Source organism: Pyrus communis, chromosome 2 (assembly GCF_041283825.1).
Source record: "Pyrus communis isolate YQ-2024b chromosome 2, ASM4128382v1, whole genome shotgun sequence".
Classification (NCBI taxonomy): Eukaryota; Viridiplantae; Streptophyta; class Magnoliopsida; order Rosales; family Rosaceae; genus Pyrus; species Pyrus communis.
Genome location: NC_142566.1, coordinates 29,239,715 through 29,377,896, shown reverse-complemented (window position 1 = coordinate 29,377,896; position 138,182 = coordinate 29,239,715). Strand labels below are relative to the sequence as shown.

General features: G+C 38.2%; 15 protein-coding genes, 1 long non-coding RNA gene and 3 pseudogenes across 31 annotated transcripts; 9 read left to right on the top strand and 10 right to left on the bottom strand.

The window, feature by feature from the left end:
* Positions 1-3,289: 3,289 nt before the first annotated feature.
* On the bottom strand, positions 3,290-9,057 carry LOC137747625 (E3 ubiquitin ligase BIG BROTHER-related). The gene is made up of 7 exons (XM_068487766.2): positions 8,592-9,057; positions 4,738-5,077; positions 4,589-4,629; positions 4,428-4,469; positions 4,223-4,344; positions 4,028-4,136; positions 3,290-3,630 (listed from the first exon to the last, which is right to left on the bottom strand). The coding sequence occupies exons 1-7, from the start codon at positions 8,850-8,852 to the stop codon at positions 3,583-3,585; spliced, it is 963 nt and encodes a 320-aa protein (XP_068343867.2). The 5' UTR covers positions 8,853-9,057; the 3' UTR covers positions 3,290-3,582.
* A 26,309-nt stretch (positions 9,058-35,366) lies between these two features.
* On the top strand, positions 35,367-39,348 carry LOC137747255 (MLO-like protein 1). Its single transcript, XM_068487328.2, has 14 exons — positions 35,367-35,769; positions 35,877-35,934; positions 36,025-36,254; positions 36,392-36,508; positions 36,638-36,698; positions 36,825-36,919; positions 37,137-37,211; positions 37,334-37,422; positions 37,656-37,705; positions 37,825-37,865; positions 38,020-38,229; positions 38,329-38,396; positions 38,514-38,574; positions 38,690-39,348. Exons 1-14 carry the CDS (start codon positions 35,653-35,655, stop codon positions 39,050-39,052), a joined length of 1,635 nt encoding a protein of 544 aa, XP_068343429.2. The 5' UTR covers positions 35,367-35,652; the 3' UTR covers positions 39,053-39,348.
* A 9,762-nt stretch (positions 39,349-49,110) lies between these two features.
* On the bottom strand, positions 49,111-53,715 carry LOC137748370 (guanosine nucleotide diphosphate dissociation inhibitor 2). Of its 2 annotated transcripts, none has more exons than XM_068488517.2 (13): positions 53,321-53,715; positions 52,600-52,662; positions 52,340-52,423; positions 52,113-52,220; positions 51,819-51,991; positions 51,492-51,603; positions 51,301-51,381; positions 51,151-51,213; positions 50,950-51,051; positions 50,614-50,738; positions 49,864-50,074; positions 49,702-49,776; positions 49,111-49,518 (listed from the first exon to the last, which is right to left on the bottom strand). In XM_068488517.2, exons 1-13 carry the CDS (start codon positions 53,405-53,407, stop codon positions 49,468-49,470), a joined length of 1,335 nt encoding a protein of 444 aa, XP_068344618.2. In that variant the 5' UTR covers positions 53,408-53,715; the 3' UTR covers positions 49,111-49,467. The 2 variants fall into 2 exon arrangements, with proteins under 2 accessions (XP_068344618.2, XP_088546295.1); XM_088690169.1 differs by having other exon boundaries at positions 52,563-52,662; positions 53,321-53,631.
* A 1,396-nt stretch (positions 53,716-55,111) lies between these two features.
* Positions 55,112-60,012, top strand: LOC137748259 (ankyrin repeat protein SKIP35). Of its 4 annotated transcripts, XR_015960240.1 has the most exons (6): positions 55,183-55,324; positions 55,515-55,668; positions 55,934-56,764; positions 57,388-57,820; positions 58,418-59,341; positions 59,634-60,012. XR_015960240.1 is itself a non-coding variant. In XM_068488385.2 (5 exons), exons 3-5 carry the CDS (start codon positions 56,127-56,129, stop codon positions 59,204-59,206), a joined length of 1,860 nt encoding a protein of 619 aa, XP_068344486.2. In that variant the 5' UTR covers positions 55,112-55,324; positions 55,515-55,668; positions 55,934-56,126; the 3' UTR covers positions 59,207-59,525. The 4 variants fall into 4 exon arrangements, 2 of the variants coding, with proteins under 2 accessions (XP_068344486.2, XP_088546294.1); XM_068488385.2 differs by lacking the exon at positions 59,634-60,012 and having other exon boundaries at positions 55,112-55,324; positions 58,418-59,525; XM_088690168.1 differs by lacking the exon at positions 59,634-60,012 and having other exon boundaries at positions 55,264-55,346; positions 58,418-59,525.
* Positions 60,013-60,865: 853 nt separating this feature from the next.
* On the bottom strand, positions 60,866-62,558 carry LOC137746833 (protein AUXIN-REGULATED GENE INVOLVED IN ORGAN SIZE pseudogene; annotated as a pseudogene). 2 transcript variants are annotated; one of them, XR_015960238.1, is made up of 2 exons: positions 62,216-62,558; positions 60,866-61,708 (listed from the first exon to the last, which is right to left on the bottom strand). The product of XR_015960238.1 is annotated as a protein AUXIN-REGULATED GENE INVOLVED IN ORGAN SIZE pseudogene, transcript variant X2 (transcript). The 2 variants fall into 2 exon arrangements; XR_015960237.1 differs by having other exon boundaries at positions 62,220-62,558.
* Positions 62,559-70,400: 7,842 nt separating this feature from the next.
* LOC148698902 (uncharacterized) lies at positions 70,401-80,108 on the bottom strand (annotated as a pseudogene). Its single transcript, XR_015960234.1, has 4 exons — positions 79,728-80,108; position 78,658; positions 76,986-77,563; positions 70,401-71,064 (listed from the first exon to the last, which is right to left on the bottom strand). The product of XR_015960234.1 is annotated as an uncharacterized LOC148698902 (transcript).
* LOC148698903 (uncharacterized) lies at positions 77,464-79,755 on the top strand. 2 transcript variants are annotated; one of them, XR_015960236.1, is made up of 5 exons: positions 77,464-77,994; positions 78,096-78,165; positions 78,673-78,735; positions 79,418-79,487; positions 79,631-79,755. It is a non-coding gene; the product is annotated as an uncharacterized LOC148698903 (long non-coding RNA). The 2 variants fall into 2 exon arrangements; XR_015960235.1 differs by lacking the exon at positions 79,631-79,755 and having other exon boundaries at positions 79,418-79,616.
* A 776-nt stretch (positions 80,109-80,884) lies between the features above and the next one.
* Positions 80,885-82,997, bottom strand: LOC148698901 (inactive glucose-1-phosphate adenylyltransferase small subunit 2, chloroplastic-like). The gene is made up of 8 exons (XM_088679365.1): positions 82,902-82,997; positions 82,489-82,758; positions 82,213-82,380; positions 82,001-82,104; positions 81,732-81,843; positions 81,497-81,595; positions 81,275-81,397; positions 80,885-81,143 (listed from the first exon to the last, which is right to left on the bottom strand). Exons 1-8 carry the CDS (start codon positions 82,995-82,997, stop codon positions 81,027-81,029), a joined length of 1,089 nt encoding a protein of 362 aa, XP_088535491.1. The 3' UTR covers positions 80,885-81,026.
* Positions 82,998-84,386: 1,389 nt separating this feature from the next.
* On the bottom strand, positions 84,387-85,958 carry LOC137748750 (uncharacterized). Its single transcript, XM_068488931.2, has 2 exons — positions 85,239-85,958; positions 84,387-84,971 (listed from the first exon to the last, which is right to left on the bottom strand). Exons 1-2 carry the CDS (start codon positions 85,580-85,582, stop codon positions 84,635-84,637), a joined length of 681 nt encoding a protein of 226 aa, XP_068345032.2. The 5' UTR covers positions 85,583-85,958; the 3' UTR covers positions 84,387-84,634.
* Positions 85,959-86,106: 148 nt separating this feature from the next.
* On the bottom strand, positions 86,107-87,937 carry LOC137746839 (uncharacterized). Its single transcript, XM_068486850.2, has one exon. It carries the CDS (start codon positions 87,935-87,937, stop codon positions 87,467-87,469), a length of 471 nt encoding a protein of 156 aa, XP_068342951.2. The 3' UTR covers positions 86,107-87,466.
* Positions 87,938-90,040: 2,103 nt separating this feature from the next.
* LOC137746840 (uncharacterized) lies at positions 90,041-92,244 on the bottom strand. Its single transcript, XM_068486851.2, has one exon. The coding sequence runs from the start codon at positions 92,242-92,244 to the stop codon at positions 90,286-90,288; it is 1,959 nt and encodes a 652-aa protein (XP_068342952.2). The 3' UTR covers positions 90,041-90,285.
* A 365-nt stretch (positions 92,245-92,609) lies between these two features.
* Positions 92,610-96,321, top strand: LOC148698900 (putative uridine nucleosidase 2; annotated as a pseudogene). The gene is made up of 9 exons (XR_015960233.1): positions 92,610-92,751; positions 93,103-93,198; positions 93,293-93,352; positions 93,931-94,116; positions 94,198-94,302; positions 94,379-94,475; positions 94,914-95,021; positions 95,111-95,246; positions 95,971-96,321. The product of XR_015960233.1 is annotated as a putative uridine nucleosidase 2 (transcript).
* A 441-nt stretch (positions 96,322-96,762) lies between these two features.
* Positions 96,763-100,690, top strand: LOC137746841 (inositol 1,3,4-trisphosphate 5/6-kinase 4-like). 2 transcript variants are annotated; one of them, XM_088690167.1, is made up of 9 exons: positions 96,763-97,037; positions 97,597-97,632; positions 97,768-97,971; positions 98,066-98,780; positions 99,031-99,136; positions 99,410-99,506; positions 99,672-99,817; positions 99,921-100,077; positions 100,166-100,690. In XM_088690167.1, the coding sequence occupies exons 6-9, from the start codon at positions 99,498-99,500 to the stop codon at positions 100,301-100,303; spliced, it is 450 nt and encodes a 149-aa protein (XP_088546293.1). In that variant the 5' UTR covers positions 96,763-97,037; positions 97,597-97,632; positions 97,768-97,971; positions 98,066-98,780; positions 99,031-99,136; positions 99,410-99,497; the 3' UTR covers positions 100,304-100,690. The 2 variants fall into 2 exon arrangements, with proteins under 2 accessions (XP_088546293.1, XP_088546292.1); XM_088690166.1 differs by having other exon boundaries at positions 96,763-97,289.
* An 857-nt stretch (positions 100,691-101,547) lies between these two features.
* LOC137748305 (la-related protein 6B) lies at positions 101,548-105,869 on the top strand. Its single transcript, XM_068488441.2, has 10 exons — positions 101,548-102,452; positions 102,813-102,894; positions 103,022-103,116; positions 103,255-103,326; positions 103,549-103,628; positions 103,755-103,854; positions 104,023-104,070; positions 104,185-104,253; positions 104,679-104,852; positions 105,252-105,869. Exons 1-10 carry the CDS (start codon positions 101,955-101,957, stop codon positions 105,504-105,506), a joined length of 1,473 nt encoding a protein of 490 aa, XP_068344542.2. The 5' UTR covers positions 101,548-101,954; the 3' UTR covers positions 105,507-105,869.
* A 10-nt stretch (positions 105,870-105,879) lies between these two features.
* On the top strand, positions 105,880-110,524 carry LOC137748306 (outer envelope pore protein 37, chloroplastic). Of its 2 annotated transcripts, none has more exons than XM_068488442.2 (6): positions 105,880-106,856; positions 107,085-107,174; positions 107,726-107,899; positions 108,748-108,842; positions 109,375-109,495; positions 109,870-110,524. In XM_068488442.2, the coding sequence occupies exons 1-6, from the start codon at positions 106,416-106,418 to the stop codon at positions 109,999-110,001; spliced, it is 1,053 nt and encodes a 350-aa protein (XP_068344543.2). In that variant the 5' UTR covers positions 105,880-106,415; the 3' UTR covers positions 110,002-110,524. The 2 variants fall into 2 exon arrangements, with proteins under 2 accessions (XP_068344543.2, XP_088546290.1); XM_088690164.1 differs by having other exon boundaries at positions 106,293-106,856; positions 107,729-107,899.
* Positions 110,525-111,006: 482 nt separating this feature from the next.
* Positions 111,007-114,034, top strand: LOC137748307 (uncharacterized). Its single transcript, XM_068488443.2, has 6 exons — positions 111,007-111,346; positions 111,777-111,971; positions 112,217-112,333; positions 112,488-112,637; positions 113,504-113,562; positions 113,678-114,034. Exons 1-6 carry the CDS (start codon positions 111,155-111,157, stop codon positions 113,811-113,813), a joined length of 849 nt encoding a protein of 282 aa, XP_068344544.2. The 5' UTR covers positions 111,007-111,154; the 3' UTR covers positions 113,814-114,034.
* Positions 114,035-118,567: 4,533 nt separating this feature from the next.
* On the top strand, positions 118,568-123,746 carry LOC137746862 (type I inositol polyphosphate 5-phosphatase 12). 2 transcript variants are annotated; one of them, XM_088690162.1, is made up of 11 exons: positions 118,568-119,581; positions 119,694-119,946; positions 120,157-120,967; positions 121,082-121,206; positions 121,387-121,471; positions 121,663-121,825; positions 121,928-121,968; positions 122,062-122,329; positions 122,483-122,606; positions 122,683-123,043; positions 123,168-123,746. In XM_088690162.1, the coding sequence occupies exons 1-11, from the start codon at positions 118,711-118,713 to the stop codon at positions 123,501-123,503; spliced, it is 3,438 nt and encodes a 1,145-aa protein (XP_088546288.1). In that variant the 5' UTR covers positions 118,568-118,710; the 3' UTR covers positions 123,504-123,746. The 2 variants fall into 2 exon arrangements, with proteins under 2 accessions (XP_088546288.1, XP_068342984.2); XM_068486883.2 differs by having other exon boundaries at positions 121,663-121,968.
* A 281-nt stretch (positions 123,747-124,027) lies between these two features.
* LOC137746861 (ankyrin repeat-containing protein At5g02620) lies at positions 124,028-128,318 on the bottom strand. 4 transcript variants are annotated; one of them, XM_068486878.2, is made up of 5 exons: positions 127,704-128,318; positions 127,464-127,541; positions 126,600-127,350; positions 125,845-126,254; positions 124,028-125,438 (listed from the first exon to the last, which is right to left on the bottom strand). In XM_068486878.2, exons 3-5 carry the CDS (start codon positions 127,081-127,083, stop codon positions 124,572-124,574), a joined length of 1,761 nt encoding a protein of 586 aa, XP_068342979.2. In that variant the 5' UTR covers positions 127,084-127,350; positions 127,464-127,541; positions 127,704-128,318; the 3' UTR covers positions 124,028-124,571. The 4 variants fall into 4 exon arrangements, with proteins under 4 accessions (XP_068342979.2, XP_068342983.2, XP_068342977.2 ...); XM_068486882.2 differs by having other exon boundaries at positions 126,600-127,339; positions 127,704-128,061; XM_068486876.2 differs by having other exon boundaries at positions 127,464-127,963.
* A 2,204-nt stretch (positions 128,319-130,522) lies between these two features.
* LOC137746576 (polygalacturonase-like) lies at positions 130,523-132,475 on the bottom strand. The gene is made up of 4 exons (XM_068486593.2): positions 131,996-132,475; positions 131,613-131,902; positions 130,829-131,057; positions 130,523-130,741 (listed from the first exon to the last, which is right to left on the bottom strand). The coding sequence occupies exons 1-4, from the start codon at positions 132,473-132,475 to the stop codon at positions 130,523-130,525; spliced, it is 1,218 nt and encodes a 405-aa protein (XP_068342694.2).
* Positions 132,476-138,182: the final 5,707 nt, after the last annotated feature.

Sequence of the window (138,182 nt, the reverse complement as noted above, 5' to 3'; positions counted from 1 at the left end):
CATCCCTACCACCAATGAAGGACGCAAACCTCTCCATGTCTCATCCCGCTCATCACTCATCATCCTCCTCCATCTCCTCGGACTACACCGACCCTTATTGGAGCCAATAGAAACCCCACCTCGGAATCCGGATCGTAGCAGATTACCCCAAAGATCAATCTCCGCAACCAAGCCACGGTACACCAGATTGTCGTCTAAGTTCCCAGCAACCATACTATCTGCCCTTTTCGCGTCCAAAAATTCCTTACAAACTCGAGTTGCATGCCCTATAACCCCACATATTAGACAATATTTCAGCAGAGCCTCATACTTGAAATCCACCCAAATCTTCCCATCATCTGGGAAGTTCACAAATGTCCCACGCATTAATGGCTCACAAACATTGAAGCAGATTTTTACCCGTAAGAACCTACCAATGTAGTCCCTACTCACCGAAGTATCCACCTTCTGCATGCAACCCATACGCCCTCCAATGGATTCTGCAACCGCTGCAATCATACTTAGTGGCGGAACATTATGAATCTGCACCCAAAAAATACCAATGGAAAATGGCGCCCATCTATTGAAACCCGTCCCCATACGATCAGCCACCAATACAAGATCACTCTTAAAGGTCCAAGGCTGATCCGCCTCCATCACCTTTTGCAAATCGCCATGTCCAACAAACCTTGCTAGGAACCTACGATTCCCAAGGTCACGAATGGATACACCCTCTCGTCCCCGCCAAAACGACGTAAAACAATCAATGAAGGCTTTGCCATGCATGTCTTTAGAAGTAAACACTTCCGCAACCAAAGTATATTGAAACCCTAGCAAAACCCCTTCCACAACCTTCCTATCAATTGTAATCCCCTCCTTCTCCTTTTCAGTCAACCGCAATTTCAAGTCAAACTTAGACCCTAATTCCTCCAAGTCCTTCCGCACACGGTCCGCCGCCATCCCAGCAGATAAAAACCCCAGCGCACTCGCACCACACTCACAGCAGCCCTTGATTTGCACTACCATACTCACACCAAATCCAAACCCTCTCACTCGGTGTAGCACAGCCTAAAAATATTGCAGAAACCACACACCGCCGAAAAAATTTACAAAAACCCTAACCCTAAGTCGCACCAAAAACCTTCATTTCGAGGAACGTGTATCGATGACACATCCATACATATGTATTTCATTATAGGGTTAATCTTAGTTGACTATCCTGAAGTTATTTAGTTTTCAACATTTGGTACATAAAGTTTTTTTATCCCAATATAATACCCGAAGTCATAATTTTAAAAAACTTTCATACATCATTACCTCTGGTTCCTTCCCTATGTCCTGCATCCCGACACCTTACATTCCACAATTTATTTGCTTTCTCCTCTATCCCCGAAAGTCTTCTCTCTCCGTTTCCGAATATTCCCGTTCAAGTAGAACCTCAAGCTTCTTTTTCACAACCTCTGCACTTCCTCATCAGCTTCATAACGGCATCGTTATCATCTCCTCCAACTCCCCACTTCATCTCTTGCAACAACTTTTCGTATCTCTAGTTTGCAACATTTCGCTCATTCGCAACTTTGAGCATTTCCAACTGATCAAACTGGTGTTGTTCTTCCAACTTTGCATTCTTGTTCTTCAGCTCTTTAATCTCCCTTTATAGCTTAACCTCACGAGCTACTAAATTCTCTTCAGCTCGGTCAAAATCCCTAGACAAAAAGGTCGCCCGCAGGTTAGGTTTCTATTCACACATGGGTCAATCGGTTTCTGTTCTCACATGGATGAAATTTGAACCAAAATGAGTAAAAGTGTCAACGTCTTTTAACAAAAGATAGGATATCATCAAAGTGCCGCCTGAGTTGCATTCCTTGATGTATAAGAGCACTTCCAATGTGGAAAGGCCCCCATGGCAATTAGCAATTGAATCCCCTTCACTTAATAGTAACTGTCTTTAATGAATAGTAATTGTTTTTTGCATCTCCACCCCTAAACTGAATAGCCATGGCAATAGGCAATAAAATATTAATATTTTTTATTTTATAAAATAATAAAAAATTATTTTATTTGTAATTTCGGATAGGATTTTTAACCGGTCTCGTTACGCCACATGTCATTATCCGAAAGTACAATTTTTTGGTGATAGTTTTCGATAAGATTTTTATCAAATTCCGTCGCGGCACGTGTCATTACCTTTGTAGAATCGTTGAGGAAAATATGAAAGTGTGGTGTAAGGTGGAAGATAATAATAAGGTATTTATAAAAAAATAAAATAAATTTTTTTTTATATATAAAATTCGGATTTTATATTAATTTTAACATTTTTTAAATTTTTTATTAACTTAATTAATTTCTACCGTTGGATTACAAAAAATTTGAAATCCAACCCTCTGGATTGTAACACGTGGCATAATGGTAACATATCAGAATTTTTTTCTTTTTTTCTTTTTTTATTTTTTATTTTTAAAGTCGAAAAACATGGACCGTTGATCTGGAATCGAACGACTCAAATTGTGCCACATCATCTAGTAGTTGGGGGATTTTTTATTTTTTTTTTACCATTGGAAATCGAATAGTCCAGAAAAAAAAAGAGCCTTTGAAATCCAACGGCCAAGAGGGTGCCACGTTGCACCCAGTAACGGCTAATACACAATGTGAACTGTGGCCCCACAACCTGAAATCTTGTCGGTAACGCGCCCCCACGCGCACGTGTTATGCACATGCCTAACACAATTTTTTAATGTGACTGACATCAACCTTACATCAATCCCCCTCAGGCGCACAGGCCTTGGACTCCCACCTGCCCTCTCCCACGAGCTCCTCTTTAGCCCATTTGCCCACATGAACTGAAGCTAGTTTGGGAAGAGATTGGGTTGCAAATGTTTCCTGTCCACCGGACTAAAGAGCACGCTGGAAGTGCTCTAAAAGCAGACACTCAAACTCAAAATAGTAGGATAATGCTTGTTCAACAAAATCAGCAAAATAATGAAAACACGAGATGAGTTTGAACAAAGAAAAAGTAGGAAATCCAAAAGACTTTGTGTAAAAATATGTAGGACGACATCCTGCTTCATAACATGACAGACTGAGAGGCAGATATTGACACTTTATTTTCTAAAGGGTAAATTTAGTAATAAGCTAATTCAATTACATAGCTCATTTGATATAGTATCCACTATCCAATGTGGCACATTCAATTCAATTTCATTTTATTTGGATTCATAATGATGAACTCAACTCGCAACTACTATCAATGCATACATACAAACAAATAGACAAGCATGGCCGTAAAAAAAGGGTGGGGAATCCAGAAAACTTACAGGCTTACAAATTTCAATATCAAATAGAAGAGTACTGGGGGAATTAATTGACCATCATCTTGTATCATAAGGGTAATCCAGAAAACTAACAAGTAACCAAAACCTGACCACAATGTTTCTCATATAATACAAGCATTGTAATCTAATCTAAATGGTTGGATAGAATATTTTCGTAAGTGAAGGAGACCGCAATATGAATAACAATACAAGGGCTCTACTCTAACCGTTGTGCACCGACTTGTACAAATGGTCGTTTAGATTTGCAAGTAAAGATGGTCCACAAATTCTGCTAGCTGTTTCCAGATGTGGAAACTTCAGCGCTGCAAACAGGGCAGACCTGCAGTAACATAGCAAGTGAATGTCCCTTTTGTTTTTTGTCTCTATCCACAAGCACACATGCAAACACAATTTCAACATGGCTACTCTAATAAGAAATCACCAATGCCTCAACTAAAAGCAAAAAAATTACGGAAAATTTCAATGTACAACCAAAAACCGCGAATACAACATCATACAAATTTTGACCATAGCCACAACTACTGCCATATGCATATTAATATCACAATATTTTAACTGGTTTAAGTTTTGATGTCAGAGCATGTGAAAAAAGAACATGATAAATAATAATTTATTTTGGAAAGAATGAAGAAATTATAAACTACATGAACAGATTATAACAGAGTAAGCAACATTGAATTGCCAGTGAAAAGAAACATGAAATTTCAAAATCGTACCTTGTTTATTGTCAACCAATTATTTATGCACTCAGAATGATAGGAATGTTTGCAGGATAGTATTGTCAAATTCTCACCATCCTCGAAGTCCAACCGACAAATGACACACCTGAAACAGAAGTAAAACTTTAAAATAAACCTCACACACAACACTCAATAAAGTACATAAAACTAAGGAATTTGTTATGTGCTTACGACTCATTGCTCCCATTCTGACTGCTTCCTGTCTTGTAGCTTACTGAAGGCAATGAGGCGATAGTATCAGCTGAGAGCCCTCTGCTCTCAGTTCCAACAACTTCGCCCAATGCAAGTAACTCCTGATATAGTTATATAAAAGTCATGGAAACAAGCCCAAAGGTAAATGCACTACTGGAAGCATTAGAATTTAGAGCCACGTTACCTCATATGAAAGTTCATCTGGGTCAATCTCCTCCCATGTATCCTACAAACCAAAACTAGATGAGAAAAAAAGGTTGACGCAGAGGACAGCAAGCTGCTACTGCCTTCTAGAAGAGTCTCAGTCATCATACTAATCTCAGCATACAAGCAACAAATTGTTACCTGAGAGTTACCACCATGTTCCTCTGTGTCCTCTACTTCACCTGAAACGAAAATAAGATACCAGAAACATTAAATATTGCATAATTTCAAGGACTTCAAAATGAGATGATATAAAAATACGACAACTCTAAACAGTCACAAGCACTCACGGTCATTGATCCCAGAAAGTGCCATCAGTCTAGCTGCCATCTCTCTGTCTTCAGCATCCTGCAGGGCTCTTGCATAGGCCTCATCACTTGAAAAAACAGCCGGACCATATTCGACAATGGGGTTATCATCCTCTCCAGCATCATCATGAGCATGCAAATTAAATGCATCTTCATCATTGTCAACCTCAGTTCCATCATATTGCTCCTCATCATCATTATCATCAGCATCGTCATCAAATTCATTGAAATCATCATCATCCTCATGCACATAACTTCCAGCTTCCCAACTTCCATAATCACTACCTTCATTGTTCATTCGTAGCATCATGTATGCCCTTTCCTACTCAATAGACAAACAACGGCAATAAGATTACATGAACAACCAGATCAAACAAAACCTCTCCAAAAACAACCACGACCACTTATAGTTATAGATAAGATTGATAATGAACAGCATTCACATTAAGATCGAATGATGCAATACCTATAGCTTGATAGAAAATATCCTTCTTTGAAAATACAAGACTAAAATCCCACTGGGCCAAAAATCTAATGATAAGTTCTTTCTGGTCTAAAATGAAATGTCAATAATTGTCTAAGAGTCGGTCAATACGAAATAGACAAATAAACAAATAAGTCAAGCACACAATCTAAGAGTTGATAACCTTTGCCACACCCAAAAAAAGACAGGAAAAAAAAAATCAAAGAGTTGATAATAAGCTGCTTCTCTTTTTGAGCAAGTATGAAGCTTTATTGCGAGTATGTATTTGGCTCCTAGCAAAATTACAATATTTTACTATTTAATGTCTTTTGTATATGATGAGTCTTTTTATATTTGTGTAATATCTAATGAAGTATTTTTGCGGTTTTAAGGGCCTTTTTGCTATGTTTAGAAGTTATTAAAAGTCCTATTTGAAGCCTATAAACAAGGCTATTTGTAAGCCAAAAGGAGATTTGAAATCACAATGAAGGATTTGTTGAAGGCTTGGGGAAACTGTTTTTGCCCTCTTTCTCCTCTACATTCTTCTCCACCTATCTACTTGCTCTATCTTACAACAACCCTAGATCGTTTCCTTCTCTATACCTCTCTTGATTAACAAAATTTCTGCCGTCTAAAACCCACCATGTCCCAAAGCAACATTCACCTTGTATGTCCTGCATCAATTTGGTACCTGAACAACATAACCTCCTTTTCCTTCCAAATTCTTTTTGTTTAATCAATTATAATGGTTATAAATGCAGAACATTCAAGGAGAGTTGAAGCTTTGAGTCAAGATTACAAAAGCAATAAGGAAGGCAATTGATGAGTATTTAGCAAAGGTCAAATCCTCGGAAATCAACATTCAAATCTTTGTTTGTGATTAGGAAAAACATAATAGAAGGGAAATTGTAAACATGGATTTTTCATCCTCAACCCCTAGGCAAGAACCTGAAAGGAATACAAAGCGGAAGAATTGCAGAGGACCATCATTTTCAAAGATGTGGTTCGATGTAATGATCAAGGGAACAATTTTCGTACTCCCTTTTTGTACTTCTGCCCTCCCTAAGTTCAGGCTAGCTTGTTCAAAAGGTTCCACCACCACCATAGCTCACCACCTTATCCATCCATAGACACAACCTCCTAAACCCAACGACGGGCCTGTTTGAGATTGCTTCTGGAATGTGCTTCCTACATAAGAAGTCCCAAGCGAACCCTACTATTACAACCCCAGAAAATCAGGGTCTTCAAAATGCAGTGTCATGCACACAAGAATTTGGGCACTAGTCTGCAAGGGAGTTTAAAGCTAATGAGAGAACCACTCAGCAATCAAGTTTTGCTAAATGTTGAACCCTTTGATTCTTCAAAAGGAAGTGAGTGTGTACTTTGATGAGATCGGATAGAGAGGAAAGGGCATATATAATCATCGTCAGATATGTAATGCTAAACAATTGAAGTCTATATATATATAAGATCGGATAGAGAGGAAAGGGCATCTATAATCATCGTCAGATATGTAATGCTAAACAATTGAAGTCTATATATATATATATATATATATATATATGTTAAAAGTGGAAAGAAGTAGAAACAACAGAAAGTGTGGTCAAGCAAACCACCCCAAACAGAAATAGGAAAAGAAAAAGACAACTCCAGTGCGCTGAAGAACACCCTAACACAAACTAAAAGGAAGCGGCCTTGCAAAATGATTTGGGTAGATCTAAACAATTGAACTCCCACAGAAAAAATATTAAAAACTTTTCAATGAAAAAGAAAAGCAAACCACCAGAAGGCTTTCACAAAGAACCAAATGATTCCCTGCAAACCAAATTCAATCCCAATTTCCTTGACCAATTGTCTCCTTTAATCTTTGGAACATACTCTAAGAAAAGACTTAGACCTGGTTTGGTACTGAGGTGATTTTGAAAAAAGCTGAGAGCTGTTTTTGTGTTTGGTAAACATTCAGCTTCAACTTTTTTTCACAGTTTTGGGTGAAAAAAAACCAAAAACAAGAAGCTGCAAAACCCAACTTAGAAAAACCGGCTTTTTTTTCACATATATTTTACATAAAAGTTTACCAAACACTATAATACTGCTTTTTTTTTGGTTTTTTTTCCAAAAACTCTTTTACGAAAAAGTTTACCAAACACTCCGCTGCTTTATTTCACAGCTACTTATTCTCACAGCACAGCAAAAACAGTTTTTTTTCAAAGCACAGCAATGCCAAATCAGCCCCTAGAGTACTTGGATCTAATGAAAGACGTGACACAAAACTGAGCGCAATGGCGTTCTAGGATTCATATAGCCGACCCCACTTAGTGGGAAAGGGCTTTGTTGTTGTTGTTGTTGTTGTCGTCTCCTTTAACCCCAACTAAGGGCTAGTTTGGTATTGTTGTGCTTTGAAAAAAAGTTGCTTCTGCTATGCTGTAAGAATAAGTAGTTGTGAAATAAAGCAGCAGACTGTTTGGTAAATTTTTTTGTAAAAGTGCTTTTGAAAAAAAAAACAGTATTATAGTGTTTGGTAAACTTTTATGTAAAACAGATATGAAAAAAAATCGGTTTTTCAAAGCTGGGTTTTGCAGCTTCTTGTTTTTGGCTTTTTTCACCCAAAACTGTGAAAAAAAACTGAAGCTAAATGTTTACCGAACGCAAAAACAACACCTAGCTTTTTTTTATACCACTTTTTTTTAGAATCAGTACCAAACCAGGCCTAACTCTTCATCAACCCACTCATTATCTCACTACCCCAGATGATGCTATCAACATCAAAGCCTCTAAGTTGCCGATTGCAAGGCACATTAGGACGATGCCTTGTGTGCTTTTCAAGCCTGGACCTCACTCTTTTAGTAGAAAGAAATTCATAAGTGACACTTGGGTTAATGATGATGTCGGTGGAGGTGCCAGTGGAGATTTAGGTGAGCGGACCTGAAGTGAGTGGTCTGAAATTCGGAAAAAAAATGGTTTCTTCGAACAAAAATTGAGATAACAAAAATGGTACGAAAACTATAAATTATGTCTTAGGTTGTATTTTACCTTCTAAATATCACATAACAATCTTAAAATTTATAATGGAAACCGAAACACAAGTTGTTCATTTAATGGAGATTGATGATCGGAATCAATCCGCAATGGAATTTCCGTTGGTCACTGAGTGAACGAAAGAGGAAACAAAATCGGAGGGGGTATCAAACAAGTACCGATTTAACATTCTAAGGCCAAGTTCGGTTGCTAAGGAAGAAAAAATGAGTGGAACATGAATCCTTTGTTTGCAACCATAACATAACAAATGAAAAAACCAGTAAGAAATCATGTTTGAACTTTCAGACTTCGTCAAATAATAAGCAAGCAAAGCAATATGCAACGAGAAATTGAATACCTGTTCTTGGAGGGTTCGAGCAAGGGCTAGGTCGGCATCGACCTGACTGAGATTACTGAAGGGAGTTCTTGAAGGCAGCGGAACAGGAGGTGAGGAGGAGGAGGGATCCACCTCCTGTTCCTGCGAAGGCTCACTATTTACTTCTTCTCCTCGTTCTTCGCATTCATTCAAACAGGGGTTTTGTTCTTTTTCGCTGACGTTGTTATTGTTGTTGGATTTGAGTCCGCCGGCAGACCCCAATTTGACGTCATAATTCTCCATGGATTATGGACTGTGGAGAGAGAACCCAAATAAACTGGGATTAATTGGACAGAGATCGAAATTGATTAAGAGTGGGAAAGAGAGGAGAGGGAGATCGATCACAGAATATTTCAAGAATGTCAAATAGCCGGATAATCGAGGTCAATGGGTCGTGGATGTTGAAGGGTATAAAAAAGTCCCAACAAAAGTTTAAATAAAAAACTATAGGAAAATGACTTTATTATTGTGAAATAAATAGTGGTTTGGTTATGTCATATTTAAAATATGAATGTGATTGTGTAAATTTTAATGTATTTAGAGATATATTGAAATATTCATTTTAGTATGTATTATCATATTAGAGTTGTAATCCTATTAGTGTAAAGATTTAACCTATCCTACTAGGATAAATAAAGGCACAATGGGATGAAATAACACACACCTCACAATTAAATCTCTTTCCTCTCTCTTATTGCCACGGCCTCCCCCTCTCTATTTCCTTAGAATAGTTTAGTCAATTAGACCTACAACACGTTATCAGCACGCTCTTGCCAAAAGCTAAGAAATTGAAGGATTGTAAGAGGATGCTTTCTTCTACAAAATTCAAAGGTTTTTATTTGTTTTCTGCCAATCAAGTACGCTTAAAATAAAGTAAAATATTTGAAACGTCTATGAAGCATGAAAACATTCATGCATGAACCCCCTATATTTATATTTTCCTTCTGATATATATATAAATATATTGTATATAATTCATATATTTGTCAATATATATATATATATAAATATATATATGTATATATATATATTGTATATGATTCATATATTTGTCAATATATATATATATATATATATATTGTATATGATTCATATATTTGTCAATATATACATGTTTCATGCATTAGGCAATTATTATTTTGTTACGTGGAATTTGTGAGTCAAAGCATATAAATAAATTGGAATCAATTTGGGTTTTTCACAAATGCTAGAAAGTCAGAAAAAAAAAATTTGGGAATTATGCGGCATAGATGCGGCTCGCCGCCATGCCAGCGATGGCACCATCGCCGACCACCACAGTTGGCTTACAGCCCAACCAGATGGAGCACACCACCAAGACAATGTTATCTTAACGCCTAGACCATGGCAGCAGCTCTTTGGGCTTTATTGCGCCTACATGGACACGCCAGGCCTTCGGCCTGGTAGGGTTACACAGGCCTACAGCCCAACCCAACTCCTAAGAAGGTCTGCAGCTCTTCTTGGACCCATCTGCGTGTCCCCGGCCCAACCTGTCAGTAGCCTTATGCTGCTGAGCTTTGTCCCGTGCCACATGCCTACCTGCAACAAGCGCATGTCGCTTGATGGGCTTCGCCTCCGTTCGACCCAATTCGTCAGCAGCCTTTGCGCTGCTGGGCTTGACCTGCCTGACCTAAAAACCCAGGAGCCAGCCTCAGCTGGGCCACCCTGCACTAACCTGCAAGCTAATCTTGGGCTGGGCTTGCCCCGTGCCTTTTTTTTGGCCCAAACCAGCAGCTTTTACTGTTAGGCTCACTCATACCACACGGCCCAGAGGCCTGCAGCTGTGCTGCAGGGCCTGTCCCCACATCGCAGCCAACCCACTTTTGGCTGGGCCTAGTTATTTTTTCGACCCAATGCCAATTTTTGGCACCTCCACGTTCTAAATCATGCACATGGGGACTTTGATTTACGCTAATTAATTCTAATTTAATTATCACTTAATTTATCGCCAACCGAAGCTAATATGATTCATCTGTGATTATTTTGCTTCCACGATTGACCCCGTTTGGTCTCGATCTATTGAATTAATTAAAAGTGACTAGCAGTCCATTAATCTGATAATTAATCTAAAATGATTGACCTGAAGATCACTTTTGGACATTAACGATTTAATAATTTATTTTTATACTTTGAACCGTTGACATCCTTTCGTTGTCCCGAAACTCTCACACTTGAGTTCCCGAATCAACTCAAATCCACTACACTTCAATCAATATATTGCATTCTGTGTTCTTACAGGAACTTCTCTTTTATGAACTAATCGTTCATAAAACTAAATTGAACCTATAGTTTCATGTTTAGTGCATTTGAAGCCCAAAGTTTTCATTCAAAACTTACCACATGAAACCTGTAGCTTTCATGCTTAAATTAAACTTATACATGTCTATAAAACCCGAATGCTCTACGATGTATGCTTATGGCTTTCCATATGACTAACCACATTTTTGAACCCTCTGTTTTAGGGACATGTCGAACTTGAACAAGCTCGATTTCACCGCTCTGGAAGTATCTGGAAGAAACTACCTAAAGTGGGTTCAAGATGTAAAGCTTCATCTAACCGTAAAAGGTATTAGAGCCATCATTGAGGAACCTATCAACGATGAACTCATCGACGAAGCTGAGAAAACTAGTGTTATGATCTTCATTCGAAGACACATCCATGATGCATTACAGACCAAGTACCTCTGACACGCCCCGATCTCATTGTCTAGGGGACATCGGGATGGCCACATGTTGGCCGACACCCGAGGGTGACGTAAGCCATTTAATGAATGCATATGCTGAGAACATGTAAAACATGCATATAAATTTCATTCAAACTATATAAAATAATATACTAATATTCAACACATATCGTTGAAAAAAAAACTACTAGGGTATGATGTAATGTTTATGAATTGTAGCAAAATAATAAGAAGTGACTATTCATTTATGCGTGAAGATAGTGATAGTGCATGACATGTTTAGAGCATACATCTAATTCAGAATACAATGGAAGATGTTATTACAATGATGTCAAAGCAGAGATGATGGCACAATATCATTGGTAGGGGAAAGCCTTGTAGCGCAGGTCATAAGCCTTGTTCCTATGTCCTGAAGGGGCGCAAAACAAACATGAGTGGACCAAGTTGATATATATATATATATATATATATATATATATATATAAATAATATTGAAACAGTTATCAACATACTAACCCCCAAAGTTTTATGAAAACTCAATAGCATAATATGTAATAGGTTTTCCGAAAACCCTAGCATGCCATAAAACCTTTCATGAAACATATCTTGTATGTAATGTGCTAACTGGTGGTATCAGTATCAGTATCAGTATTTCTCGGTCCAAAGCCATCTACATATATTTCCCTCAGCCTGAAGCCATATATCTCCCTCACCCATAGGCAGAACAGTGACCACTAGATACGCACAAAATCATTTAACATAGTATTTCCAAACATAGGTACATATATCTCAAAACATCTTCATAGCATATAGTCATCCATCATATACGCTATAAAGAAGTGTAAAAACATGTTCATAAATAGTATATAGTCATCCATCATATATACTACAAAGAACATAATTTCGATAAAGTATGGTATTCCAAAGTATTCTCAGTAAGCATGATAATCATATAATGTAAATCTAATTTACTCATAAAACGTTTCATAAATGTAACCATTAAATCATGCTTTTCATGTATGTATTTCTATTATTAAAACATGCATTTAGATGGGGTTCATTCACTGATACTCCATTGTCGAAGAGCCGTACGAAATAGGAAGAACGGAAACGCAGCTAATAATTGCACCTAAGCACATAAATGATCCAATTAATAAAACTATACTTAAATGATTGAATTTCAAAAAAGGAACGTCATAAATTGATTCAGGACATCGGAAAACATAGAGGGAGACCTCGGGTACCCCCACGCACCCTCACGAGCTGCCGTAAGGTGGGGGCTCCAGCGGGCACGTGCAGCTGTGGGTCGTCAAAAAATTCGTAGGCACCGCAGTGGATGGTGGTGCGTGTGCTCCACGCACCGGCCACACGTAAGTTCACGCGGGCTGGGCTGTTGGGTTGGATCGGATTTGGGCCTGGGTTTTTGGGCTTGGGTCCAATAGGTTTGGGCTTAGGCTTTGGGTTAATGGGCTGGTAACCCGACCCAAGGGAAAAGGGTTTGGGTTCAATGGGCCAAGGGCCCTGGTTGCATATAAAGGGCTTGGGCTTGAAAGCCCGACCCAAGTGCCTTTAGGTTTTTTAAAAAGAAAATAAATAAAAACTAAATGGGTTTGGATTTACGGTTAATGGGCCTAAGGCCTGAGTCCTATATGACCTAAAGACCTAAACTAACAAGGGTTTTGGTTTTGGGATTTCAAAGGTTTTAGGCTCCATGGGTTAGGTCTAGTCAGCCTGTTTCTTGGTAGGGAAGAAAGTCGGAGCCTCCCGAGCTCCGGTCGCTGTTGTTTGACCACTAAACCCTACGATCTAACTACAAAAAAGAAAGTATGGACAAGGGGAAGGGATTTCGTACCTTGATAACGTCGAATGGTGGCCGGATCTTTGCTCGAGACTCGTGGGCTCGCCGGACCTAGGTTGGGTTTTCTTTGGGTGGTTGGGTGTCGCAGGGAAAATGAGAGAGAGAAAGTACGAGAAAGTGTAAGTGTGTGAGAGAGATAGAGAGTTGAGCTGAGAGAGAAATAGAGATGAGTTAGTGGGCTACCACTTGGTAAGCAGAAAGGGGGGAGAAATCTGAAAAGGGATCCAAATAGGGTAAGATTATGGGGGTAAAATTGTCATTTCATCAATATTTGGTATAAAATTACAAAGAATTTGGGGAGGGGTTTTACAACCTTGCTGATAAGGATCCACGCACCCTCTAGCTTACTCTGTCTGACCCTTTCAATCACCAGAAAGACATTTACTTGCCTAAAACAAGACAATTGGCAGCATTTATGCTTCCAAGACTTTAAGTCTGTGAATGAATACAACTCTAAAGGTTGCAGAATCTGATCACTGCTTAAGTTCTGTAAAGTTGACTTAAGAGATGAGGATCTCCTGGAGAAGACCTATTCGACCTTCAATGCCACCAATATTATCCTGCAGCACCAATACAGAGCACATAGGTTCACCAAATTTTTGGATTTAATCTCAGTAGAACCAGTTTGGAACACTCCGCCTGAAGCGCATACGACTAATTCTTAGTAGCCATAAATGACAAAAGAATCATCGTGGCCATGGTAATGGGGGGCAAGCCCACCCACTGGTCTAAGGTTCACAGAGCCAAGGCCCACCTAAGGGAGGAAATTTGACCCCAAATCGTCAAATCATTGTCCATAAGGCCCCAAACTTCAAGAACAAGGGAAAAGCTACTGTTCAATTGACTTCCCCTGAACTGGACATATGTTACCGTTGTGGATCAAAGGATCATTAGTCACGGGTATGCCGAGCTACCCCAAGGCCATTGCCAAGTATCATTCCTGTCGTGAGTCTAACTTTGCCCATGTGGAACATCCCAAAGATGCTACTTCATCCATATAGATATCAAATTTTCAGGAGACATCTGTTCCTATGGAAGAATAAAGTTTTATTTTTCTGGACATGTTTTTGTTTGTTTTTACACTTAGTGGCCGAAATTATTTTATGGATATTATTTCTCGATTGATTAATTGAATGAATAGAATTATATTTATGTATGTGACCAATTCAATTAATTTATTCCTATGTATGACTAGTGGGGAAGTTAATTGTCTGGCTGATAGTGCTACCACACACACCATATTGCGTGAGCGACACTATTTTACTAACTTCATACCTAAAAATGCACCTTTGACAACTCTCTCAAGCTCATGCAACCAGATTGAAGGATACGAAAAGGCTTGTACAGTGTTGTCCAATGGTACTGTCTTAACCATTAAAGAGGTCCTCTATTCTCCATGTTCAGGAAGAACGTTGCTGAGCTTTAAAGATATTCGAGATAATCAATATCATGTTGAAACCATTTTAGAGAATGGTTTTGAATTTCTTTGTATCACTTTTTACGAGTATGGCCAGAAGCGTATTCACAAAAAGCTAGAACATCTCCCAAGTGGGTTGTACATTACAACCATTTACGGCATAAAGGCCCACAATTTGGCTAGCGCTGTGCCTGGGTTCCAGAACACTTTGCTACTTTGGCATGGCCATATGGGACATCCCAGATGTGACATGATGCGCCGTATCCTCAAATTATCACATGGGCATCATTTACCTCTCTACATTGGATTCCCGTCTTGCAAAGCTTGTTCTTTAGGGAAGTTGAATACTCAACCCTCAAGTACAAAGATTATTCACAGCCCTCCTAAGTTTCTTCAAAGGATTCAAGGGGATATTTGTGGACCTATCCAACCAACGTGCAGACCATTTAGATACTTTATGGTGTTGGTTGATGCATCGACACATTGGTCACATGTTTGTTTATTGTCCACATGCAACGCTACATTTGCGAAACTCCTAGCACAAATTATTAAGCTTAGGGCTCACCACCCTGATTATCTGATCAAGTTTATTCAATTAGATAATGCTAGAAAGTTTATATCACAGACTTTTGACGATTATTGCATGTCTAATGGGATTGATGTTGAACATCATGTACTCCATCTTCACACCCAAAACGGCATGGCAGAAGCTTTCATAAAGTGCCTTCAATTGATAGCTTGGACTTTGGTTATGTGAACCAAATTGCCGGTATCTGCCTCGATTATGCAATATTACACGCAGTTATGTTGGTCCGTCTAAGGCCCACCGCTACCCAATCTCATTCACTGTTACAATTGGTTATTGGATACGAGCTTGACATCTCGCATTTACATGTGCTTGAGTGCGTAGTTTATATGCCAATAGTGCCGCCATTACGTACCAAAATGGGTCCTCATAGAAGAAATGGAATCTACGTCGGTTATGATTCGCCATCAATTATTCTCTACTTAGAGTCCTTGACAGAAGATCTATTTGCTGCATGTTTTGCAGATTGTCACTTCGATGAGACAATCTTCTCATCGTTAAGGGATAAGAACGTTAACGTTCCTGTAGAACGCTACGAATTGTTGTGGTATACTCCAATTATGTCTCATTTAGATCCTCACACTACTCAGTCTGAAAATGAAATGCATCGTATTCTAGATCTTCAAATCATTACTCAAAGCATGTCGGATGCTTTTACTGATCTAGCAAAGGTGACGAGATCACATATACCCCTCTACAAATGCACCTGCAAGGATCGACGTACCTAAAGTACGCTGTAACATCGCCTTGGAAGGCCAAACTATCCCCAAGAGTAAGTGATAGGATTAAAAGCACACCACAAGGTAGCACACAAATGTCCTATTAATTTTCCTTATTAACAATAATATTTGTCAATTGTAGCATATGAAAATAAGGGTCTTTCCCACAGAAGATTGTTTTATCTAACTACTTAAAATATCACAAAAACTGGGCTGTTATCCCTACTGACCAGCCACAGAAAAATAATTATTAGACCGATTTACAATTATCTAAAGTCTACGAAATTTTATATGCAGATACTAGACACACAGAGCTACACTCACACAAATTTTTGGGATTTTTGGAGTTGATTTGCTATTTAAATTAAATCGAACAAAAACAGGACAAAAACAGATTTTTAAGTAGTTCACAAATTAAGAAAAACGAGTTAGGGGAATTGCTATCCACCACCAAATAATCATGCAAACATGTTATGTTTCATTCAAATTCCTTCTATTTCCGAATGAAGATGCTCAAGTTGGCTCAATGTTAGAACTCAACCTATTACTTTTTCTTATGTAGTATGTTAAGAGAATGGCATTTTCAACTTAACTTAGTCCCTAACATGCAATCTAGAATGGTGTGTTCATAGATTTAACAAGTAGAAATTATTAAGAACGAAAAGAGTTTGAGTCATCACAAGGCATCGTAAGTACTGGCATTGTCTTACTTATCCTAGAAATTGGTTCACATGTTAATCGCAATTAACAAGTACTACTCTAGAATATATGTAGGTCCTCATTTGACAAGGGCAGGCACACACAAATTCATAGCATTAGAATCCTAGATATGCTTACTAAGTATGCATCCGTAGAAAACACATAAAGAATTCATCAATGAGACAAGTAGTGAATCAATTTTCATCCATTCATAAAAGTAATTCAAACGAAATGTCATAACAAAATTGCAATCATATTAGGGGCTACAAACAGCCCCTAACTACTAAAAATTTAGTTACACAATCCTTAAGTTAAAACAAAAGATAGACATGAGTTTGAGAAAATAGAACCGAAAGAAATCAACTAAGGCTCTCCCCCTTTCCTTCCTTCCCCAATGCTACTTTTAAACCAAATCTTGCTGCATCATTTCCTTCTCCTTAACTCACCCACTAATAGCCATTTAGTGATGACAATAAGTGAGAGGAAATGTAAAACAATTGTAACTCGTTGGGTAGCCTTTATGCCAATTACTCCCTCTTAATCCTCATCTTTAATTCCATTTCCTCTGATATTTGAATAGGTGTCAGCTGGTTTGTTCTTGATTGCATCAGTTTTGGCTACTAGAATTATTGGATTTATTGCTTTCAATGCTTTCTTGTCAGTTACAAACTGCTCAGCTTCTTGGGAACCTTTCAGTGTTAAAACGGCCATAACTTCTTGTAGAAAAATGATATTAACAATCCACAAAATGCTCCAGAAAATAGACATTTGTAGCTTTCCAACCGTATAAGGCTCATTCTCTAATTCATTCTGATCTGTCCGTAACTTGCTTCCAAAGTCAGCTGACCTGCACAGGCAGTTTTGACGAATTTGTTACTTAAAATCCCACTTGTGCTATTTTTCTTTTCTTTGCTTGACAAATCCTACAAAACACAAAAACAAAGTAAATAACTCAAAAATATAAGGAACTAACTAAGAAAAGACAAGTGAATTTGATATAAAATATATATAAATATAAGTTTATCAGTAAGGCGGCCACACCTCCCACGCGGCATGCTACATTGGCGACTAGCCAATCATCTACTCCTACCCTGAAGTGTGGCAGACTCTTTGGTTTAAAAGATTTATAACCATAGAAGAAGAAAATGACACAAACTAGTGACCTTAGTCTGATTCCAACCATCGCTTATCATTTGTTCCAACGCATGAGATTATTCTAGATTACGATGATGTTAGATAAGACAAATCGGCCTCTCAAGAATCGCTAGATTTTAGTCCACTACACAGTATTGGATGAGGTTTGGAATTGGAATAAGATGATTGTCGACGATGCATTTGTGTACACAGTAGATACTGACACTATGCTTAGCGATGACATTGAACCATGTTCTGTTGATAAATGTCGATGTATAACAGATTGGTCAAATTGGAAACAAGCAATCAAGGTCGAATTTGATTCATTTGTGAAACGTAAGGTGTTTGGGCCCCTAGTTCTTACTCCACCACATGTGAAGCTCGTGGGCTACAAGTGGGTTTTCGTGAGGAAGCATAATGAGAAGAATAAAATAGTGCGATACAAAGCAGGCCTTGTAGCACAAGGCTTCTCTCAACGCCTTGGGATTGATTACGAAGAGATGTATTCCCCCATAATGGACGTCATAATGTTCCGCAACCTTATCAGTTTGGCAATTTCTGAAAAACTGAATATATGCAGCTTATGGACGTGGTAACCATGTATCTCTATGGGGATCTAGATATAGAAATCTACATGAAAGTTCCATAAGTACTTCCATTTACTGGTTCAAATAGTTCTAGACCACGAAACACTCTATCGATTAGATTGAGGAGATCACTCTACGGATTGAAACAATCCGGGTAGATGTGGTATAACTATCTGAGTGAATATTTGACAAGTCAGAGTTATGTGAACAACGAACTATGCCCATACATATTCATAAAGGAGTCACAATCTGGATTTGTGATCGTTGCAGTTTATGTCAATGACATGAACCTCACCGGAACTCCCACAAAGATTGAGAAAATTGCCATTCACATGAAATCGGATTTTGAGATAAAGGATCTTGGAAAAACTCGATATTGTCTTGGCTTGGAGATCGAGCACTATTTGGATAGAATCCTAGTACATTAATCGAACTACATCCAAAAGGTGCTGCGATGTTTTAATAAGGATAAAACGAAGAATTCAAGTACTCTTATGGTCATTCGGACTCTAGATGCTAAACGAGATCCTTTCCATCCTAAGGAGTATGAAGAATAGATTTTGGAGCCTGAAGTTCCATATCTAAGTGTAATTGGTGCTTTATTGTACTTGACTCAATGCATTGTACTTGACATCTCTTTCGCTGTTACTATTTTGGCTAGATACTGCAATGCGCCTACACGCAGTCACTGGAATGGTGTTAAAGACATTTTTCGCTACCTCAAGGGTACGACGGATTTGGGCTTGTTCTAAACCCATGAATCCTCGAGAGCAGCCACTGCCTCCCTCGGGTCGATTCTCGCCTTGTTGGTTACACATATGCTAGATATCTGTCTGACCCACATAAGGCACGTTCTCAAACGGGTTATGTCTTTACCATTGAAGACACCGCTATATCTTAGAGGTTTACCAAGCAAACACTAGTTGCGACTTCTTTAAACCATGCTGAGATTCTCGCCTTGCATGAAGCCTCGCGTGAGTGCTTTTGGTTAAAAGCAATCATGGAATATATTCGAAGCACTAGTGGTCTTAATTCTATCGTTGACCTTCCTACGACAATCTTTGAAGACAATGCAACATGTATCGAATAGTTAAAGAAGGGATACATCAAGGGAGATAACACCAAGCACATAGCGCCGAAGTTCTTTTACTTTTACCAGTAACAATAGCATCAGAACATTGAAGTCAAGCAAATCCGTTTCCAAGACAACTTGGTCGATTTCTTCACCAAGTCATTGCCCAAGTCTCCTTTTAAGAAACTCGTCTAAGGAGTCGATATGCGTAAATTATCTGAATTGAATTGCTTGTAGTTCTCTTATTTGGAAGTTATGTCTAACTTAAGGGGAGTGTTCAGAAGCATACTCACTTGATCTTAATGTACTCTTTTTCCTACGATTAGGAGCATTTTTCCCATTGGGTTTTTGCTACCTAACGAGGTTTTGATGAGGCACCCATTCTGGGATGATCATACTCAGTTGAGTTCACTACTTTCATCTCATATGACATTTGTTTTAGACATTATGCATACTTCTCACTTTTCTACTTAGTCTATGGGTTTTTACCTACATTAGGTTTTAACGTAATGAGGTTTTGTGAGTTTTACTTCCAATGCATACTTTCTGTAAATTTGATACTCGTATTTGCCCGTTGTGCCGACAACTTCATCAACTGTTCTACCTCAACTGCTGAAGACTTGATGCGAAGTTTTGTTTGAGTACTTATAAACTCAATGGGGAGTGTTGCAATCATATTTAGAATGGGAATGTGATTGTGTAAATCCTAGTGTATCTAGGGATATCTTGGAATATTCCCTATAGTAGATATTATCATATTAGAGTTGTAATCTTATTAGGGTAAGGATTTAACTTATCCTACTACTATAAATAAAGGCACAATGGGGTGAAATAACACACACCGCACAATTAAATCTCTCTCTTCTCTCTCTTACTGTTGTCGGCCTCCTCCTCTCTATTCCCTTAGAATAGTTCAGTCAATTAGGCCTACAACATGGTTATCTTTATACAAAAAATGGGGATCCCTTCCCTTAAAGTTCTATCTTTTATACAATGTGTGATAGTTGTTGTCCTTATAGTGTATGGTAATAAACTATCATAAACATCATGTAGAGAAGCTTTTGGGATACTATAGAAAACTTTTGGGTGACCACTCATGTAATTGATACCCTATATATACTTATATAGAGAAATCTTTGGTTGAAGATTATGTCATTTTTGCTACTTAGTACTACAGTCTAGTGGTATTCCTTTTCACTTATAAGTGAGAGGTCTTAGGTTCTATTCTCGCAAATGGCGAATTTGAACCACATTATTGCTAGTTCATTGTGAGGCTAAGCCTACCCCTCCCCCTTAATGTAGATAATATTGTTTGTTCAAAAAAAAAAAATTATGTCCTTTCAACTTGTCATGTTACTATCCACTCTTTTAATGGAATAAAAGCCTTATTATTAAGAGTGGTGTTATCCACACAACCGTTGAACCTCTCACACAACTCTTATTAATATTTGTCATTTGACTCCATCAATTTATTCGATTCAACGGCTGGAAAATGAGATAGGTGTGCAAAAGGTAAAAAGGAATGCGCAAATAGCATTACCCATTATTTATCGCTCATTTATATTCAATAAAACCTGAAGAAAAAAAAAAATATTCCTATATAAATCACACTGCTTAGTTTTGTATATTGATTCTTTTCTTTTATTTTCTAAAAGGCATTGATACGAATTCTAGATGCTCTCTTAAGGTAAAAAATAGGCGCAAATATTTGCCTTACGTATAGTACGACTACGCATACCATCCTCTGAGATCCAATATTATTTGTTAACCTAGCTGCGACGAAAGCTAAGGTAATTACCACCTTATGTTCTGGGAATCTAATGGAAGGTTTTGGCAAAGCTCTCATTTATTACCGAATGGGACTCAATTGTCCATTGACGATGCGTTATTCTCGTCTAAATCGACAAAAAATCTATTGAGTTTTAAAGATATTCGCAAAAATGGGTACTAGATTGAAACGAGACATGAAAATAACGGGAGTATCTTTGCATTACATCACATATTCACGGCCAACGTCCTATCTTGGAGAAGCTTCCAACTTTCTCTTTCTGGTGTGTATTACGCAACTATTAAAGTAGTTGAAATTCATGCTGTCATGAATAAGAAGCTGATAAACTTAACCACTTTCATGCTCTAGCATGATCGTCTTAGCTATCCTGGCTCCACAGTGATGTAACAGATCATTACAAACTCGTATGGACATCTTTTGAGCCCTCAACATACTGCCATGTCCAACGAGTATCCTTGCACTGCTTGCTCACTAGGCAAATTGGTCATTCGACCTTCTAAGTTAAAAATTAACTTCGAATCCTTAGCATTTTTACAAAACTACAAGGAGACATTAGTGGACCTATTAAACCAGCTTGTGGGCCGTTTCACTATTTTATGGTTGTTGGAGAACAATTCAGAAATAAACAAAAATAACAGAAATAAACAGAACTTGAAATTCTAATATTTTATTTACCAAATATATTTGATGTGCAGAATGAAATTATACAATAAATACATAAACTAATATAAAAATATCAATGATACTAACTTGATCACAGAAGGTAGAGGCTAGCGTAAAAGCTATGTCCTTCGAACAGTATTTTCGTCCCACTCTTGTGCTTGTGGTTCTACAACGTCTGCTCAACCAGGATACAACTACCTAATTCTACAACCCGCACCGGATTATAGAACTCTAGCAAATTGCTTTGTTTGTTTACTCTCTGGAAATTTTGTACGGAAGATAAGGAGGAAGAAAAGATGATTCTCACTTAGATACTGTGATTGCAAATATATAGGTTGTTTCACACCTTTTCAAATACCTGTTCAGTGTATTTGAAAGCACACAACTCTTTCTAATAGCTGTGTCTTTTAATAAAAAAGTACAACTCTTTCTAATAGCTGTGTCTTTTAATCAAAACGTTTTTTAATTAATAAATTAATTAAAAAACTTAATCCGAAAATTAAAATTAATGAATCTGATTAATTTTAAATTCTAAGGCCCCAAGTGCCCCAAGGCTCTAGACCCTTGTCTTGATTAATTAATATTAATTGTATTTAGGCTATATTATATTCAAGCCTAATCCACACAACCATAAGGCCCAAGCCTTCAATCCATTTCCAAATGGTCCAAGTTCGAATTACTAAGAAAAGGGAATAAGCCTATATAAAGGCTTGTGAAAAAATATTATTGACCAATGTGGGACAAGAGGGTCTCAAACTCCAACAATACCCCACATTTGAGACGACTCTTTGGTCCTAGACACACTAAGATGCGAGAGTAAACAATAGATGTGACATACATCAGGAGATGTGTCTTTTGGACTTGAACCTACCTTAGTATATACTTATCGGATTTACTAGATGACGCAGTGAATATAAAATCTTGAACTATTCATCTCTGCAGTAAACCAAGACAATAAGCAAAACATATGCTACATTTACACATCACAAATTCATACGTTTGTGTTCTTTTTGGTCCTGAACAAATCCTGGATTCATGAGAGCTTTAGAGACTGTAGTCATGTAATTCTCATAAATGCGACCCCACATTTACTCTCATATAGGTGATATTGATTAAGAATAGGCTGCTACTATTCCACTTGATTTACAAGTATCAATATCATTAAACTAATGTATCCTACATCATCAGCAGTCAGCACACTTCTTCCATCATAGGAATGGGTATGTAAGTGTGTTTCTTCTTGAATCTAGCCAAACCAGTTTGCCTATTGAACCTAGACCATGGGATCTCCAATCAACTAGGTTAGGTTTCCGTTTAGCAGTTTCATTTTACTCTATTGGCTTTAAACCCATTCCCCTCGATGTATGCTTAACTTGCTCTCTAGACAAACCTTTAGTAAGCGGATCCGCAATATTATCTTTTGACTTAACATAGTCAATAGAAATTACACCACTAGAGAGCCATTGCTTTATTGTATTATGCCTTCGTCTAATTTGTCTAGACTTCCCATTGTATACACTATTTTTAGGTCGATATTGTGTAGCTAAACTATCATAGTGTATACATATTGCCGTTACAGGTTTAGGCCATATGGGAACATCCTCCAAAAAATCTCTTAGCCACTCAGCTTCTCCTCCAGCCATATCGAGGGCTATAAATTCCGATTCCATAGTTGATCAGGCTATGCATGTTTGTTTAGAAGATTTCCAAGATATTGTTGCTCCTCCCAAAGTAAATACATATCCACTTGTGGATTTTGTATCATTACTATCCGATATCCAATTCGCATCAGTAAATCCTTCAAGCACAGGAGGATATCTTGTATAATGCAATCCATAATTCATTGTATGCTTTAAGTATCTCAATACTCGAATTAAAGCTTCCCAATGATCATGCCCAGGATTGCATGTATATCTACTCAGTCTACTCACTGAGTATGCTATATCAGGCCTTGTACAGTTCATAATGTACATAAGACTTCCTCACATGTTTCTCTACGGTGTTTCATATTCCACAGCCTTTCCTCACATGTTTTGTCATCAATCACTGTACAAAGAAGCATCGATGATTAATAAACTTTCAAATTAAATGTTGGTATTATAGTAACTTCCAACTATAACCCAAGCTAAATTTAAAGACATTGAGAGGAAAAATGACTAACAAATTACATTCTCCCACATATTCTATCACAAATTCTCCTTGCTTATAACTTCATCCGTCACAATTACGGAATCACATTTCGCAATCAGTTATTTCTGATAAATAAATACAACACTTGATAACAGTTTAAGTACCTTAACAATGTCTGCAATTCTAACAAATGTGATTTCGAAATTGTAACGGATGAAGATATTAAGTACCTTAATAATGTATGCAATTATGGTAGATTAAATTGGAACCACATCTTCATCCCCTATTCCGTTAAGTACCTTAACAATGTCTACAATTCTAATAGAGAATTGTTATTAGCACTCCAAAATTAAATCTCATTCTACACTCCAAACTTTCTATATTTGGAAAGAAAAATACACTTGTAAGGAGTGTGGAATGAAATTTTTGAAGTGCCAATAACACTTCCCTTCTGATAAATAAATACAATACTCAATAACAATTTAATCTATGCACAAGGCATTAGAATGTCAAAGAAAAAACAATAATAAATCTATCAGAATAGACAGTCAGCTATTTCTTAAAAACCCAAAAACCTATCATCCTCCGAGTTATGCTCCTTTATATGTTTAAAGACATCAATCAGAACATCAGAAAGAAAAATAACTAGCATATGATGCAAAGTTAAAATCACTGCAATTCAGATTTTTCAACATAAGACAAATTACCTTAACCAGTTTCATCTTCTTCACAGTCACAGGTCTGTGCTGGAATGCTTTGTTTAGACAGGAATTTCCACATTTACAAACTCAGGAGCAGCTAGACAGAAGCATCCGGCAGATATAGCACATTCGAACTATTTATTACCAGACAATGAGGAAAGATCCGACACGAGAACATACAAATAATGCACAGAAGTGCAGTACAGGATGATCATAAGCAGCCTTTACATGCCTATTTTATTACAAATGCATGAAACGTAACCATCATCAGCCAAGAATGTCCTTACCCACAATGGCAGTCTCTACCACAAATAATAGAAGACTCTAGTGATGGGTTGCAGGAACAGAATATGCCATCATCCTCAAGTCGTCTTTTAATCGTCTTGATGAGATAAATATCTTAAATTTGTCCATGTAACCATCTTCAGCAACTCGTTCATTCATTCATGTATGTGAAAGGCTGATAGTTGAAGAAAGTAAAGAACGAAAAACAAAACCAAGAACCTTCTTCATAGCAGGTATGGCACCAAGAACCGCCGCCTAGTGGTACAACTTTTGGAAATACCAACCTACGTGTGATAATAAAGATACGTCATACTTAATCATGTTCTAGTTAACGGAAGATTTTTTTGGCATGCATGTGTTAGCTCAGCTCAAGTGGGTGGACTTTTTCGACACAGATTAGAAGCTTCCAGTTCCTAACTTCCAAGTAAAATAGGTAATTTTTTGAGATATAGATAAAAATGATCAATTTTTCTAATCTTAGGATCAAAATAGGATTTTTCGATATGTATAGACCATGCACACAACATGCACAACAATATGACAGAAGTATGAGATTTCTTTTACACCTTAAAATGACCAAATTATTCTCGTATATAAATAAATTATTTCCTCTTACCCAAATGTCATTTACACGTTTCTCCAAAAACCTCTCTCGCCCAATCCCCGACTCGAAGAACTTTAATCCATTAAAATATCCTCCTACATCTTCTTCATCCAATTTACACTAATAGCTCATTTACTAATCTGTAATCAAAATAAGGGAAATTGAATTGAGGAGGAATTGAATTGGAATGTGGTGGAGTCATAATCAAATTCTTATTAAAGCTATTTTACTAAAACATTGCCCTATATAAACTGTTTACTAATTCACATGAATCGAAATAGAAACTAATGTGATTACTAAAATACGCTTGTTCTACTAAATTATTTTATATGCTGATTAATAGAAAAATCAATTTACTTTTTTCATCAACTAATAAGAAAGTTAAATGATATCAAATAAAATTAAAAAGCAAACTAACCAATTACCAAACCCCAACCTAATTGTTCCTCTCCTTCTCTGCCTCTTTCATCTTTCAACAGTTTGAAATGGAAGAGTATTTATCAAATATAACCAAAAATTAACCCTTAATTTCAAAAATATCACTTTTTATAAAAACTTTCAAATATATCTAAAATTCAATCTAAAAATATACAAATACCCTCTGATTTAACAATAAAATAAATTAAAGGCTTTTTAGCCAAAATGATATGTGGCATTGACATAACTCCTTAATCTGGTCCTTAACAATTAATGATAAACAATAGTAGTGTTCTTGAATTTGTCTATCGTGAATCATTTTAGTCTTTCTTTGAATTTGTCTATCGTGATCATTTTAGTTTTTTCGCGAAAAATCTGTCAATTGCTCTGTTACTGTGATGATGTACAATCATATAACGACATGTGGATTAACTTTAAAAACTATTTTTATATTTAAAACTAAAAATGTTATTAGTAAGAAAAAAAGCATTGAAGGCATGATTGAAATTATGTTGCTCCCACTTACGGTAACCGTGGCGGTGCTCAATGTCGGTGATGAGGGGGTCAAAGGGGATATGGTTGTGGTGGTGGAGTGTAGAAGCGAAGGTGAAGTTGGACCAGAGCTTGAGGCGACAGTAGCTAAAAGGCCTTTAATTTATTTAATTGTTAAATTTGAGAGTATTTGTGTTTATTTAAGTGAAATTTTGGATATATTTGAAAGTTTTTATAAAAAGTGACATTTTTGAAATTAAGAGTTAATTTTTTGCTATATTTGATAAATACTCGAAATTGAAGGTGGGTTTGTGGCTGACAGGTAGTGGTGGTGGTGGTGATGTTGTTTCTATGAAGGATTAGTTTACAAGGCTGTGATTTCATGTTGGTTTGGTGTGGGGGCTTAGTTTATGACATTTTGTTCAAAAAATACCTATTAAAATTGCAGCAAGGTTCTTCTTGGTCTCTGTTTGATCTACTTTTGTGGTTTAATTGTTGTGGAAGATGATGGTGGCCGGGTCTGTGTCCTGGGAAAGGCAAGGGATGTGCGACGGTGGTGAGGGAGAAGGAGAGGGATAACACTGGGGACGAGAGCTTGGGTTTCTTTGGAATTTCAACTTTTATGTGATAGCACAATGGGTATAAAAAATAGATTCATCATCCCCTCAACCCTCCAGAATCCAAATATCATCCTATTATTAGGAGTCCAATTCCTCCAAATTTCGGAATTGGATTCCAAAATTTGTTTGAGACCCACTAAATTTTGATTTCTCCAAATTTAATAAACACTGAAGTATTCCGTAATCGAAATTCAATTATATTTCTTGATCTTGATTATCCTTAGGTAAACCTGCCCTAAAATAATTCTGGCGGGGGCGTCCTGCTCTCTCTGCTTTTATCGGTCTTGGTCTTCAGTCTTAACTGACAGATAATTCTTTGTTTTCTTTTCTTTTTCTTTTCTTTTGGGAGGTGGTGGTGCCCACTGCCCGCGTCTTCCCGCGTGAAAACCCATGAAGATTATTGTTAACAAGAAAGAAAGAGTGTAGACAAAGCAGACTAGCCAATGGTCAGCCGCATCTCCACAGGTCGCCTCCTCCGCGGAATCAATCATCTGCATCTGCTAATTAATAAGTAATTAGTTATATATCATATGCTTGTTAGTCAAAATAATCTTAAAGATCGATATAACTTCTTATTTTGATTTATAAGATTTAAATTAATAGAACTAGTGCTGAGTTGTCCACTATCAATTATTTTGATAATTTCACGAAATTTTTTTTAAATAAAGATAAAATGACAAAAATATCTTAATTTTTATCAAATCATTTTGACCTATTGTTTATTAAATTAAGGATATCTTTGTTATTTTGATCTTTATTTAACTAAAGTTTTTTAAGAAAGTACTTAAATGATTGACGGTAGACAAATCTAACAACTACTACTATTAATTTTAAATTTCAAGGATTACATTGAGGAGTTATGCTCATCTCAATAATTTTTTTAACCAAAAAATCTATATAGTATTAAAAAAAAAAAACGTGATGATAAGGACTTCAAGATTTTAGTTTTCAACCCAAAGCAATATGTTAATATAATAAGTTTATTTAATGATGAGGACAAAAAAAACAAATGCTATATTTCAGACCCTAGACGCACGGGCGGCAAACTGGAAACACTTGATCCTGTATTTTTCTTTCCTCTGCTCACTCGTCTACTTTTTTCACACCAGCCCAGATTTAAAACAAAACCATCCCAGATCTTCCCCTTCTTTTTCGGTCCGACAGAACCTTCAAAACTCTCCAGTTAATTACTCATCGCCTTCTTATACTTTTACTGTATGATCTATAAAATTAATTAAATGATTAAGATGTCAAAGGGGTTCTTGTTAAATAAGTTGGCTGATATGTATTATGGAAATGGAGGAGGTTTGACTCGTTGCCAATTTTTTTAGTTTGTTTTTCTTTATAATGGGCACACACAAAGTGTGTGTGAAAATTTTTTATTTTTGTTTTTGAAGTAGAAGATGATAGGAAGAGAGTGAGAGATTTTTATTTTTATTTTTTATTTTAATTAGAGATATTTTAGGATTACATATAGGTGAGGCTTTGAAAAAGAACAGCAAAACTTGGTTGTGTGAAATTACATTTATGTCCATATTACTTCTTCATGATCAGTTTTAATTAGAGCGTTATACAGTTATACTGGTAATTTTATTGAATTTTAGTTGATAATGAATGTTTTATTAATACGTAGTTTATTTTTCTTTATATTAAACTTTGCTTTTTTTATTTTATTAAATTTATGTTTTTTTTTTTCGTTAAATAAAATTATTAAGTGGTTTTTTTATTAAGAAAAAGTTTGGTTAAGCCTTTTTACTAAGAAAATGGCTTAGTTTGGGCAATTTCTCTTTCCTATAATATAGAGTGATACTATACTCATCTCAATGTCCTATTTCTCCACTCATCACAATAAGTTAAAAAATTAAAATGTTAGTTTTCCACCCCTATTATTCCTAAAATAACCTCTAGAATATTCAAATTCTTTTTTTAATTTTTATTGCATAAAGCCACTCAGTACTACAGTCTGGTAGTATTCCTCTTCACTTGGAAGTAAAAGGTCTTAGGTTCGAATCTCGTGGATGGCAAATTTGATACCAAATGAGGTTGCCCATTGTGTGATTTAGCCTAACTTCCCATCCTTCTAGTGTAAAAATATCGATGTACTAAAAAAAAAAAATATTGCGTAAATTACATTTTACACAATTCATGCGTCTTCTCCGTCCTCCAGCACACCATCCACCCTGAGCACATTGTCTTCCATTTCATCAGCGCCTTCCACCGCAACTACCGCTACCATATTTGACACGCCCTAATCCCGATGTCCAGGGGACAGTGGGATGGCCACGTGCTGGCCGACACCCGAGGATGAAGCAAGTTATTTTGTGAATGCATATGCCGAGAACATGTGAAACATGTATATAAACGAACTACATAATGTAATATTCTAATACAAACCTTACCAAAATAATATAATAATATTCATTCGACCATAAAATGATAGTGATAATGTATGACATGCTCAGAGCATACATCTAATTCATAATACAAGCGGAATGTGTGACAGAAAGTGCTATTACAAGTGATGTCAAAAGAAGAGAGGATGACACGATATCACTGGTAGGGGAATGCCTTGTTCCTAGGTCCTGACGGGGCGCAAAACAAACATGAATAGACCAAGTTGATATATAAGTAATACTAACATAGTTATTCAATAAGGTACTAACCCCTAAATTTTATGAAAACTCAATAGTATAATATGTTTGTACCATACTTGACCAATCCTAAAACTACTGAGCACCGGTCAACAGTATACCGTCAAGGATCCATAAGAGTTTACCTCTAACCAAGAGGCCAATCACAACACAACAAGTGTCGATATCAGAAACCAATCACAGCGCAACATGTGCCGATATCAGAGGCCAATCACAGCACGACACGTGTCAATGTCAGGACAAAGTTAGAAACTCTCTTCTATAAAAAGGGATCATTCTCCCACAATAATCTCTAATGTCATTTGTACTAAACTATTCACTAGAACTCACTAAAGGAGAGCTTGAACCTATGTATTTGTGTAAACCTTTCACAACTAATGAGAACTCTTCTACTCCGTAGACGTAGCCAATCTGGGTGAACCACGTACATCTTGTGTTGTTTGCTTCCCTGTCTCTATCCATTTACATACTTATCCACACTAATGACCAGAGAAATCTAGCGAATGTCACAAACTTGACACTTTCTGTTGTACCAAAGTCCTCGCTGATTTTGTGCATCAACATAATATGTAATAGGTTTTCCGAAAACCCTAACATGCCATAAAACCTTTCATAAAACATATATCATATAGTGTGCTTAATAGTGGTATCATATATTAGTATCTTACGACTGAAGCCACCAACCTACACCCGGCCGAAACCAATATAAGTATCATCACCCGTAGGCAGAATAGTGACCACTAGATAAGCACAAAAATCATTGAATATAATATTTCCAAACATAATACATATGTCTCAGCAGAGCTCAGTAGCTCAAACATCATATCTTAAAACCTCTTCATAGTATATAGTCATCAATCATATATACTACAAAGAACAATAAGGTATGGTATTTCAAAATATTCTTAGTAAAACATAAAGCATGTTATCTCATAAAGTGTAAATCTAATTTACTTATAAACGTTTCATAAAACGTAACCATTAAATCATGATTTTCATGTATGCATTTCTAATAGTAAAATCATGCATTTTATAAGGGGTTCACTCAATGATACTTCATCCTAGAAGAGCCGTGCGAAATAGGAGGGATGAAAACGCTGCTAATAATCATACCTAAGCACATAAAGGGTCCAATTAATACATGTTAGATCCCACATCACCCAGGGGAGAGGATCATCTATGCCTTATATGTACATGCCCACCTCCATATAGTACGAGGCATTTTGGGAGCTTACTGGCTTCGGAGTTCATCGGAACTCTGAAGTTAAGCGAGTTTGTGCGAGAGCAATCCCAGGATGGGTGCCCCACTGGGAAGTTCTCGTGTGAGTTCCCATAAACAAAACTATGAAGGCGTGGTCGAGACCCAAAGCGGACAATATCGTGCTACGGTAGAGTAGAGCCTGGGTCGAGATGTGATAATTTGGTATCAGAGCCAATCCCTAGCCGGATGTGTGCCGATGTGGACGTCGGGCCCCTAAGGGGGATGGATTGTTACATCCCACATCACCCAGGGGAGTGGATCATGTAAGCCTTATATGTATATTCTCATCTCTACCTAGCATGAGGCCTTTTGGGAGCTCACTAGCTTCGGATCCCGTAGGAACTCCGAAGTTAACCGAGTTCGCGCAAGAGCAATCCCAGGACGGGTGACCTACTGGGAAGTTCTCGTGTGAGTTCCTAGAAACACAACCGTGATGGCGTTCTCGTGTGAGTTCCTAGAAACACAACCGTGATGGCGTGGTCGGGGCCCAAAGCAGACAATATCGTGCTACGGAGGAGTTGAGTCCGGGATGTGGTGGGGGCCCAAATCTAACACGCCCCGATCCCGATATTCCCCGAATACCAAGATAGGCACGTGCTGGCCAACACCCGAGGATGACGAAAGCTATTTATTGAGTGCAAAAGCTGAAAACAAGGGATAAATAAGACTTATAAATATAAAAGCATAAAGAATATGCATTTAAGGAACGTGTTCAGAGTATACAACTAACTAGAACACTAAAAGAAATAATATAAAATTGAATGAAACAAAGGATGTATCTTACACCGAGAGGACTCGAAGATGCCTATGCAGAAGTGCATGGATGCTAGGATTGTATGCCTCGATTCTAAGTCCTGAATGGGGCACAAAACAAATATGAGGGGACCAAGTTGATATATATATATATATATATATATATATAATAAAACAATTATCAACGTAGTAACTCCCAGGTTTTATGAAAACACACATATCATGATAAACATAGGTTTTTTGAAACCTAGCATGTCATGCAATGTCTCAAATCATAACTTGTATATATAATAATCACTATTGAATGTCCGACAACTCTCCAGGCCCTATGCCGGCTCCCCGTCTTTAAGCAAATAGTCAGAGGAAAATTACCCCCAAGCCCCATGCTGGCTCCCCGTCCCTGTGCTAATAGCCAGAGAAAAACACTTCAGACCCTATACCAACACCATAACTGTCACCCGGGACGAACCGGAATCTATCCCTTCGTTCCGTAGCGGAATAGGGACCGCTAGGTAAGTACAAAACCATTGAACATATATATATATATTGAAAAACAACTTCATAGTATAAAGTCATCCATCATCTATACTATAAAAAGGTGTTCTAAACATGTTCTAAATATAATATCGTCATCCATCAGATATTCTATAAGAACACCAGTTATAGGAAAAATAGTAATAATTCAAAATAGCCTTAGTAAGCATGTTATCTCAAAGCATTTCATAGAACATAATCATTAAATCATGCTTTTCATGTATACATTTCTACTATCAAAACATGCATTTTTAGAAGGGATTCACTCATAGTACTTTGCCATCGAAAAGCTGCGTTGCTATCGAAGACAGAAACGTCACAATATATGCACCTAAGCACATAAAGGGTACACTTAGTCAAACTCTACTCAAACAATTTAATTTGGGAAAACAAACATTGAAAACGAGTTTAGTACGTCGAAATTAGCCTAAGAGGGGTTCCAGACAAAAACCTAAAAAGTCAACGGTCAAAGTCAACGTGGACCGTTGACTGATTAAAGTCAACGATGACCATTGACCGGGTCAACATCAAACCGGGTCAAAGTCAACGGATCCGGGTCAAGGGTTTTGGGTTGGACCAGGTTGGGCCTAAAAGGTTTGGGTCCAAGGGTTTAAAAGGTTTGGGCTTTAAGCTCGACCCACTGTAAAAGGGTTTTGGGGTTTAAATAAAAAGGTATTTGGGTTGGGCTTTACGAGGCTTGGGCCTCTGGACAATTGGGCTTCGGGTTTGGGTCAAATGGGCTGGGTAACCCAGCCCAAAGGCCTGGGTTGAGGGTGGTTTTCAGGCCACCATTTGGCCGGTTTATGGGTTGATTTTCCAAGTCTCATAACTTAATCGTTACTCAACGAAATCGAGTGAAACAAAAATGAAAGTTGTAGTACTCAGCGAAACAAAGAGACTGATACCTTGCACGCCAGTCAAATTGCCATAGTTTGGCCGTAAATTTCCTCGAAAGGGGCGGTGCTCGCCGAAAAATTTGGAAAAGCTACTCTGAGCTATTTTTTGCGATTCAAACGATACACAACTTAAAACAAGCTTCGATCTAACTTTAAAACACATCCCAAGGGTTTTTAGAAGCTTACCAACGTTGGGAAATCACGTAACTCATCGGGGAAGACGATCAACAATACCGGCCAAATGGAAGAGAAGGGTTTGGGGTGTTATTTCTTTGTTTTTGAGAACACAATGGTGATGGTGATGATGTTTTGTTGTTGTCGTGGTGATTGATGATGAGGAAGATGAGGGTGTGCAAGGAGGGAGAACAAGGGTGAAAGGGAGAGGGAGTGAAAGGGTTTTGAGAGAGAGAACTGAGTGATTGCAGAGCAAGAGAGACTTTTCAGAAAAATAAAAGAAAAGGGAAGGGAAATGGGGGACAAATCAGGCGGTGGGCCCCTTGGGCTCACCAACTAAGACCCAAGAACCATTTTTAAAAGGAAAATATCCCCAAACTTAGTGAAAATACAAAAATACCCTTTTTGTTTCGTAAATCCTGAGACGGGTTGTTATAATACAACTCTACCATAACGATTGAATTTCATAAAACGAACATCATAAATGGATTCAGGATGTCAAAAAACATAAAGGGAGACCTCGGGTACCCCCTCCCCGACGGCAATGCGCCGAGATGGGTCATCGGAAAGTTGGTTGGAAAAGTTATCTGCACCGCTGACAGTGGACAACAGAGCACAGTGCCTCCGGTGGAAGCGAGTGTGCTCCACGCACCAGCACAGATGGGCACCTAAGCGCGGCTTAAGATCTGGGTTGGGTCCATATAGGTTGGGCCAAGGATTCAATGGGTCTGGGTTACAAGGTTAGGCCTGGACCTAGGTTTGGGTTTGGGTTCAGATAAGGTCGGAGGCCTTGGGTTTGGGCTTTAGGGCTATTAAACTTAGGCTGGGTTTAGTAGACCGAAGGCCCGGGTTTGCACAACCCAAATGCCTGGGTTTAGGGTTACCAGGTCGGGTTAACTCGTCTTTCAAGCCAGTTTCGCGAAGAGGAAGCCGGAGCCTCTCGAGCTCCATTCAACTCCGATACACAAGCCTAAGACTCGATCCACCCACCAAAATGAAGCTTAAAGAACGTAGATTAAGATTATACCTTTTTTCAAGTCTAACCATGGTCGGGAAGTGGTCGAGAAATGGGCTCGAAGCCGTCGGACCTCGCCGGAAAGGTTTGTTGGGTTCTCTGTGCTTCATAAAGGGGGAGGGAGAAGGTCGACACTGGTGGGGGTGCTGCCGTTGTGATGAGTGGGTGGGTGAGTGTGTTAGTCCTCGGGAACGAGAAAAGAGTGAGAGAGAGATCTACAAGAGGAAGATAGTTGAAAGTGTTGTGAGAGAGAGAGAGAGAGAGAGTTGCTTTTCAAAAAGAAGGAGAAGAGAGTCACGGGGAGGGGAAAAAGGAAGGAAACATGTGGGCCCCAGTGGCTCGCAAAACAAGGTCACTAAAGATGAAACACGAAAATATCCTAAAAACGTTCGACGTTCGAACGTAGAATCTTCGTTATAAATCTGAATTCAAAACCATTCACACCTACACATTCATGGCGATGAGTACGACAAGAATAACTTAATTAAATGAAACCTACGTGTTTCGACGAGACGGTCAACGAAGTCAACTCAAGGGTAAAAAGGTAATTTCATAAGTCCGACAATATGAAAATACCCTAAATTTAGGACGGGGTTTCACAACATCGACTCGAACCTCTACCACTTCATTTGCAAAGTGGTTGGATTTTGTTTTGTGTGAATCGAACTCAATCTATATGTGGATTGTATATAGACAAGCCTTGAATAATGTACCTGCCAATGGGTTTTTTCCTTTTTTTTCTTTGTTTGGTCTTAGATGTCATTTTACAAATGAGAAAATTAGTATTAAAATGTAGATGGGAAAATAAGATAGTGAAGTAAGTAGGCTAAAGGGGAATTAATCATCTGCTAATTAATTAACAATATTATAGCATTCGGAACCTCCAGCTGCTTTTGCTTTAACAGCTTCCAAAACCTAATTCCTCAATTATTCTCCTCTTTATCGTCACTCTCACTGTGCGCATATAAATACGATTACAGCCTTACATCCATCCTTACAGCGTAGCCTAACCTTGCTTTTATAAATTTTATATTTTTAATGACTAGCCTCCCTGGCTTTGAATTGGACATTGTTCCTAATAATAATTCAACGGACTAATTAGTACCAATCCCATTTTTAATGCGACGCGCTTAATTCATGGGAGGACACGGCACTACTCAGTCAACAGACAGATATAGCCGCCACAAGACAAACCGCGTACAGAGGTAGTAGGCTGCCTCTGCTGGCCGTCACACATTCCATTCCGCTGTGATCTCCAGCAGGCTGCACGTAATCCAATCCGTCATGGCAGAAGGAGGAACAACCTTGGAGTACACTCCGACTTGGGTGGTGGCTTTGGTGTCTAGTGTCATAGTCATCCTATCACTTTTCCTCGAGAGAACCCTTCACTACACCGGCAAGGCAAGCCAATCCAATCCTATACATCAGTAGCAATGATGTCACTTTTTAATAAGAGAAGAGACTACAACTAATCAAGATAACCCTCCTTGATTGTTTGCTTGCTTCAGTATCTCAAGAAACACAACCAGAAACCTCTCTTTCAGGCCTTGCAGAAGATCAAAGAAGGTCGGTCAAATTCCATTTCATTCATTCATGAATCGATACCATTGAATTATTTATATGATGAATCCAATTGGTGGTGCGCCATGCATGCAGAGTTGATGCTTTTGGGGTTTATATCACTGCTGCTGACGGTGTTCCAAGGACGTATAGCCAAAATCTGTATAACCGAAAAACAGGCCGGTCAATGGCTGCCTTGCAAGAAAGAGACCACCAGTACTAGTACTAGTGCCCATTTCCAGACCGTGTTCTTTCCCTGGAGCAGTGCTGCCCGTCGCCTTCTTGCTGAAGACTCTGCTTCCACCACGTCCGGCTCCTGTTCAGAGGTACCTAGCTACCTCTACTTTCACATGTTGGAGTTGTTCCACCTGATGATTTGACATGACAATCAAAACTCAACCAATCTAACCGACTCCATAATATATGTATGTATATCTAATTAATCTAACTAATTCTTTTCCAGGGGAAGGTCCCTCTGTTATCCACCACGGCATTGCATCATCTTCACATCTTCATTTTTGTGCTGGCTGTGGTGCATGTGACTTTCTGTGTTCTAACCATTCTTTTTGGAGGAGCAAAGGTAATAGTAATTAACTAACTGTCATCTTTAATTGATTTCTTATTCTTAATTGTCTTCTTCCTGTTCTCCATCTAATTCACTAATCATTCTACGGATATACCATCAATTATATTACCATCGATGGAGCAGATACGTGAATGGAAACATTGGGAGGATTCTATCACCAAAAAGGAGTACAACCCACAAGAAGGTAACACTAATACATACTGTTGGTACTGTTGGTTAACTAACAAGTAACAGTTAATGTAATGTTTACACCACTGATCAGGATTCAGATGGATAATTGTTCCTCACTAATGAAATATTATGTGTGCAGTTTTGACAATGAAGTTCACCCACGTCCACGATCATGATTTTATTAGGCGCCGCTTTCGTGGTATTGGAAAGAATTCAGCTATTCTTGGCTGGTTGGTGAGTCATCATATCAATATGGACAATCCTTTTTCCTTTCTTTTTTGAGAGTAAATTAAATGCGCATCCAGGGTATTGACAATCCTTTTTCCCTTAATTAGCTAAGCTTCATCAACTTACTCTCTCTACGTCTGTGTCTACATCTGCATCTGCCTGCTAGTGCTAGTGCTACATCATAATATCAAATTCTGAGTTAAAGGGATCCCTTCTTTTTCAGCATGCATTTTTCAAGCAATTTTATGGCTCTGTGACCAAAACAGATTATATGACAATGCGACTAGGCTTCATCAGTGTAAGTTGATTTCGTTTATTATTTTCTTTTCTCTTTGTGGTGCTCGATATTGCACATTTTGAATGTTTCCACACAAATTACACTTGCTGTTTCAAAATTCAGAGTAATTCTTTCTTCTGTAGACCCATTGCAAGGCAAATCCAAATTTTAATTTCCACAAGTACATGATTCGTGCCCTTGAAGCAGACTTTAAAAGAGTCGTTGGGATAAGGTTAGTTACACTTACAACCGACAACATCATAGATTCACAAGTATCATGCTCATAGTTCCATTAGCTGCATCTTCTTGCTAGCTGTTTAATTAGCTCACTTCCTTACTCGTAGACTTGGAGGATCATGAGATTTTATATTGGAATATATCGTCTTTGGAATGTTCCCTCTGCTGTCACAAGGCATTCTTACTTTGAGGATGCTATTAACTTTTTGTTTTTATTTGCAATGACAGTTGGTATCTTTGGATCTTTGTGGTCATCTTCTTGTTGCTGAATGTGTCGGGTAAGCTGTTACAATTTTGGGATTGTATTAGTTTTATTGGCAAGAATTTGAACCTGCTGCATCACATGAAGATCATTATCGACACCTCACACATACTTGTGATGTTTAATTGTACGCAGGTTGGCATGCCTATTTCTGGATAGCATTCATTCCATTCATCGTAAGTTTGACAAATTTATACTTCAAAAATTAATGCACTAGTTCTCGTTTTGTCTCCCCAAATCTACAGGCTAAGCAGGTAACTTAATCTAAGGTTGTTTCATCTGTTGTGATTATTTCTTAATTTTATTGATTGTCTATGAATTGGTGTGCAGCTTTTACTTGCGGTTGGGACTAAGTTGGAGCATGTAATAAGTCAACTGGCCCATGAGGTTGCTGAGAAACACATTGCAATCGAAGGTGACTTGGTTGTTCAGCCTTCAGATGATCATTTTTGGTTTCACCGGCCCAGACTCGTTCTCTTACTCGTTCATATCATCCTGTTCCAAAATTCGTTTGAACTCGCATTTTTCTTCTGGATATTGGTAACATTTTTCTTCAAAATCATCAAATTGAAGGTCAAAATGCTAGTGCTAGTAGATTACTTTCTCATATTTCACATTTGGTGCTTCAATCTCTTGCAGGTTCAGTATAAATTTCATTCCTGCATGATGGGGGAACTTGGTTATGTTATCCCAAGGCTTGTAATTGGGTATAAAACCATGTTCATTAATTATAAATGTTTGATATATTCGTATTCCAACACATGTTCGTAAACCTGCTAACATGTTTTCTTTCTTCTCTCTCGTCCGAATGCCAATGTCTCAAGAGTATTCGTTCAGTTCGTCTGCAGTTACAGTACCTTGCCACTGTACGCAATTGTCACACAGGTGAGTTGCATTGCGGGAAAACACTCACACACACATAGAAGAGTTATTGCTGCAATTGCTTTCCTTCCTTTGTTGCTCTATCCATCTAATGTCTACTGCTTGTAATGAAATCAAGATGGGAAGTTCGTTCAAGAAGGCTATATTTGAAGAACATATACAAGAGGGGCTTGTTGGGTGGGCTCGGTCGGCCAAAAAGAATAAGGCGTTGAGAAACGCAGCTAACGCAAATGGTTCTGGTTCTGGTTCTGGTGCTGGTGCCGGTTCTACTCAAGTAGGTGTAGGTGTAGGTGTAGGTCTCAAAGAGAAAGAGAAAGAGGCTTCAGTGACACTTGAATTGGCTCAAAAACTAAAAGTTGGAAACAAGGAGGGATCTTCTCTCCAACGTCATGACACTACTTCTACAGGTGCGGCTGCGGCTGTGACTGCCGTAGAAATTGAGCCCCAACAGCCACTCATACAGCAAAGTAAACTTCAATAAACCTGCCGGAGAAATCAAGCATTGCGATTGGATCATATGCTGCGGCCTACACTGCATTATGCTATCAAAGTGGATGTTGGTGATACAATTCTCCCTGCGAGTGTTTTTAACTCTTATCAGTTTAAAATGCTTGTAACACTTTAAGTAGGCATGAGGCTCTTTTAAACAAGTGATTTGTTATATCAAGCGCGCCACTGTTGGCAAATACCAACTTCAATGTTGAATTGTAATGTTATTTGAATGTAAACTGCACCATAAGTAAACTGAATTTCTAATAAAAACGATTGTGCCATGAATGGGGTTATGATCCATGTTAGGTTTTTTTCCTTTTTTTTTTATGCCTTATTTTAGAAAGGACTTCAAATATTTTCTTTATGTCTGCCAAATGATAACTACAAACTGGCTAACACTCTTGGCTTAACTTAGTTTGCAATTCTCACATAGATTAGACATGGTCAGGTAAACTTTCTTGCTAGTCGGGCTAATTTGCATGCTTCTGAGTGCTTTAAAAAAACTTTTCTTAAAGAAAATTGATACTACAGGCAATGTAGCAAAAGCTGTAAACATGAATACAAGTACAAAGAAACTAGTTACAAAAGAAATTTAAAAAAAAAAAGGTAGGCTTGCAAAGCGTTAAAGTTTTTTTGTGTTATTATTTGAGTGTCATTTTTTTCCTTCTTTTATGCTGCTTTATATAAAACAAACATTCTTCTTGTTTAAGCTTTTTACTCTCAGAATAATTCTTTCTGCTTTCAATTGTTGATGTGACTACTGACAAAATATAAAAATTTACAATACTCGAGCTTTCATCCTCTCAAAACTATCAAAATGCCATCATAAAGTAGCTTTTCATACGTAAAACCGATTGGGTTAAACGTACAGTGTGAAAGAAGGTTTGTCACCCACAACTCCACATATAAGAGCAACTCCAGTGTTGGAGCCCTCCCCCATGGCAATACACTATTCAATCCACCTAATGAACAGTAACTGCCCTTAATGAACAGTAAGTAGCCCTGGCAATAGAATTTGCATCTCCACCGTTACACTTCAATAGCCCTGGCAATAGGCAATAAAATATTAGTATTTTTTTTTATTATAAAATAATACAAAATAATTTTAATTGTAATATCGGATAAGATTTTTAATCGTTCTCGGTGCGCCACGTGTCATTATCCGAAGTATTATTAAATAATACAAAATAATACAATTATTGGTGATGGATTTCTGATAAGATTATTAACCAATCACGTCGCGCCACGTGTCATAATCGGTTCACAATCTTTGAGGATAGATTTCCATCAGATTTTTAACGAATGACGACATGCCACGTGTCATAATCCGTTCACAATCTTTGAGGATAGATTTCCATCAGATTTTTAACGAATGACGGCATGCCACGTGGCATTATGCAGAACCTAATCATTTCTGAATCCTCTATATAATCCACCATCCATCCTCACAAATCTCACACCAAAATTCTCAAGATCTCTATCGTTATTCATAGTTTCTGCTTCCTTATTCACAAAAATTTGTATCATTATTCATAGTTTCTGTTTCTTTCTTTCAATGTCGTCTTCTTCTTCCTCAATGATGATGTGGGAATACAATCAGGAAGAGGAAGAATTGTTTAACGAATCTGAAGCAATCTTCAATCACCAGAGGGTAAGAAATGAGAGGGAAGAGGATGAGGAGCGTCAAATGAGAAATGACGAAGTAAGAAGGGGCAGAGCCTCACATTCCCGTCGAGTCATCCAAGCTGCGGCTCAGATCTGCAGGCCCAGCCGTTCTGGAAACCTTGATAGAAGCAGGCAACGACGAGGTATGGAACTCTTGGATGATTATTTTGTTCCTAATAGTGCATTCCCTGATACGTACTTTAGACGTCGTTTTAGAATGGAACGACATTTGTTCAACAAAATCATGATTGCTGTTTGCAACCATGATTCTTATTTTGTGCAAAAAAAAGATGCTTTTGGTGCTATGGGTCTATTGCCTGAGCAAAAAATTACTGCTGCCTTGCGGATGCTTGCATATGGAGCATCTGCAGACCAAGTGGATGAGATAACGAGGATGGGGCAATCAACCATTCTTGAGTCCCTGATGAGGTTTTGCGGAGCAATCGAATCTATCTACACCGCTGAGTACCTCCGCAAACCTACACACATGGACTTGGAGCGGCTGTTGAAGAAGGCGGAGATGCGTGGCTTTCCGGGGATGATTGGAAGCATTGATTGTATGCACTGGACGTGGAAAAACTGTCTAAGTGCATGGCAAGGCGCTTACGGGGACAGAAAAGGAGCAAAAAGTATCATTTTGGAGGCGGTGGCATCTTTTGATACATGGATTTGGCACGCCTTTTTCGGGGTCCCGGGAGCTCAAAATGACATCAACGTCCTTGCCCAATCCCCAGTGTTCAACGATGTCCTGCAAGGAAATGCACCAAAAGTTACGTATGAGGTCAACGGACGTATGTACGACGGGCCATACTACCTAGCTGACGGCATCTACCCGCGCTGGTCAACCTTTGTCAAAACAGTGCCACGTCCACGGAGTGCAAAGGAAAAACACTTTGCAAGCTGTCAAGAGGGGTGCAGGAAGGATGTGGAGCGTTGTTTCGGTATCCTCCAAGCTCGCTGGGCGATCGTCAGGGGTGCTGCTAGATTGTTTGATGTAGAGTCGCTTCGATCCATCATGATGACGTGCATCATTCTTCATAACATGATTGTGGAAGATGAGTACGATTATGAAGCCGTTGATGAATATGAGCCAGACCCGATGAACAATTCAAGAACACGTATATATTGTGCTCATGACGCCACCGATGAGCCCGTGCAACATGAGCCATTACAAAGGGATGGACGTTACAATGAAAGGCTCATTCAACGATATACTGCATTTCAAATGCCAGACATGCACAATGCCCGACAAATTGACTTGATAGAGCACCAGTGGGCATTGAAACAAGCTGAAGATAATTAAGTTCATTTAGTGTGTTTTTTTTTAATTTGGTATGTTTATGTTATTTTATTTGGTGTGTTTTATTATTTGGTATGTTTAAGTAATTTTTTTATGTTTATGTTTATGTAATTCTTAGAATATGTAATTCTTAGTATGTTTATGTTTATGTAATTTTGTTATGTTTATGTTTATGTAATTCTTAGTATGTTTTATGTTTATGTTTATGTTTATGTAATTTTGTTATGTTTATGTTTATGTAAAGGACTTTTAATTAGAACGATGGACTTTTAATTAGAACGATGGACTTTTAATTATTTTATACAAGGACTTTTAATTTGAACAATGGACTTTTAATAAATAACTTACCAAATTAATTTGAATAAATATTCAAGAAATTGGAAACAACATAAATAATACAAACAATAAATAATAAATTACAACCCAAAGTGATTGGAAAATTATGGGCTCCGATTACAAAAAGTACTCTATTCATCATCACTTAACCAATTTGTGGTGCTAGGATGATCTTCTCTTGCGGTGCTAGGATGATCTTCTCTTGCGGTGCTAGAACCACCTTGGCTTGCTATTGCTTCTCTTGCACGCCTCCTTCGCACAACGTCCGCTTTCTCTGATTTCCAAAAAAATTTAGAATTTGGAGACTTCCCTTCTAAAGACATGTTCATAATCTCACGATCTTGTTGAGCCCGTCTTTCTTCTCTAACATGTTCCCTTTCTTGCCTAAGTAGCTCTCTTTCTCTCTCATTAGCATAAAATTCTCTCTCAACAGCTGCTTGTTTTGATGCCTCTCTAGCCTTTTCAGCCTCATCTTTCGCCAGGTCCCTTGCCAAAGTCAATTCACCTTGGCGAGTAAGTTCTTCCATGAACTTTGCATAATCGTTCTTGGAAGCACTACCTTTTCTCTTTGAAGCCTTCTTACCTTGAGGCCTAATTGGAAAACGAGTCGAACCCGACGCGCGTTCAGGGAGGGGCGTTTCGGGCACTTCTTCTGCATCATCTTCATGAACATGATCGGGTGTAGAGTGTAGAGGGGTGCTGTTCATGTGCACTTCTGGACCGACTGGCACAACTCTAAATTTAGGACAATCTTTGACAATATTCCAACATTCCCACCGGTTGAATGATTTATTTTTGCTTTTGGTTTTGGCAGCGTACCAAGCTTGTGCTTGAAGTTCCTACACAATAAAAATAAGTAACAAATAAATAAGTAACTAGCAAATATATACATATATATATAAGTAACAAATATAATGAAAATAAGTAAGAAGGCTTCAAGTTTAGTAAATAATGAAAATAAGTAACAAATAAATAATTATAATGAAAATAACTAACTAGCAAATATATACATATATATATAAGTAACAAATATAATGAAAATAACTAATAAGGCTTCAAGTTTAGTAAATAATGAAAATAAGTAACAAATAAATAATTATAATGAAAATAACTAACTAGCAAATATATACATATATATATATATAAGTAACAAATATAATGAAAATAACTAAGAAGGCTTCAAGTTTAGTAAATAATGAAAATAAGTAACAAATAAATAATTATAATGAAAATAACTAACTAGCAAATATATACATATATATAAGTAACAAATATAATGAACATAAGTAAGAAGGCTTCAAGTTTAGTAAATAATGAAAATAAGTAACAAATAAATAATTATAATGAAAATAACTAACTAGCAAATATATACATATATATATATAAGTAACAAATATAATGAAAATAACTAATAAGGCTTCAAGTTTAGTAAATAATGAAAATAAGTAACAAATAAATAATTATAATGAAAATAACTAACTAGCAAATATATACATATATATATAAGTAACAAATATATATATATATATATATATATATTTATATGTCATTTTAATCATAACATGGGGCTAGAGTTCCAAGTTTAGTAAATAAATAATACAAACAAACAAATAAATAAATAATACAAACAACATAATTATAATGTAACAAATAAGTAACAATAAATAATAAATTGTTACCTGATCCGAGTAATTTTCCCCACTTCGAATATTATTACTAGCTTGTACCAAAGCGTCTCTCCACGTACTAAACGATTGGCTAAGTAATTTCCAACGACTGGACATCGATTCTTTGGTTCTTTTCCCACCAATTTTCTCAAGAAAACTGGTATGAATAAGACTCCACATTTCTCGCAACTGCATCTCATTACCCGTAAGCGAACTATGAGTAACTTCAACCCAACTAGTACACAACGCAACATCTTCAATAAGAGACCAATTCGTACCTGCACCAGTGGTCATTTTGTTGAAAAAAAATGGATTCAAACTTTGAGACAAAGAAAGGAATGTGATTGAAAGTAGTTGAGAAAATATGAAATTGTTGTGTAAGGTAGATGATAATGAGAAGGTATTTATAGAAAAGTAAAAACAATTTTTTTTACAATTTTTTTCAGATTTTTCAGATATTTTTTTGAATTTTTTTGAATTTTTTACATTTTTTTTTAAATTTTTATTCAATTAATTAATCTCTGCCGTTGGATATAAAAAAATTTGAATTCCAACGCTCCAGATTGTGCCACGTGTCACAACGGTAACTTTTCATATTTTTTAAAATATTTTTTCATTTATTTTTTAATTTATAAAGCATTTTAATATCCACCGTTGATCTCAGATCGAACGGTGGATATTAAATCTGACATATTTTTTTTTTTTTACCGTTGAGATCTAACGGTCCACATTAAGTGACCGTTAGGATCTAACGTACCGTGGGAAGCCACGTGGCTTCCCAACGGTAACTGACAAAACCCTTTTTTTTCTGATTATTGTGTCGGGACGCGCCCCCACGCGCGGGTGGGGTGCACGCGCCTGACACAAAAAAAATTAAATAATACGCTGACGCCACCCTGGCGTCAGCATGGCGTCATCCTCAGCTCGGGCTCAAGGCTTGGCAATCCCTCACGGGCCTGGCCCTCGGGCCTCCCCCATCCCCCGGCCTGCCTCACGCCGGAGGCCATCCACCGGCCCTCGGGCCTTTGTTCTGGAGACTGTCCCCCGAGCAATTTGCTACGGTGGGAATGCTCTAAAGCACTTTTAAAATCTTTGGACTTGGGCACTGTTCATCTCTGTCAAAATAAATAAGGAAAATTAATGAAAATAGTTTGAAAATTTTGAGTTTTAACGATAAGGACAAAATTAAGAATAAAATGACTAGTACCAGGATTGACCTTTTAGTGAAAAAATATAACTTTTCGTTAAAGTCAACAGTACCGAAAATTTTTCGTTAAAGTTTCTAAATAAATATGCATCCCTCCTTTTAGGTGAAAATAAAGGACTTGGCCCTTGACAGTCCCAGTATTTATTTAACAGTAAAAGCTTAAATTGTTATCCATAACTTACCTAGTTTTGACTTGTCATCTAGTTTTTCTTGTAAATTTAACTTTCAATCATGCCCCAACTTTCATACATTCAAATATATACATAGTTTATGCACGATCTTGCTATATAAATACTGGCAAGAACTTTCATAACCAATTTCAAAGCCGATGTTCAATATTGATTAATGAACATTAACAATCTTCTCATTCAAACGAGTGATTGGCAAGAAATTTCATAACCAGTTTCAAAGCCGATGTTCAATATTGATTAATGAACATAAACAATCTTCTCCTTCATACGAATGCAGGCAGCCTCCATGGCGTGCACGGATTGTACGGACATATTGGATTTTGTGCTGGGACTTCATATATTCTTCCAGCTGCTGAATTGGTTCTGGATTTTGGAATTGTTAAGAGGATCTATCGCCCTTATCTTTGTAGGTATTTCTGGAGGAAAGACTCTTCCGGCCTCCACGCACTGCTGTTATGGTACCTCGTGCCTGCTTGTTTAAGCACTTTGTCAGCTCACCATCATAGTCATTTTCGGTGTCATTATCTCCCCCCTGCGGAAGCAAAACCCATACCATTGGAGTGTAGCGTACAAAAACGAGCAGAAGGGTCTCAAACAATAGATAAAGTCCCTTGTTATATGTCCTCATCCTGTAGACACCAAACCTAAGGACCGTACTCCCACGGTAACCTTAGTACAGACCACTCCACATATAACCCCAGGAACACAAGGGAAGACAACTGCTATTAGCCTATTACAACTGCAATAAGGTATGGATCCACAAGATCTTTACACATGAGATCGTAAACATAAGCTACCTAACATCTGCTACGCCATGATAGACAGCACACTCCAATGCCTAGATAAATCCTAACTTCAAGTCCATGTAGGAAGCACAATATAAAAACAATTTCAAGACCTACCTTGTCACTCACATCTTCACATTCAGGTTTAGTGCTTGGGCCTGGTTCACAGTTTCTTAGACCGTCATCCACTCCTTTCTCTTCATGATTTAAATTTGAAGTCTGATCCTGATATATTGCAAAAGTGCAAGTACGAACTTGCAAATGCAATGCATGATGCAAGAATGCATCTCCAAGTAGACAAGGACTGCATAAACAAAGAACCCTTTTTTTGGTCGAAGTGAATTTGTCAGAATGCCTCTCCAAGTAAGATAAAATTATACAAGACTGTAAAAGTCATTTTCATCACAAGCCGTTCGTTATTATTATACGAACACCAGAACTTTCCAATTTACTCTGCAAATATCAGTTATGATTTCACTAATCTTCATTTTGTACATAAATAATCACTTAAGACCTCAGATTGTTGCTCAGACACTTCCATTTCTTCATGACATGACAGCAAGTAAACAATGTACCTGATCTAGCAAACGCAATGAATCAACACCCCTCTATGTTCGTTTCATTTAACACAGAGGTGTGTGTCATCTTCAGTTTCTTCATCACAAGAACTAGCATCCCTATCGAAACCTCCTTCAATGAACTGCACGTAACAACATGATATTGAGAACATTATAACATACAAAAAAAGCCAAAGTGAACAAATATTGGACTCACAGATGTCTTGCATATGATTGAAAAAGAATTTTTGGTTAAATGAAATTGATCACAAATAATTGGACGAGGCATACTGTAACCACAACATGCAATATACACTCGATAACCCAGGGAAGTGTTTTTTACAGAAGGGTGGAACATACTACATGCAAAAGTAAAGAAATTTAAATGGGTGTACCATGTAGGCTCCACAAGTATACATCAAGCATGTAGCATGAATCTACCATGCTTCACAACGATACGATACCTTCTCAATGTCTTCCTGATCCTTCCTAGTAAACCCACTGGCAGCAAGTTCCTTGTCCAGAAAAAGGGGCATCCGCTTTCATCTGTGTCTACCTCTGTATCTGTTCCATCACATCATCTCAGCATTCTTGAAAAGTCATGTTGAACCTGAGAGAAAGAAAGAATTAACAAACTAGAGGGGACCTTTATCCCCAATTTTTTTTCTTCCCATAACCTCAGGAGTCAGGGGTTACAGAGGATACATAGCCAACACCATGGACTAATGATCTTAAAAAGGAGATGAAATCGGAGGAGTCAACAAAGAAGCAGAATTGGTAGTTGAACATAGCCTATGTGTTATTGTTCAGTGTATTGCTTTTAAATTAACTGTATGTTATTGAGAAGATGGTACCAATTGCCAAATATCGTCTGGAAGCACTCCTCCTGTCAACCCACCATGTGCATTACATTTAGAAGAGTCGCGATGCAAGAGCAAGCTTGAGCAGTTTTTCTTGGGATAATGAGAGCCATCTACAAAAGAAATGTCAAATTATTATAACCATTAAAATTTGTATTTTTTCAACTGAATTGTCAAATGTTATTTCCTTATTAATATAGAACTTTAAATGATTGTATTTATTAAAAAAACTGTTGAAACAAAATTTTTACTGGTTAAAATGTTAGTGAAATAAGGAATTCATCATTAAAATTAATTAAAAATAATTAAATGTGACATTGATATCAAATTTGATTCCTAATCACAAAGGCTTCAAATCCAGTTAGCAAATAACACTTCGGTTGGAATAAAATTTTTTTTTTTTTATGTCAAATATGCACAGTGACATTTCAACTAGGATTTGACATTTCTTTTGAAAATGTTCTAAGGAATCTAAATCACTGGTTGGTCGGTGCATCTATGGAGCGTTCATCTTATTACTATTTTTTACATAATTTTCAGTTTTTTTTATCATTTTAATTTCGTTGTCTTTTCAATTTCTGAGTTACAAGTGCTCATTAAACTGGAATAGGATCTTCTCCGGATTCTCTTTGTGGGAATCTGGAAGATTAATCAATCGTGTCCGTTCATTATACATCGTGTGACCAATTTTCGTTAAATACTATGTATATTCAATTTAAAATTTAACTGCACAATGTACGATGAACGAACATGATTGATTAATCTCTGGATCCCTACAAAGAGGATCTGAAGAGGACCCTTGTCTCATTAAACCGGAAAGGGATCCTTTCCAGATCCCTTCCATCTAATCCTTCTCATCAAACAATTCGGACCCTTGAAATTTGATCCAACGGCTAAAAACACGGGCCCACTTTAAAAGTTATAATAATTTTAACTGTTGGATCAAATTTCAAAGGTCCGAATTGTTTGATGAGGAGGATTAGATTCCGGAAAGAATCTCTTTCCCATTAAACCCATTTCTGGTGCGACAGATTTGGACGTTTTTTTATGAAAGAAATTATCAAAGTTTTCTCTTTCTATCATGCCTCTTTTGTGAGATTGACAGTTTTTGTTGTCTAGTTCAACAGTGTTATAGCCTTGTAGGGTAGTACTAGAAGAAACTCTTTCGGATTTTCAGCTCTCCTCACAGAAGGAGAGAGTGGACTCTATATTTCATTTCTCATTTGACCTTAATTCATTTCTTTCAATATCGCCCTGCATCAGAAAATGTGTGGCACAAGGCTAAGCTTATATCGCTGGGGTATTTGGACAGGCTTGGCATTGCCCACTAACTGCCCTCGTTGAATCTGGACTGTTGGAGCCCCTTCTTGAGGTTGAGGGGCTAAAAAAAGCCTTGCCCTTGCCCTAAGGCAACGGGTGGGTGGTTTATCAGTACCAGCCCACTAGAAGCTTTTTCCAAGGGGCAAAAAACTAAACAGATTAGAATCGAATTCACCCCACACATCATTAACTTGAAAGAAATAGTTCTCTGACAAGTTATCATTTTGTTTACATGCTTCCACACATACTTGCAACCTGAAAATACATTGAACCAACACAAGGGCATGTCCAAAATCTAGACATATAGTTTTTCATTTGAAACGACATTTGAAACTTGAAGTACATTTAAATGACAATATATAACATATCAAGTCTATGATTAAAAATGAATGATAACTCATATAATCCTCCACAGTATAAGGATTACCACCGCCACGAGTAAGGAAACTTAAGCAGCTCAGTGTACTTGGAACAAAGCACAATTATCACTACAAGCACCACATGCAGCTTTGCTATTCATTCTTCTGCAGCACTAGCAGCACTTAGGTCCACACTGAGGTCAAGAACCTGCTCAAACATTCCAGGAAATTTGGTTAAACCTTAAATGAAAGACATGGTTCTATGAAACAGTAAAAAGAAACAAAGGCAAGTTAGTTAATCAAGGAAATGTCCATCGACTTTAAGGATGACATGAAATCAAAACCAACAGAACCAAACTAATTGGGCAATGCATAAAATTGTATTTCTTACCTTCCCTGTTATCAAGGTGTACATGTTGAGTACATCCAAGACAGTGGACTCAAAGTGTGTTGTGGCATCATAACTCTGTTAAACATAAGAAGCCTTTTGTCAAGTGTGCATAAATCATATTGAAGAGTGCCCAGTACAGTTCAAGGCTTGAATAAGACTTACGGTTGATATAAAGCAATTGTCCAAAGTGGGTTCATTAACAGGCTCATATCTGTCATAAGTCTCAAAAAAAATCTCGTCAGCAGGCCCTAAAAGGTCAATCCCTGGCTTTAGCTCAGTCTCGGGATGATCAGTCTCTGCATCTGCTGATACAAATGCAATAAATTTTCCCTTTGGAGCAACATTGTGAGAGTAGGAGCAACAAAATAGATACCTGTTCAGTCAATAAAGCACCAAAGAATTGGCCTCCAGTAATAAGAAGATACAACAAAAAAGAAACACGAATAACTCGGGATGAATAAATATCCATCAACAAGCTATCGGTTCAAAGTATACACGAGTTCCCCAGAGGCCTGCTCTAAATACCACTGTTTTCTCCTTTTGGTAGTAGTTTGTGATCGAAATGATAGTAGGATAATATTAATATGCATCAAGCAAGTGTTACCACGAAACCCTTCCAACAGTTATAGAATAATATAACTGACTATACCCTCCACCCAATATAACATTGCAATTGCATATCCAATTACACAACAGAAATTTAAAAATTGTGGTTTAGACATTGAATGCATATAAACTATACCATTCATTTCTTCCTATTAAAGAAAACCCATTTCCTTGCCATAGCATAAAACAACCTAGTCATGAGATTGTTTTTTCTAAAGCAACAGTTACAAAGGACCTTCTCAAATATGCACACGACATTCATTGCAAAATAAATATTGGTCCCAAACAAAAGATAAGAGAACTCACATATCTGATCTGCGACCCAACTGCTTCTGTGGCAGGATAACCTGCACTGAGTGAGATTCATTGGTGTTTGGAATTGGGTGGCTCATGATGGCAATAGCTCTTGCAACCTTACCAACCTTCCTAACCTGTCAAAATGCAATAAATTTTCAGTAAGTGTTTGGGAAAAAACATTTTTCTTCACCCTTCAAGCAAGATACAGAAGAAGAGAGAAGATATTGTGTCCCTTGCAGACCTATAAATAAAAACAACCACATGCATACTTGTAAGGCACAAGATGAACAGAAAACTAATATTAACATCCCACCACCTTTAAATACTTTACTCATAAAGGTTTACCTTGTTAGGCAAGTAAGAAGGATCACAGACAACTTTTTTGCACTTAGCAGTTTCCCCTTCAGATGCGACACCAATAATTTTCCCTTCCTCATTGAACTCTACCTGGCATCATGCATCAAACTCAGTGTCTAGACAGGAATTAAACACAAACTAATGCAAAATGAAAGAGTGTTAAAACCAAGAAAAATGTGTAAAGATTACCTTGCACTCAGGCTTATTCAACATATAAGTCCCACCATAAACTGCACTAAGTCGGGCAAATGCCTAAATGAAGCACCCCAAACAAAATTGAATATCTTTACCAACTTTGAGATGAAATACAATACTGTAATTAAATAGAGAGAAAGATACCTGGGGAAGCTCTCCTAATCCATACAGAGGATATATGTATGGTGATCCTCCTTGAAAACGTGCAAATGACTCCGCATAGAGCTATGACACAACCACGTGTTAAACTCAATTACAAAAATGAACATTAATACAATGAGAATTTAAAAACAAGACATAAAAATAATCATCCATGAACCCCGACCAGTATTTACCTTCATTCTCTTCACGGTATCTAGAGCAGGTTCATTTAGGTAGCAATCATCCCTATGAAGTGCCAAAGCATGCCCAATGAAGTCAACAGTGTTGTCATCGAGACCATATTTTCTGTCAAAACATTAACCACACAAAAATATAAACAAATGTTCTTGGATTGTTACTTTATCAAAACAAGACCACCTTTCTTTTCTACAAGGAACCCTATAAATAGAAAACAGAGACAAAGCATTGGTACCAATGAGACTGTAAAGACCGCAAGTTATGATTCTTCTTAGAATGATTATAGAGTTCATTTGCAAAAAGGATATTGCCCTAGCACTTACGCGATCAACTCTCTAGTTGTCACTCTTGTTAAGTCCATTCCCTCATGTGTTTTAGGATCAGTTTCACTATAATCTTGAACATACAGGATGAACTTGCGTGCACGGCGCTTTTCAAACAAACCCATGAGTGGAGATTTAAGGGCCTCCATGTCAGTTGCTGGAACCTTGTGAACCTGTTGCAACAATTGAGATCCCACCCATAAGTTTTAAAATGAAATTTATACAGAACAGTATGTGAGGGTCTTTGTGAGTGTAGTTACTGAATGCAGTTTTCCAAAGAGTTTGCGGAACTACCTTTCCTTTATTATAGACAAAACTACCATCCACAGCTTTGAAGTACAAATACTTGGTGACATCTGTGTGAATGAGGACACGCACTAGAGTGCCATTGGCCATCATAAACTAGACAAAGAAAAATACAACAAATTAGGAAAACATGAAAACAAATATATAAAAGAAAAACAAACAAAATAATAATGAGCCAAAAACAATGCAAAAATCAATGAAACACACAAACATACCTTAGGGACCATGTCCACGTTATAATCCTTACTAGATCCCAAATGTGCTGGGGGCTTGTCATCTCCCCTGAACCTCTTCCATAGCTGCAAGTTAATGATAATTTAAAGATCAAAATTAATAATAGAGTATAAAGTTTGAGTGACCGAGCGAGTGGGCACGAGAAGGGGGGGAGGAGAGAGAGTGAGAGAGAGAGACAGTGCAACATAAGTACAGATGTGATACTTCATCAGACGCTTTCAAGTAGATGGCAGACGGGGACCTGGACAAGATTAAGTGATGCACACTCTCCACCATAATAATCGTTCCGATCTATGTGCAGAACCTGGTTCACAGAATACAAGTATCAACAATAAAAGTACCAAGTGTTTTGATCAACACTCTGTCATATTCAACGGAAAATAAAGAAATGATAAATGTACAAAGCATTGGTTTTAAATGATAACAATCATGTCATACAGTTAATAATAATGTAGTCGCTGAGGAATCAGATGAAATTCAAAATTCCAAGTTTCAAACGCAGCCGCTAAACCTATTACTAATCAGATGAATATTCATCATTCCAAGTAAGATTTATTTATTTATTTAACTTTCCTTTTTGTTATGGTCTAATAAGATTGATAGTAGGTTGAAGGTTAAAGAGCGTGAGCGTTGGATTCATGTGTTGAGATGAAAATCAGTTGATGCATTTAGATTACATGAATATCAAATAAACATCCAATGAAAATATAAAAGAAGGCGAAGGTGGTTTGAAACATTGAAGCTACATCCCTCCGGTTCCAACTGCAAATAGATCCCGTCGGCCCAATTGGCAAATCAATCACCCATACAAATCAAACGAAATGAAATCACAGAGGAAACGTACAGAAAAAAGAGTCCATTGGTGATGAGATTTGATGTTGAAATTGAAAAGGTCAGGAGAGAAGAAAGAAAAGAAATAGTAGAAAGAGTAGGGGGGAGTGGAGAGTGGTGGAATAAGAGACCTTGAGGCCGTCAACGGAGAGAAGACCGCTGAGGATGCATTCTTTCAGACCTGTTCCCAACACTATGACGTCATACTCTTCGTCCATTTCCTCCTCGCTCAGTCGCTCCTCCTATCCTATCCTATGATCTCAACGCAACGGATGTGGGTCAGTTGGGAGGGGGGAGGGATAGTTTCAATTATTATTATTTTTTTTTCTTCCTTCCTCCCTCTTCTTCTTCTTCTTCTTCTCGCAGACCGTGGGTCGCTGTGTATTTCAATTTTTTTTTTTTTTTTTTTTTTAGGTGAGAAAATTCAAGTTTTGGGTGGGATGGGATGGATTTTTGGATGGGAGGGGACGTGAAGAGAGTGGACGAGAGGGAGGTGGTTGGGATGCTTGGGAGGGAGAAGAGGGGTTGCGGAGGTGGGGTCGGTTTCTGCCTTTTCAAGGTTTTTTATTTATTTATTTTTTTTAATTCATGTTTTCTTTTAAATTAAAATTAAAAAACTATTTTTTTTGCCACGTGGAAGACATTTAGTAGTCACGTCAGCATTTATCGAATCAATAGATAGAAAATATAACGGAAGTATTATTTTGAAATAAAATAGTACTTAAGGTATGAAAGTGAAATGTTTTGAAGATATTGTAAGGAATTGAAATAGATCCCAAACTTGAGGTATGAAAATGTAATTTACCCAACTAATATATTACCCACTTTTCTGAAAATTCCAGCAGGGCCTAGGTGCTAGACGTCTGGTCACCATCTCAATTAATACCTAAACGTTTGAAAAATAAGAAAAGGCGACTGGACTTGCTGAGGCACCCACCTAGATCGCCTAGGCACTTGCCTAGCCCGTCCAGACCTACTTAAGTCGCGACTCACTTAGACAGAAAATATATAATTTTTCTTTTTGCACTTTTATTTTTCTAATATATTGTAAAAGACTTGTTCCTCACTTAAATGAACATACTTCTACCATTGTTCTCCATGTTTTCATTATGTTCCAATATGAAATAATATATATGTCATTCTATTTTGTAATTTATGATGAAATTATGTATATTTTAAGTATAAGCACACTTATTTACACAAAATATAATAAATTTACTTAAATCTGTCTAGTCCACCTAGGTGCTGGCCTAGACCCGTCTAACCGCCTAGGCGTTGGGTCCTAACTCGCCGTCTGACTACCGCCTAGTGTTTTTAGAACATAATTATTACCCCTGCTACTTTTCTTTTCTTTATTTATTTTTCATTTTTGTCTGACTGATATACTCAACAACGTACAAGATGGATGCTTGTGTGTCAACTAGTAAAAGCTTAAAGACTTTTTTATTCTCTATATGTTGGATGAGTTATCATTAATACCCAAAACTTAACTTTTTTCTATAAAAAATTTTATATATAGCAAAAATGTTACTTGAATAGTCTCAAATACCCTCAAAACATAAGTTTAATTACATTATTTTTGTGGGTTGATGCTCGAACTTGGTGATCTGTAAATTTGTGCCCTAAATAGAGATCTACAAAACTGGTGAACCACCGTGAATAGTTCTTAATAACACAAACCTAATTATTTGAGGAGAATGAAATTAAAATATTAGGAATTTACGATCCATCCTCTAGAAGTTGTAGGAATAGGGTTTAGAGAAGGGGAATGTGGTGATTCTAAAGATGATTTTAATCGCTTTGAAGAGATGATTAACGAATGTTTATGGATACTCTATAATACCATTACAATTACAAACATCATCACTCATCGTCTCGACTAACACATCTACACTTAAATGGACTTCCATTTAACACTTTTCAAATTGAAATGTGAGAGATCAAAACGATGAATTATAGAAACTTTGGGGAACATTTCTCATAAAAACTGAAAAAAAAAAATAAAAAAATCCTTGTGATAATTTTGTAGACAAATAAATTAAAAAGAAAAGGAAGAAAAGAGAGGAAAATGAATAAACATGACAGGGGTTTGCTCTGTGATGAGTCTTTCTCTCCCACACCACAATTAATCAGAGGTTTGCTATATCTATATTTCATGTATTTTTCTAGTTTTGCTCCACTCTATATTTTGGTTGTTACTATTTATGCATTCATTTTCCATTTTATTACTCCATTTCCTTTATTTTCTCATTTCCCTAACGAATTCTTTTCAGTTTTTATAAATTTGTTAAATTGTTGATGAAAAGATTGTGGGTGGTGCTGTAGGGTTGGTTCTCTTCTCGATCCTTGATTCTATTGCTGGAATCCCTTTTATATACGCTGAAAGGAAGGAAGGAGGGGGTTCCATTATTCCAGTCTAGGGTTTTCCAGTGTTATGTAATTGCGACTGAGGTCTTATCTGACATTTGATATTTGACTGGTATGTATGGTTGCTAGATTTGAACTTGTCTCTCTGGTTTGCTTGTTTTGGATTGCCTTTTTCCACCAACATGCGTAGGAATTTGAGAATTGAGGGCTGGTTCTAATTTCGCTGCCTGTTGCCTGTTGGAGACGGGGACTTTGCTTTTCGATTCGTTTGCATAACTCTGAGCGGAGCAGTCATCCAAGGCGGAGGAGAAACAAAAAAAAGATAAAGGCAATTTTGTAACCCGTTCGTCATTAATCCTTTGGTTTTGTTGGAACAGGAATCCCACTGGCGAGCAATCGGTTTCTTCCGCGATTTGTAGTTACTACTTTAAGCTGTTTGATGGTGCTGTTTGGGCGATATATGTGATTATCTTATCTGGTTGGAGATTTTTCCCCCCTTTAATCTTATTTTTTGAATTACGGAAAGTAGGGGAGAAGGCGGGGATAGCATAGTCTATATAAAAGGCGAGGATGGAAAAGGGGACGGCACCTCTTGAGGGTAATGATGGTTGGATTGTGGTGAATGAGACTAATTCCGAAGACCCCATATATATCGACATGGAAACTGAGTATGTGATTGATAGTCCGAAGAATGGCATTCAAGGTTTTGCATCAGACAAAGGAGAGGGAAGTAATGTGGTATCCTCTAGAGAAGGACCTCTTGTCAGGAAGGAGTCGAGAATGCCCACTAGTTGTAGTTGCAGTGCCAAGAAACTCAAATCTCAGGTGGATGCGGCAGACTCCAACCCGGAGAGGAAGGATAAAGTTGGGCAAGAGAAGAAGCTCAGTAGACAAGATAGGATTGAATTGGGCCGCATGTTTCAGGGTGCAGTGAGTTCCCATGATTGGGAAGTTGCTGAGAGTTTGATCCTGGTGGCTGATCCACAAACCCTGAATGATGCTTTGTGCATGACTTTGGATTCAATATGGTTCTTGAGCACTCACGAAGAGCTTTATGGGATAACGGGATTGATTAAGCAGATCATTGTCAATGGTGCATATGACTTCACGAGAGCTGCCTTGCGCACTTCATTTCTTGCTTCGTGTGTTTCTGCTTGTCAGAGCCGAACAATGAGTCTTGCTGATACAGTCACCGTAATGGCCCAAAGGTATGGTCAAGCTGTGTATTTCCTGATAACTTAACAATTTTATAGCGATAAATTGTTTGGGTGTGTGTAAATGGGTCCATAAAGACTACTGAAGTCTTTTCCAGAATGGAAAATGAAGACTTTTAAATTAAAGAGGCGGACTAGGCAGAATAGGATGCATTATCTATCTTACCAAGTAGAATAAGATTAAACTAGTTCCTTAATGAATGTGTAAGATAGAATAAAATTAATCTAGTTCCTTAATGAAGTCAGCAAGCTCAGCTTGATTTTATGTAGTCCTTCCATGTCAGCTCATAAGCTACCAGGAAATCTTTTCATGAACATACATGTAGAAAACCTGGGTGTTACACGAATTAGAATTAGTCCCTTGGCAACACCTTGGGTAAAATAGAAAGCTTGGTGGGTTAGGAAGTGCCCCACTTGCTACAAGAAAGCTTAAGATGCATCAAATTTCATTCCTTGAAATCCTTGGATGTCCCCCCCTTTTATTTATTTTATTTGAGCTACGAGAGTGTAGCGTGGTATTGTTTACTGTGTCTTCTAAGCACCTTGCCCATCTATTTCCTTTTAATCCTGGAATTGATGTGCCATTTGCTTTATTGGTTACCCTTCTTTTTTTATAGATTGCATGAGCGCCTCCACGAATGCAATGGAGATGAGGTCTTGAAGGCAGAAGCTGCTGCTAAGGTTCAAAAGTTTACTGAATGGGCTCTGAAATGTATAGGCTTTCATTCTCGTTCCCAAGGTAATAAGGATAGAGTTAACAACAGCTCATTGGTTGAGATCCAACTCCAGTTATCAGCATTTAAGGCGTTCATAGATCTTGCTGGTAACCAGCTTTCTGGGAAGGACTTCACTGAGGCCTTTGATGCTGCTTGCTTCCCCCTAACTCTCTTCTCTAGTTCATTCGATTCTGGCTGGGCATCTGGGATATCGGCAACTGCAATTCAAGGTTTGCTGGGTATGTTGGTGGAGGGAGGTGCAGACAATGTCAATCAGTGTTTCCTTGAAGCCTCTCGTTTTGGGAGTACTGAGCTTGTGCGCATCTTATTGCAGGTGACTTCAATACGTTTGTACGTCATGTTAATGTTTAGTTGCATTCCTAGCCTTTGGATATCATTTTTCTGTATTTGGTTTATGATCAATGTTCAATACTTAGTTATTTTACTAAACCCCTAAATAAGAATTAGGAAGAACAATAGTTATTGTTAGCTATATGACTATAACCATCATTCTTTTGAATTGTCATTGCAAAGATCTTTTTGTATATTGATATTCAAGTTTCAAGCACATGTTTGTTAGTAGTGCAAGTTGTCTTCCACTCACATGCTTAATAAATGCATTTTTGTCCGTTTGACATTTCCTAAAATTTGAATACCTTCCTTTTTTTATGTTTAAAGTAAATTTACGTCGTTTCTTATTTTTTACTAATATTTATGTAAATCTGGAATATCAATATTTTTGTTGACATTGACATTTTTCGTTTTATGCTTCTAGTATGCATTCTTGGTTATATGATTTGGTTATGTATGTAAACGAGGACAATTTTGAGAAGATGATCGTGATCCAAGATTTTCTTTCATGATAGATGGTTTGTGTGGCATCTTTGTTCTCATTTTCTTTTGGCATATGGGTTTTGTTTTGTGTTGGTAGATTGCCCAAAGGAACAGTTTGGATGTTGATGTTGACCTGGCTTTGGGTTTTGCTTCTCACTACTGCAAGATTGGTACTATGGAATGTCTTGTGGAAGAAGGCAATGCGATAGCTTTTTTGGGCCCTCTGATGAGAGCTGCTGAGAGGGGCTGTATGCAGGTTGTTGAGTGGTTTGTGAAAAGGGGTTGCCGAGACATGGAGCTCTGCCTTGCTCTCACAGCTGCAACTTCCAGCAGCCAAGTTGACATTGCTGCCTATCTCCTCCCTCATGTTCCTCATCATGTCCTTGCTGCACTAAGCATTGAAATTCTGAAGGCTGCTGGTGAACGAAGTGGTGGTTCTCTTGATGGTGTTGCATTTCTTCTTCATTCCAACTTCATGGGTGATCCTGCAGCTACTTATGCTGTTGCCAACAGTATTGCTCTGTCTGATGATGAGGGTATAGCTCCTGAGTTAAAGGCTTTTCTTCGGGGGCACTGGTCAGAGGAAGCTTTCTTGGATGGAATTAAACAAGGACAAGAACATTACATGAACATTGTGAGGATTTTAAAATGGGGTGAATCTCCTATCTGCTTAAGAGATCTTCCAACCCCTCTAGGGATAGCAATCGGTTACCTGCCACTGTATAGGGAGTGTGTGAGGGCGGGTGGCTGTTTGTTGTCACAAAGGCTGAGAGGACAGCTTGTTGAAGCAGTTAGAAGGCTTGGCGGTGGAGTTTTAGAAGGGGCGAGCCAGTGCAAAGAGCTAATGGCTCTTCTGGAGCATCATCTCCCTTCATTTTTTACTTGATCTGCCTAGCTCAGTGCAGCAAGGTGTTGCTCGTATATGTTCTGGGACTTAGCTTCCATTTGTCCTCGGCTATCTGATAAATTTGTAATGGATGATAACAACAGTTTAGAGATGGGGTCAGGTGACAAAGCCAAGGTTTGTCAATTTTCTATCCATCATATGTTGTTGCCTTGTAATTTAGTTCATGTACATGGCGCATATATGTTTCTAAATGTGCATGTTGTTGAGTTGATCTATCATTTAAGACACAGAAACTATTGTCAAAATCTGATGCGCCTGTCGTATAATAGATTTGGCTATCTGATATGAGTTCTAGACACTTCCATTCCAGTTGTATTTTTAATTCGTTTGCCATGTATCGTATGGGGGGTGGGGGTTAACTTTTGTTTCGTTTTTTGTATGCTGCCCTTAATGTGTTTGAATGTAGAAAAGTAATTTGTCAAAGACGGCTCCGAGTTCAAATGGAATGGAATGCCGCTGCACCTTGACGACCGGCCTGGATGAAGTGGTTCTTATGGCATCAGCAGCCGCAGCCCCTTTTTTTCTTTGCCACCTTTCTTTCGTGTGCATGTAGGAGCCAGCCAGCGGGCCACCGACCAAAACATGGAATTGAATAGAATTGGGAGTCTTATATTTCGTTTGCCTTTATTATTTAATGAAATTAATTCCAACCCAACTGAAAAGTAACCATGTGATATTCCACATGGGGTATTTTATTTGACCGCGAGTCGGCAGTGGAATTATTCCTGAAACAAATAAGGACCTTTGTTGTATTCTACGGTTGATTTATTGGCATATTTTCGAGACGGAAGGAATTGGAGAACTTGAAACGCGGTTCTCTGGCGTGAAAGATTTTGACAAGAATAATACAGCATACAAAATCATAATTACTTTTGGTCGGGATGGTTATTTTTCAGAGCAACTAGATGGACAAGTCCTAGCCTCCTAGGGTTTGGATGTAAGATGTGATTCCATGAAATGAAATGCGCAATGTATCCGATAGGGCTGGGCATTTAATAAAACAAAATAAACCGATTGAACCGCCGAACCCGCACCGGCGACTTAGTTTAGTTTGGGCTCTTTTTTTAGTTTTTAGTTTTTTGTTGTTAACCCGAACCGGACCGGCATAATTGGTTTGACAATCGGTTTCAAAATTCTTAAGGTGCAGTTAACCGAACTGATTTGCATATATTTAATTATTTTTTTTATTTATAATTAGTTTAAGAGTCCCATTGGAGAGGAGCAGGGGCACCATTTGGAGAAGGCAACAGCTGTTTCGGCTTTGGTGCTCTCCTTGAGTTGCTTCATTTATGCTTTTCTTTGAGCATTCACTCATATTAATGCTACTTTATGTAACTTTTAGGAGAGAAACTTGGTTTGCACATAGACCGAATACCGATCCAAACCAACCATCCACTGTCGATTAATTGACCTAATCAGTTTTAGACACAGGTTTGGTTGGTTTTGATTTACAATTTTGGCCCAACAGACTATGTCTGTTTGGTTTCATTTTTGGTCCAAAACCGACGCAAACCAACCCATGCCCACCCCTAATAACCGACATTCATAGACAATCTTCCGTACGTAATGCATGACGCTTAGAGTTGTCTTTGTTCTTCTCTTGCGTTGAGTGTCTGGTTAAAGAAGAGGACAAAGAAATAAAAACAGAAGAAGAGTGTTGTTTCTTGTATTGAACATTTTAGTAGTACAAAAATTGTATGATAGACAACGCAACGCAAGCATTCATTCATTTTACTTTGCTAGACGTATGTATAAGTCAAATCCCTCACATTAGACGGCATGAAAGCCAAGATCATAAGCACAGCTAGAATGCCAATGGGAAGCAACAGCAGCATCAAAGGCGGGGGAGGTAGTGGCGGAAGTATCAAAGGAAGGATCAGCAGAGTCGCTGTGAGGCATACAAGCAAAAGCAACGACTCCAAGCTAAAGTAGCTGGCCGGCAGCAGTCTTCTGCCAGTCCCTCTACCGTGAGATAAGGTTCGCCGGTATTCTGTTGCCTTTCCTTGTCTCTGAATCTGATGATAATACTCCACTTTCTGTCCATGATCCGTTGGGGAGGGCTCTAGCGTATGGGCACCAGAAACTTTTCTAGTTTTAATATCCATAACGCAACTTGTTGAAGAGCGATCCGGCAAATGAATAAAACCCTGTGACAGTACTAGTCTTAGCCGATCTACTTCAGGAACATCAAAATTCATTTACTAATGCGTTGGTCCCCTCCCCTAGATCAAATCACAGCACAACACCGCACAGAACCTAAATGAAGGAAATTATCTCTCAAACAGACGAAATTTCAGCCTAAAACTCAAAATCTCCAACGCTTGACCAATGCTGGTTTTATACAACTATAGCAACTAGAGGCAATCAATGCAATGGAGAACGTAGGCCACAATTCCCTCGATCTGGCTCGCTCGCTTTGTGCTGTCCTGGGAGGATCTCAACTTGCAAAGTAAGACGCTCAGACTTGGCTTTGAGATACAGCTACAAACGGCAAGAAAGAAAAAGAGAAGAGGATTAGTTGATCTTTCCTTGTTTCCTTCCTTAAAGTCTTTGAATGCAATACAATGCACAAACACAAACAAAGCAATCAAGAGATAAAATCCGACAGAATAGAGAAGAGAAGAATCTAGAATCATAATTTGAAAGGGAAATCAAGAAGACTCAAGAGACGAATATTTTCACTCCGAAAAAGAAAAGTCTTAAAATCCATCTTCCATTCCATCCGAAAAATAAAAGTCCCCATAATCATAATCCATCGAGACTCAAGAGATGATGTTGAGATATCAATGTTAACAACTGAACCACAATTTATATTTTTTATTTTAAAAAAAGGAAGTAAAAAAAGTGTTCATAAATGAAATGACTTTAGAGGGGATGAAACAAATAAATCAACAGTAGAAAAGCTGAGGGTATGCCAACCAAATTGAGCAACTCAAGGATAAAATTAAGGTTCATATTCATATATACAACACATACATACATACCTACCTACCTGTGAATCTTTCTGAAAGGATGAGGATGAGGATTCAGCAGCAACAGCAGCAAGGAACAGAGTTGTTGTGCGCTTTTACCATCTCATCAGTTTGAGTTTGAGTGCCCTTCCCTCGCCCTTTTACTTTGAGAAACTAAAACAAGGAGAGAGAGGGATGTTGCGTTGGATTGGATTGGAATAACAATGTGTTCCAGTGTTGGTGTTAGAATAAAAAGAAACGGGTTAAGGTGTTTAAGGAACGAAATGAATTTTGATGCGCTGCACCTGTATTTCCCTTTCTTGTTGCTACCCTCTCCTATTTTCCCTTATTAGTAATTTACTTTTTTTTTAGTAAGTTTCCCAATGTTTGTTTTATGATTATGTTTATGTAGAGAGAAAGAAAGATGGTTTGGTTCGGTGTATTCGACTGTACACATAGACAAGTGGGGCTCTCTTTGCTGACATGCAAGTTGCAAGTTGCAAGTTGCTGGTTTTGGAAAATCAGGACTGTGTTCCCCAAGGTTCTTCACCCCTGGACTCCCCCTCATTAGTCATTTCTCTCTCTCCCTATTATTTATTATTATTTTTCTTTTTTTTTTCTTTTTTTTTAATAATCTTATTTTTCATTTCTATCTTTCTCTCTCTTTCCCTCTCTTTCTCTCTCTAGAAGAGGGACAACCCGTAGAGAGGAGGATGGGCTGGGTCCACTCTGTCAATTCATACATTTTCTTTGCAAAATTGCAAATAGCGAATCTGTGGTGGTCAAGTAATGGAATCATTCCATTCCATGTATGGAGTATGCTATGTCTCGAGTCTTGATTACATTTGCAATTGCAATGGGTCCACACAGTGCGCCCCCCATCCCCATTCCAGTCAATCAGACGGACCACACATTTCATCTAATTACGCTGCTCCTAATCACCTAATCATCGATCGTCAAAACATGAGAAAAACTCTTTATACTAGTTTGGTAGTCAGGACTCATGAAACAAACCGTGTTAAAACAAACAAACCAACCATACACAGCATCCTCAATATTGGACAAGGATCCTTTCCGAATTCTCTTCGTGGGAATCCAAAGATCAATTAATCATATTCGTTTATCATATACTGTGCGATCAGTTTTGTTTAGGTATTTATATTTAATTTTAATTTTAAATTTTAAAATAATTGATAACCGCACAATATACAATGAATAGATACGATTTATTCATCATCTAGATCCCACAAAAAAAATCCGTAGAGAATCGTACTCCCTCACCATTAATCACCATCTCTAACTCTAATCCAAACAGGCAAAAATGACAATACATTGAAGCTCATAAATAAATAAGTAAGTGGCATCTTATAGGTGTGCGTGTAATCTGACGGAGGAGCCAAAAATTCATCAGGGGCCTTTAAGCAAAATAAAATAAACTAAAAAAAATAGTTTCAAGTATAATTAATTGGTGAACAATCAAAGGTTCCTTATATTGTTTTGTATTGTCATGAAAAATTTTAATCAAACAAGATTGATGGAGCTTGTATTAAAAATTTAGCATTTAGATGATTATACATAAGAATAGAGCTTATTTACGAGCTTCAATAAAATAAAATAAAAATTAACACATTAGATTCGAACCAAAATTTAAAGTTATGGCTAGCTCAAAACTATTATTATGAGATTTTTCTTTCAAAATAATTAGATCTTCCTCTAGATTGTATATATCTTGTTTTATATGAACTAACAAAAAAAAAAGGCTTAAAAAAAACAAAAGGTAGCTGGCATCAAAAGACTTATATGCTAAAACAAGGCTAATTATAAGAATTACATGGTAAGAAAATCAGAAAAGTGTTTGCATAAACAAGTCTTAAGGCCTTGACTTGCTGGAATTTGACCAAAAACTTTATTGTGCACATTGACTTTTGTTGATTTTATTTTCGTTATACGTGTGACACATTGAATAACATATTCTTGTAATAACTGTTGCCATGAACATGTAAGCGCAAACAGAACAAAAATTGGACTGAAGACGAGTTTTAAATGCATGTATTTTTGAAACCCAATCCAATTCGAGAATTGTATTAGTTATGTGGGACCCATGAGGATATTTATTTTCTTGGGAAATACTCATAAATAGGATAATTCCAAATTACTTAACCTTAGGACAAAAATAAGACATTTCGAATATGCACACGGCATTCACATGACATGTACAACAATCAGACAAAAATAGGATTTTTCTTACACCTTGAAATGACCAAATTGTCCTCATATATAAATGGGTTATTTCCTCCTATTTTCTGATTTCTCTCTATACTTTCTCTCCCTCATTCTCTCTCTTCTCTCACTTTCTCCCTCACGCACTCTCTCTTCCCTTCTCACTGTGCACACACGATGCACAGTCATTCCGACCAATACCGTCTAAATCGAAGCCACCACCAATTTCATCTCGTCCTCATGAGTCCAAAACACCTAGCCTTATCATAAATCTCATCCCCGATAATTAGGATCGAAACTCAAGCTGGCCGTGAGTTTTCTGGCCATTTTTTGGCAACACGGCAAACAATCGAGGCTTGAGACCACCACCGCTGGACTCGCATCGAGGGTGGGAACAATGCCCAGTCATTAAATGCTGGTGTTTTGTTGGATGAATTTTTTAGGATTTGCTCATTGTATGTACACGACATTCACATGATATCCTCACAGATCTAAGCTAACCCAACAACCTAGAGCTCACAGTTCTCTCTGAAATCAGAAAAAAAATGATGTCGTCACATGTCCATATACATTATATGCACACCACATGCATATCATATGCACAATACATGCACATAATATGCACAGAACTGGAGATCAAGTAACGAGCTGTTTTTCACATTAATAAGAAAATTTAACGACAACTTATTGGTATAGTGGATACAATTAAAACATAATTGTTACGTACATAAGGTTACAGTGGCAGTTTGTAAAGTCTTGTTACGTATATCAATCACCGGTTAACCGTGCATATAGAAAACATGATATTTGTTGTCGTTATTTCATGGACACACATAATCCTTAACATCCTCTAAGCTTTTTCTTAATTTAGTTTTTCACCGAGGCCAGCTAGGTTGTGGTTATACTTGCTAAATTTTAGGGCATAACATACGTGCATCATAACTAGTGAACATTTCCGCTTCTCATATTAAGATGTAGCCATGCACACCATATGCACATTATAGAAAAAAATTCACAAATTTCTGCAATTGGACATTGGAACCATAAATTGTTCTATCCCAGTTTCATAGCACGTCAAAACCTGAAATTTATTCCACAACCCATACGCCTTAACATGAAACACAAACCCTAATTTAACTTCAAAGTATTAATTCATCTTACAAACAACTCATTTATTCCATAAATCATTGATGAAGGAACTTGGAACTAAACACCCTATGTGACATCCCACATCGCCCAGGGGAGCGATCCTTATATGTATATTCCCATCTCTACCTAGCATGAGGCCTTTTGGGAGCTCACTTGTTTCAGGTTGCGTTGGAACTCCGAAGTTAAGCGAGTAGCACGCGAGAGCATTCCCATGATGGGTGACCCACTGGGAAGTTCTTGTGTGAGTTCCCAGAAACAAAACCGTGAGGGCGTGGTCGAGGCCCAAAGCAGACAATATCGTGCTACGGTGGTGGAGCGGGCCCGGGAAGTGGTCCCCCCGGGGCCGGGATGTGACAATTTGGTATCAGAGCCTAACCCTAGTCGTGATGTGCCGACGAGGATGTCGGGCCCCTAAGGGGGGTGGATTGTGACATCCCACATCGCCTAGGGAAGCGATCCTTATATGTATATTCTCATCTCTACCTAGCATGAGGCCTTTTGGGAGCTCACTTGTTTCAGGTTTCGTTGGAACTCCAAAGTTAAGCGAGTAGCACGCGAGAGCACTTCCATGATGGGTAACCCACTGGGAAGTTCTTGTGTGAGTTCCCAGAAACAAAACCGTGAGGGCGTGGTCGGGGCCCAAAGCGGATATTATCGTGCTACGGTGGTGGAGCGGGCCCGGGAAGTGGTCCCCCCCGGGCCGGGATGTGACACCCTACCTTACTATGTTTGCCAAACTTTCAGTCATTGTCAATTTTTTGACGATTTCAACCACCAACTAGCATCACTAACTGACAACAACTCCCCACACACCATCCAACTCACCGTGTAGCAAGATATGAGAAAGAATTCTTCAATTCCAGCAAGGAAATAAGCATTGATGAGTTTCCGAGCTCCCTTGGCTGTTTTCCGACCTCTCCTAGCACAAACTCAACGTATGGAAGGTAAATTCGAGTCTTTCGTTCTTTTAACTTCATTTTGATATAAGATTCGTTAACAATGGTGGTGATTTGGAGCTCATCGGAGCTCGATATTTTTCGGCGGGTTTTTGTAATAACCAACAGATCCACCACCTCGAACCGGGCCGACCAAACCTGAGAACCCAATTCGTATTCGGCAAACCGGATCCGACCCAATCTTTTTCGAATCCAATTCAGAATATTCCTTGAAATATTTCATTAGTTTTAAGAGAATATTTTGTCCAAGGACGGAATATTCTACTAGTGTTAACCGTTTACTTTTTTTTCTAGGTTTTTGGCCCAAGACCCTTCCTGAGGTATTTCAACGTGCTGATTCCAGATCCGTACTCCGTTTCTCCAAATTTGATAATTTGAACACAATTTCATGATTGACCGCCGCTTAAATTTGTAGAAGGTAGAGATCCGATCGTTGGATCGTTATGAAAGTGTAATATGTTTTTGTAGAAGTAATGTGTTGGTCTCATAAACATTTACATTGGAAATCTAATGTGCAAATTTTCCGCAATGAGAATAATTAGAGTGGTTGACTTTATCAGAAACCATTTTGACTGAGGGTTAGGGCCAACATGTTCTGAATCTTCTCGAATGTTGATGTTAGCATCACTAAAGGCCTGATAGACCCTAGCAGTCAGAATCTGCCATCATCACTCTATATTTGTGGTTAAGAGAGATATTCATTTCTGCTAAGTACGATGTTTAAATGTTTAAGTAGTATATGTTGAAATTCTCATATGAATGATAAATTACAATTGGCTTGATCTCTTCACATGGTACGTAGGCAATTTAACTTGGAAGTTAAAATGCAATCATAAGATTAAATAAAATTAAATAATGTATCATGGCTTCCCGAAGTGATATTATTGTGATTTGGTCAAGGTGCATACTTTATCAGATTGATAAAGACAAGGCTCCTCAAGGGCGAAATAGTTGGAGGTGAATGGGTTTTTAATTCAGAAAGTTTTATTTATCTAAATTCTAAGCATGGCTATATAATGGATTTCAGTTATATTTTAAGAATTATACCGATTTCATGATATACCTTTAGATTTATGATTTACGAGCTAGACAGATTTCAAGATTTTACTACTAGAAATTATGATTTATGGTTTATGATACATGATTTATGTTGTATGACAAGGACGATTTCATGATTGTTATTCCTTTATTATTACTTATTTTGTGGCACACATACACCCATACAAATTTAAAGTATTATACCATGTCCACAGTGGTAGGACACAACTTGCACGTTTATGAGTATTTTCAACTTGTCCACATTGTGGACATGTCCTTCCAGCTTGTCATTGCCTCAAGATCACTTAGCAATGACATGATTATATTTCCAAGTTCCACTAGTTACGACTAATGGATGATATTACATATCAGCTTACACATGTATTGGGGTACTACATTTATACTCTTAGCTTGTCATTACATTGACATTCCTCAATAATGACATGATTACACAATTATATTCTCAGTTTGTACCACGTTCACAATCGTAGGATACATCTTGGACGTGTATGAGTATTTCCAACTTGTCCACATTCATGGACATGTCATTTCAGCTTGTCATTGTCTCGAGATTACTCGACAATGACATGATTATATTTTCAGTTTCCACTAGCTATGGCTAGTGTGTGTGTGTGTGTGTGTATTAGCTTACACGTGTATTGAGGTACCAAAGTTATATTTTCAGCTTGTCATTACCTCAAGATTACTCAGTAATGACATGGTTACAGTTATATTCTTAGCTTGTCATTACCTCGAGATACTCAGTAATGACATGATTACATATGTATTCTCAGCTTGTCATTGCTTAGAGATTACTCAGCAATGACATGATTATATTATTCAGCTTCCAATAGCTACGGCTAATGGATGATATTGTATTTCTTGCCACCCGTAAGTGTCGGCTTAGTATATATGTACCTATCATCTCTCAGCGTATACATGATTTAGTAGGCGTATTAGTGATCATATTCGACGTTGAGGTGTTTTTCAGCAACTTTAACATATTTTACCGAGTATGGTATTTACTCAATATATTAATAGGACATGTTTGGTAATTATGCTGTGAACCCATTGTCACATCCCGGCCCAGGGTCCACCACATCCCGGGCCCGCTCCACCACCGTAGCATGATATTGTCCGCTTTGGGCCCTGACCACGCCCTCACGGTTTTGTTTCTAGGAAGTCACACGAGACCTTCCCAGTGGGTCACCCATCATGGGAGTGCTCTCGCGCGCTACTCGCTTAACTTCGAAGTTCCCATGGAACCCGAAGCCAGTGAGCTCCCAAAAGGCCTCGTGCTAGGTAGGGATAAGAATATACATATAAGGATCACTCCCTTGGGAGATGTGGGATCTTACAACCATTCTCATGCATGTGACAGAGAGTCGAAGACCCATTAAGTGTGGCCCTTCGAGGATGTGTTTAAAACAAATGTAATTACTTGTAGGTATTTTGATTTGAGCTTATCCCTATTTTCGAGGAAGTTCTGCCGATTATGGCTTCATCACCCATCCGGATGATGCCTAGCATGCCTCGAATTTAATGTCAACTGGACATTGGGATCGGGATGTGTCACCATCAAGCCGCATCACATGATTCATATCACATATATCCAATGACGTCAAGCTAACATTTATAAAATGCGAAGTTAAATTGTGAAATTCAACCTATATTTAATCATAAAATAGATATTAAAACTTGAAATTTTAACAAAGTTGAAGTCCAAGAAAAGTGAATTAGTCACAAGGAAGAAAATGTATTACAATTCATTCTTATTTCTTTCCAATCTATGTATTATAATCTAATCCAATCCTAAACACTTAAATGAGGTCCTCCATGCTTAAAAGGAAAGTGTGCGTAGTGGTAGTGGGAGATAGATTTGATATGCAGCCATGGCAGCAGCATATATTATGGATGAATCATGATGATGGCATATGGGCATGCATGTGTGATGTGGACCTTCATTACCCAATTCAATGCATCTTTCATCCACCACCATACAATTAATTAATTAATTAATGCAATTTGCAAATGCAATGCAACTCTCTCACTCACTGATTGATTCTGTGTCTTCCCATTTCCCATAATCCCATCCCATCACAATCAATACCTGAGAGGAGACTCACCCACTTGAGAGACCACAATTTCTTGAGAGAGAGAGATTGAGATTTCCTTCCTCGTACACGTAAAATACAATACAACCCCTTTTGTTTGTCCTTACTGCCATGCCCTCCTCTCAGTCTTGTCTCTCTCCTTTTTAAAATGTATGAATGTTGAGAAGATTAGACTATTGGAGGGGGATTTTTTTTTTTTTTTTTTTTTTTTCTTCTCTTATTCATTCTCTTTCTATTTGAAAGGTTACGGTTAAACCATGTTAATATCTTTTATTAATTTTTTTATAATAAGAGAAAGATAAAATAAAAGAATGTTAAAGAAATTGATAGAAGGGGATGAAAGGGGGCAAAATAATCCTAATCCCAGATTATTTGCACTTTCCACGCTCCATCCACTTCCCCAGCCACGCCACCCAGATTCATTCTCCACCGCACCAGCAGCCGCAGCCCTTTAGGCAAATCAAGGAAACCACACGACCACGACCATTAGAAAAAAAACAGTCCACAACCCACAATATTGCATATTGGCATTGGTAGGCAAATGCTCCAATTAAAGTTACATATATAAGAGATTTTTTCAATGAATCAACTCTTAAGAATACAAACCAATACATAAAATGTTAAATTATTTCTTATTTATATTATAACACGTGATGCGCTATTATAAATTCATAGTAAGTGTACTATTTAATAGTTTAACGAATTATTATTGTTACCATATTTATTAATTCCTTCCAAGTTCCACTTCCGCCAACCTTTGATTTTGATTCAACAAACAAATACAAATGTTCAAGTTTTGTTTGTTTCTCTTCCTATGTTTGACTTTGACTCTATCATCATACCATCTCAAATCTCAACGTTGATTTGCTACAAACTTGTTTGTATACCAGAATCCAGAATCCAGATGATGATGATGATGATAATGATAATGATGCAACCTTGTGAACCAACAATCCATCCATCCACAACATGATCTGAGCCCATTAACCAGCTCTTCAGTCCATATACACAATAACAATAGGTCGATTCCACTTTCCACAGCAACTTAAACAGCAACCTTAATAATCATATTATCATACAATCACTGAATGCTCAGACAAAAATCTGCTCAATCGATTCATTTATTTACCCCAAACTGCAAACTGCATTTTTTATTAGCTATTACAATAACAACTTTCGCTTCCATGATCCATCCAAGTTCCAACCACAGCAATTATACGGCAACAAATTTCTCCTCAATTCAAAACAGCTTAATACTTTACCACCACAAGCTCTGAAGCTAACCTATAAATAAATATAATGCCTCAACTTCAAGTGCCTGTTTGTCTATTATTCTCAAGCACCAGTACAGATAAACAGACCACGTCAACTACTAGTTTCACTTGCCAACCCAACATCCCTCTCCACTCCTGCAAACACAACATTTCAAATTAGTTACAACCACAAGAAGGCAGTGCATCAAGTTAAAACTATGTCAACTCGGTTCACCGGAAAACAAAGAAAGCATCATGATACTTATTTCGCATGAGTTCTATTTGCAACAGCAGGGCATATGATGCTTCCTCAATGGGAAAGTTGCAAACATTATGACTCATAGTTAACATACCCCACACACCATACAAAGAGCCCACTGATAGTTGCACCATATCATATTGATTGTTTACGCATGGGCCATGCTAGTATTAACTATTTAACACAGAGTCTAATACTTGATCCTTGTTTCAGGGTTTTGGGTTACATAATGGATCCAAAAGATATATATCATATTAACTATAAACGATCCACTATTTAATCTAGAAGATTCATGCAGAATGCACACATAGTTTACATACATACACATTTGTTGTGCTAGGATAGCACCAAACTAAATGGAACCAACTCAAGCTAACCCACAGGAAATTTATCAAATGAAAATGCAAGAACAAAAATATACAGACACCAAGATTTTAACGAGGTTCCTCAACAGTCAGTGTAACTGGAGTACGTCCTCGGAGCAGTAGGAGCTCACCCAATAATCCACTATCAACCAAATGGGATTTTACAAAGTGTTGGCAATCTCACAGCCCAAATAACCCAATACACCCAATAGCTCTCACACACCAAAGAAAGAAATAGAGGAAGAAATATAAAGAATAATTTCTTCTCTATACATATAGCTCAAAGCTATTACAACAACAACTACTTTGGTGGATGATTACTAACCAAATGAAGCAGCAGCTTCTTCTTCCTTTTGGGCTCTCTGCAACTCTCATTGCTCTCTGCAGAAAAATGAGCTCCCTCTTTCTTTTTTCTTTATAAAAATTTGGCTGAAAAGGCAACCACCACAAAAACAAACTCACGGGCGTGGAAGAGAACAAAATAACTTTTCCTTTTTTTCCTCCCCAAAACAAGGAATGTGTTGTCCACTTTTTTCTTTTGTTTTGTTTAATCACCTAAAGTTTTCTTGGACATTTGTCCACTTGGCCACTTGGCCAATTATTCAACAATCTCCACCTTGGCCAAGTTCCGAAAAACGCCATGATAAGCCAAACAACACAATTAACACACAACATCACTCCCAATCACTAGCAAGAGAACAACTCATGCCGAGCCAAATGCTCCAAAACTCCTACTGCTCAATGCCTTCTTTAAATAGGCAAAATGTGAGCCAAGTTCAAGCAATGAACAAACTTGGCTACACCAACAACCTTAGTCAACATATCAGCAGGGTTGTCTTTAGTTGGAATCTTCTGGAGAATGATCTCCCCTTCACCAACTACTTCACGAACAAAGTGATAACGCACATCTATGTGCTTGGTCCTCGCATGATGAACCTGATACTTAGCCAAATAAATGGCACTCTGACTATCACAATGTACCTCCACCTGCTTCTGATCAACCCCCAAATCTCTAATCAGTCCATGTATCCAAATGGCCTCCTTTATAGTTTCAGCAACTGCCATATATTCAGCCTCTGTAGTAGACAAGGCAACAGATGATTGCAAAATGGACCTCCAACAAACTGGCCCTTTAGCCATAGTAAACACATAGCCTGTAGTAGACTTCCTTCCATCCAGATCACCTGCATAATCTGAATCAACATAACCAACAGCAAAATGACCAATACCAGAGTCATCCATCTCAAAACATAAACCAACATCTCGAGTACCATGGAGATACCTCAATATCCACTTAGCTGCTTACCAGTGCTCTTTACCAGGATTATGCATATATCGACTCACCATGCCAACTGCATGAGCAATATCTGGTCTAGAGCATACCATTGCATACATCAAACTACCAACCAAATTTGCATATGATATATTTTTCATTTGCAGCTTCTCCTTATCAGCTTTAGGACATTGTAGAGAACTCAATTTAAAATGAGGAGCCAAAGGGGTACTAACCGGTTTAGTTGAATCATGAACTCCAAACTTTCGAATCAACTTCTCAAGGTATTGTCTTTGATTCAAACAAACCAGATCCTTCTCTCTGTCTTTGCTTCACCAAGATCCTTCATCTCGAACTCATTCTTCATTTGATTCTTCAATTTATCAATCGCTTCGACATTATTTGAGGCAATCAACATATCATCAACATATATCAACAAATAAATGAAAGACCCATCTTGCAACTTCTTGAAGTACACACAATGATCATATTGACTTCTAGAATAATTTTGGCCTCTCATAAATTTATCAAACCTCAAATACCATTGTCTTGGAGATTGCTTCAAGCCATAAAGTGATTTCTTCAACTTGCAAAACAAATTCTCTTTCCCTTTCACTTTATACCCATCCGGTTGACACATATAGATCTCTTCATTCAAATCACCATGTAGGAAAGCCGTCTTCACATCGAGTTGCACAAGCTCAAGATCATATTGTGCAACAAGAGCTAACATAATGCGAATTGAGAAGTGCTTCACAACTGGAGAAAATATTTCATTGTAGTCAATGCCTTCCTTTTGTGCATACCCTTTAGCAACTAATCTTGCTTTGAATCTTACATTGCTTTTCTCATCAGCATTTTCTTTCTTGGCATACACCCATTTACAACCAATAGCTTTCTTACCCTTAGGCAATTTAGCTAACTCCCAAGTCTTGTTCTTCAAGAGAGAATTCATCTCATCACCCATGGCATTGCACCACTTCTCCTTTTCCTCACTCTCAATGGCTTCCTCAAAATTGGATGGAATCTCATCAGTGATAATAGGAAGAGCAAAAACAACATAGTCACTATACCGAGCTAGCTTGGTAATTTGTCTTTTTCCTCTGTTCTTGGCAATAGACTCTTGAGGTGAAACTTGCTCTTCAACTTGAATAGAATCTTCAAGTTCAACTTCTTAAACATACTCATGGTCTCCCACTTCTTCACTTGTAGTGGCTTCGACATCAGCGGAAATAGGATTTGAAGTACTGGAGGCAACTTTCTCAAGCTCCACCTATTGGACATCTTTCCCATTCTTTTCAGAGTCTCTGAACATATTTTCTTCATCAAATGTCACATCTCTGCTGATTACAAGTTTCTTCATCTCCGGGCACCATAACCTGTAACATTTGACACCACTACTAAAACCAAGAAAGATAGCCTTTTTGGCTCTAGGATCAAGTTTATTTTCAGTTACATGAAAATAAGCAGGTGAACCAAAAATACGAATATAATCATAATCAGTAAAAGGTTTTCCAGTCCATACCTCCATTGGCGTCTTACCCTGAACAACAGCTGAGGGTAATCGGTTGATGATGTGACATGCATAAGTAACTGCCTCTGCCCAAAACGACTTGCTCAAACCTGACTGAGACAACATGCATCTAACCTTCTCAAGCAAGGTTCGATTCAATCTTTCTGCAACTCCATTTTGTTGTGGAGTTCCCCGGACACTAAAATGTCTCACAATCCCTTCCTCTTTGCAAACTTTAAAGAAATGGTTGGATGTGTATTCACCACCATTATCCGATCTCAAAATCTTAATCTTTCTCCCAGTCTGGTTCTCAACCATTTTCTTCCAACCCAAGAAAATGCTCAACACCTCACTCTTGTGCTTCATAGTGTGGACCCAAGACCTTCTTGAATAATCATCAACAAAGGTCACGAACCAATGTCTACCACTCAAAGAGGGAGTCTTTGTAGGACCCTAAACATCCGAATGCACATAATCAAGAATGCCATTCGTCTGATGTACAGCAGTACCAAACTTCACTCTAGTTTGCTTCCCCAAGACACAATGCTCACAGAAATCAAGCTTACAAGTCGTGGCACCTTTTAGAAGACCTTGTTTCACAAGCCATTGTAGAGCTTTCTCACCGGCATGGCCTAATCTCATATGCCACAATCTAGTAGTATCAGAATCGGATGTGCCCATATTTTCTGAGACTACAGATGCTTCACCTGTCACAGTGTTTCCTTGCAATAAATACAAATGGTCACATCGAGGAGCTTTCATCACAACAAGTGCATCATAAGTCACCTTCAATGTCTGCCCATCTGAATGAAACCTGAAGCCCTTGGCTTCCAAAGTTCCCAAAGAAATAAGATTTTTCTCCAAATTCGGTACATACCGAACACCTGTCAACTCTTTAACCATGCCATCATGCAACTTCAAACGAATTGTACCAATCCCTTTTGTTGTGCAAGGATTGTCATCTCCCATGAACACCACACCGCCATCAAACTCTTTCAAGCTTGAAAACCAATCCTTGTGAGGAGTCATATGATGAGTACAACCCGTATCCAACACCCACTTAGTAGCACAATCAATTGATGAGGAAGTGGTTAAAGCAAAATCAGGAAAATCTGTTTCAACTTCAGCAACATTAGCTTCAGAACTTTCTTTACCTTTGGTCTTCAATTTAAGACAATCTTTCTTCCAATGGCCCTTATTACGACAAAAGGCACATTCATCCCTTTCCAAAGGTTTTCTACCTTTAGAGTTTCCTCTAGGTCGAGACTGTGATTTTTTCCTACTAGAAGATGATCTTCTCTCCGATGATCTACCTCTAACAAATAAAGCTTCCGAGGTACTATCATGATTTTTATCTCTATGCCTTATTTCATAATTCATCAAGGCATTTGACACATTTTCAAATTTCACAGTTTCTTTATCATGCATAATAGTGGTAACAAAATGCTCATAAGAGTCCGGCAAGGAATTCAACAATATTAAGGCCTTATCTTCATCCTTAATATCCTCATCTAAATTTAACAAGTCGGCAATCAACTTATTAAAAGCATCAAGGTGTCTAATCATTTTTTTACCTTCTTTGTATTGGAAGCGGTAGAGCTTTTTCTTCAAGTGTAGCTGGTTCTCTGCACTCTTCGTCATATACTTGTCTTCCAATTTTTGCCACAACACACTTGCCAATGTCTCCCGCATCACAAAATACTTCTGAGTTTTTGCAAGGCACAACCGAATTGAAGAGCAAGCCCACAAATTTAATTTCTCCCATTCCGGCTTCGACATAGCTTCCGGCTTCTCTCCCAAAGCGGCAAGTAGATCTTGTTGAGCCAACACATCTTTGACCTCACATTGTCACATCCCAAAGTTGTTTGTGCCATCAAACTTTTCAACTTCGAACTTTGCATTTTGCACTGTAGTTCTTACAAATCCGGAGCTGCTTCCAAAAGGATTCTCATCTTGCCCGTCTGACATTTTTGGCAATTAGACAGTACCCAAGAGCAACCAGTGCTCTGATACCAATTGTTGTGCTAGGATAGCACCAAACTAAATGGAACCAACTCAAGCTAACCCACAGGAAATTTATCAAATGAAAATGCAAGAACAAAAATATACAGACACCAAGATTTTAACGAGGTTCCTCAACAGTCAGTGTAACTGGAGTACGTCCTCGGAGCAGTAGGAGCTCACCCAATAATCCACTATCAACCAAATGGGATTTTACAAAGTGTTGGCAATCTCACAGCCCAAATAACCCAATACACCCAATAGCTCTCACACACCAAAGAAACAAATAGAGGAAGAAATATAAAGAATAATTTCTTCTCTATACATATAGCTCAAAGCTATTACAACAACAACTACTTTGGTGGATGATTACTAACCAAATGAAGCAGCAGCTTCTTCTTCCTTTTGAGCTCTCTGCAACTCTCCTTGCTCTCTACAGAAAAATGAGCTCCCTCTTTCTTTTTTCTTTATAAAAATTTGGCTGCAAAGGCAACCACCACAAAAACAAACTCACGGGGGTGGAAGAGAACAAAATAACTTTTCTTTTTTTTCCTCCCCAAAACAAGGAATGTGTTGTCCACTTTTTTCTTTTGTTTTGTTTAATCACCTAAAGTTTTTTGGACATTTGTCCACTTGGCTGCTAGTCCAATTATTCAACAACATTACCTCATCATCGTCGTCATCACCACCATCTTCCTTGTTCTTCTTGAGGCGTGTAGTACAACCCTCCTTGACGATCGGCAACTTCATGGCTCCAAAGGGCGTGTCCACATTGATATTCCCCTTAATGGTGTAGCCGGTACCCATTCCCCGAATCATATCCCAGAGCGCTGACCCAAAATCCTTAGGCCTGAAGGTAATGGGAACGTCAACATAAGTGATGCCCCTTTTAGCAAGATTGGCAGACTTGGAGAGCTCTGCACCTCCAATGCGGACATCACAGAGCCAAATCTCGTAGTCGAGAGCATTGAGGCCTAAGTCAAAGTCATTCATGTTCTCCAGCTTCAAATGGAGGACAGCAACGGTTTCTTCAAAGGAGAAGGTTTGAAACCTTATCTTCTCAACATCGACATCAGGCTTGTAAGGGATGGGGATTTCTCCAGTTTTTTCAAGGGGGATAGTGAATCTGCCGATGACAGGGACATCCACAATGAGGTCGACCTTGACCCTGTATGGAATGATGCTTCCAGGCTGGATGTCATCGTAGGTGTTCTTGATGTCATCGTATACCAAGTGGACTGGAACTTTTGTAATAACCCGTCCCGGGATTTACTGAAGAAAATGGGTATTTTTGTATTTTCACTAAGTTTGGGGGATACCTTCCTTTTTAAAATTGTTTTTGAGTCTTAAATGGTGTGCCCAAGGGGCCCACCCCCTGTTTTTGTTCCCCGGTTCCCTTTCCCTTTCCCTTTCTTTTCTGAAAAGTCTCTCTTCTCTCTTCTTTCTTTCTTTCTCTCTGTCTTTCTCTCCCTCTCGGTGCTCCTTCCTCCGACAAGAACACACACACACACACAACCATGCCCACACCTATAACTCTTTTCTAACCCCGTGGTTGTGCTTTGGACGTCAAACCACGAAGAAAACCACCTCGGAGGCATTTCCCAGTTTTCCGGCGAGCACCGCCCCTTTCGAGGCGATTTCCGGCCAAACCACGGCGAGTTGGCCGGCGTGCGAGGTATCAATCTCTTCGTCTCGTTGAGTACTACAACTTTCCTTTTTGTTTCACCTAATTTCATTGAGTATTGAAGAAGTTATGCTCGTTTGAATCTTACCCAGTTTCCGGCGGACACCCGTGGCTTCCAGGCTGTTTTCCGGACAACTCCGACCACGATGACGGGAACCAAGGGTATATTTCGATTCCTTACCTTCGGGGCTTCAATTTGGTATATTGAATGACATGTTTTGGTTGAGTTTTGAGCTCCAACGGAGCTTGGGAATTCTCCGGCCGAAGTCCGGCCTTCCCCCTCCTTGGAATCCGGCGACCGTTCAAACCCAAGGCCTTTGGGCCTTTCCTGCCAAGCCCAAACCCATTTCCCTTTTAATTAGGCCTTTGGGCCGTGAGGTTCAAGCCCAAACCCATTTTCTGTTTTTACCCAAACCCAACCCATTTAAAACCCAAAGCCCAAAACCCATTGACCCGTGACCCGTGACCGTGACCCGTTGACCGGGTCAACGGTCAACGTTGACTTTTGACTTTGACTAGTCAATGTTGACTTTGACCGTTGACTTTTGGGTTTTCGTGCGGGACCCCTCCTAGGCTAATTTCGACGTTCTAAACCCGTTTCCGATGTCCGTTTTCCCAAATTCAATCGTTTGAGTAGAGTTTGACTAAGTGTACCCTTTTTGTGCTTAGGGGCAATTATCTGTGGCGTTTCCTTTTTCGCTAGGTGGCGTGGCTTTTCGACGGCGAAATACTGTGAGTGGACCCCTTCTAAAAATGCATGTTTTGATAGTAGATATGCATACATGAAAAGCATGATTTGATGATTATGTTTTATGAACGTTTTACGAGATAACATACTTACTAAGGCTAGTTTGAATTATTACTATTTTTCCTATAACCCATGTTTTTATAGTATATCTGATGGATGACGATATGATATTTAGAACATGTTTAGAACACTTCTTTATAGTATAGATGATGGATAACTTTATACTATGAAGTTGATTTTCAATATATGTATGTTCACTGGTTTTGTACTTACCTAGTGGTCCTTTCCGCTACGGGACGTAGGGATAGATCCGGTCCGTCCCGGGCGACGGTTTGGTGTTGGCATAGGGCCTGGAGTGTGTTTTCCTCTGACTGTCTGCTCAGAGACGGGGAGCCGGCAAGGGGCCTGAAGTGCATTTTCCTCTGACTGTCTGCTCAGAGACAGGGAGCCGGCATGGGGCCTGAAGTGTTATATCGGACATTCACTAGTGTTTATTATTTATGCGAATTATGATTTGAGATATTGCACGACATGCTAGATTTCGGAAAACCTATGTTTATCATTATATATGTGTTTTCATAAAACCTGGGGGTTAGTATGTTGATAACTGTTTTATTATATATATATCAACTTGGTCTACTCATGTTTGTTTTGCGCCCCCTTCAGGACTTAGAATCGAGGCATACAATCCCGACATCCAGGCACTTCCGCATCGGCATCTTCGAGTCCTCTCGGTGTAGGACCCACTCCTTTGTTTCATTCAATTTTATTATTATTTTCTTTAGTGTTCTAGATTAGAGGTGTGCTCTGAACACGGTCCTTATTTGCATATTATTTATTCTTTTATACTTATAAGCCTTAATTATCCCTTGTTTTCAGCATTTGCACTCAATAAATGGCTTTCGTCACCTTCGGGTGTCGGCCAGCACGTGCCTATCCTGGTATTTGGGGAATATCGGGGTCGGGGCGTGTCAACTTTGACAGTCTCCTCCCCGTGGGCATGGATTGTGCCAGCATCAGGGATCAGCCCGGAGACAAGTTTCCTTCCATCACTTTCGATCAAGTAGTTAATGTCGATGAGAGGGATGGGAACCGGATTAGGGTTCTTGATGAGCACATCCACCACGATCTCGGCCTTTTCGAGATTGATGCTAGGGATGTGAATGGCAGTAACATCGGCGGTTGGCTTGCCGAATCCAATGGTACCCTCTATCTTCTCCCCAATGTCATGAATGAAATCCTTCACCTTGTCAACAAATCCACCCTCATCCTATCCCTCCTCCTCCTTGTGATCTTTCTTCACCTTAGCACCCCGATCCACATTTTCTGGCTTACCATCAGACGAATACGATGCCATGGATTCCGCTATAGTATTTATAAATTTACAACTGATTCCCTTATATGGTTGTTTTCGACAACTTGAAAAGTTGATAGAAAGAAGCAGTTACATCAACTCAATTCTATCTTCTAAGAAAAAGAAGAAAAAGAAGAAGAACATGTCAGATGAGAGATCTAAATAATGGTTCTAAAATTCTAGTCTTTGGATGAGATGTGATGTGATGAGATGAGATGAGATGAGATCTAAAGGTCAATCATCGAAGCACTTACCTGTTACTGTTAGTGAAAGCTCCTCCTCACCTCAACGACACAAACAGCAGGAGACGCAAAGAATTAAAGACAATTCAATCCAATATAAGTTGAAGCAGGACAGCAGTGAACTATGTCTTTTTGGCCCGCAGATCACATTTATCGGTGATGCATTATTGAAGCAGCACAGCAGTGGACTATCTCACACCTAATATCTGCCTGTAAAATCTTTTTCTTTTACTATGTTTGGTAATTAATTTGGCCAAAAAAGGTACGTAAATAAACTGAGAGGGGGTAGCTTCCCCACTGATTCTATACACAACTTCAAGCGAGTGCGAAAAAGCACTTTTATCTCGCCAACTAGGAACACGTTTGAACGAAAAATAAGTAAATCGCCAGGGCCCAGGTCATCCTCGACAACGCAAGGAAAGAATGAGAATATCCATCCGAATTATAATCTATATATATATATATATATAGTTTATGTACAATTTGCATCACACTAATAAGGAAGTGGAGTGAAGGAAGGGAAGGCTCACTGGCTCAGCAAATATATTCCAACTTCCTTTATTTATTTATCTTTTATTTCATCTGACTAGCTAGCTACTCTCTGTCACTACTGGAGACTGACTGGAGTTGTAACACTAAGACAATCAAATGAAATGAAATGAATGAATGAATGATCAGATCAGAGAATGGTGCCATCTGGAATCACTGCACTCGGAAGAAGGACTAGTATTCCGTCACGGATGACATATCCATCACCTTCTCTGTCCGCTTCTTTCGCATTATCTTTATTAATGATCTGCACCAAACACACACACCAGTTCAGTGAGTCCACAATAATATCATCAAATCCCTGACTCACCAATAGAACCTCATTCTGTGATCAAAATTTGAAGATAATGGAAAATACTAGTATACATTCATACATACCATAACATTGTTGCCAATTCTTGCATTCTTGTCTATAATAGCCTTCCTTACATGAGTATCTTCGCCAATTCCCATCCCAGGGATCACACCCGCCATGCCTTTCCTCTTCCCTCTATCTTCTATCTGTGACTCTCACTCTCTCCGTCAATATATAATAACACACAGAGAAAAAAGAAAGATAACGACAAAGGTCAAAGAGATGGATCCTTCCCTAGTCCTTACTTGGTACATAGTTGAACCCATGACAACTGAATCCTTGACTATAGCCCCATTTCCGATTCTCGTCCTCATACCAAGTACTGTGCCTTTGATCCTGCATCCCTACTCTTGTACAAGTCCAAAACTCCCATGCATTCAGTTTTACATCAGTAGAGTATGTACTACTTCTTTGGAGACATCCAATCGACCAAATTTGAAGAAACAATTCAAAATCCTACACGAACAATGCTCTGCTTACATTGAGGATGCAACCATCTCCAATTACACTGTTTGTAATTACAGAGTCTGTTATTTGAGTTGGAGGCAGATACCGAGGCAATGTGTAGACTGGACTCTCTCTGTCGTAGAAGCTGTGCTATATATATATGTAACCACCGAGTTTGTGTGTTAGCCAATGACATTGAGGACTGGGTGCTCCAAAATAGTAATAGTGCAGCTTTCAGCCTTTCCTGCACATTACGTGTGTGTGTGTGTTATATTTTATATGTATGAGCTCGAGTTACTGACTTGTATCCCACATCTGCATCCCTTGCGCTTTGCATATTTGCTTCGTAGAAAGCTTTAATATTCCTCAGGTCCTCCCAATATCCATCAAATGCATATGCTTGAACCTGAACTCTCACACAAAAAGCACAGGACTGTGCTTGAATAAGCACTCTGAAAGTAAAATATCACAAGAGAAAAGTAAATACATATTACACTACGCATGTAGGTATGACCTTCATTCCAATAGATATGGCACCCGGAATTACTTCACTTGCGAAGTCATTTGCCTTGGGAAAATGTTCTTCCAGTAGCCTTTTCATTGCACCTCCGTTGATGAGAAAGATTCCCATACTTGCCATGCTACTTTGAGCACTATCGTTGGATTTACTTGAGCTTTTGGCCTGAAATTTCAGATTCATTCTGACTCAGAAAACACCGGAAATCATAACATATGAAGAGACATTTTTGGAAGACAAAAAACTAAAAAGAATCTGTTGAATAGTACTTACTGAAGCAACATTAAATGGCTTTCCCTCCAACTTCAATCTGAAATCTACAACTTGATTTTGAGAATTCACATATAGAAAGCCAAACCCCGGATCATGAAGTCTCCTGGCAACAGATACAGCAATTGTAATGTCAGCGTCATTGTCTCGGTGGGCCTTGATGAGTTTCTGGTAGTCCATTCTGTAGAGATGGTGACCAGGAAGGACCAAAAACTCAGTCATTGGATACTCTTCCAGCACCCACAGACATCTTCTCACAGCATCAGCAGTTCCCTAATATCAAGTTATTGGAATTTCATATTTAACAGTGTATTGCAGTTAATGCTCTTACTGACTATGATTTAGTACCTACTCTCCAAGTGTCTGTCTTCTTGAGATCAACTTCACTAGAGCTGGCAAGATCTTATTGTAGGCACCGAAATTTTGGAGAAGTAAATGTTCACCAACTCATTAAATTTGGACATGTCAGAGCTTACGTGGCTTGCATTGTCGGTCTCACATATTGTATGCATGGCACTAACTCATCAAAATTGAACGAGTCACCAAGAGTGACACGTGTCGACATTTGGCAAAAATTAATTAAGGAATCTTTATTAACATGATTAATTTTAACCTAAATCAAACAAATTAATTGATTTAAGTTTAAAATGTGATTGATTATTTGATGAAGTCAAATCACAAACAAGCTCAAAATGAAGTCTTGATTCTTTTGTCAACAACAACACACATTTTTCATCCCGGAGAACGAATAAGAGGATTCAAACTGCAAACAGAGATTATACCCCTAAACCTTACATTAATAAAAATCATTTATTTTGTTCATGTGTTCTTGTGTTATTTGTCGCAGAAAATTCTTGTGTTTAAACTTATATTGCGAGAAAGCTAATTTTTATTTTAGAACATGGGCGTTTGATTCTTACCTCTGAATTGCAGCATGATTTCAGCTCCTTTTTTATGTCGTCTGTTCAGAAATTTGAAGTGGAGATGAGTAGTCAAAGGTGATGGCTTTCTTTTACTATGGAGCTGCCAGACCACCTTGTTTGAATGGCAATGGAGATAGGCAGGAAGCAATTCCATATGTCCCGTCAATGCCCAACCATGATATTACAATGAATGTTTTGTATTGTGTGGGGTTGATGCTGAACTGTATATTCTGTGGTTGTTGGTAAAGTCTTCCTTGTTGAGTATCCCACACATTGGTGAGGGAAAGAAATGTTGAGAATTAAGCCGCATACTAGCTTAAATCCAACCTGCAGATGATAATCCTGCTGCTGAAATTGAAGAGGAAGATGAAATCGAAGAAATGAAGAACTTGCTATTTTTAGTAGTAGCCGTTAGTCTTTAAATTGTAACGGCTAGTTTACTTCCTGTTTTTAGCAAGTATCACAGTTGGTATTCCTACCCTTTGGAATCGTACTATGTCCCTGGATCCATTCCCAAGTGGAAGGATCGTAGCTTCCGATGGCATGAATGGCTGGAGATGCATCTTTGTTTCCTAATTTGTAGGTTTTTTTTTTTTTTTTTTTTATTTTTTATAACTGTGTAGTAGCTTCTTCGATTTCAATCAAGAAATATACTTTTCTCTCTCTCTCTCTGCATTCTAATTCTCTGCAATTTTATCCAGTTCTTAATTCTCTGCAATTTTATCCAGTTCTGTGTGTTTAAAGGTTCAACCCTTATCTTTTGCATCAACCTAAACACTATGCCTGGTACCATCAGAACAAGAAAGAAAGAAATAAGAGTTTAAATATGATTACCTCACCTCAACTAACACCAAGGTCTTTTGTATTAAAACTCTACACCTGCAGGTGGTAAATATCAAGTTATAAACAATATCGATATTGTTGGAAGTGGGTCTTTGGCCAATCTCTCTGATAATTCGACATTTCTCATAACAAATATTAGGGCTAAAAGCCATAAAGTTTGGAACTCTACGATTGATTGCCGGAAAAAAAAATTTAAGCATTGTTTATCAATATGTCTCACATATTAAAACTCCATATTTAGTCATACACCACAAATGCCTTGTAATGGAAATGTTATATATTTGCTATGAGTAGCAATCACATGGACACACGCACACTTATGTGTATCTTCTTATTTTGAATTGTGCCAACTTTGACTTCAAGCTCTTTTAAAACAAAACTCATCACTCGTTGTGAACACCGCAACAACAGAAGGCTTTGTGGTAATGAAAGCGGAAGGCAAACAGTTGGTACGGGTTTGCGCCATTAAATTTGCATTCGGACACACCCACTCTTCGTTTCTTTGTTTTTCCTCCAAATACAGTGAGGCATTTTCTTGCACTCCGAGAGACCCAGAAGCGGAATTGGCGATGGTTTAGTTTCTTGGGTGGATTAATTGATTTCCAGTCAGCCTCTGCTAAGCTTTCCAGGGAGCTCAATAAACGAAGGCTAACACTGCCGTGCTTGTCCACCGTGAGGTAAGTTTGTCCACCTGAACATTTGTCCATATAGTTGCTAAACCTGGGAAGCACACAACGAAAAAGAGCATATGCAGGGCGAGGATATTATTGGACTTTTCACTCATAATGAAGTGTCTGTCATCTATTTATCTTTACAGAAAAATTGTTTGGTATATTACAACCAGAGATCAAACAGAGGAAAATGCTAACGGGTTAAAGGCCTTGTGGCATTAGGCAATCGTTTCTTTATGTAGTGTTTGTTTTATTTATTTATTTATATGTTTGGCCTTAATTTCACAGAACAAATTAAGCATAAAAATAGGATCACCTGTGAAAACCGGAAGCAGAACCAGAAGTAGATTTCCAGCCATAATAAGCATTTAGATTTGGCGATTGGCCACCTTTGATATCTGGCACTGAGTAAACTCCTCTGTCATTCAAATCCACAAAGTCAGACTGTAAGGCACCGGCAATAAGAGTGTCATCAAATGCAGTCATATGGGGGTAGGCTTCGCTTGGAGGGCATTTACTTGACTCACATTTCGAGCACTGGCTGCAAAGTCGCTCACTCTTCAATTCTTGGTCATCATTTGATGCATATGCACTAGTCACTACCAGGACAAGTAGGCACAGAGAAAGGCAATGCCAATTCCTATCCATGCTTGTAGCCATAGCTTCTCTACCTTGCCGCTCTCTCTCTCTCTCTCTCTCTCTATATATATATATATATATATATATATTGTTGGTAATCCTAACAAGACAATTACATTGTTATATATAACAAAACATTTTTCTTGTTCTTGATATTATCAGATTCATTTGTTTGTTTCTAATTAGATTGATGGAATTTAACTTGCGGATACTCTATTGGCTTTTAAGTAGAAGAATATAAGACTTAGCTGGTAATAGGCTGGCCTTCTTTCTTAGTGGAGTTGTGGAAACTGGACATGAAGAAGTTTTGTATGCACTTTCATTTTCTCCCAAAAGAAAAAAAGGGGATAAATTCTGATCTTATGACTGTACCAGGTCTATACTAGGGCGGCTAATGATGGCAATTGCAGGCTGTTGAGGACTCCTGATCAATTATTTATGGAGAGAGCATAAGCTGTTAACATTGTTTGACATTTTTGTTTTCCGATAACACCAATGTTTCATTTAGGCTGTCCAAATTCTACAATAAATGTCGTTGGAGATAATTGGCCATAACAAAAAATTGGATAAATGCGGTACCATTTTCTTTTTTTCTTTTCCCTTTCCTTTGGGTTACAATACAGGACATAGGGTGCTTCATTATGTCTGTAGCGATTGGCTTATTAGGCTTCATAAACTTAAATTCAAGAGGAAGTGAAACTCATCCTAGACTACAGAATGACCTACACAGCTACACTTGATAAATTCGGACATAAATTCTAAGTAGTAAACCAAAATCACCAGCGCCCTCACCTGACTGACTCGAAACAAGGTCGTTTTGGACATAAGCATGATGCAAACACGAGTAGATCTGATTTCTAGAAGTTACCAACTTCCATTCCATGTTCCAACTTCCAACCTCCAACCAACCGGTAAACCTGACAGACGGAGTCAAGTTTGATTCTCAAGTATATGCTGTTTTAGCCAAGGGAATGGTGCTTGGCATATTCCTTTTATACACTATTCACTGTCAGAATACCTAACATCAGATGAGATGAGATGGTCCAAGTTTTTAAACCCAGTGCAGGCTGAATCTGAAGCCCAAGGCTATCGACTATCTATCCTTCTCCTTATCACTACTATACGAGTTGTTTTACTGCTTGTATATATGGACTATGGATGCATCATTTTGCCAAGCTTGTGTGCGACCGACCGGCCTATTGAGTATAATTGGTGGTGGTAATTTGCAGCGGTGGATATGTTTGTTGCTGGTCACCTAGTTATTCCATGATTCCATCCATCTGCTCGCTTGAATATATAATTTGTATTTGTATATGTTGTATATATGCATGCGGTATTGTATATTTGACCGACGGACCTTCTGATTAGATGACCATCAACAAACACATTCATAATGCAAGCAATTTACATCCATCTCTTCACTTCTGTTCCTTCTGTCTCACCATCTCACCATTTACTGGCCGTACAGTTACAGCCGAGTCTCGATCGGTGTTTGTGTAAGCTTTGCATGATAATGCTAATAATGTGTATATAAATCGGAAGTTCATGTTCCTTTTATTTCTTCTATATGTGTCTTATCATGGACAATATGAATCCCACCTCGGGAAAAGAGATGACTTTGCATGTGCTTGTAAGTAATTAGGCTACTTCCACCATATTTCCAACTGATTTTATGGTGAAAAAAAATGCATAAATCCTAATCTAATTGGAGGAGGGCATCACAATATTTCTTTATAAATTTTCAAGAGAAAATAAAAATATGAGACGAAAGCTGAGAAGAGAGAGAGCAGACAGCAGAGGTGGTAAATAACCTGTAATTGAATTGAAATAAGCAGCACCTTGAGTTGTACTGATCATGTGGCCATTGATAATTAGCTAGCTAGCTACTAGCCTACTGCTAGTCTGCTAGGCACCAGAGATGCATGAGAAGAAACTTCGGTGGCTCCGAAACTGGACAAGTTGCTTTGGAGGAGGAGAATTAGTGGAGTCATCAGCGTCCACCGATGAAGAGAATCCTTGCATAGAGTTGGAAGCAGAACCGAGAGAAACAGATTTGTGACGGCGGTGCTGAAACTGACGACCGCCATGATTAATAATGTTTGTAGTTGTGGATAAGGACGACTGGTCCCGCGGGGAAGACGCGCCATTAACATTAAATATCGTTGGAAGATGATGATCAGCTGAAGGTGCAGGTTGGGGAACATAGACGTAACTGTTGTGATCGATGTAGAAGTCAGCGATGTTGTAATTACCAGTTTGACCTGATACTGGTGGTGCTGCTGCTGCTAATGAGGAGGAGGAGGAGAGGCAGCTGTATTGGCGGCGAGTTCTGTTCCTCTTCATTGCCTTGTAAACCATTGGGATCAGACCCTCCATTATTATAATTACGGATTGGATCTGGTCTAGTCTAATGAAGCTTATCGATCGATCTCTATACTCTATTCTCTAGGCTGATGTCGGCTCATGATCTGTTCTGTATCTGTGTGAGATGAGGAGAGAGAAGGTTGCTAACTATTTAGACATTTTTTTTCTTCTGAATTTGTGAAAGATTATGGATGAACAAGCAAGATAGCCAAGTAGCAAGAATACTCTTTGCAATATATATAAATACACACACACACACACATTATTTGAACACAGTAGGAAGGTTCTTGGATGACGCATGCATATTATAAAGAAATGAAAGTCGCCTGTCGCAAGTCAGTCTTAAATAGTTGCTTCTTTGTGACTTAAAAGGTCATGAGTTCGAGTCGTGAAAATAATATTTTTGCAAAATAAGAGCAAGACTGCATACGATAGACGTTTCTCTCGACCCTCACAAAGCAGGAGCCTTGTTGGCCTCATGCTTTATAGTTGTTTGGTTTGTTTGGTGATTCATTGGTGCCTGCATCTGCATCTGTAAGATTCGATTTGGTTTTTTTTTTGTCTTTTGGTTTTTTTTTTTTTTTTAGTACATTGATATTTTTACACTAAGAGGAGGGGAGTTCAGCTAAGTCACATAATAAACAATCTAATTGAGTATCAAATTCGTCATTTATGAGATTCGAACCTAAGATTTCTCATTTCCAAGTAAAGAGGAATACCATAGAGACCTAAGATTCGATTTGGTTTTGAAATTGAATTGGTAGTGGTTTTTGACGAATAAGCCGCATGATAATTATAATAATAATAATAATAATAATGTTATATTATTTGGTCTTGTATTAAATAAGAAGAAAAGGGCGGAGGGGATAGAATTTTTTGAAAGAAGATCCATATATTGAAATTAAACTGAATTACAAATATAAGTCTTGCTGGATGGTATTTTGTCTAACACGCCAGTTTTGTATTTGACTTTAAATTTATAGAATGGAAGGAAATTCCATCCAATCCAATCAAAGGGGCAAGATCCTTCGTCCCACTCAATCGAGAGATTTTCAGTGTGATCGGTACACGGGTTGGTATACCACGTGTCACTATACAATGGTGGGATATGTGTGCTAAAAAGTTAATAACTTAAAAAATAAAATTTCTCACTACTCCTATTAAAACACGTAATGTACCATTTGTGTTCCCATCACAACTGAAAATTTCTCCACTCAATCCCATCCAAGGGTCAAGGCCTTTCATCCCAACCAATCCCATCCCAATAAGACTATAAGAGGAAGGATAGGGACGTAATAGAATACAAATGAATGACTCATAACATAGTCGTCGTCGAAGTACATCAATTCATCATCACTAGACTAATCCTTTCCTTGTCATCTCCTTCAATTTTTTTAGTAAACAAATACAAACACGTACACAAAACGCATCTTTCATTCATTCATCATCGTCCTCATCTCTTTTTGTTTATACAACACGCAAAACCAACTTTGAAATGAGATTATTAAATAAATATTTACAAGCACAAAACACTTTATTCATTCATCATCGTCCTCATCTCTTTTCAATATTATACGTATAGATAGATGCATAGAATTTTTTTTTTAATTTTATTTTGTATCATATAGATGCATCGATTTAAATGAACAATTAAACAATTGGAAATAGTTAAGAAGCAGGACAAGCAGCATATCCAGTTTAATTCTGCTTACTTGGCCCAAAGCATATATGGGCTTTCGTTTTTCTGGCACCCACCCACTCACCCACCCATTTGGCATTTTGCCCCATTTGGGATACGGCCGATTGCCTTCCGCCTTCCTTGTAATTTGTTGGTTTGGCGATGAAATGAGCGATATCACCGAAGGGCTTGTCATGTCATCTCTACTCAGTCTACAAGTATAATACATACACCTCCACTCTATCCTTACCATCAAACAACTTGTCTCCGCTGCTCACGACTCCAAGACCAGTCAGTCACTACGGTAACAGATGAACAGTAGCCACCTTTCTATTGCTTTTAAGTTTTATCACTCCTTTTCAACTTTTACCATTCTTAAGTTTCCTTTCCTCTTAACTTTAGAAAGAACAAAAAACTCACAAATGGATGCATTCTCGTTTCCCCGAATCTGAAACTTCTCAACTAAATTGAATCGGACATCATACATAACTCAAACTATAACAACTAAGGATACAACAGTGCATGCACTCTTGTTGATCCTTTAAGCAGTAACTGTTTCTCCATTCCACCTGCAGGTAAAAAAGGAAACAAAACCACCACTTCAGACCGGTTGAGGATTGTTGCACCTGCTCTACTACAACTAGAAACATACAAGAGAAGACATCAAGGGTAATAATCTGTGTTATACATGGAACAACTCATTCTTGTAGCACTGACTCCAATCTGAATCCCCTGAATCAAGCAGCCCCCCACCTCCATCAGTGCTTATGGACTCGGCAGTAGCACACACTGTAGATGATAAGTTAGGACGAATGCCACCTCCTTCATCTTTCCCACCAACTCCTCCATCATCCAAAACTTCTGCCATCCGAAACTTATAAGTTACATTCTCATCTTCTCCTACATGGACATTGATTTCAGGACTCTGACTGGCTTCTTCGTTTAATGGATCTTTGCCACACCCATTGATATCTTCCTCTTCATGAGATAAACATCTGCAGCAATCATCTTCATCCATATCATATATACGACTCATTAACCCTTCTCTCCACGATATCCTCATCTCTGATTGTGATAAATTCTCTAGTGTAGAGTTGGAGAGCCAGGAACCGCGATCATCCAAAACTTTATGGAATCGACTGATTGAATCACAGGCTGTGGTTAGACAGTCAAACTGGAAACTCGAATCAATCTGATCCTCAATTAATACATGACTGTTCGTGTTTGGGGACAAGTTTACCATCTGAATAGCTTCAGCCACTGAACTCAGTTCAGGATCAAAGTAGTGCTTCCTATGATTTTCTACACTCGACTCTGATTGAGGAGTACAGATAACATTGCCACTGTCCAGTGAAACCATAGAGAATGGAGAATTATCAACGTCATAACCATAATGGTGTTTTCTTTCCTCTTCCAAGAAGTTTACAGCCTCACAACCAGGCATGCGATGCAGAGAAGACAAAACACCAACATGCTCATTTAAGGGCTCCAACACTTGTTGAAAGCTTGGAGAAAATCCATGACGACCTAAGGTTGAAAATGGAGAACAAAGATTAACGGACCCTACAGAATTAAGTAAGCTACTATCGGAATGCTCCTTGTGATCCTCATCCCCTTCATCACACGGCGATAAAAGCCAACGCATTGAAGCTTCAGTAGGTAAAGGAACCGCAGAAGCATCGAGATTGCCAACATGGCCTTCACATTGACCACTGTCATCATCATCGTCATCCTCAAAGCTACCTAAAGCCATCCCTTTACTGAAGCCTGAATCATTTTCTCCTACACTGAGAATTCCTCTAGCTTTGCACTTCCTCTTGTCAGTGATCCCTGAAAGAACATGGCCAGCAGCATAACAAGCAAGTGTGCTCCTTGACACCGCAGATGATCCACATTGTATCTCTGGAGATACGGAGGCCTGAACTGGTGGAGTTTTACTATTAGATTTGTCAGAATTCTCCAGCAAATCCTCAGAGTTATCAGCCTTGGGGTCCAAACCCAACCCAGTCGGTATCTTACTCAAAGGTGTAAAATCTCCATCAATACTACGTGATTTGAGCTCAGTGGGCTGACCTGCATTGCCCACCACCCTGACAATACTACCTTCTACCTCAGACCCAGACTCTAACTTACTCAGGGAACTTCCATTTGATTTTACAAGTGAACAAGTTTTCAGCTTTGGTCCGTTTCTAGAAGTGGGTTTGTTTCCAGACTGCCACTGGTACAAGCAAGAAGAATTATTCTTAGATTTACTTGCATTTCGTGAGGTGGGTTTCTCTGGGTTTTCCAAAGCATTGAATTTGGACCGGTTGTCCTTGGAGTTTGATGGTCTTGAAGGCCTCACAGCAGGAGCTGATTTAGGGGCTTTGGACAGATTTTTAGGTGTGTAAAGAGGGGTTTTGGAATTAGAGGAAGAAGAATGAGAGAGAAAGAACCTGAGGCAACCTCGCGGGGCTTCGACGGAGATGGAAGACGAAGCATCGCTGCCATTGTTGCTATTGCGAACGGTGATGGCATTGAGATCCCATAGTGGATTTCGAGGGCTCTGGTCCTTTAGTTTCTTCTTCTTCTTGTTCGCCGTCGCCAGTGGCGGTGCCGGAGAGGCTTTCTTGGCGAGCTTTGACGACAACGATCGGTTCATAGCCTGTGGTGCGGAGGCCGTCACTCAGCAGATCTGAAACCAAACCAAATGATTTGAAAATCTAACCCCGCGGCGGGGGTGCGGTGGGGTGGGGAAGGGTATAGCCGTATGGGTACGAAAAGGTCATCTTCGTTTGACCAACATACCCATTAGTTTCTGACATATTTTCTGAAATGCCATCACTCGGCGGGTGGGGTCGAGTGGTGCTTCCTAGCGTACGACCCACCGACAGCGATCAGCTTTATCATTCATACGACGTATAAAATAGAACAGACAGATCAGGCTTTCAGGCCAGTGCAGAGCACAAACATGGAAAGAAAACGTCGAATTCCAATTGAACCGTCCCAATTTCCAATCTTTTAATTTTTTCTGGTACAATCACTCCAACCCAATCCAATCCAGATAGTGGTGTCCTTCGACTGCTGGATTGATTCTGAGTTCCAGCGTGGCAGATGGGGGCGGCGAAGGAAACCAAGAAGATCATCATTGAAACCGACCCTGGTATCGGTAAGTTGTTTTCGCTATTCAATCCTGGATCTTGTTTACTTTTACTATTTACTACGTACCATCATCATTTGATTTGTAAAAGCTGTCCACAAATTCAAGCTCATATGCATGTCTCTTCCTTGCTCAGTAATTAATTACTTAAAGGACCCATGCCTGCCAACTTTATGGCGAGCTGTCATCAATTTGTGTTATTTTCTGTGTTTTTTTATTTTTAGCAAAAGGAATTAAGTAGATAAAAAACTCTGATAAATATGCGACTTTTCTTTATATAATCAAATCATACGGGGGAGGGGGACTCAGAAAATCAATGAGTATTCTGAATTTGTGTGTTTATGGCGTCTGTGCATGCAGATGATGCCATGGCCATCTTTGTGGCATTACAATCCCCGGAAGTGCAAGTGATTGGACTTACTACTATTTATGGAAATGTTAAATGCCTTGCATTTGGTAATCTTACAACATCTGCTTTTTCTTTCTATCTCTCATTGCATTAGGCATTTCATTGACTGTCTTGGTTGCTTACTTTGTATTTGGGGTTTAGTTGGAGGTTGCAGGGAGAACCGATATTCCAGTGGCGGAAGGATCTCACGTCACAATAACGGCATGTTTTCAACCTAAAAATCAATTTAGTCTATTTGTATGTTCCATCAGTTTCATGACCACTTCTTCTTGTCTTCCCTCTATTATTTTCTGCCTTGAGTTGTTTTTCCTTTTTATAATGTCTTGATATTGTGTTTGTTTACTACACCTGTGTCATAAAGTTGAAACCAGTCTCAGTTTAGTTGTCATCGTCGTCATATTCATGGTGCTACACTACTAACATGTGGATGGTTTTCATGGGTGGTATTTGACATCACTTATGCACAATGTGAAAAATAATGAAGGCATAACCTGACATCACTGTTTGTAGATTAATTCAGAAATTTCGAATCCATTTCTTTGAGTATCTGTTTCCTTTATTTCCAAAATAACTTAGCAACAAAACCTTAATTAGCAAACCTAGGAGGCTGACTCCTAGCATACATGATAGCAGCTAAAGTAGTTTCGTAGGAACCTCTTGTTGCCGACTATATCTTTTGCTCATGTAGTTTTGATGACTATGTTCTTGCATATATTGACGGGCTAATGCATGATTAAGATTCATAACTCATCAACCATTTCTTCTTTTTCCATGAAAAGAAAGGTACAAAACTTCGTATTGCTGATTTTGTTCCTGGTGCGGATGGACTTTGGCAACCAAAATTTCCCCCACCAAAAGGAAAGCCAATTGAGCAGTCGGCAGCAGCTTTTCTGGTTGAACAAGCAAGCCTTCACCCTGGAAAGGTCACTGTGGTAGCATTGGGCCAACTTACAAATATTGCACTGGTCAGATTCTTGATACGTTGCACGGTTTTTCAATTTTAAAATTATTCTTAATCGTTTGTAATAGAGTATCCCTTAATGCAGGCTACTCAACTAGACCCTGAATTTGCAAAGAACATAGGGCAGATTATTCTTCTTGGTGGTGCTTTTGCAGTCAATGGGAATGTCAATCCAGCAGCAGAGGCCAATGTAAATTTCTTGAACTATATGTATTTAAGATTCAAATGTTCAAAGACTGCAACTTGCTTTACATTCGGAAAACTAGATATTTGGGGATCCAGATGCTGCAGATATGGTATTTACATGTGGAGCAGATATTTTGGCTATGGGGATTAATGTGACCCATCAAGTTGTCTTGACAGGTACTACATTTGGAAATTTGTATTCCTCGTTATTAATGATGATGTTTTACATAACAACTGACATATGTATCAAAGCAATGCCTTCTAACAAGTATACCTCAGATTTGTGGTTTCTAGCGTAACCTTTGACAACACTTTTTCACAGAGCCTTTAAACCTCATCAGGAGTTCAATTAGCCTGTATGCATACAGAACTCACTTCCTTTTATAGTTCTTTTGGAAATCGTAAAATACAACTTTTGGAATTCCATGCCGGAAATTTTTTGTTTGTGCCAAATTAATCATTTCTATGGATAAAGTTGGTGTATTTATGAAAGCAGTATGATGGAAATAGCCACTTGATAATTGAAATGCCTGTAGGAAAAATTCATACATGATTGTGTTGTTACGTAGATCATTGTAATCCAGTTTATTTTACTTTCATTATGATATATGAAAGACATTGATCGAGAAAAGCTGGCAATGTCAAATGGAAAGTTTGCTCAACACTTGTGCAAACTTATAGATGTGTACTTCTCCTACCATCATAATGCGTATAGCACAAAAGGTTAGTTCACTAAAGTGTCGATGAAACCCTAATGGATTGGAATTTCCCTAATCAAGGACATACTGATGGTTGATTTAATCATGGTGTAGGAGTTTACCTTCATGACCCTGCAGTAGTTGTTGCAGCTGTTGATCCTTCACTTTTCACTTACACGGAGGGTGTTGTTAGAGTCCAGACAAATGGCATCACAAGAGGACTCACGATTCTGTACAACAAACAGAAAAGGTAGAGCCTTTCTATTCATTCCCGATAAAATGTAAAACGGAAAAGTCATTGTGTCTGATTCCTAGTAGAGTTGAATTTCCAAATTCTCATAACAGATAATGGGGGTTTATAGAAGAAATCAACACTTTTATTTTAAGTGTAGACAAAAGAAGAACCATACCTTAGAGCCCGGGGCCACCAATTTCCTCAAACTCAATTTTAAGACCTTTTGCATTGTCCTGTGATGATGAATCGATGATAAATTTTCCGGCTATATGATACCCTTTGATTGGATACATGATAGAATGTTGTTTCGGTATATGCTTGGATGCTTTATCTTTATACAGATGCACAGGTAAATGGATATAGTTTTTTTCCCGCTCGTCACACGACCCAAAAATTTGTTATCTACCATGATGAAATATCAGGCTTAGAACTTAATTTATCAATTCCAAGATTCCATGTAGTTTAGCTGACTATTGTCTCTATTAACTTAACTGGATTGGATTGTATATCGATCATTTAGGATGGTCTAACCAGAAGATGCGTACTTAATAGGAACTTTTGAATTCAAACATGCATGTATAAGATACATTGTTATATTCTATTAATCTCGACATGGACGTATACCATGGTTTTATATGCAATCTTCTACTGTTGACATCTTTCTACTTAACTATAATGGATATATATATATATATGTGTGTGTGTGTGTGTGTGTGTGTGTCTATATATATATATATAGGTTTGGCGAGGTGATAGAGTGGTGTGATAAACCCACCGTGAAGGTAGCAGTGACGGTTGATGCCCCCACAGTTGTGAAATTGGTTATGGAACGGCTCGTCGAATCATGAGTGCTCATCAAATGCGATGCATGCAGCAGGTGTGGATTTCAGCCTCGAGGACCTGGCTTCAATTTCATTCATTTTAGGAAGGGAAAAGCAGCTCCAGCTCCAGGTGGTTCACGTTCGTCACTACTGTTAGGTTGTGTTGCGCTTGCTTGGTGTGCAAGGCATCCTGTTTGGATACATTGCACAATCATGTACAATTTATCACGTGCTTCTTACGACTATTGAGAATAAAATTGTTTCTAGTCTGCTGTTTCTTTGGTGGCAAGAGTGAGTCATGAGTGTATGGGTTATGAGAATGAATATGTGATAAACATGGCCAAAAACTGTATCGAGTTTGCAACCATGCCATGATGGTGTGGTAACAATTAAATAAATACAGATGGTAATTCTTCCTTAGAAATCTATTCCTTATAAGTAAACATGCTCAAACCATATTGAGTTTATTAGTGTGTGAACTATAAAACAAAAGGCAATGGCGTAGGATATGTTGGAATTGCAAATAGATTGACATTTCTCAAGCTCATGATTTAAATGGAGAATATGTTGGAATTGCAAATAGATTGACATTTCTCAAGCTCAAGATTTAAATGGAGAATTTTGTGCAATTTCTTGGCGAGCCTAGAACTTCCATTTATAAATTAACATAAATATTGGTGCTTTTATCTTGAAAGTTTCTAATTTGTATTTTTAACTAATAATATTATTTAGAAACATAAATCACTTGGTAATATATGCACTCTAGTGGTTAATAGAGGAGAATCCCATACAGGTATTAAAGTGTGTCAACAAGTATCAGTTTGGTGGATTTTTTGCTGTTTTTGATTGTTTCACGAAACTACCCTTCTCCTTGTTTCTTTTCACGAAAATAGCCTGTAAAAAACAAAAGTCGCTTGCTCTCGCCTCTCGAGGTGCAGGTGCAGCCGTGCAGTTTTGACTCCCGGTAAAGAAGATGTAATCAAAGGTGGGTCGAATCTCCCTTTCTCCTCATCGCCTTCGCCGTCCATGACCTGCCCGATACATATCAGTGGCTCATGGTTGTTTCTTCCTTCCATTAATAGTTTACCATTAGAGTCTCAGACACAAAGAGAGATGGCGAGCGTGTGTGGTAGCGGTGTCGGATGAGTGATATTGGACGAGTGTCTACTTTTTGGTGATATCACTGTAACTTGCAACGAGACGACTCCGCAAGCTCCGCCATTCCAACGCTCCTACGGTCGGCCATCCTCCTACTAGTCTACTACTACTTTCCCTTTCGCTATTTTTGTTCCCATTTTGTGCATCTGCTCTCAATTTTCCATGGCCATTTTCTTCTTCTGCCCAATGTAATGCCTAAAATTGTTTATTCAGCCTGTCATGTCAAATCACGATTTCTTCCCATCACACCATCACATGATTACTCGCTCGCTGGCTTCTTTTTCTTTGATTTGTCCTTTACCTTACAATTTCCCCGATCAAAATAACGAAATTATTGTTAATTAATCTTTTTTATTCGTTCTTGTTTCGCTTATCTTTGCATGCAGGGAATTTCTTATGGAGCAGGTCTTGAAGCTCATATGGTAAAGCTTCTCATTTTCCTCCACGTCCTTTTTTGTTACTTACACTTACACCCTTCTTCTTCTTCTTCCATCTTAATTAAACAAGGAAAGAAAAGAAAAAATTGTACCTTCAATCTTGTCTCTTGGCATATATAGGTTAATATTCTCAAAGAAATGGCGGCACACTACTCCATCCATTGCTTCCTCTTAGATGCATCCTCATCCTCCATAGACGAAGCTATACACGGGGTTATGCTAGCTTGGCCTAATACTCGAGCCCGTGTTTTGTACCTAGTTCCCAACAACAAGCAAGACAAGTTTTCTAAACTAAGCAAATGCGTTGGCTGATCACCCTTCTAAGTGAGTATCACACTTTCATGCTTTCCCCAACATTTTTTTTTGACCGTCAATCGTGTCCTGTTGTTGGCTGAAATGCAAATTATTTTGGTTTCAGATGTTGAAGGCAGCACTACATCCACGTGTGAGAGTTCAAGCATGGTGTACATCAACAAACTACACGAGTTGCCCTTGACTATTTGCCAAATGAATAGAAAGGTTTTTCAGAGTAACGCTGCTGTCCATATCCTACTATTCCTACTGCCTTTGACTATTTGTTTTTATGTATTCGGCTTTTCCTCTCCAGCTAGCTTAATGGCCTATGCATTGGAAAAAAAGGGACATGTTTTCTTCTATATTGCTTGTAAGCATGGAATTTGAGATGAATTTCCACTTTGTGGCATTTATACTCATGCCTAGTTTTGTGACATGACATCAGTAAACGCATAAGTATGTAGTTTATACGCTTCAGCCTTCCGTAAATATATCCCTCCCTCTAATGTTAGTTTTAGACCTTCTTCATCATATTCATAGTCTTTATTTCTTGTACTTTGTATTCAAATAATCATTTGGATACCATGCACCAAAGCGTGTCCCGGTATTGGATTGTGCAAAAGAGCACTATATAACATAGTAGTATCCATGTGGTTTGTTTTTAATATCTTTTTTTCTTACACAGATATTTGTAACATCACCTGGACCTCTATGTGATTGACCCACTTAGGTCTATTTATCCTGTAGTAAGATCGATTGAAAATTCAACAGATTCTACTTGGGTTGGAGGATCTCAAGGCCGCAGGTTTCTGCACAATTAGGGGGCCTAATTTTCTACGGTGTGTGCATGTGTGTTTTTTGCTTTCTCACAATGGTTTCGCAAACTAAAGGGAATCTGTTTGATTATTTAAGTTGCAGATACTTTCTCGGTAAACATTGTAGCAATTTTTGGCAGAAATAGTCATGGATATATCCTGTCAGCGTAGTCTACTAAGTCATTGGCTATCTTAAGGAAATGATTGAGCATTTTGTGCATATAACAAGAAGAATGGTTTTATTTTATAATAATTATTATTTATATGTGCGCAGGTTGATGATTTTAACCAGTCTGATTTGGTTAAAAGGCTCCCTGAAGCTACATAGCTCTTAGTAAAAACCTCAAGTTGCTTGTGGTGTGGCTGATGCTCACAGCATGGTAATGCTTTATTTATTAGTAAAAGAAAGGGATTATAGTCACATAGCTGCAAATAGTATTTTCTCGTTTCCGCGTCATATTGGATTGCATTTAGCACCATCTCTGAAAGGTCTTTATATCTATTTGCTAAATGAATTGAATTGATTGCTGAGCCAGTAATATTGAAATGAGATTTGGGAAGCATACATGTTTATCAAGTTGCTATTCTTCTTCATCCAAATTCACCATCCCTGTCGTATTGTTTAAATTAAAAATTCAACCCTTACATTACAGGCAATAGTTTTTAGAGTCGAAGATTTCAAGGGTTTGACTGTTCCTCTTCCAGCAATTATACAGGCGATAAAGATTTAATTTTCATTCGATGAAGTTGGTATAGCCTCTTAACCTGATATGTTTGATATATGAGTTAATTTACTCCAACCTAATGCAATGTTTTTTAATTCAAAATAGGTGCTAAAGTAAAGATATGGTTGGTCACACGTGTGCATGCTTGCTAGCTTACAGGGTTTTTCTTTGAAAACGTTTGGAATTGCAGGAATATGTGGATCATTCATCAACGCTCTACAAATTTTACGTCTTGGGCGAGAAAGTTTATCATGCGTTTAAGAGCTCTACTCCAAATGCAGATGGCTTGGAGAAATTATCTGGGAGTAATGAGCTCAAACCGTTAGTCTTTGACAGGTAGCACTTTTGCTTCCCCTTCTACTCCTCTACCTCTCCTGTTGGTTGTAGTTTGTTGATGCATGTAATGGATGACCCATGACGTGGTGATCATCCTTCGCAGCTTAAAATCCTTATTCACTGCCAAAGGGAACCTGAATTTTGGAGATGGTAATAGCTCAAAGGCCACTAATAACTGCACTGATCTTGAGTTGGTAACTAGTGCAGCTAATTGGCTTATGAGAAAGCTTGGACTGACCTTCTTCGGCTTCGATGTTGTTGTGAGTAAAGCTGAAATACTATGTTGATGTGTGGCTGGGATATATTGTGTCCCACTTTTGACGATTTTTCCGTGTCATGTGGGTACAGATTGAGGAAGGCACCGGCGACCATGTCATTGTTGATGTAAATTACCTCCCATCATTCAAAGAAGTTCCCAACGAAGTTGCTATCCCTGCGTTTAGGGATGCGATTAAGAAGAAATTTGAATTAAAAAGGAGGAAATAAGCAGCAGCTAGTGTATTGACTCTGCCTCGCCCTGCAATAAGTTTGTTAATGAAGATGAAGTTTGATCATGACAAGAGATTGACAGAAGCAAGAGTTGAAGGTGGAGATAACTTGTGTATTTTTCTCCCTTCTTCTTTCTTTGATCGTTTTAAGATCATCTCCAAAGATGTTCGTGAGAGCATATCACTATTTTCAGTATGAAGAGTAGGGGTAAGATTTTCAATGTCGCTTAACAAACGTATTAAACGATGGGATTATATGATCAATTTTGGCAATTGAAAATAGGTTAGTAATGTAAGAAGTTGGATGGAATCCAACCGTTGCAGGACTTCAAATCTATCTATTGGTTGGTTTAATAACAATCGGGTGCAATAGCAGTTCAATTCAGTGTAACAACAATGAGGTTAAGGAGTGTTTTTCTAATGTAGTGTCTCGAACCAATACTCATGTTATTTGAAAAAAAATAAACTTACATATAGCATTATTAGGATGTTACGTTATTATGTTGGTGTACCGTGGAGAGAGAGAGAGTGTGTGTGATGGGTATAGTGAGGGCATTTCCAAAGGAGATGTTAAAATGTCTAAATCAGCAATAACAGTAATAAAAGACAGTATTAATGTTTTCCAACCGAGATGCCAAATCTAATATGGCATGACATCGAATGACATCTCTCCTCCTTGCTTTCAAATTTGACAGCACCTTCAGATTTTTTTTAATTAATTATTAAATGCTTTTTATTAATTGTTTATTGGTTTAAAGCATTATCCTTTTATTTCTTTTCATTTCCAATGCAAAGAAAATACATATAAAATTTTATTTTATGTTTAAAATTTGGCATATCGGTTAGCGAATAAAACTTTAAAAGATATCAAAATATCATGTAAACCTTCAAATTTAAAATTTTATATCTCATTTAGAAATGGTCCAAGAGGCATCGGCTGTGTAGAGAGAGAGAGAGAGAGAGAGAGAGAGAGAGAGAGAGATGAGTATGGTAAGGGGCCAGCCAAGTCACGCCGACAGAAAGAAAGGCCCAAGTCCCAGTCTCCGGTCCGCGTCCAAGTACAACGATGAGGACAAAACATTGAGGAGGAGGGGAGTAGGGTTTTTCCCCTCCTTTTTTTGGTTCTTCTTCTTTCTTTATATTTGAACAATCATGATTAAAGTAGGTTAATATCTTATATTAATTTTTTATAAAAAAAAAAAAAATTAATACCTTATATTAATTTTTTATTAAAAAAATAAAAAATAAAATAGAGGATGCGAGAAGATTAAACGGAAGGAGATGAAAACAGAAGGAGACAAGAATCTTGAAGAGGAGAAGTGTTGTTCCTGTTCACTTCAGATGGTACAACTCGCGCAGTAGTAAGGGCAGGAAGTAGAAGAAGAAGAAGAAGATGACGATGAGAAGTAAAAGAGGAGGGCCCCACACTCCACCAAAAGTCCACATGGACCAATCCGACTCCGAGACGAAGAATGATAGTTAAAGGTATAAATTGGCGAGGATCGGAAGCAGCCTGAAACCCGAGAAGTCCTCTCCACTGTCGTCTCCGCCCCCTCACAGGGCTGCTTTCTCTCTATCTCACTCTATCAGTCTTCTCACCAAAGACCTCAACCAAACTAAACAAGATTGCGACAACTAATCAAAATCAAATGGCAGAGGGTGAATCCCCGTCGTCCGATTCTCTATCAGATCCATCCCTATCCCGAAACGTTTCCTTCAGTCGCCTCAACGCCCAGGCGGCGGAGTTCGTCCCCAATCGCAGCGCCACTGCGCACGCATCCGTACCGGCAGCGCCTCCTGCGGCTGTAGGTCAAGTCCACGTCTATCCTCCGCCGCCGCCGCCTTCGGCCCCCTTCCATGTCCCGATCCAGACCATCCCACCTCCTCCCCCTCCTCCTCCTCCTCCTCCTCCTCCTCCTCACGTGGTTCCGGTCCCAGTTCATCCGCATCATCACTTGCCGGTCCATTACCATCATCACCACCAGTATCATTACTCTGGATTTGGAGACCAGGAAGTGGCCGTGCAGCAGAAGCATCAGCATCATCAGCAGCAGCAGTGGGGCGAGCAAGCTCAGGCGGATCGTGTTTCCTCCTCCTCCAAGACTCACAGGCTTTCCGATGAAGCTACCTCCAAGATTTTGAATCAGGTTACTTGATAATTCATAGTCTGTCTGTCTGTCCCCAGCGCTTATTCAATCAAGTTATTGTTAGCTTCTTTTGTATTGGCCGAGATCCTAATGTTTGAATATCCAACACTAACAGTCGAGTATAAAGTACAACACAAACACGCACGTGCGTGTATTATTAGGATTACCTAAACCCTTGATAGGATATAGGAGCCTTAGGAGGATATCGTTAGCAATTCCAAACTCCGGTGATTTTTGTAAGTCGCCAAGTTGAGATTCAAAGAGTGTAATCTCAATTTCTTTTTAAATTTCACTTTGCCTGCCTCATATTGGTTTGGTTTGGCTTGGTTGGCCTAACATTAACATATTGGCATATTGCAGGTGGAGTATTATTTCAGCGATTTAAACTTGGCTACTACTGATCATCTTATGAGGTTCATAAACAAAGATCCTGAAGGATATGGTGACCTCTTCTTCTTTTCCTTTTCTCAATATTTTCTTATGCTTTCGAATGTGTTCTAGAGTTCGACTCAATATCCCTTGATTGAAATTTTATCATTATTAACTGTTTAATATTCACCCGGATATAGTGCCAATCTCTGTTGTTGCATCTTTCAAGAAGATTAAGGCCCTCATAAATAGTAATTCTCATCTTGCAACTGTATTGCGCAACTCTTCAAAGCTGGTGAGTTCGCACTTTTATATATATATGCTCTTGCTTTATCCTTCTCTCTAAAAAGTAAAAACATATTCCGCCTCACTCATGTATCAGTTTTTTCATCTGTCCTTTTGTTTTGATCTTTAATGATGTCATCTTTTGCAGGTAGTTCATGAAGATGGAAAGAAAGTTAGACGTCTGCATCCCCTCACTCAGTTAGATATGGAAGAATTGCAAGTAGGTTTTGCTTGTATTCAGTCCTATATACATTTTAGGATAAATGTTTTGGTTTGGGGCGTTGATTTATGCCAAGATTTTTGTGATTCGGTCTTTTAAGGAATGGTATTTTAAGCATATCAGGCAAAAGATTTATTTTTTATTTTTACAATACTCTGGTAAAGGCTCATTGTAAATCTGTGTTTCCTCTTATCATCTGATTTGCATTCTGATCTTCTGTAGTCTCGCATAGTTGTCGCTGAAAATTTGCCTGAGGATCATTGCCACCAAAACCTAATGAAGGTTTTCTCTGCTGCTGGGAGGTATCAAGACCACATTTCGTTCTAGATTTTTATTTATTTTTATATTTTAACTGAAGTGTTAAGTCCATGTAAGATTTGTTTTATTGATCCTAGAAGTCTATATAACGTTGAATTCTTCTTCGACAGTGTGAAGACAATCCGGACCTGCCAGCCACAAGGCTCCAATAGTGGTGCTTCCTCGGCATCCCGATCTGCAAAAGCAGATGGCATGCTTTTCAGTAACAAGGTATACATACAAACAAATGCACACTTGATATGGTTTGTGCTGGTATTTGTAGTTCCCTGCACTGAGTAAATAGTATATGCAGTGAATCGTTAATAGTAGTAATTATTGTTCCTATATAGTTAAAGGTTGGACAGAAGTATCTCATATCTGGACTCACTTATTTTGTAGTTACATGCATTTGTGGAATATGAATCCCCTGAGATAGCGGAGAATGCTGTAAGTGTTTACAGTGGTTTGACATTAATATGGTTTATGCCATGCCCATTACGTAAAATAAATATGCAAGTCTTATTTTGGTTAAAACATTAAATGTGCATTCCTATTGTACAGGTTGCAGAGCTTAATGATGAGGCAAACTGGAGGAGTGGCCTTAGAGTCCGTTTAATGCTTGGGCGAGCGGTATATGTCCAAAACTATGGCTCTTTCATCTTTGTTATTCAGTTCGGTTCCTAAAAATGTAGTTTTGGTTAAAATAAGAGGAACTGTGGGCTTCTTGGTAAAAAATTTCCATTTTCTACAACGAAGTTCAGTTTGCATTTTATTTTTCGGCTTCAAGTGTCAGATAATTTATGAACTTATGTTTCTAATTTTAGGATTGAAAAGTATACTTCTCAAATGTATGGGTGAACCAATGTTGCACAATAAATGTAGACATTAATTAATAGCATTTTATTCAGTTAATCATACGTGTGTTTGCTTGCGGAGTGTGTGTGATTGGTCCTATGCTATCTGACTGGATGATCTTTTAGTGTATTAACCTAGTTGATTTGGTGACGTGGATCAGTCTATGATGTGGTTCTGTTTGTTCCATTCTCATTTCTCAGTCAAAACCTGCTCAAGTGCGTGGGAAAAAGGGGCAGGATGGGGAAGTGCAGTTAGAGGAAGAAGATGCTTCTACCCCTGAACAACAGGCAAATGAGAAACAATCAGTAGATTCTTCCCAACAGTCTGATATCCATCCACATGAACACGAAGAGAGAACGAACTCATTGAAATATGTATGTCTTCTGTCGTGAGAATTGCATTCCGTTGATAAGCATTTACAGGTGCTAATTGGACACACTTTTTCACAAAATGGTAGCACAAGTATGGTACTGGAATGTTGGTTGGTTAGTTTTACGTTAGGGATGATAGTTATCCCCTTTTACTGATGTCAACCAACAAGTTCCTTGGGGACGGAAAAAAATAAAGAGTTAATACGCATCATACACATTCTTCACTAAGCTTTTTGATTTTATTTATTGTTTTTAATGATATCAACCCAAGTATCATAATCATTTCATCTAGCTTGAATTCAGCTTATTTTGGAAGCCCCAGCTATTACATATTCAATTTGTTTGTATATATCGTTTTATGTTTGTATCAATTTAATATTTTGCGTAAATTTTCTGTGCTAGGGAGAGGAGCATGGCAATGACAAGGAGGTTGGGCAGAGAAAAGGGCGTAATAAAGGCCGCGGAAAGGGGCGTGGGCGAGGTCAATACCATCATAATAATAATCGTGGAAATCATGCGGGGCATCCTCCTAACAGTTCAGTTGGGAGTATGGAGCATGTAGGTGTAACGAAGAAGCCTCCTGGGCCGCGTATGCCTGACGGCACAAGGGGATTTGCAATGGGTCGGGGGAAGCCAGTTACTGTTAATATCGCCTAAGGATTTAGGACTGGGGGAACTTGATAAGAGTTTTTTCTTTGGTATCTCTGGCTGAAAAGAACATGTTGGGGGGTGGGAAGGGAAACTATGCCTCTTATGGTGTGGGTGGTGTTTGATGGCAAAGGTTTTTATAAGGGCTGTCAATCCATATTGTACCGAGTTAAGGGTAATTAAGGGTGAACCTTTCATTATATGTCGATAACATCTTCCGTTTGTGTTTGTGTCCTGGGTTAAAGTTGAGGGAGGACGAGGATTCGGTTGCAAGTTACAAATTTGATTGCGTCACGTATATATTTTGGTGTTTTAAAAGAAAACCCGCTTTTCTTTTGGGTAAATATCAAATGATATTCTTTTTCACTTGTATTGTAAGTAAGAGGTCTGAAGTTCAATTCTCATTATAGACGAATTTGAATCACATTAATGCTAGTACATTATGAGGTTAAGATAATATTTTTTGTTAAAAACAAAAGAAAAAATAGTAGGAAAGAAATAATCAGTTTTTTATATTTGATTGTATAGATTATCAATGTTTATTATATCGTCGTTGAATCATTATTGCGTGTTGTTATGTGATCTTTAAGTCATCAATATATTATTAATATATCATTGTTGCTAAAAACCTATCATTTAATTGATCATTCATGGTAAATTTTGTGTCTTATGAGATTTTAGGGAGTTTGGAGCAGAGTAAATAATTAAGAAAAATGAAGTGGACAGCACTGACGGAAGTGAATTTTATTTATTTTTTTGTCAGCTACTGATGAAAGTAAATGGGCATCTACATTTCCGCCTAAATGAACCACACAAACACACTAGATACACAGAAGCGCAGCGGCGGCGGACTGGTGGATACAGTCTCGCGAGTCTTTTAGATTCAGGGGAGCCTGGAGTCATAGGAGCGAATCAGTAATGGCAGAGTCAATCACACCCATCCTTCCTAACAGTCCTAACCCTAATTACCAGGCCCCCGCAACTGGAACCGTTCCTCCTTCTCCTCCACCGTCATTGCCACTAGCTGGATCACCACCGCCGCCGCCTCCGCCAGCCGCAGCTTCGAGGACTCCCGTCGTATTCAGCTTCCCCAAGAGGCCTTCGGTTCGACTCACTTCCGAGTTCGACAGCGACTCCTCCGTGTTCTTCCACAAGGTCTCTTGCAAGCTGCTCGACAGCCTCGCCAAGCTGAAGCTCTCCTTCAGCAACAACCACAAGGGCGAACTCTCTCCGCCGCAGTTAACATTTGTCTCCAAGAACCTCTCCGTTCACCACAACTTCGAAGATCAATCTACACTCATCAACGGCTCCGTCGATGTTGGCCCGAGATTGCTTCTCCGTGCTAGCCATCATCTCCAGGTTACCTCCTTAATCCCTTTTTTTTCTAATGTAATGTTGTTATGTAATTGTTGAGACCATCCCACATTCAATCTTAGGGGTGTAAACCTTACTAAAAACATTACAATCTAACACCAATTTTAACTAGACTTTAGCATCTTCGTGTCCCTGTTTATATTTCTCAAAGCTTATTGGCATGAACAAGTTGACTCATTCTTCTCTCATGTCTAAATGTCATGATGTTCTTAGGCACAAGAAGGAGAGGCTACCGTGGTTGCGAAGCTTGCTGACCCTGGCTATGCACTTGAGCTCTCTTCTCCTGTTCCTTATGTTGGTTTGGTAAGTACAATCACATGATATCTGTAGTATAATGATGTTAGGACACCCTTGTTTTGAATTGTCATCTACCGTTCCATTTAAGTATAACTCCAACAAGGCACAAACAAGACCATTATCTTGGAATTCTACTGCTGCGACGAGCCAGTAGTGTTTCAAACTTGTTTCTGTTGTCACACATTGATCTGTTTAAACTTTTAAGACAGACTTCAGCATTCATGAATTGGATTGTTGAATTACAACACCCTATGGCATATTTCCAGAATCATCATTTGGATTTCGGAGTTGGTGTTTTTCTTCTTTGATGTATACTTCACAACATACTCTGTGTTGTACTCTCATTTTATTGAATGCTTTGTTTCTTTTCCAAAAAAAATTGTCCTTTTATGACATCGTGCTGCATTAAATTTACCAAACAGAAAATAATTTATTAGTTTCATGTTACTTCTCCACTCCAGAATTGTTACTGGCACTCCGAAAAATCTAATTGTGTACTCTAAACTTTCTATATTTAGAGCAAAATTTTTTTTACCTTAATCACTATTCTGATGCAGCAGCCGAAAGCTACCCTAAAGTTCCCCCTGGGTGAAGTTTCTGTCGAGGAGAAAGAAGAAGAGGAGAAGCAGAGAATGTTATCAATTAATGGAATAGTAAAAGGCCAAATTTTGAACGGGTTGTGCACTGCTCATTATGCAGATGAAGATTTGAAGTTGCGGTATTTATACAAGGTGGGTCCCTATCAGTTACATTTTTGGGTGTTTTTCAATTGCACAGGATGGATAGCTGGGTCCCTATCAGTGCCGGAGCCAGAAAACCAGATCAGGAGGGGCCTTTAATCCATAGAAAGATTAGCCTTTGAAATATAATTAATGGGAGAAAAATGAAAGGTTTTGTTTTTTGTATTGGCATGAAAATTTTTAATCAAACAAGAATGGTGGAGCTTTAAATTTTGTAGGAAAAACCTAGTATTGAAATGAATATATCATAAAAACAAAACTTTTTTACAAGCTTTGATAAAAAAAATTACATTAGAGTCGTACAAAAATTTAAAATCACAACTTAAAATTAGATTTTGCTCTAGACTGTATAGGCCTTTTTTTTTTTTTTTTATATCAACTAGCCAAAAAAGAGAATATGGTTTATATATATATATAAGACTTAGTTTTAATATGGTAAAAAATAAGGCAAATTATAAGAACCCTTTTTTTCTTTCAGTTTAAAAAAAATCTATAAAAAATGTTGGACCGCTAGGAAGGCTCGAACCCGGGCTATTTGGAATTGCAAAATCCCAGTAGCCAATGAGCCACATGCTCATTTTTGTAAAATCTTGCAGAGAGTACTTACATAAATGAATTTTCAGGGTAGGCCTGGGCCATCACTGGCTTCTTTGTGGCTCCGCCACTGGTCCCCATCAAGGATAAACAGAAAAAGGAGGGATGGCTGGGTTGTGTGAATGGTGCAGCCCAGATGATTTTTTGCAAAAATATTCAGTCTCCTGATAGCTGGACGAATGCTTTTCCATCATATTGGTGTTTCGTCTCTGTGATCTTTTCTGATAGCTTTGGACTTATTACAGGACGAGGAGTTGTCTTTGATCCCAACCCTTTGTCTGCCTTCGAATGCATTGTCATTTGCTTTCAAGCGTTGGTTTGGTCCTTCTGACAAGTTGAGGTTACAAATCTTTCTTTTTCCTTCCATCCATTCTTAATTTTTTTATTGCTTTGTTTCTTTTATTGTTTTGTTTGTTGGATTCAGATGTAAACATAGAAATATTTACATGAAACAAATAAGGTGCTTTGTATTTGGTGCTTTACAAAATCCACTCATGTTGAGTTGGCCAATGACCATATCATGTTTCATGGTGTGACTGTTATCTGCTTAGTATGATCAATTTATGCATAGAATTTGTGAAATTGTAAAGTGAATCTTGTCTTCAATATTTTTCTTTGGAAGTCTTCAATAGTTAATTGGTGTAGCAAAAATTATTCTTGAAATGTGTCCTTCAAGAATTTGAGCATAATGAAGGGAGAAATGGATAATTATAGTTTGCATTGAATATTACTTTTCAAAATAATTGGACCATGCGAGTATTTTGTTTAAGGTTGTTTTTCAAGCAGTCATGTATCTGCACATTTTGTCTCCAGTCATCTATTTGTTGACTGTTTGAAGAGTTTTATACTTATTTTGATGATTTCATCTCCAGCTACTGGTACAATTTTGATTCCAACTACTGGAGCGCAGTATACAAGCACACATATGGCAAGGATTTGAAACTTAAAGCTGGTTATGATTCAGAGGTGCGCCTTGGCTGGGCATCTCTTTGGGTAAGTGCTTATATGAATCGAGTTTTCTAGAAGTCGTATGAAAAGGGAGAATCTCATGAATAATCAAGGAAACCAAGTAGATTATTTCAGGACAACAAGAAAGGCCTTTTTTAGTTTTCTTCCATTGTTGCACTGGAAAAGGGAGTTTGGCAGGAAACCCTTAGGATATACACGGAAACTATTAATAACACATATTAAGTTAAATGGTAAGAAAACTTTATGTCAATGAAGATTTCTTTCAAGTGTTGATCGCATGGTAAAATTGTTTCAAAACTTAGGTTTACGAAGTAAGTGCCTCACGTGTTGAGTGCACGTAAGCTGTCAAACTGTTTGCTATGAAGAAATGATGGGAAACATGATTATGGTTGTTTCAGGTTGGAGATGAAGGCGGGAAAGCAAAAACAGCCCCGATGAAGATGAAAGTTCAATTTATGCTTCAAGTGCCGCAAGATGACATTCAATCATCGGCTTTGATGTTCCGGGTTAAAAAGGGATGGGACATATAATAGTCATTTTTGGTTATGGGATGATATGGTGTAGTGCCCTTTTATGAACATTCAACTGCAACTCTGGTGGTTTGATATCATATGAATATGATAGTGTAGTTTCGATACACAGAATGTGCTAATCGAATGACATGCTTATTGCTGTAATTGCATTAGTTGATTTGTATTTACCGGTTGAAATAATACTTTGATAGTCAGCAGATGACGGGCAGCCCAAACTGAAAGCTGAGATGATCTTGGAAAAGTGTTTATTTATTAAGCAATTGGGTTTAGTTCACACAAACCAGTTGGTTCTTGATGAGGTTGTTGCTGGATCAGATGCTAAAGAAGGAAGTGGCCAGGATTGTCATGTGGTCCTTCATGTTTGTCTGCTCTGTCGTTCCAGCTCAAGATATTACCTTTGCGAGAGATCCATGTGAAATTCACAGCACGTACATGAAACCGGAGATTCATATTATGTTTAATGAAATTCTTGTGAGACATGAAGCTGCATTGATCGCAATTGGAGCGGATTGTTATATTACTGTCCCGATGGGTTTCTCGGAAACAATTGACGGTAAACTACATGCCTTTTTACAAGCTCATCTTCTACGCAATGAGAATGTCACTTGTTATACGAACAGGATCGGTCTACTAAACAAGGAGGGAGCAGTTAATCACGTACTGTCATGCTATTAAGTTAGACACATGGCAGCTGTAGTGTCATCGACATGGTAGATAGGTCTCTCTCTGGTTCAGTTGGGTTGTGCCGTGCGTAGGTCAAAATATGCAAAGAAGGAAAAAAGGGTAAGAATTAAGATGATAATAAAAGTTGAAAAGCCAAAAAGCGAATGAAAAGAGAAAAAGGGGAAACGAAAGCTTTATTGACAAAATTCTGTTCCATTTCACAATTTCCAATTTTCTGTATTTTATATATATATAAAATCAAATAAAACAGATATCAAATGTGGGTGCTCGCTCTTATTCGATTTGTCCTTTTTGTTTTTGGCTTTCCAAATTCCAATTGGAGGAGGATATTAAAAGAGAGGAGGAATGTGAGAAGCGCAGAAAGATAAAGAAGCAGCAGAAGCAAGCAGCAGCTGGCAGCTGCCCACCCCCACCCCCACCCCAAAGCAAAAGCGCAAAAGCTGAAAGAAAGCGCCTTTGAGGAGGAATGGCAACACCCTTGCCTTTGAGGCTCTTCCAGCCTCTCACCTCCATTACTCCCTATCCTTCTTCTTCACACTTCCACTGCAAGTCCTTCAAATCCTTTCACTCTGCAAGCCCTAATTTCAATCTTTCTTCTCTCTCATCTCACAACCACTCATGTACTCGACAAAGGACAACCACTCACTCCGAACGGAAGGTATCTCTCTCTCTCTCTCTCTCTCTGCATATTTATATGTTCGTTTTCAAATCATCAGCTTTTTTGTTAATTCTGAGATATTGGGTCTTGTTTGTTTGTGATGAAAAGATAGAGTATTTTTTGGGCTTACAAATCCTCATCCTCATTTTCTGGAATGAGCTTTCTATAATGAGATGCTTTTGTTCCTTCATATAGATATAGTAATCCAAATTTTCCTTCAAAGTTGGGTCCTGTTTGTATTAGTGCTTCGCGGGTCTCTTTGTTATCTCAAAGAGGCTGCATCTCTATAATTTCGAGCTCCATTTGCCTTAAACCGGTTTCAATCCTGTAAAAGCATGTGACTTGGACTTGTATGATTACCACTCTTCGTGGGCAGTTGGTTTTCACTAATGATTTACTACCAGGGGTCTGTTTTTCTTTACTCGTATAGTGGCTTTGCGGACACTTGAGAAGAGATCAATATATAGATAGTCGATCCAATGAAGACGCCACAGGTGCGAGTATGTTTGGTTCCGATGAGGAAGTAGGCACCCAAATCCCAACCCAGGCTCAATCTGTTGTCGAAGGATCAGGGGCAGTTATGGTTTCAGAGTTTAGACCAGTGGCCGATGTCGATTATCTACAGGTGCGTGATTATTCTTCAGTTTGGCTTCTTTCCATTTTGTTGACTCAATGCATATAAATGTAAATCGTTTCCACGAGGATTGACTTACAAAAACCTAATTCCAATCACCCAGATTTTTTTAAAACCATATGTTTACAGGACTCTTAAGTAGCCTATCTCTTGCAGGCCGTGCATGCTTTGTCTTTAAGTGTTTCTTTATTGCAACTTGAAAGCACTCTTCCTATATTATGCAACATTATCTGCAGGAGTTATTAGCCATTCAGCAACAAGGACCCAGAGCAATTGGTTTCTTTGGGACCCGGAATATGGGATTCATGCATCAAGAACTTATTGAGATTCTCAGCTATGCAATGGTTATCACTGTAAGAACTGTAACTGAATGAAATTATACATCTGGCATTTATGAGTACGTATGAAGCTATCAGTCATTTGACAATACTGGACCTTTTCAGTTTATGTTGAATCTGAAGGGATCAGTGACCTTGACTTGTGTGTTCCTTAACCTCGTGTTTGCAGAAAAATCACATATATACATCAGGGGCATCCGGCACTAATGCAGCTGTCATCAGGGGTGCTTTAAGAGCAGAGAAACCAGAGCTGCTTACCGTAATTTTGCCCCAGAGTTTGAAGAAGCAACCACCTGAGAGCCAGGAATTATTGTCAAAAGTAAGAATTTCTTAAAATGACATTCCTTAAATTTTGCGCTTCATCTATTTTGCTTTTTACTAGATTTTCTCATGGTATTCACATAATCGCAGATGTCAATTGCTTATTGTCTCATAGTTGACTCTGAGTTTAGATTTTTGCTCCTCTTTTTGCTTTTTGGATTTTCTTGATGCTATTATTTGTGTACGGTGGTTTCTCTAACCACAATGGAAGGTGCTTTTGTAGCTCTATGCACTATGACCTTGCCCTCTGCGTTGTTCTTGGTTATCTATCGAAGACGAAAAACTCATATAAGACCTTGTCTGTTTTTCATCTTTCCTTTACTCAAGGAAGATTTTCATTCATCTGCCTACGCGCTCAAAATTTTCATCCATTTAAATTTGTTTGGGTATGGTTTCATTGCAGTCATTTCCTTGTTAGGGAACATTTAGGAAAGCATCTAGTATATAGCTTATCACCGTTTAATGAAGTGATTTGAAAATCTCTCCAGTAAATTGCCCTTTCTATTGTATTTAGTTTGACAGCTAGGTATTACCGTATTAGGATGAAATTGGGTGTGCTATTTCTCCATATTCTTATGTTAGGAACTTAGGACTACTGTTCCTGCAATTTATTACTATTGGCATTACAAGAGTAGATCTGCAGTACAATGCCTCAGAAAATGAAATTGAGTTGGCGGCTATTAATTTAGTTAGAAAGTGATTGGGTACATATAACCTTGAACAGAATTTAATGGATTCCGAGTGCTCAGAGTCTTTCTTCTTGTTATTTCAGTAATATGTTTAGTAATGATACCTTGTTTCCCACCACCCGACAAAGGAAACGCAATGTTGTTATTGTAATTGATAATTTCTTGGGATTTTCAGGTCAAGAATGTGATAGAAAAGCCTCAAAATGATCATCTACCACTGATAGAAGCGAGCAGGTTGATAGTAGTTCCACTTTTTACGTTCAGCATAGCCTTCATGATGTTATACGATTGGCAGATATCATTTCTGTTGGAGTGAATTTGTTTTCATGACTTGATGTTGAACCTGTAGGTTGTGCAACATGAACATCATTTCACATGTACAGCAAGTTATATGCTTTGCGTTTCACGACAGTAGATTGCTCATGGAAACTTGTCAAGAGGCCAAAAATCTCCGTAAAATTGTGACTCTCTTCTACCTGGATTGAACACCCCCATCCCCTGTTCATGCTGTCCATACATTTTGAGAGAGAGAGAGGGAGTGAGAGCGCCTTATATTTTTGTTTGTATCAAATTAGATGGAAGCGACCGAACCACATGCCTTTGTAGAATGAAATAGTGAGGGAGTTAATTATTTTGTTAATTCCGTGATTAGAAGAGGTGTATTCTGTTTAGCATATATATATTTGTTTAGGTAAATTACACAAAATTATCTCAACTATAAATCTGAACTACAATCGCATACTTCATGTTTTAAACATTACAATGTCATTCCTCAATTTATAAATTTGTTGTAATGTTAGAACTTCGTTACTTAATCCGTTAAAGTCACCGTTAAATGATACGTGGTAAATATAGGATTCATATTTTTCTAACGTTAGAGACCATGTGAATAAAAAATTACAACTATAAAATAAATAAATTAAAAAATAACTAAAGAGGAGTGGGCCCGCCCCAACACCTCACCCTTCTTCCCCCTCCGTATGCTCTCCCTTCCTCCTTTTTCACGCTGCAACAGCATCCCCAGTGCAGCCCTTCGGCAACCACGGCGACGGCGCCGCTTTATTCAGCCACCAACAACTCCAAACTAATATTCTTAGAATCCTCTCTTCATATCAAGTCCAAATCTTTATCTTATTTCATCAAATTCGAAGTTGACAGGTTTGAATTTCAGATTTAGGTCGCGAAAGTTCTTGGGTTTTCCGGTGGATTTGCTGGGGTTAAAGGTGGTCAATATCTCTGTTTTTATGGGGCTTGTGGGATTTGATGACTATCCAAGTGAGAAAATAGGGTTGGTATTATTCTGAGGTTTTATGCTTTATTACTGTTAGGAATTGTTAATATGCCAGCTGGCATTTAAAAGTGTAGAAGCTATATAAAATGAGCCCAGCTCCCTCAAATGTAGGAGATCAGAATTTACCCAAAAGAAATATAAACAAAAACAAATCAGGAGCTCTGCTCTCTCTCTTCCTTCCCTCTCCCTCTTTATCCTCTGTGTTACAGGTTGATTAAGGGAACTGAGAATTGGATCTTATCAAGTATCAGAACCCGGTTGAGATTTTGCAGAAATCTGAATCGGGTCTGTGTTGAGAGGGATTAGATCAGGTCTGGGTTGGGATGGTGGGGCTATGGGTGGGGCAGTGGCGGTGAAGGATTTGGGAAGGGATCGTGCTGGGGTTTTGGGGAAGAACGGAGCATGCGGCTGCTGTTGCAGCTTGAAAGGGAGGAAGGGGGAGAATACGTGAGGGGGAGAATGGTTTATTTTTTGGTTTTATTTTTTTATCTACATGGTCTTTCATGTTAGAAAAATATATATCCTATATTTGTCACGTCATCATTTAACGGTTAATTTAATGGATTAATTATTAGAACTCTGACATTACAACGAATTTATAAATTCAAGTATGACATTGCACTGTTGAAAACATGAGGTATGAAATTATGGTTCGACTCATAGTTAAGGTAGTTTTGTATAATTTATCTTTTTTTTTTTTTTTGTTTTTGACTTAAAAAATTAAATAAAGAAAATTTATGCGTCGCAATAAATAGTTACTGATTTTATTTATACGTCTCAATAAATAATTCTTGTTTTCAAATGATCTATAAAATTCTCCTTGTGCATACAAAATATCTTGCGGAAACTCAAACAAGCGTTTTTCACAAAAAATGTGAACAATAACTCACGATTTTTAATTGGTTTTGCAAATTTGTATAAAAATGATTGAAAAAAATATATTAAAAGAAAAATGTTTTCCTGGAACTTCGCCGTACCAATGCAATTCATGGTGGATATTTCAAAAATGTCTTGATCGACAGAACTTTGTTATGGCTAATGGCTGTTTTTCGGTCCCACAAATATTTTGTGTTGATTTATCAGTTCCAAAACTAAAACATCAAGTGAAAAGCAGAGAGTAAAAGAAAATCAGGATTTACAAATGTTAAAAGCAAATCAAGAAATATGTTCTCAAATATTTTTGGAGCTCTCCAACTCCAAAGTCCAAGTTCAAGTTAGGATCACACTGCAATGACAGCATCCCCTTGCTTTATATTGGATGGTCTTCTGCCCCTCCCTCAGCCACGACTAAAACACAATATTATCGAGGCCTCAGAAAAATATAAATTTGAGTACCTGTTTGAAAAAATGTGAACAATAGCTCACGGTCTTTAATTGGTTTTGCAAATTTGTATAAAAATTATTGAAAAAATGTACTAAAAGAAAAATGTTTTCTTGCTTCGGAAGATGGAAAAAAAGTCCGAGAAAAAAATATCACTTTTGGTTTCAAATCACGCCAACTTAATTATCATGTTTTTATATATGAAATACGCACAAAAAGGAAAAAGAAAAAAAACTGGACTGTTATGGTGTAAGGATACAGGAATGTGACTGCGGAGAAATCTCACCATCCTCAGCCTTCAAATAAGTAAACATGATTAAATCCACAAAGTAACGTGCCTGATAAATCTATTGAAAATGTCAAGAAACCGATATCACAGAAAACAGTGATTTAACAGATAATCTGTTGAAGAGAAAAGAATTAATTACCGCACCAGGTTTCAAGAATACGGATAGGAACCTCACCTTAACACGATCCTTCAAGTTCTCAAGCATATTATACGAAAACCATCCGTCTTAGACTACAAATAAATAGGCTAAATTCAAAGTTAACCAGCGTTTAAATTTTAATGGCCCAAAATAAAAAGAGGAACAGTGAGTTTACATACTTCATTTCACTTGAGATTCTCACAAAACATCCTCAAACATTTAAAAGTTATGTTCAATCGTACTTTTGTATCATACAGGTTTTATGGAATATGCAAATAGATGAACTTGCATGGAAAACTGACAACACGTCTTGATTCTAGAAACTCACGGAGCAAGTTGTCTGAGCTGCAGGCTTCCTTATCTGTTCTTGAATGTAATCATCACTAAGTGCAAATAGTTGCAATGTTGTATGCCACTTTAAGGGAACACTCGCAATGCACAAAGATCCTCCCATCTACGCTTTAGTCTGCACGAGTGACCCCCAAAAGAAAAAGAATTAAGAGAACTTTTTCACATAGAAAAATTGTTATTTACTTAAAAACTGGAAACTAGAACGAGTAAATTTGATTTTCAAAGCTAGCACAAGTTGCAAGGTTCATCTTGAGTATCCTCCAAACAACGCATGGAGAGAGACATAATTATCAACATTGATAGCATGAACTAAAAATGAACGATAGTACAGAAACTAGGGCATAAATAAGATGTTTGATGTTTCTTAACAATCAATTACTGGACAACCCTGTCGGCACTCATCAAGTCAGCATTGCTATCTTTATGAGCTATATTCAATGCAAAGCAATCAAGGTCCCTTAGATGAACTATAATTCTAAAGCACTCTCTCTCTCTCTCTCTCTCTCTCTCTCTCTCTCTCTCTTTCAATTAATTGTTAAAATAGATTTCGAACAAAACTAAAGAAAACTTTGAAGAGAAACTTACTGGTTGGCTGTATTAGCACCACTGTAACTTCATAATGGTGGTCTTACCCGATGATCAACTTTCTGATATCTGTCAAAACAAATATTACTATGAGCAAAACTGGAGATAATATCCAGAATCAGCTTGTTCCAATTTTGTTGACATGTGTGTGTGGGTGGTGGTGGAGGGAGTTCTTTTGCTCCATTTCTGAATACAGATTGTAACTAGTTGGACTTTTGAGGTCAATCATTATCGTCTCTTATAAAAATAAAAATCAACAAACTTCCATATACAATTTTCCAATGTCCTTTAAATAACAATATTGCAAGATGGAAACAGAAACCTCCATGCAAAAGAAAAAAAAAAGCAAACATTTGCTAAAGGCTATGTAAGAGGCTTTGTTTACAACTCACATTCGAGAATCAGGATCTTTGCGAGGATCATATTCTTTTGTTATCCAAAACCTAAGAAATGGTCCACGTGAAAAGTAGTATGCAACTCTAGAAAGAAGCCTGCAAATACAAAATGACCTCAACCGACAGAACAAATACTAAGACTAGAAGGTAAAGGAGAGCAGACAACCTTCTGAGTATATGATCTGAAAAGTTGAAGCCCTTATCAAACAGCCCAGTCAAGGACATCTGTGACTCCCACTGATCTGAGCCTTGGGGTATGTATTCCTTCCAATTTGTTCTCTTAGGAATCTTTAAGAATGCTAAGTAAAAAAGATACATAGCTATGCAGGAACTTCGTAAGATTCCAATCTTGATGACTTTCATGCCGTCAAATCTTATTTTTATTTTTTTTGCAAGATGAATAAATAAATATTCATTTTTATAAATATAAATTTTTTACTAATTAAATCCAGTATATGCAAATGGTAATTAATTACTACTTAAATCCAATATATAATAAATGGTAACTAATTTACTAATATATAATAAACGGTGACATTTTAAAAGTACCAATATATGGCCCCACTCGTTCTTTTCTCTTGGCCTTCCAATCAATCATCCAGCCTTTTGTCCCAAAAAAAAAAAAACCAAAACACCAATCATCCAACCAACCGACGTGCTCCCATCTCGGATCCCCTTCCCGGAGTTCCCTCCCATCCCTCCCCTTGCAAATTTAGAGTTAGACCCTTTCTCCTTTCTCTCTCCTCTTTTCTCCTCTCTCTCTCTCTCTCTCTCTCTCCTCTTTTCTCTTCTGGTTTTGTTCCTCTCTTTCTTTCGATTCTGATGGAATTTTTTACAATTTTCATGTTGATATTCATTTGGTTTAAAGTATAGATAAACACTCGATGTTGTTCCTTTGGATTGTTAACTAGGTTCTTCATATATATGTGTGTCTATATATATATATATATACATATATATTATTCATCAACCCAAACATTTGAAACATCCCTTAATTAATTGCTTAGTACTATGGAGGACAGAAGTCAAGACGACGACAGGGACGCATTGGCGGGGCTAAGCAACGCTCCTCCACCCCGCAAGTCACATTCATTAAGCCAGCAGCTGCGTGCAACCTCCGCCCAAAAACGCCACCACCAAATACGCAAGCATAGCCTCGACGACGTCAGCGTCTTCCCCAAGAGCGTTCGTAACAATAATAATGTCGACTACTACGACTCTTCTGACGACGATTTCTTTCCTTACTCCACCTCTAACAGCACCATCACCACCACAACCACTAGTAATGCTGTTGGCGTTGGTGATCACGACGTGTACGTGGGCACCACTCACTCCCAGAGGCTGGACCAAAGCCTCTGCATGGAGGCTGGTGATGATCCTGATGGCAACAGAGAATGCCAGCCGTTGGCCGAATTTATTGGCAGCGGCGGTGGCACTGGCATCTTCAAGGTTCCAACTCGCGCATCCGTCCATCCTGGTCGTCCCCCCTGCTTGGAGCTGAGACCCCACCCTCTCAGGGAAACCCAGGTCGGCAGGTTCCTCAGGACCATTGCCTGCACCAATACCCAGCTGTGGGCTGGCCAGGAGGGCGGAGTCAGGGTCTGGAATTTGAAGGGCGTCTTTGAACCTGGCTTTGGTATTGGTGGCAGAGTAATGAGGGGTGATGAGGATGCCGCCCCATACTATGAATCCGCCAACACCTCTCCCACCCATTGCCTCATGGTTGATACCGGCAATCGCTTGATTTGGACTGGCCATAAGGATGGTAAGATCAGGTCTTGGAAGATGGATCAGTCTTTGGATGCTTCTACTCCTTTTAAGGAAGGTCTTTCCTGGCAGGCCCACCGCGCTCCTGTTCTCGCCATGGTTTTCACTGCTTACGGTCAGTCACTTATTTGTTCCTCTTCCTCAAGTGCTTCTGTATTGCTTGGTTTTTTCACTTTCCAATGTAAATGTTAATCTATCTGAGATCATGTTGATTTGATTTGATGCAGGTGATATGTGGTCAGGTTCCGAGGGTGGTGTTATTAAAATCTGGCCATGGGAAACCATAGAAAAATCTCTCTCTCTAAAACCAGAGGAAAGGCATATGGCAGCTTTACTGGTGGAGAGGTCAGGCATTGAACTGAGGAGCCAAGTTACCGTGAATGGCGTCTGTAGTATATCTTCTCAAGATGTCAAGTGTTTACTATCTGATAATTTTAGGGCTAAAGTTTGGTGTGCCGGATCTATGTCCTTCTCCTTGTGGTTAGTTTTCAAATTGAAACCTAGTGTTAGTGGGGAGTGTGTGCGTTTTGATACATGTTTTACATGGTTAAAACTTTTATCTTATGCACAATTCATGTTTTTCTAAATGGGATTTCCATCAAGAAAGAGAAGTGGAAATCGTTGCTTAGATAGAGATCCTAATACATATAATTTCCATTGGAATTATTCTAAAAAGTGTTGATTTGTCAGGGATGCTCGTACAAGAGAGCTTGTGAAAGTCTTTAATGTAGAAGGTCAGATGGAGAATCGAGTTGACATGTCAGCAGTGCAGCAAGATCAAGCAGTAGAAGATGAGATGAAGGTAAAATTTGTTTCAACATCGAAAAAGGAGAAATCCGGGGGCTTTTTACAACGGTCGCGTAATGCTATAATGGGAGCTGCAGATGCTGTTCGTCGGGTTGCAACAAGAGGGGCAGGGGCATTTGTAGAAGAATCCAAGAAGACAGAAGCGCTAGTGCTCACTGCGGATGGCATGATATGGAGTGGATGCACAAATGGTTTACTGGTTCAGTGGGATGGAAATGGTAACCGTGTGCAAGATTTTAATCACCATTCTTCTGGTGTCCAATGCTTTTGCACTATCGGAACACGAATATATGTAGGCTATGTGAGTGGCATGATTCAGGCGTTGGATCTTGAGGGAAATCTGATTGCAGGATGGGTTGCACACAGTAGTCCAGTGATAAAACTGGCGGTTGGAACTGGTTTTGTTTATAGCTTGGCCACCCATGGTGGTATTCGCGGATGGAACATCAAATCTCCAGGACCTACTGACAACTTGATACGTACAGAATTGGCTGCAAAAGAAAGTGTATATACCAAAAGTGACAATGTTAGAATTTTAGTAGGCACATGGAATGTTGGTCAAGGAAGAGCATCTCAGGATGCACTAATATCATGGTTAGGCTCTGCTGTGCCAGATGTTGGCATTGTAGTTGTCGGGTTGCAAGAAGTAGAAATGGGCGCAGGCTTTCTTGCAATGTCTGCTGCAAAAGAAACTGTAAGATCCTTCATTGATGTTGTGAACTGCTTATTTGCTTACTTTAACAGATACAAAATCTCTACTCGTGCGTATGGATTGATTTATTTATTTACCATTATTTTCCCCTTGTAGGTAGGGCTTGAAGGGAGTTCCGTTGGTAACTGGTGGCTTGATAACATAGGAAAGGCCTTAGAAGAAGGAAAAACTTTCGAACGCATGGGTTCTAGGCAGCTCGCAGGCTTGCTCATATCTCTTTGGTAAGCAATTACCATTGAAACTGATTTCAGGAATTAGCTATCACCAAATATAATTAGCCAGCAGTTCGTATTTCTTTCCTTTTATCAGTGAGGCATCTTAACCCTACTCTGTTAAATTATCCTTGTGGAGTTTGTCCTCATATATTTCTTTCCTTTTATGAGCTCATAATTCTCATATAGGGTAAGAAAGAATCTCAGAAAACATGTCGGGGATATTGATGCTGGAGCAGTTCCCTGTGGCTTTGGTCGTGCCATTGGTAACAAGGTTGGTACCTCTCCATTCACAGTGCTCATTTGGCAAATTGGCATGTATACAATTTGGGAGTTGGTACCTTTTTGTTTACAGAATAAACTAGAATGCAGTCAGTTTGATTGTCTCTGCTCAATTTCTTAAATGTATCGCTTTCTTATTCTTACGAAAAAGGATCACTGACTAGACTACTTATGTTCAAGCAGGGGGGTGTTGGTCTGAGAATCCGAGTCTATGATCGGATAATGTGCTTTGTGAACTGTCATTTGGCTGCACATTTGGAAGCTGTCAATCGCCGTAATGCTGATTTTGATCACATTTATCGTAATATGGTCTTCAACCGGTCGTCTCTACTTAACACAGCAGCTGGTATGCTACCATACCTGTTTTTGTCTTGCTCCCTTGCCTTCTCTGCCTATTTATTTTGGCTGCTTTATTCTTCTGGCTTGCCATGGGTCCTCTCTCTTGCAGCTGGTGTCTCAACTTCTGTTAACATGGCTCGGGCTCCAAATGTATGAACTTGTTCTAGTTCGTATTGCTGAAATCAATCCTTTATTTATAATTTTTAATGTAATTAGCTAAGTGTTAGACCATTGATGATTTAGGCTGTCAGTAGCAACACTGAAGATGTAAGGCCCGAATTAGCAGAAGCAGATATGGTTGTTTTTCTCGGTGATTTCAATTATCGGCTTTTTGGTATATCTTATGATGAAGCAAGGGACTTCGTTTCGCAAAGATGCTTTGATTGGCTCAGAGAAAAAGATCAGCTCAGAGCAGAGATGAAAGCCGGGAAAGTTTTCCAAGGGATGCGTGAGGCACTCATCAGATTCCCTCCAACATACAAGTTTGAAAAGCACCAAGCAGGCTTAGCAGGTATTTGGTCTACTAACGGTCAATTTCTGCATTACCATTAAAGCTCTTGGTTTCTCTTACACGAGTAAATTATGCATATCTGCAAAACTGAATTAGATACAACATGGTTTTCGAGTGTTTTAATTTGAAACTTTGTCTATGCATCCTTTTCAGGATACGATTCTGGTGAGAAGAAACGTATTCCTGCATGGTGTGATAGAATAATATATCGTGACAATCGACCATCACCAGTTGCTGAGTGCAGTTTAGAGTGCCCTGTAGTCTCGTCAATTATACAGTACGTTCTTCTGGGATTGTAACCTATTGTCTCTTTTTCTTCGTTGTTCTAAAACTTGGTGCCCGATTTTAAATAGGTATGAGGCATGCATGGATGTGACTGACAGTGATCACAAACCTGTCCGGTGTAAACTAAGTTTACAAATTGCTCACGTTGATAGATCAGTAAGGAGAAAGGAGTTTGGAGAAATTATAAAGTCCAATCAGAATATCAGGTCTATGCTTGAAGAATCAAATTATGTTCCAGAAACTATTTTGAACACCAACAACATAATCCTTCAAAATCAGGACACGTCCATTTTGCGTATCACTAATAAATGTGTAAAGGATACGGCCGTATTTAAAATCATCTGTGAAGGTCAGTCCACTGTCAAGGAGGATGGGGAAGAGCCTGACTATCGCCCGAGAGGTGCCCATGGGTTTCCTCGATGGCTTGAGGTATCACTTTCTCCCTGCGGCTTCTCTTCTGTCCTATAAATTTTCTTTTCCTTTTAGGAGTGGAAAATGCAGGTGTCTATTCTTCTAATATACTTCTTCTGTTTTTCAAAACACAAAATAATAGATCACACCAGCAACGGGCATGATCAAACCTGAAGAGTCTGTGGAGGTCTCAGTTCATCATGAAGAGTTTCATACCTTGGAAGAATTTGTTGATGGCATCCCTCAAAATTGGTGGTGCGAAGACACCCGCGACAAGGAAGTGATTTTAATGTTGAGTGTCCAAGGTAGTTGCTCAGCTCAAACATATAGTCACAGAGTTCGTGTACGGCATTGCTTCTCAGCCAAGACAGTCCGCATGGACTCAAAATCCAACAGCTCTAGGAAAGGCCAGGGAAGTCCAGTTCACAGGTCTGAAGTTCGGCAACTTAACATACCAAGCCAAATCAACTTGAAATAATTCTTAAAACTAAACTAGTATCAAATACTGGATAGCATGAAGCAGTTTATAGACACATGGATAATCGCCTGGTAAGAGTGAAGACGGATTTGATGTTATTACCAAGTGCCTTTCTTTTTCCAGTTAGAACTCTAGTCTAGAACAAAAGTTGGTGTAAATACTCTCCGTGAACCTGTTTATGACTTAAAGACAGTTTAGCATCATGTCCTCTCTACATTATCAAATTCATTTTTACATTGAAAATTTTGTCGTCCAAGTAGTTTCTTGGTAAGTTGGTATGTGGAAAGCGGTAAAAAAGGGAATGCATGCCCACTGTTGGCTTCTAACTAAAACCATGTTTACAATTTGCAAATCACTGTTGACTAGTTTTATTTCCGAGTAATGGCTCAATATTTCATATTCGATGAATCAAATATCGTATCAATGTATAGAAAACAAGTCCGAATGTGATCTACCTTTCCTCTGCATTACCCTCTGTTTTCTCAGGCTTCGTCATTTATTTCTGATTAGTTCCGACCAAGGACTGAGACCGAAAGGGGTAGTTGACATTATTAATTTAAACATCAACTGGTATGACAATACTTTGCACATAATACAGATTATTTATAAAATCCTAATCAAATACTTGAACAATAGTAGTTGTAAACTTGGCACGGTACATTCACTCAGTTCAGTATGCCTTGATGATTAAATTATGCAGCTGCCTCATAGCCCTCCAACAATTAAACATGGATGCTTACCTTAGTCCATTAGCATAGCCAGTAACACCAGACAGCAGACAGATGAAAGAAGCCATTCCTTGCTATACCAAGAGCTGATAGAAGAGGAATGAGGCAGATATATATGAGTTCCTTTTACCTGCTCAACCCGATAATCTTAATTTCTTCGAATATACTCCATACATCTAGTTTAAGAGATAGATGCCTTTAGATCACTTATTACGTTGAAATTTCAATCTGATGCGTGGCGCAGGAGCAGGTGCGGCATATGTACTTAAGCTCCTAGCCCTATATGCTAAGATACAGCATAGGTCCCCCAATCCCTGTGTTCATTTCTCCCATATGAAACTTAAAGCGCATACATCCGCTTATACTCGCTGTTCAAAACTTCGTGTTCTGATGCCATAGACATAGAGAATGAACGAGACTTACTCTCAGCTCTCCGAATGTTCCTCATTTTGCACTCTTCCATCCTATGTAAAATGATACAATAGCACATGGAGCCAATGGTAGTAAGCATGATTGTGCTGCCTATAACTGTTGCGTACACAGCAAGCCACCTCGAGTGCGTGCCCACCACCACATACGTCAGAGAAATAAAAGCAATCGAAATGAAGAGGCAAGCTAGCCACATGAGCTTGTTGATCACAAATACAAGCTGCTTTTTTGCCTTCTGCTCAATCACAACCACAGATGTCTGGACTACAACAACAGCCAGGGAGATGAAGAGTGCCAGGCTGTCAAACACAAAAAAGATGATGAAAGCGGCATTATTTGCTATGTGCGCTTGTCCAAGCGTAAGCCCTGGTGTTTCGTCCTCAACATACTGGCCAGGAATAGTGAAGATGGCTGCAAAAGCAACAGTGGCAATCAGAACGGCAACAACAGTGGCAGAGTTTATAGCATTGTTGAGGCCGCTAATGTGGAGCTTTTTCAACTTTTTTGCAATATTCTGGACTCTGGCACCAGTTTGGCGGGTCTGTTGAAGTTGGGACTGGACATCGTGCTTTATGTCACTCACAGTCTGCTTCAGCTGCTTGGCTGGATTTGCAGGTTTTCCTTGGTCTTTAGAATTGGTGGCCCCTGCTTCCTTTAACACAGCCACAAGTTCTGGACTCCCATATTTTTCTGCAATGTCAAGTGGGCTCTCTCCAGCCTTGTTGCTTGCATTGATGTTACTACCCTCTTTATTAATGGACAACAGAAGGCGTACATTCTGCACATAAAGTACATGAGCATTGAGCAAACATAATAAAATTATGTCACAAGCTAGCTTGCAAATTTTGAGATTGGTTTGTTTCAATTGAAAGTTGAAGTCACACACCAAAAACTACAGGTGTTTCCATTACGACATATGAGTATCATACACCAATTAAGCACCAACTATGAAATTACCAAACCATTCTTCAGATTGGAGTCGTAGCATACATTTTGAGTTAAAACTACCAGCAATGAACATAATGCTTAACATGATCACAAAACTAAACAATTGGGAAGCTAGATTTCAGATCTAGTTTAGAAATTTGGATTTAATATTGATCGACACTTGAATCATTGATATAACATGTAGCACATTTCATCAAATTACTAAATAAATTGAAAGAAAAGAAAGGAGAAAGAACCTGAATACGGCCCTTCCTTGTGGCAGTATGCAATGCGTTGTTTCCCTTGTTATCTTCCACAGTCAAAACTGAGGGGTCGGGTTTCAGCAACTCCAGCACAATCTCCTCCTTGTGCCCTTTTACAGCCATGTGCAACGCAGTTTGGCCTTTCAGGTCAGTTCTAAAAGCAGCACTTGGATCCTTTCTTAGTAGGGACTTGACTACTTCCAAGTGTCCCATCCTTGCTGCTGAATGAAGCACAGTCTTACCATTATTGCGGGCAATCTTGGCGAGATTTGAGTCAGTTTCCAAAAGGAGATTTACAATATCAATATGCCCCTGAGTAGCAGCCGTGTGTAAGGCAGTTGAATTGGAAAAATCTGTGGTCATAGCCAAGTTCGGGAACACGTGCAGAAGTTCTTTCAACACCTCTGAAGAAAGAAACAATTTTCAAATCATCATGATGCATATTTCGAAGAAATATTATTTGATAGTTTCCTAATCATAATTAGGCTCTTATAGGTCACCAGATGATTAAGGTGACAATCAAAGTCAATATGCGTGTGCGTGTTTAGATTGAAGAAGACAGTCAACAAGCATTTCAAAATCAAGCTTCATGAAGATACATATTGCATATGCTTTTCTCTGACACAGAATTACAGAAATTGTGTTCCTTTTTTTTTTTCATAGCATATGATACAAACATTACAGGACTGCTTCTATTAAAGTGTGTTGAATTTCAACAAATGAAATGGATATTCATACTACTATCTTACCAAGATGGCCCTGTCTTACAGCAATGTGGAATGGATCGTAGCCATTTCTGGCGGCAATTGATGCAGTTTGAAGGTCCATTTGCTTCAACATTTCCCCAACAACCACAGCATGCCCATTCTCCGCTGAGGCATAGAGGGGGGTCTCTCCCTCCTGGTTTGTCTTTGACAATAAACCAATTGACTCATTGCTGTTACAGTTCTGAAGAATTTCTCTGACTCTAACTAAATTCCCTGCTCGAGCCGCCAAATGGAGTTGAGAGTCACCTCTTTTACCCGGTGACTCCTTGCCCCTCCTCCGTTCACCACCAATAAAGCTCAGCTGCTTCTCCATAACCATCCGAAAACTCTTCTGCTTCTCCATAAACCCACGAAAACTCTTCTGTTTCTCCATCACCCCTCGAGAACTTGACTGCTGCTCAATTGCCCCACTGAAACTAGGTAGTTTTTCCATCCTTGCAGCCTGAAAACTGCTCTGCCTCTCCATCACCAATTTCACGGAAACGAGTTGATCTCAAACAAAACCCAACTTCCTAGTCTTTGGAATCCTGATTCTCCAATCTCAAATTCTACTTTTCCACGATCATCACCCAATAAACATTCAAGCCAAATTCCTTTCCTCACAGAAACAGTAAGAACCCCAGTTGTGCAGATATATAAATATGTCAAGAAATATGTTTTTCAATCTCTACTTAACCACTGGGATTCCAATTCTCTGATTCAAAACCTGTTTCTTATCCAAACTGAAATTCACCTATTTGAAATATCAAAACCCGTTGAATAATCAAAATAACAGAATCCAGAAAGCAATCAAAATCCAACATATGAGAAGAAGCAAAAGTTGAATACCAATTACAAAGTAAGTACCTTGATTGTGAGCTTTGTACCTTAATCTCCTGCTCTGAATCTGGAAAGCTAGAAACTTTAGATACCATGCGGCCGAGGCTGAAACCCAAAACAAAAGCTGAGATTTTTGATAAATGATGGGGGCCTCACTATCACCTTATCAGTGAGTAACACAAGAAACCCCACCCCACCAATAAACTTGTATTCGACTCAACTCAATACAAAACTAGATGAAAATCAAGATCGTATGAGGAGACACACAGCGAGAAGAAACAAACCGCTGCTGACAACACCATCTATAATTCTATATAGATACTCGGGAGTTGGGGGAGGAGAGACGCATGATGTTTCTATCATTTTAAGATAATACTTCATCTGCCTCCCTCAAAAAACAAAGTTAGATACTTTATCTGTCATACTGTTTATAGAAAGCTGTTTTTCACTATCCTTGTGTGATAATTAATCGTAATCATGTTTTTCTTTTGTTATATTGTTACTTTAAATTATCTAGAAGAAATAATAAAAATTTAAATTAAGAACGCAACGAGTTAATAAAATATTAAGACCAGCGTTTTGGGGTGAGTTGTAATTCTCTGCTTGGCTTCATTGATGCATCAGCAAAGACTATCCGTCCATAATAATGGTCTTATATCAAATGATCAGTATTAGATATTTCAAGGGAAAAAAAAGAAGAAAAGGATTTATTTTTTTTTCCAAATCAAATATTTCCAGTCCAGTACGATAATGAGACAAATACATAATAATTAGAGATAATATAGAATTTTTGGTTTTGTTGAGAAGAAATAAACAAGGATCCATGATTCATGATACATGTGCCTCTCCATAATTGCAGAGGGAAAGAATCATTTTCAAATCAGTATCCTTAAGACCATCTCCGATGGTTGGGCTAAAAGTCAAATTTTTTAGCCTGAAAAATTTAGCTTTTAGCCCAAAAACAGTTTTTCTACTCCAATCATTATACCCTAAAATTTTAGCCCCAGATTATTAAAGAATGAATTTAGGCTTTTTTTTTTTTTTTTGTTAAATTAAATTTTTTTTTTAAAAATAAATATGTAGACTATCGTAAATTAATTTTATAAACATTTTAATCTAAAAAAATTTAAATTCCGATAAATATTGGGTAGAATCCACCCCGATTTCTGGGCTAAATTTCGGAGGGAATTTGGCATTGGTTTAACATTTAGTATTTAGCTCAAAATTTCCCCTTGGGTTGGAGTGCATTTGAGGGAAAATTTTGGGAAGTAATTTGACTTTTAACCCACTATTGGAGTTGGTCTAAATATAAGAAGTTGTTTTATGAGTAACAGAATAAGTGGTGATACCAAAAAACAAATATTAATTGAAAAGAAAAAGTGCAGAAGATATATGGCCCCTGTGGACTGTGGATACTGGGCAGTGGGCAGTCACTGTCACCCGCACAACGTGTTAAAGGGTCCCTCCTCCTCTTTACAAAAACCAGAGAGTGGTAAATCTATGTGATCCTTAATGATTTGCCGTTTCCCGCGTTAGGTTGAATCATTGATCGCTCCTCCTCTATCTTGAAAGCAAAGCAAAGGAAGGGAAATGGGATTTGGATATCCTCTCACCAATCACATTTTGTTAAAATGTTAAATGTGGGCTCCCGCTGAAATATATATATATATATATATATATATATATGTATGTATATATAAGTAATGGTAGAGAGACTATTTAGAAATAAAATTTGCAAACTAAATGATATATTACTAATAGAAATGAGTATGTTTATCAACATTTAAGTAATAAATCAATTATGAATTTTCATATCCTTTAGTTTCTAAAATTTTGTTTACAAATTTAGTTTCTCTAGCATTACCTATGTGTGTGTGTATATATATATATGTGTGTGTGTGTGTTCTCTTCATATATCGTTCGTTTTGGTTAAAATTGGATCCTCATATTGTAAAATTGGTAAAATGAACACCTCTGCCTGTGGCTGCAAGTCTGGATTATATTATATAAATGTAAACCTAGCTATTTATATATCCATGGCCCATAGGAGGTTAGGAACAATCACCTCCCAACTGAACCCCTCCATATGTTGATATGCATATGCACACCACTTGCCTTTGGTTGGGCACTTGATGTATATAAAAGGTCAATGACGTAGATGAAACCTAGGCAAATAAAACAACAAACTTATATATAAAAAACTGAAATTGGAGAGCAGCCATGTTTCATTGTTGTACACTGAAACTGATACTGACTCAATTAAGTCTTCTAAATTTTAACTGTAGATACACACACACACATATGAAATTAACGTTGAATTAACCTAATGAAAAACATTACACCTTTAATTGTTTGTACTTTATAATTAATTCACATGCATTTCATTTCATATGTGTATTTATCATTTACCACTAAGTTTCAAAAATGTATGTGTGTGTGTGTAAAGTTGACACGTACCTAATGTTTGTTGAAGGAAAATGACATAGCGCCATTGGCATATATATGTTATTGTTATTAGAGATGCATGAATTGGGCATGCATCCTTTTTTGACTGAGAATCAAGATTCGAGGCTGCGGCATGCATTGCAGTTGTCTATTTCTTTCTTTCAAATCAAACGGACGTACTTGCATTTGTGTGTGAGACCTGATGATATTGATACCATCGTACCAGAACAGACTACGGAGTCAGTTAGTCAAATTAGTAACCTGTGTGCAAAATGTAATTAAGAAGCAGCAGCAGCAGATCATCACCACCATTAAATTTCAATCTGATGACTACTGCTGATCTCTCTTCTTCTTCTAATTAAATTGCGGTTCCATATTTATTTTAAGTTGAAAATTAGTTGACTACTGATGATTGATCCATGTGTTTTACATGTGTTAATTAATTGATTTACTGCAAGCAACACTCATCCATGAAGTTCTACAATAACTGCGTATCCATGTGGTGTGGTGTGCACATCCATCACCATTGATCAGTGGTAATTATTCTTGATACGATCATATAACTCGATCGATATATTGTAAAATCACACAAGACACGTGCAAATTAAAGTTACGAATAATTCCCTTAATAATAGGATTGTCTATATGCAAGGATCTGGCATAAGCAGTCCAGTGCTGGTTCCCCTAATGTTTTTGCACGATGACGTGGCAACCTTATTCAGATACGTAAGCTTGATATCTTGCAATCTGATCCCAGTGCATGGAGTGCTTGGGCTGCAGTCGAATGTTACTGCCTCTGCCGTTCGCGACGTCCCTTGTATGTTTCTGTACGTCACTTGACTAATCGTCACACCTGAACTCTATCAAACGAACAAAAAAATAAACCAATAATTGATAAGTAATTAAGGGAGTATATATATAATATAGGACGTTAGTATTACTATTACCTCAGAAGGACAGCCTTGGTTACGGGGGCAATAATTCTGGTCAATGATGATGGGGTTTTTCACGTTTCTCATGATGATGTTTTGGAAGATTATGTTCCTAACGAAGCCAGTACTGGGCCTGGCCCATGACTTTATTCGTACTCCATTGTCTGATCCACTGAACACTGCATTCGTTAGGGTTACATTTTGGACGCCATCTTCCTGGAGATTCCTGCCTAGGCTTCCAATGCTGCATTATATACAGAGATCAGATCACATTCAGATATCATGAGCTGCACTACTTTAATTCGTAATTAGGCTATTTTTTAATCAATGTTTAATTAGGCTGGTTATTAAGTTAATCTTTTCTACACACATGCCTAATTATACCCATCCCAAGTTTGTGTTACTTAGACCTGGTTTGGTACTGAGGTGATTCTGAAAAAAGCTGCTATCAAAAAAAGTTGGGAGCTGTTTTTGTGTTTGGTAAACAATCAGCTTCAGCTTTTTTTCACAGTTTTGGATGAAAAAAAGCCAAAAACAAGAAGCTGTAAAACTTAGCTTTGAAAAACCGGCTTTTTTTCACATCTGTTTTACATAAAAGTTTACCAAACACTCTAATACTGCTTTTTTTTTTTCAAAAGCAGTTTTACAAAAAGATTTACCAAACACTCTGCTGCTTTATTTTACAGCTGCTTATTCTCACAACACAGCAAAAGCAGTTTTTTTTCAAAGCACAGCAATACCAAACCAGGCCTTAATAAATCCAACTTGTAAACAAATAAATAAGACTGATCGACTGTACCTTACACCATGGCCTGGACCACACTTGATGTTGCTCATATGGAGGTTTCTGGTGCCGGGACCGATTGCTATGCAATCGTCTCCGGTTTGCAAGATGCTGCCGGTTATGGTGACACCGGTAGAGCTCTGCACATGAATACCATCTGTGTTGGGGCTTTCGCTCGGAGCGATCAGCTTCACGTTTCGAATGACCACATTGTTGCAGCTGTTGACTACAAGGTGGGTTGCCTGACTGTTGATCGATGTTAAACCACTTACCAGAACGTTGTTTGCCCAGTTGAACGTTATAGACTGCACATGTATACATATATTATTATAATTATTTATACATATTATATTAATATAGTAAGTAATTATTAAAACCGCATATATATGCGAACGTACCCTAGCTCCAACAGGACAACTCTTGCCGGATTTCCTGCAAGCCCAAAATGCAGCCCCCCTGGCGTCGAGGGAACCACCGAGGACCCTAAGTCCGGTGACCTTAATGAATAAAATCCAGTAGCCTGAGTTTCCCAAAGCCCTGTAGTCTGTGGGGGCTACAAGGGTTCCGTCTATTTGGACTGTAACTTGTCTGGTCTTGCATGGACCTCTAAACACCACAGCCTTCAACAAGAACCTTCCTTTGGGGATGTACATAACAGCATTGCCCTGGCCGGAGCTGCACGCCGACGTCCATGCCTTGACGAATGCTTGCGTCGAGTCTGTCGTCCCATCTGCTCGTGCACCAAACTTCATCACATTGTAGCTAACTGCCGCTGCGTTAGATGACTGCGACAACGACATGCTGATCGATAAAAGCAGCATTACAGCTGCTACAAAATAATTATGAATATTGCTCCAGAAGCTTGATGTATAAGCCATTTTTGTGATGATACTTCAGATGTAGGGTTGGATAGATATAAGATTTCGATGAAAGTAATTGGTGTAAATAACTGGATTGGATTTGGATGCTGAAAAAGAAACAATACTTTGGAGGTATTTATAGTTGCTTATTGATACGTACTAGTACATATGAGCGGATCAGCGTAGGTAATTATAAAATGGTGGAGTAACAAAATTCAAAAAGTAGTATTGTATTTGCTCGTGGCGGATCGATTGTTGAATTTTAGGGTTTAGGGTTAGATATACATGTGTTACGTAGTGATATGTACGGAGACATGAGACTATATGCATGTGATAGCTTACGCTTAATATACACGAGATGAGAGACAGAGAGAGACAGAGAGAGACAGATTATTTGGCGGCGGGCAAGTGGCATTATTGGCATGCATGTGATGATATAGAGATTCAGATTGTGCCCAAGGAGAGCCTCTGCCCAGCCTCGATTTGGCAAGGCGCGCGCTTGCGTACGTAAGGAATGAGATATACATACATACATACATACATACATTCATATATATAACATATATCCATGGTTTTCTATATGTCGGTTCTGTATAACATGAGTTCATATATCAATCTGTGAGTTTTGCCACGTGACACGTGGAGGAAACCCGGAGCAGTGGCTGGCGTAGAAGTCGCCGATCAAATAGCCTTAAACACTGGTCAATATCATTCATTCCCCTTCTACTAAAATCATTGAGTAATTGAATTGACAACTTAATTAAGCTAACACTGCGTACGTACCGTGTGAATTCTACTATATATGGTCCTCATAAAAAACTTTTGGACCGATGATCAAGTAAATTGTTTACTTTATTGTTTTAACTAATATTCCCTTTATCCGCTTTTCTTAATAATTAATGAGTCAGCGGTCGAGGACATATTTTTCTCCTCTATCACATTACTTAATCATTGGCAGCCAAACACATATGACATGCATGGGCGGTCCTTGCTCATCACATACGTAACCACTAGTGATTAAATTGTAAATTATACATGTTTATCATCGTCATCATTCTTCTTTTGCACCACATAAGGTTCATGTTTCTTAATCACATACATTGTTTTCTTGTCAACTTCTTTACAAAGTACATAGTTGCATTGCTTCAATACTTCTATATGCGTTTTGTTTAAGTGAATCCACTTATTCGAAGTTTACTGTACTGCTCATTACATTTACACACACACACACACACTTTAGTAAGTGTTGTGAATATCGCGTTTACGAATAAGAAAAAACAAACAAAATTCGGAAATAAAAAACAAATAACCAAGATAAATAACATCAATAATTAGCGTAGTTCGGCAATATGTGCCTACATTCACGGGGTAGCAACAACATTCTTTCACTATATCAATAACGAGTACAATGGATAATCTTGCCAAACCTCTAGAATTAAGACTTGAAGAAAACCTAAAGGAACAATAACAAGAGATACACTATTTATCTCTTTTCTTTTCTCTCACACACACTCTTTGCCTTTTTGTCACTCTAACTCCTTAAGTGGTATACAACTTATTGTTTTGCTCCAATTCAAAACTAGTACAATATTCCTTCTATATAAACATAATAAGGGTCTTCTTCAATAAGAATTACTAATCCTAATTGGAATCTAGTTATGAATCATTCTCCAATTGAGAAACAACTTCAATTGGCAAAACAACTTAATCCTCTAAGACTATATTTGCCAATAGCCTTACGACAACTCATCATAGGTTGGAAAAACCCAACAACCTTCCCCTTTAGACCATGAGGAAGGTATACCAAAATAGGATTGTTCCTATTGATCAAAAACCCATTGATCGAACTTATCATAACTAAGCTCCCCCTAATCGAACTACTCATGACCAAACTCCTTATAATCGAACTACTTATAACCAGGCTCCCTTGATTGAACTACTATGGCCAGACTCCCCTCCTCTTTAACCAAGATCCACTTGATTAGACTTCTTTTGACCAGGCTTTACCTAATCGAAATACCAATGACAAAACTTCTCTTGATCGAACATCTCTTAACTAAGCTCCTATTGATCAAACTTTTCTTGACTGGGTTCTTCCTAATCGCAAAACCCATGACTAGACTCCCATGATCAAACATCTCTTGACCAAGCTCCCCTTTATCAGACTTCTATTAAGTAGGCTCTCCCTGATCAAACAACTCTTCATCATTAGCAAAGGCAATTGTAGACTTCTTTGCCAAAAACCATTGCTCATCTTCATCTTGGTCCAATCATCATCACACATACTTGCTGGCTTGCTCTTAACACCTTTAATAAAGCATGTCTTCCATTCTCGATTTCCATGTAACTTAGTTAAAGTGGGTCGCATGCTTCATTCTAAACGGATATCAGCCAAACAAACTTTGATACCACTTGTTATGAACATTGCTTAAGAATGGAAAAAACAAACAAAACTTGAGAATTAAAAACAAATAACCAAGATAAATAACACCAAGAACTAACGTGGTTCCGTTGCATGTGCTTAAGTCCATGAGGTAGCTACAACAATTTTTCACTATATCAATAATGTGTACAACGGATAATCTTGCCAAGCCTCTAGGATTAAGATGACGAAAAACTTGAAAGAACAAGAACAAGAAATACACTATTTATCTCTTTCTTTTCTCTCACACACACTTTGTCATTCTTTCACTTTGACTCCTTGAGTAGTATACAACTTATTGTTTTGCTCCAATTCAAAACTAGTACAATAGTCCCTTTATATAGACATAATAAAGGTCTTCTGCTTCAATAAGGATTACTAATTCTAATTCGAATCTAGTTATGACCCTTCTTCAGTTGAGAAATACTAACTCCAATTGAGTAAACAATTTATATGGAGTAAACAATTTAAATTCGGTAAACAACTTAAATTGGGTAAACACCTTCAATTGGGAAAACAACTCCAATTGGGTAACCAACTCCAATTAGGAAAGCTACTACAATTGAGAAACAACTTCAATTAGGAAAACAACTTAATCTCTAAGAGTATTTCCTAGTAGCCTTAAGACAACTCATAATGGGTTGGAAAAATCTAATAGTAAGCAGTGACTTATTGAGAATTAATTAGACCACGTTTGGTAGTGTTTTTAAATTGGTTGAAAGTGCTTTTGGTGAAAGTATTTTTAGAACCAATCCTTAATAAAAATGCAGGTGAATATTGGAAAATAACTTGAAGTGCTTCCTACAAGAAGCACATATATTAGTGCTTATTGTAGGAAGCACTACAAGTTCCTTAGGAATCCAAAAATATTTTCTCTAAAAGTGTTTTCAATCATTTTAAAAGCAGTTCAAAACGAGTCTTAGATGTCTCATGTATGGCCTTCTTGTAAACTATTAAACCATAAGAAAGATTTAGTCTCACAAATCATAAGAAATCAAAACACAAAACCTTAATCCATTAACTAAATACTACAAACTAACCTGAAGAATTCCCACTTGATGATGCCATGAAGTTATGAAGCTTGAATGATCGCAGCATGACCTTTTCCTCTTTGTCAGTACACTTTGTGCTTAAACTAATAATAAGACTTAGTTGCAGAAGTGAGCGTTGTACTGCAAGAGTAGAGGTTCCAATATATATAGGCATATATAATCATTGTCATAACCAAATAAGAACTCCTTATTAGAATCCATACGGAAAACAGTAATTGTTTTCCATCTTTCATCAGCTTTATATTATAGCAGAATCCTTCTTAAACAAAGATCTACTTTCATCTTCTAATAAGGCTTTCTTTAAATTAACTAATTGGACTTAAACACCACATGCCAAAATACCTAATCTTACGCTCATATTCTAGCATTCTCCCACTTGAGCATGAGATCAATTTTAGACATTGCCTCACCAATTCAAAAGAAGTGATCACGCAGCCTTATTCAAGAATCTACCATCATGACCAATGTTCTATTGCATTTCAAAATATAGGAACTAAGAACATTCTACTGCAAACCAAACGCAATATAATTCCAAGTCCACATATATCCAATTTGCAAATTTAACTCATGATTAACCAAAATATAAAAAGTCATTCAACAACTTGCTCCCACTTTTCAAAAGATCGATGAATATTAATCACAATTGAAAGCAACATGTCTGACAAATAAACAGAAAACAATTCATAACCAATAGCTTAAACAAACAAGCTGTTTTTCAAAGCATCAAAATGAATCTAACATAAAACTTATTATGCCATTCGAAACCACAAAACTTCATCACTGAAGAATTGAACCTCAATTCAAAGACATTTATTGAAATAGAAAATTGGCTATCAAGAATAGACATGAAACTAGCTAAAATCAAATAAACAACAACCTCATTACGACTAAACTCACTACATCAGACCTTTTGAATCTAGTAGCAACAAATCCAACCTTTTTGAGAAGATGATCAGCTACTCCCACTGTTCAAAACTCTCCAACACTCCCATCCGCGAAACATGTGACTTGAATTCTCCAACTGGTAATGTTTTAGTCAAAGGATCAGCAATCATCATTGTTGTGTTTATATGTTGTACCTCAATTACTCATTTCTTGACTTGTTCTCTAACTTTAAGAAATTTCACATCCATCAATCTCGAAGCTGAAGTCCTCCTATTATTCATGGCAAAATACACAGCAGAGTTGTATGTCACAATATAACTTCAAAGGCTTCTGTATTAAACTCACAATGTGCAAATCTAAAACAAAATTCCAAGTCGCCTGTTTCATGCCCTCAAAACAAGCCACAAACTTAGCCTCCATAGTAGATGTTACAATAATAGTTTGCTTTGCACTTTTCCTTCCATTTAGCATAAAGATATAACCTCTAGTTGACTTTCTATCATCAACATCACCATCTAAATTTGAGTCAATATATCCCACAAGTTCCAGTGAATCACTTCTACCATAGACCAACATGAAGCTTTTGGTTCTTTGCAAATATCTCAGTATTTTCTTGGCTACAATCCAATGTGCTTCATCTGGATTTGATTGAAACCTACCTTGCATGCCTACAATAAAGGCAATATCAGGTCTAGTGTAAATAGTAGCATACATAAGACTCCCAACTAAAGATGCATAAGGTTTACTTTGCATCTTTTTCAATTCTAGATTAGTTTAAAGACATTGATCCTCCGAAAACTTGTCTTCCTTGTTCATTGGCACTTAACCATTGTTACAATTCTCCATATTAAACCTAGCCAACACCCTGTCAACATAACCCTTATAAGATAAACTAAGAAGCCTTCTTTATCTGTCTCGAACAATTTCAATTCCCAGTACCTAATGTGTCTTTCCAAGGTATTTCATCTCAAAATTCTTGCTCAGCATACTCTTAGTGTTATCTAGCAACTGTTTACATGAACTAGCAAGTAGAATATCATCCACATAGAGTACCATGAAGATAAATTTTGATCCAGAGAACTTGATATAAATACAGTCATCCAATTTATTCTCTACAAAGCCTTGTGATGAAACAATATGGTCAAATTTCAAGTACCACTGCCTGGAAGCCTGCTTTAAGCCATATATTGACTTATTGAGTTTACAAACCATGTTTTCTTTCCCCCTTTCAATAAATCTAGTTGGTTGTCACATGTATATGTTATCTTATAATTCTCCATTAAGAAAAGTTGTCTTGGCATCCATTTGATGCAGTTCCAAGTCAAAATGTGCAGCTAAAGCCATAATCACTTTCATGGAATCTTTG

What these genes read in the sequence shown, in the direction of transcription:
- LOC137747625 (XM_068487766.2), bottom strand. Translation starts at nt 8,852, where the DNA reads ATGGAGAATTATGACGTCAAATTGGGGTCTGCCGGCGGACTCAAATCC. An exon ending in AACATGGTGGTAACTCTCAG is followed by an intron (nt 4,470 to 4,588) that starts GTAACAATTTGT and finishes TTTGGTTTGTAG; the next exon opens with GATACATGGGAGGAGATTGA. An exon ending in CAGATGAACTTTCATATGAG is followed by an intron (nt 4,345 to 4,427) that starts GTAACGTGGCTC and finishes TAACTATATCAG; the next exon opens with GAGTTACTTGCATTGGGCGA.
- LOC137747255 (XM_068487328.2), top strand. Translation starts at nt 35,653, where the DNA reads ATGGCAGAAGGAGGAACAACCTTGGAGTACACTCCGACTTGGGTGGTG. An exon ending in TTCTTTTTGGAGGAGCAAAG is followed by an intron (nt 36,509 to 36,637) that starts GTAATAGTAATT and finishes TCGATGGAGCAG; the next exon opens with ATACGTGAATGGAAACATTG. An exon ending in TAGCATTCATTCCATTCATC is followed by an intron (nt 37,866 to 38,019) that starts GTAAGTTTGACA and finishes ATTGGTGTGCAG; the next exon opens with CTTTTACTTGCGGTTGGGAC.
- LOC137748370 (XM_068488517.2), bottom strand. Translation starts at nt 53,407, where the DNA reads ATGGACGAAGAGTATGACGTCATAGTGTTGGGAACAGGTCTGAAAGAA. An exon ending in ACAACTAGAGAGTTGATCGC is followed by an intron (nt 51,604 to 51,818) that starts GTAAGTGCTAGG and finishes ATGTTTTGACAG; the next exon opens with AAAATATGGTCTCGATGACA. An exon ending in ATACCGTGAAGAGAATGAAG is followed by an intron (nt 51,382 to 51,491) that starts GTAAATACTGGT and finishes GTTGTGTCATAG; the next exon opens with CTCTATGCGGAGTCATTTGC.
- LOC137748259 (XM_068488385.2), top strand. Translation starts at nt 56,127, where the DNA reads ATGGAAAAGGGGACGGCACCTCTTGAGGGTAATGATGGTTGGATTGTG. An exon ending in GTCACCGTAATGGCCCAAAG is followed by an intron (nt 56,765 to 57,387) that starts GTATGGTCAAGC and finishes CTTTTTTTATAG; the next exon opens with ATTGCATGAGCGCCTCCACG. An exon ending in TTGTGCGCATCTTATTGCAG is followed by an intron (nt 57,821 to 58,417) that starts GTGACTTCAATA and finishes TTGTGTTGGTAG; the next exon opens with ATTGCCCAAAGGAACAGTTT.
- LOC148698901 (XM_088679365.1), bottom strand. Translation starts at nt 82,997, where the DNA reads ATGCATACAATATGTGAGACCGACAATGCAAGCCACGTAAGCTCTGAC. An exon ending in AGCCATTTAATGTTGCTTCA is followed by an intron (nt 82,381 to 82,488) that starts GTAAGTACTATT and finishes CTGAAATTTCAG; the next exon opens with GCCAAAAGCTCAAGTAAATC. An exon ending in TGGGTTCAACTATGTACCAA is followed by an intron (nt 81,398 to 81,496) that starts GTAAGGACTAGG and finishes TGAGAGTCACAG; the next exon opens with ATAGAAGATAGAGGGAAGAG.
- LOC137748750 (XM_068488931.2), bottom strand. Translation starts at nt 85,582, where the DNA reads ATGGCTACAAGCATGGATAGGAATTGGCATTGCCTTTCTCTGTGCCTA. An exon ending in TCTGCTTCCGGTTTTCACAG is followed by an intron (nt 84,972 to 85,238) that starts GTGATCCTATTT and finishes TGTGCTTCCCAG; the next exon opens with GTTTAGCAACTATATGGACA.
- LOC137746839 (XM_068486850.2), bottom strand. Translation starts at nt 87,937, where the DNA reads ATGGAGGGTCTGATCCCAATGGTTTACAAGGCAATGAAGAGGAACAGA.
- LOC137746840 (XM_068486851.2), bottom strand. Translation starts at nt 92,244, where the DNA reads ATGAACCGATCGTTGTCGTCAAAGCTCGCCAAGAAAGCCTCTCCGGCA.
- LOC137746841 (XM_088690167.1), top strand. An exon ending in AAACCGTTAGTCTTTGACAG is followed by an intron (nt 99,818 to 99,920) that starts GTAGCACTTTTG and finishes CATCCTTCGCAG; the next exon opens with CTTAAAATCCTTATTCACTG. An exon ending in TCTTCGGCTTCGATGTTGTT is followed by an intron (nt 100,078 to 100,165) that starts GTGAGTAAAGCT and finishes ATGTGGGTACAG; the next exon opens with ATTGAGGAAGGCACCGGCGA.
- LOC137748305 (XM_068488441.2), top strand. Translation starts at nt 101,955, where the DNA reads ATGGCAGAGGGTGAATCCCCGTCGTCCGATTCTCTATCAGATCCATCC. An exon ending in TAGATATGGAAGAATTGCAA is followed by an intron (nt 103,327 to 103,548) that starts GTAGGTTTTGCT and finishes GATCTTCTGTAG; the next exon opens with TCTCGCATAGTTGTCGCTGA. An exon ending in GCATGCTTTTCAGTAACAAG is followed by an intron (nt 103,855 to 104,022) that starts GTATACATACAA and finishes CTTATTTTGTAG; the next exon opens with TTACATGCATTTGTGGAATA.
- LOC137748306 (XM_068488442.2), top strand. Translation starts at nt 106,416, where the DNA reads ATGGCAGAGTCAATCACACCCATCCTTCCTAACAGTCCTAACCCTAAT. An exon ending in AGTTGCGGTATTTATACAAG is followed by an intron (nt 107,900 to 108,747) that starts GTGGGTCCCTAT and finishes GACTTATTACAG; the next exon opens with GACGAGGAGTTGTCTTTGAT. An exon ending in GGTCCTTCTGACAAGTTGAG is followed by an intron (nt 108,843 to 109,374) that starts GTTACAAATCTT and finishes TTTCATCTCCAG; the next exon opens with CTACTGGTACAATTTTGATT.
- LOC137748307 (XM_068488443.2), top strand. Translation starts at nt 111,155, where the DNA reads ATGGCAACACCCTTGCCTTTGAGGCTCTTCCAGCCTCTCACCTCCATT. An exon ending in CCGATGTCGATTATCTACAG is followed by an intron (nt 111,972 to 112,216) that starts GTGCGTGATTAT and finishes CATTATCTGCAG; the next exon opens with GAGTTATTAGCCATTCAGCA. An exon ending in GCTATGCAATGGTTATCACT is followed by an intron (nt 112,334 to 112,487) that starts GTAAGAACTGTA and finishes TCGTGTTTGCAG; the next exon opens with AAAAATCACATATATACATC.
- LOC137746862 (XM_068486883.2), top strand. Translation starts at nt 118,711, where the DNA reads ATGGAGGACAGAAGTCAAGACGACGACAGGGACGCATTGGCGGGGCTA. An exon ending in TGTCTGCTGCAAAAGAAACT is followed by an intron (nt 120,968 to 121,081) that starts GTAAGATCCTTC and finishes TTCCCCTTGTAG; the next exon opens with GTAGGGCTTGAAGGGAGTTC. An exon ending in GCACCAAGCAGGCTTAGCAG is followed by an intron (nt 122,330 to 122,482) that starts GTATTTGGTCTA and finishes CATCCTTTTCAG; the next exon opens with GATACGATTCTGGTGAGAAG.
- LOC137746861 (XM_068486878.2), bottom strand. Translation starts at nt 127,083, where the DNA reads ATGGAGAGGCAGAGCAGTTTTCAGGCTGCAAGGATGGAAAAACTACCT. An exon ending in TGTAAGACAGGGCCATCTTG is followed by an intron (nt 126,255 to 126,599) that starts GTAAGATAGTAG and finishes TTCTTTCTTCAG; the next exon opens with AGGTGTTGAAAGAACTTCTG. An exon ending in CAAGGAAGGGCCGTATTCAG is followed by an intron (nt 125,439 to 125,844) that starts GTTCTTTCTCCT and finishes CTTTATGTGCAG; the next exon opens with AATGTACGCCTTCTGTTGTC.
- LOC137746576 (XM_068486593.2), bottom strand. Translation starts at nt 132,475, where the DNA reads ATGGCTTATACATCAAGCTTCTGGAGCAATATTCATAATTATTTTGTA. An exon ending in GTTGTCCTGTTGGAGCTAGG is followed by an intron (nt 131,903 to 131,995) that starts GTACGTTCGCAT and finishes ATACATGTGCAG; the next exon opens with TCTATAACGTTCAACTGGGC. An exon ending in GGTCCAGGCCATGGTGTAAG is followed by an intron (nt 131,058 to 131,612) that starts GTACAGTCGATC and finishes TATATAATGCAG; the next exon opens with CATTGGAAGCCTAGGCAGGA.